At 41.5% G+C, this 121896-nt stretch overlaps 1 protein-coding gene across 1 annotated transcript; it reads left to right on the top strand.

The window, feature by feature from the left end:
• Window positions 1-364: 364 nt before the first annotated feature.
• PHC3 (polyhomeotic homolog 3) lies at window positions 365-84500 on the top strand. Its single transcript, XM_075861590.1, has 15 exons — window positions 365-405; window positions 2286-2425; window positions 14895-15053; window positions 19402-19476; window positions 22106-22264; window positions 37690-37791; window positions 38438-38678; window positions 42537-43405; window positions 45859-46015; window positions 55717-55961; window positions 62939-63098; window positions 71366-71480; window positions 78062-78209; window positions 78293-78506; window positions 80364-84500. Exons 2-15 carry the CDS (start codon window positions 2312-2314, stop codon window positions 80516-80518), a joined length of 2913 nt encoding a protein of 970 aa, XP_075717705.1. The 5' UTR covers window positions 365-405; window positions 2286-2311; the 3' UTR covers window positions 80519-84500.
• The last annotated feature ends 37396 nt before the right edge of the window (window positions 84501-121896 follow it).

Below are 121896 nucleotides of genomic sequence, written 5' to 3'. Positions count from 1 at the left end.
TTGCACAATATCACCTAAAATTGCACTTGCATAATATTGCATGTAACTTTACTAGAACCTCGTGGGATAAAAAGTTACAACTGATTTGCGATTATCACAAAAATCCCAGTGTTGATTTTTTTTAGGGTTACATAAAATCGCATGTACACAAGTCATCTCCTGCTCCACCATAGGAACACATTTTACACAACATTACACTGTTATAATCGCACACAATTTGATTATTTATTATTAGTCACCGAACAGTGAAATCCACTCCGCTAATACGAAGGATAATTTAGGCGGCAGCTCCAGCAGCGACATGTGTGGGGTTAAATGTCCTCACCAGCTGATAGTCACACGGCGGCACGACGCATGCGCAGCGACACCTAGTGACGGAGCTAGAAAATGGCGGAAACTCAGTGAGTAAGTGAGTGTGAGCGTCCAGTGGGGGGGTATGGAGATGCTGGTGGGCGGAGGACGTGGGAGCTAATAACCCGGGGGAAGTCATACACCACCGTATGGTGCTGGGAGGGGGTAGTGCAGTGTGATGAAGCAGGGACGCTACAGCGCTAGGAGGGGGAGGGTGCCAGCATGACCCTTAGTGGGGTGAAGGGCTGTCATTAGGACAGGTGATATAGGCGGCGCTGTGGGGGGCTGATGCATAGGAGGGATATGAGGGTTCAGTAATAAGTGATGTGATATCATCCGCCATATATTATTATTATTACAGGACGTGTCTGCACTATTCTCTGTTGTGGACAATGATGTTCCATGATAAGAGACCTGTACATAATGTTATTCTGCAGACGCCAATTATCAGTGCGGAGACTATAGATCTATTTTTTTATTTAAAGGCTATGGACACTTTTCTGAGCATTTTATTTTTTAATAAAATATTTTTTGTGTTTTTAACTAACTTTCCAAATCCCATTTACTAATGTTTTTTTTGTTATTTTTTCAGATACAGGTTTTATGTATCCTGTGTATATATATATATATAGTAGCTGTATCGTTCTCTCTCCTCCGATTCCATCAGTTCAGCTGGACTGACGACTCGCCTGAGAGAGAGTCCTGCGTGTCTGACGCACCGGGTCCAGCTAAAATTGAATTTTTAAATATTTGATACACTTTTTTTTTAAAACATTTTTTAATCCCCCCCCCCCTACGGGACTTGAACCTACGATAATTAGATTGCTTATGCCATAGACTGTAATATCACAATATTGCAGTCTATGACAATCCGTGCATTGCTATTGAGACCTTCCACAAGCAGAGCTCAATAGTAATATTCCTATAACAGTGCTGGGAGCGTTCACAAGGCTCCCGGCTGCTATAGGTACACACCGACACCTGCTAGGGAACCGGTGATCTTTTACAAAGGAGAAACCTATCGAATGCCGGCGATCACATCTGAGGGGTTAAATGCTTGCTATCAGAGATGTCTTTGATCGCAAGCATTTCTGCTGGGTCCCTGCTGTGTAACACAACAGACCTGGCGGCTATGCGCCCGCTCGGCTTCTGAGCGGGCGCCATTTTAAAAAAAAATACTTTTCCTGATGTAAATAGGCACTTCTTTTTTTCCCTATGGTCCTCTAAAAAGATAAGGCTACAGGTTACCCCTCTTATTTTATACATTACTCTAAAAAGGAGATCGGAACCACAGACAGGGGGCAGTACCACTCTACTTGTCATATGTAAATTTTTCTGACAATCGTATGATAGGCGGGCTGCGAATCTGTCAAGCTGCACATGACAAATCTCTAGGATTATAAGGCTATGGTCATAAGGCGTTATTTTGATAGTAAAAAACAAACCACAAATGCACAACAAAAAAAAATAGCTGCTGTTTTCCGATGAATACGTGTTTTAATGTGTATAAAGCTTTTTTTAGAGGAATTTTTCATGTGTGTTTTTTTTTTGTTTTTTTTTATGCCTCCCATTGAATCTAATGGAATACACGACTCGTTAAACACCAAGAATTTACGTTGGCTTTTTACCTGACACGTAATTTAATTACACAGGTGTAAAAAAAAAAAAAAGAAAAGCGTATTCCCATTAAAGTCATTGAGAATTTTAATCCAAGTGTTTTTTTGTGAGTATTTTGCCTCACAAAATACTAGAGCAATGCGATTGCTATTTCTAGCCTATTTTAGGAGGTCAATAGCGGCAATAGGTCATCTTTAATTTACCTGTTGGCACTGATTGAGACCATTATTACACATTGTCTGGGATGGGGCAGCATACCAACACTCAACTGTTTATTTCATGCAGAAACTTCAGTATTTTTTATTTTTTTCCCCAAGATAGAATCGAATATTAACCAGGAACCATGGAGAGTGAGCATACTGTAACCACAACGTCTCCATCTCCAACCACTACAACCACTTCTGCTTCCCATCCTCCCCCTATCTCTGTGTACAGTTCGGACCGCCATGCTGTGCAGGTATGTGTCATTTATCGGAAGGCTCTTTTGTCCTTGTGTTACGTTTACACACCAAAAATTTAATTTGTATCTCCATCTTGCCCAGAATGTGCTTCGCTTTGTAGTGTCTAGAGGTGAATGATCAAGAGGAAGTGTCTAGAGGTGAATGATCAAGTAGTCGGAGTGTTGTGACTTCTATTCCTGTAACCAAAATGTTACTTATTACCGAGCCAGTGCCAGGCAGCTTTTAGATGAGTGTTAGGCTATGTTCACACGGAGTATTTTGGGGGAGGAATATCTGCCTCAAAATTCAGTTTGGAACTTTGAGGCAGATATTCCTCTCCCTGCACGCCGATTTTCGCGGCAATTATCGCGCCGTTTTTCGCCCGCGGCCATTGAGCGCCGCGGGCATGAAACAGCGAGAAATACGCTTTCCCCTGCCTCCCATTAAAGTCAATGGGAGGTCAGAGGCGGAAGCGCCCGAAGATAGGGCATGTCGCTTCTTTTTCCCGCGAGGCAGTTTTACTGCTCGCGGGAAAAAGACGCCGACGCCTCCCATTGAAATCAATGGGAGGCGTTCTCGGGCCGTTTCTGCCGAGTTTTGCGACGCGGTTTCCACGTCAAAAAACTCGGCAAAATACCCCTTGTGAACATAGCCTAATACTGGCGCAAATCCTGCCCCAACCGTGGGTCTAATAACCTGAACGAACACCATCATAAAGATGGAATTTGCAACCACAACAGAGCAAAAATGTGCCAGTATTAGAATAAGTTCATAAATAGTGTAAATACTGCGGATTTTCCACAACGTATTACGCAAAAATGCGCTGCATAATACAGTACCAGCAAAGTGGATGAGATTTGAATAAATCTCCATAAGCTGCATAAATAAGCGCAAAAAAATGCTCCGAAATTGACTTGCGGTGGATCTTTTTTTTAATTTGCAGCATGCCAATTGTATTTGCGTAATTGCTGTTTTTTGTTTTTTTTTGTTGCAGATTTTCCCTATTGAATTCAATGGGGAGGTAAAACCCGGAACAAATAGCAAATTTAGTTTTTTTTTTGCGATGATTTAAAAAAAAATAAAAAAATCTTCTACTTACCCAGAATACACTGCGTAAAGGTAGACAGCATGTCTGCCCAGGCAGCCACTGGGAATTCCAGCAGAAAAACCACACCATATTGTAGTGCAGAAAAAATTAATAAATAAGACACCCATACTTAACCTCTGACGTCCTGCGGAACGGCCTCCTGGGATGACGTTTTATCCCATGTGACCGCTGCAGTGGTCACATGGGGTGAAACTTCATCCTAGGAGGACGAGAGAGAGTATTCTGCACCACAATTTGGTGTGGTTTTTCTGCTGGAATTCCCTGCGGCTGCCGGGACGGACATGCTGTGTACCTTTTATGCAGTGTATCAACCCAGTGTGAACATACCATATAAGGCCTCGTGCACACTTCCGACACGGTTTTCACGGCCGTTTTTGACGGATCCGTGTGTCTGTTTTGGTGGCCGTGTGCACTCCGTGTTTCCGTGCGCCGAGCATGGTACTGTCCAGGGTGCTGAAAGAGTTAATGGGCTGCACTGATCGGCGGTAACTCTATCAGCACCCTGGACAGTACCATGCTCGGCGCTCGTAAAATAAAATTTTAATGTAATAAAAAAAAAAACATTTCATACATACTTTCCTCCTGTCCGGCCTCCAGCGATGACGTTTCATCCATGTCGCCGCTGCAGCCAATCACAGGCTGTAGTGGCGGTCACGCACGTCAGGATGACGTCAGAAGGCCGGCCTCCAGGGATGACTCTTCATCCCACGTGACCACCTCTGCAGCCAATCACAGGCTGCAGCGGCCTCTGCAGCCAATCACAGGCTGCCGCGTCAGAAAGGAAGGCCGGACTGGAGGAAGAAGAGGGACTCGTCACCAAGACAACGACCGGGTACGTATGAACTGATTTTTATTTTATTTTTAATCAGCAGCCTCTTTTCTCTATCAGTGATTGATAGAGACCAGTGGCTGCCGATTAGTGTAATATTTCTGTTATGTTTTTCTGCTCCATAGCACACGGATGGCACACGGATGCCTTCCGTGTGCCTTCAATTTTTTTGACGGCCCCATTGACTTGCATGCGCCTCACGGTCACGGAATCCCGGACCAAAGTAGGACATGCTCTACTTTGGATCAGAAAGGAGCAACGGGACCGTCAAAAAAAAACTGATGTGTGCATGGCCCCATTGAAATTAATGGGTTCAGGGTGCTAGCCGTCAAAAAAAAAACGGCTAGCACCCTGAAGGGAAAAAACTGAAGTGGGCATGGGGCCTTAGTACTGTGAAACCCGCTTTGAAATATGAATGATGATGATGATTTTTAATGCACTACTCCTTTCAAGGAAACTCTCCTACTTGTTAGATGTTCTGTCTAGTTAAGACAACCTTTTCCATACGCCCTGAAACAGCATAGTAAGGCAATAGACGGAGACAAATGATTAGTACCCCCTCTATAAGGCTAGTCCCGTGACTTTTCATGGCAAGGATAGCATGTGTCACAATTCTTGGCGCCATTGCAACGGAGACCTTAACGGACCACAGTCCACAAGTCAATGCGGTCCACTGGGCGAAGTTTTGATCTTTGAAACGACGGCTCCGGCACAGTGTCGTGTCTCCATTATAATCAGAAGCCCTCACTCCGAAGCATTAGCCAGAGCAGAGATTATTTTATTCAGGCATGATGGGAGCAAATTTATTAAGAAATGCACGCCTCTAAATAAATTAGGCACATCTCTGGCGACCGTGGAGCTGGTATAGATTTGCACTATAATTTACGCCAGTTACCTAGTATAAATGATAGTAAACTTATTGGGTCACGGTGGCCCCCGCACCTCACACAAAGCCTCGCCCACTGAGTTTGATGCTATACTTATACACATTAAATTTTTGAATGATCTAGCATGCATGTTTATTTCAGTAGGTTGAGGGAGATAAATCTAACACACCCCATCCTTCTTTCCACCAAGGTAAACATAGTTGGAAAGTTCGGCTGACCCAAAACCTCTTTTATTCGGTCAATAACACCAAATATGGCAGGTTTGAAGAACCTTTATATAATATGTATGACAAGCTTTAACCCCTTAATGACCGGGCCAGAAAATGCCTTAATGACCAGCTAAATTTTTCAGTTTTTGCCCCTCTGCCTTTCAGCAGCCATAACTTTCTTTGATTTTTTTTTTCATTTACATGCAGGGGTGGGATTCAAATTTACCCTGTTTTGCGGACTAGGATATACACGGGGGGGTTCGCGGTGTTTTGCAGTGTATCGCGCCATGGAAAAATTGTTCGAAGAATAAAATCATACAATTACGATATTCCAAATTTGCCCTATATTAAAGTGGATTCTAAATAAGGAATTTCCCTTTCCAGAATGTTTGTGTGGATTTCCACAATATGTATAAAATTTACATAAGTGTACATACCTACCTGCCTACCCACCGATGGTCATTATATTACCCATTTCGTATAGACCTATATGCGCACATTCAACATCCTTAGCATGCTCAGCCCATTTAGTTAGACTGTGGACTGTGAGAAAGGTGGAGGACAGTGTGGCTTGCGCAGTAAGCAGTGACAACTCTCCCCGCTAATGCACAGATATGATGCCAGGGGCAAGCTGAGTACATATATACATCACCAGAACCAAGCTCCGTACATATATACAGCACCAGAACCAAGCTCCGTACGTATATACAGCACCAGAACCAAGCTCAGTAGGTATATACAGCACCAGAACAAAGCTCAGTAGGTATATACAGCACCAGAACAAAGCTCAGTACGTATATACAGAACCAAGCTCAGTACGTATATAAATCACCAGAACAAAGCTCATACATATATACAGCACCAGAACCAAGCTCCGTACGTATATACAGCACCAGAACAAAGCTCAGTATGTATATTCAGCACCAGAACAAAGCTCAGTATGTATATTCAGCACCAGAACAAAGCTCAGTAGGTATATACAGCACCAGAACAAAGCTCAGTACGTATATACAGAACCAAGCTCAGTACGTATATAAATCACCAGAACAAAGCTCATACATATATACAGCACCAGAACCAAGCTCAGTACGTATATACAGCACCAGAACAAAGCTCAGTACGTATATACAGCACCAGAACCAAGCTCAGTAGGTATATACAGCACCAGAACCAAGCTCAGTAGGTATATACAGCACCAGAACCAAGCTCAGTAGGTATATACAGCACCAGAACCAAGCTCAGTAGGTATATACAGCACCAGAACAAAGCTCAGTAGGTATATACAGCACCAGAACAAAGCTCAGTAGGTATATACAGCACCAGAACCAAGCTCAGTAGGTATATACAGCACCAAAACAAAGCTTAGTAGGTATATACAGCACCAGAACCGAGCTCGGTACGTGTATATACAGCACCAGAACCGAGCTCGGTACGTGTATATACAGCACGAGCACAAATGCAGCTCAGTACAGAGATCTGTAAATTCAGTTTAACCCCTCCCCTGCCGTATAAGTTTGTACGGCATAAAACTACAGCTCCCAGTATAGCCCGAACGATGGTAAGGCTATGCTAGGAGTTGTTGTTATTGTTTCACAAAAAAAAAACTATAGTACTGAGCAGTCACAGGGAGAATAAACGTTTACATTTAGTGACTCACCGGTGACTACTTCTCAGATTTGAATAGTTATTTTTTCTCTTTTCTTTGGTTCTCTATGATGACTTCGCCCGACCACGACTCATTTCTGCAGTTTGCCGCTCAATGTCTTCCGCTCCTCACTTTTCCAACATTTCCGGACCTATAACGAAGATAAAATTCTCATAGTGCCGCACTCTATGCTCCTGAATATAATAGTATCATACTATTATATTCGGGGGCACAGTGTGTCAAACACTGTAAAGCAATGCACCACACACAGTGCCCCTTGTAGATAGTGCTCCTCATAGAGCCCACTGTAGATAAGGGCCTTTTACATCTGCCGATATTCGGCCGCTGCAGCGAGCGCCGATCAACGATACATCATTGATCGGCGCTCGTTTGCTCCTGTCACACTGAGCTATGGATGGGGACGAGCAGACGTTACTCCGATCGCTCGTCCCCATACTTTATTATCATGTTGGCAGCGCGTCTCCCTGTTTTCACAGGAAGATGTGCTGCCGACAACGATATTTCACTTTTTTTTTTTAAAACCATACGACCTGCAGATGATTGAGCATTTGCTCGTTCATCTGCTGATCGCTGCCCTGTTTACACAAGTATCAGCAACGAGCGTTATATGAACGCTGGTCTGCACGATAGTTGCCCAGTGTAAAACCCCCTATAGTGGCTCTCATAGAGCCCCCTGTAGATTTAATATTAAACCTTTTTGTAATAGAATCCCACAGCTCTAGCATCTGAGAAACCACAGGGGAGAGGACTGGAGGTCGGTCTGAAGATTCCATCCATAATATGGTTTCCAATGGAATATGAGCCCATGCAACCATTTCTAATTGTGTCCATTGTGGGTGATAAGGTCGTACAAAAATATCAGTAAACTGAGCCAATCTAGCCACATGATAATAGTGTATAATATCAGGAACTCCCAACCCTCCTGCAAGTTTAGGAGTAAATAAAGTATGTTTTGGTAGTTTTATTTATTTTTAATAAAAATCAGTGCGTTATAGATCACATCTATGTTGTGAACTTAAATGTGATGGATAACGGGTGGATCCTGCGTGTCCGAGACACGTATGCTCTGTTCACACTGAGTTTTTCCGCTATAGGCACGTGAAAAACACGCTATGTACAACAGCAAATGAAACCAATGTACCACGTTGCAGCGCACTTGATTATGTCAATCATTTTAAGTCTACCAGAGCCACCTCTCTAGACATGATTTATTTTTCATCATTCACAACCTCTGTCTGGTGGTTGTGGTATGTTTTTTGTATATATCTTTTTGCTGGGTATCATATATATATATATATATATATATATATATATATATATATATATAATTATTTTTTTTCTTCATTTGTGCCTACCCATTGTTGTGCACAGTTTGACGTTTTTGCACATTTTTGCTGGACCAGCCTATCTAGGTACCACCTCTGTACCTGATTTCCACTATAAAGAATTGGCTAGGCCAATAATAGGGTATCTAGGGTACAGGTTGGAGTCGTCCCTTGAATAGGGGCGTTACTCTGATTAGGAAGGGTGACCTGATCGGGTATACCAGAGTCAGTTGTTTTTCTTGTTCTCTCAACTCAACAAACAAAAGAAATAACCCCTCTTCCTTATTTTTGCATCATTATTTGGAGGAATTATCATTTTCCCTTTTTTTTTTTTTGTTTTATCCCAATTTATTAATTAACTGGTTGCCGACACAGGACGAGAATGCTCGTCCTGAGCGGCGGGTACTTTTGCGCATTAGGACGAGCATTCTCGTCATGTGTGACAGCCGTCTGTGCGCGCAATCAAGAGTGGGGCAACGGCTGTAATACACAGCCACAGCCCCGCTCTGACAGCGGAGAGGAGAGAGACATTTTCGCTCTGCCATTAACCCTTTGAATGCCGCGATGAAAGCTGATTGCGGCGGTCAAGGAGGGGGGACTGCACTTTGATCGCGTCACAGAAAATAACTGACTCGATCAAAGCCCACAACTTGTATGGCCAGACAGCACAGGGTCCATTGAGGGACCCCAGGGCTGTCTGTACACATGCAGTTGTTAGGGCAGACCTCAGTATGCCCTAACAGGAAATATGTTCAATCAGTACACAGGCTAATGTACTAGCATATAGATATATGCCAGTACATTAGTTACAAAATCAAAATGATAAATCCCTTTATAGGATTAAAAAAAAAAGTTGAATGTAAAAAAAAATAATGATAAATCAATAGTAAAAAAAATACACAAACGCACATTTTTTAAAATATTTTTTTTTTTTTTTATAATAAACTTTTTTAAATAAGTCCCAAAACATAAAATAATATTGACATATTTGGTATCTCCATGACCGTAACAACCTGTATAACATTATTTACGATGATCGGTGTATGGTGTAAAAAAAAAAATATATATTTTTTTTTATGCATTTTCGCCAAAATAAAAATTAATAGAAATGAAACTATTATGTAGATACCATTTTTTGGTACAAATGCATTAAGTACAACTCGTCCCGCAAAAAACAGTCTCCTACAACTACGTCGTACTAAAAATTAGAGTTATGAGCGTCGGGATGCAAAGAGGGAAATATAAAAAAATTGTTCGGTCTTCAAGGCCAAAATTGGCCGTGTCCTTAAGGGGTTAAAGCTTTTGTTTTACTAAGCAAGTTTTTTTTGATCAGTAAATATTTTTTCTGTGATTTTCCTTTGCAACCATGTTGGTAACATTTCATTTGTGTCATTTATCATGATCACCACTAGGTGGTGATAGAAAATAATAAAAATCGAATCTACTGGTTTTTCTTTATAAAATTAAAAGCTTAACTGAACATAGTAGCCTTCTTTACGTCTATTATATATATTGGTAGCTGTGTCTCCAGAAAGTATATAAATGAAAAATGTAATTTAAAATATACAATACAAAATTATTCAAAGTGAAAAATGGACTAAGCCCAAAATTTACATGTTTGCGTTGGTCATCTTGTAAAATGACATATACAATTTGTATGTATTATTAAGGCAGGGTTCCCACTGGTCGAAATATGGTGCGTATAACATTTTTCATGTGGAATTTCCATTGTGGAAAGCAGCGGTAGAAAAAACAAAAGATATTCATACTTAACCCAGCCATTGTTATGGTAACGTGTTGTCGTGCAATCCGGCATCCCGGAATGACGCTGCAGCCCATGTGACCACTGCAGCAGTCACATGGGATGAAACTTCATCCCAGGAAGCCGGACTGGAGGAAGAAGCAGGGAGTTCTGGGTAAGTATAGTTTTTGTGACGGAATCGTTGCGATTCCGCCGCAAAAGTCGCAGCGCTTAGCTATTTGGTGCAGGTTTTGCATCCCTCGTTGAATTCAATGGCCTTAGGCCGAATTCAGACGACCATAGTATACGTCCGTGTGACGGCCATTAAAACAACGGGCGTCACACGGATGCATGTATTTCAATGGGACCGTTCGTACGGCTGTTTCAACGAACTGTGTGAAGGGTCCATTGAAAAATAGAACGTGTCCTATTCTTTTCCGTTTTCACAGATACCTTAAAAGACAAGTCTATGGGGATCTGTGGAAACGGGACCCTCACGGGGGCAACTCTGACGTGAAAAACGGCAGTTTTTTCACGTCCGAGTTTGCACTTTGTGTGAATCTGGCCTTAGTGAGACATCAAACAAGACACCAAAGCAAGCTGTTGATCCTTCCCTTTTCATTGAGAAAGTGATGAATTGTTTGCACCACTCAGATATTTACACAGCCCAGTTACTTGCAATATCAACTCGTGTGACCAGTTAGAGGTCAAATTTATAAGCTGAAGAAAATTTTCCTTTATAGTTAATTTAGATTTTTATCAAATTCATACTATGTTTTTCAAGGGATTGTTCAGTTTTAGCAAATTAATGTTACTTTTTCGTATAATTAAAAGCTATACAATTTTCGAATATAATATTAATTCCTCACGGTTTACAAGTTTCTGCTTGTTGTAATTCAGTAGGAACATTTCATTGTTTACTTCCAGTGAATAAAATTCTGTCCATGGTCATGTGATGGACACACAGGTGCACGGCTCGTTACAGTATGTGTATCAGAGCTGTGTCTTGCAATGGTCCCAGCAACTGTCCATCCGTGGAATACCCCTTTAAGGCTTCATGCCCACTTCAGCTTTTTCCTTCAGGGTGCTATACGTTTTTGTCACTGATAGCACCCTGAACCCATTCATTTCAATGGGCCCATGCACACTTCTGTTATTTTGACGGATCCGCTGTTCCGTTCCGTCAAAAGTAGAGCATGTCCTACTTTGGTTAGTGATTCCGTGACCATGGGGCCCATAGAAGTCAATGGGTCTGTCAAAAAAAAAACGGATGGCACACGGAAGGCTTCAGTGTGCCGTCCGTTTTTGATGGATCCGTTGCCCTAGCAACGGCAGGGCGTGCCAAATTTCACAGGCTGGGACATGTGACAAGTTGAAATAAAGTTCAATACCTTCCGTTTTCTTAACGGAAACACGGAAGCGCAACGTCCGTTTAAAACGGAAACACGGAATTGTTACTGCGTACACACGGATACCAAAACGGACACGGATCCGTCAAAAACGGCCGAGAAAACGGTGATGGAAGTGTGCATGAGGCCTAACTGTGGTTGAAGCATACTACAAGCTTTAAATACATTCTAGGTAATGTGTTTTCATGGTCAAGGTGAACAAACCATGAAAACTGTGATTCCTGCATGCGATATCTCAATGTATTTATCGCCTGTTATCTACATATTCCACAATGCTGTACAGATAAGTGGTTTTCTACAGAAGCAGTCCTAGAAATGTTTTCTAGAACTGCTTCTTCAATAAAAATTGTTGCAATACCCACATGCATTTGGTCTTTCTACATTTTTGCTCTGATAGTGGTGCAGTTTTGTACTGCAACATGTGAATGCAGCCTTAAAGGGGTATTCCCATCACAGATATTTGACATATCCTGTGGATATGCCATAATTGTCTGATAGATATGGGTCCCACCTCTAAGACCCACACATATGTAGAGGACAGGGGACCCCTGTTTTCCATAATGAGGTGGACCTCTGCTGCATTCACACAGAGAATAGAGTTGGCTGCACACATGTTAACCCTTTCCCATCGCTAATCTGTAGATTTATGTTGGGAAAGGGTATTTTAAGGTGGTGCCTGCTCAGAAGCAGAGCGGGCGCCATAGCTGGCAGGTCTTTAATGTGTTACGCAGCAGGAACCCAGCGGCAATGCTTGCGATCAGAAACCTTTCTGATAGCAAGTATTTAACCCCTCAGATGCCCTATTTACTTTGGGCCGGTCACCAGGCTCCCGCACGGTGAGATTGACGGAGCAAGTGTATTCCCATAGCAGCCGGGAGCCTTGTGAACGCTCCTAGCCCTGCTATAGGAAGATTGCTATTGAGACCTGTCTGTGGCAGGTCTCAATACAATGCCTATAGAATGCAATGCTGTGACATTGCAGTCTATGGCATAAGCGATCTAATGATCGTGGGTTCAAGCCCCCGAGGGGTCTAAATAAAAGTTACAAAAAAAATTATATATAAAAATTTTAATCACTCCCCTTTCCCTAGATCATAAATAAACATTAACACGTTAGGTATTCCCGTTTCCGACAATGCTCGAACTATAAAAATATTAAAACGTTTTTTCCAATATAAGTGGGGAAAAAGGTCAAAATGGCCGAATCGCAGTTTTTTTGCCGCTTCAACCCCCACAAAAAATGTAATAAAGTGATCGAAATGCCAGACATTCCCCCAAATGGTATTAATAGAGACGACATCTTTCCACGTACAAAAAGACGCCTTACACATGTTATGGGGTCGCAATATGGCGATGCAATATCAAGCTTTTAATTTTTTTTAAAGGTACTAAATCATAACAAAATCTATATAAATTTAGTATTCCACTGATCGTACTGACCCGCAGAATAAAGGGAATTGTGTAATTTCCACCGTACATTGAACACGGTAAGAAATAAAATGGCAGAACTGCTGTTTTTTCCAATTTCACCCCATTCTCAATTTTTTTCCCAGCTTCCCAGTAAATCGCACATAATATTAAATAGTCCCATTAGAAAGTACAATTTGTCCTGTAAAAGTTAAGCCCTCCTATGGCGGTCAATGAAAAAATAAGTTATTATGACTTTTTGAAGTCAGGGAGGAAAAAACAAAAGCATAAGGCCGGATTCACACGAGCGTGTGCGTTTTGCACGTGTAAAAGGTCCATAACAGCTCCGTGTGTCAGCAGCATATGATGCGTGGCTGCGTGATTTTCGCGCAGCCGCCATCATTATGACACTGTATGTTTGTAAACAGAAAAGCACGTGGTGCTTTTCTGTTTTCATTCATACTTTTTACTACTGTTGCGCGAATCACACGAAAGTGCTTCCGTGTGCTGCGCGTGATTTTCACGCACCCATTGACTTCAATGGGTGCGTGATGCGCGAACAACATACAAATATCGGACATGTTGTGAGTTTTATGTAGCAGACACACGCTGCGTGAAAATCACTGACAGTCTGCACGGCCCCATTGACTAACATAGGTCGGTGCGAGGCGCGTGAAAATAACGCCAGTTGCACAGACGTGTATCACGTTCATCTGAATAAGCCCTTAAACAAAACCATAAAAATGAAAATTAGTCTAGTCCTGAAAGGGTTAAGGGAACAATCGAGCACACTTGCAGTAAAGAAACATTTTGTCCTAAGTTGATCTTTACTATTTCTAAATCCATATTTATTTCTTGAATTGATCTGCTGTCTGCTGATTTTGCACTTGTCCGTAAGGCTTCGATCACATGTGCGTCAGGGCTACGTTCCGATGTTCCGTCTGAGCTTTCCGTCGGAACGAAGTCCTGACTGACACAAACTAAAACCAAAGGTTTCCATCACCATTGATTTCAATGGTGACGGATCCAGTTCCAATGGTTTCAGTTTGTCTCCGTTGTGCAAGGATTCTGTCGTTTTGAATACCGTACCCGACTTTGTGTCGGGGCTCCATTCCTACGGAACATCGGAACGTACGATGTGAACGTAGCCTAACGTGCTGTGTTTACTGACATGAAATGTTCCATAAATAAGCTGTGGCCTGAGGTTTACATAATAACTGCACCGATGTTACAACATGAACGTGTTTGATGTGCCCAAATCAACAGTGGTTTAGACACTGCATGACCGCACAGTTGCTATAGTTTTTCTATTGATTTTAATCTGTTGCAGTCAGGTTTATAGTAATGGGTCAAATATATATATGTGTATATATATATATATATATATATATATATATTTAATATTATCAGAGGTTAAGTCATGTTTGAACAGAGCGTTATTTTCTCATTTAAAAAGTGATTCTAAAGACTAAACATTAAATGTTAAAGCAAAATGTCTTCAATTATTTGTTATTTGTCTGCCACAGAACTGCAAAAGTGGAAACCGAGAAGTAACCGGTGATAATCTGGAAGATTCCTGATAGAAAAAATGTTTCTAATAACTAATTTGCTACTATTAAAATAAAATGTATATAGTCTGTGCAGTGAGAAGTTTAGAAGTGAAATGAATGGTCATCTAATTGTATTTTTAATTTTCACAGTTAAAAAAATAATTCTGTATGTATATCTCCTTTCTGTCTATGTGCTTCTATGTTTTTAAGTCTTGATTGTAATGGATGTCAGCGGTCCATAGCAACAAACCACAAGCTGATTTTTTTTATTTTTTTTTATAGTTAGTGAATGCTTACAGAATGATGGTTTGTATTAGTTTTCCCTTTTAATTGTATATTATTCATTCCCCTGAAGGTTATTCAACAGACACTAAATCGTCCTCCAAGCTCTGCAGCCCAATATCTTCAACAAATGTACGCAGCCCAGCAGCAACATCTAATGCTGCAGACCGCGGCATTGCAACAGCAGCATTTGAGCAGCGCTCCGCTTCAGAGTTTGGCTTCCGTTCCTCAGGTACTAGATGCCAGGAGGCATAACTTGAAGTTCCTGGGCTCATTGCAAAATCTGTAACCGGGCCCCTCAAGTTTACAATAAAATGATCTGATATTCTCTTATGTGGTTAAGAAACCACTGCAACCTCTGCACCTCATATGCTTGAAAATGTGTAGAATGATGTCACTGTATAGGAATAATGTTAGTGATGTTACGGAACCTGCATAATACATACAATGATATCTTACCACAGGTGTAATAAGCACCGCACGGTCATAGCCAGATCTAATAAATATAGTGATAACAAGTCGTATCCCTACACAGGGATTATAAACCCACTGACGTCCCAGCACACGTGTAACATCTAATAAATAATAATAGTCACAGTACAAATATAAACACAGTGAAGTCATAGGAAAGGGTTATTGCACATGGTGCGGTTATAGTACATTAAGCGTCAGTGTATAACAATACAGGGATAATGCACAAATATGTCACAAAATTGGACTAACAAACACGATGTCACAGTACATGTATAACAATCGGTTATTTCACACAGTGATATCACAGTATGGAAATCATGCACATAGTGTTGTCACAGAACGGGAATATTAAGCATTGGTGTAGAAAGTGAAGGCTGCAGACCACAGGGATGTCACAACACCGATAATAAATACAGCGTCATAATAAAAGTATAAGGCGCGCACAGTTCAGAGTACTGAGGCTATAAATCCTAGGGCCAAGTTTCACCCTGGTAGATGTACAACCAAACAAATGTATGCAAACATTAATCATCCAAATAATAATTCATGAACCTTTTTCATTTAGTTCTGTGCATTTAAAAAAAAAATAAAAAAAAAAAAAAGGATTAAAATGATCTGCTACTATTTTGCATGTGCCATTTGCAAATATGGCAACTTAATCTGTCAGCATATTGATTGCCACTTGTCAGTAGCTTCTTTGCAGCTGGCAACAAACTACTACTTTGTCCTACTGAGAAAGTTGCGATCTACTTTAAAGCTGACAACCACTATGGTGAACTATCTGTTTATGTTTGTAAAAATGTCAGCCGTAGCAAAATAGGGTCAAATAAATAAATAAGAGTATTTTCACCCAAATAGCAATATGGCCAGACTTCCTGCAGTCTTTGGGTTGGTTCACATCAGCGTTGGCTTTCCGTTCAGGGGTTCCGTCGGAGGTTTTCGTCGGGTGAACCCCTCAACGGAAACCTTAGCTTCTGTTTGCATCACCATTGATATCAATGGTGACGGAAACGTTGCTAATGGTTTCCGTTTGACACCATTCCGTCAGTTTTCCGTTTTTTTTAGACGGAATTAAAAGCGCAGTCGACTGCGCTATTGATTCTGTCGAAAAAAAAGCAGAAACCTGAAGGAATGGTGACAAACGGAAACCATTAGCAACGTTTCCGTCACCATTGATATCAATGGTGATGCAAACAGAAGCTAAGGTTTCCGTTGAGGGGTTCACCCGACGGAACCCCTGAACGGAAAGCCAACGCTGATGTGAACAGGCCCATTGTTTCAAATCTGAACACCATTAGACACCAGTGAAAAGGTGTACGTTTTATTTTCCAGCGTTTCGCTCATAGGATTTCCTATTACAGAACTGTATTTGGCGTATAAACGACCATGGAGGATGAAATATGGATCCGTATATAAGCCTTCATTGACTTGTATGTGCCAAATTCAACTCTGTAACTTGCCAGTAAAATAAACATAATTGCCTAACTTTGATTACTGATTTAATTTTGAATTAACCAATATGTGGGCAGTCTTCTACATATTAGATTTAAATTATATGTTCACACAATGGGGCAGATTTACTAATACGGTCTTCAATATACAGAACTAGACTAGTTGTGCCAAATTTATCAGAGTTGCTAAGGGCTTATTCAGACGAATGTGGGGAAACTGATATGAAAAACGCCTGATTTTAACATCCGTGTTGCCCCCGTGCGGGTCCTGTATTCACAGATCCCCATAGACTTGAGTCTATGGGGGGACCCGTGAAAACAGGACATTTTCTATTTTTCAATGGACCCTTCACACGGTCCGTTGACACAATAAGCGTGTGAACTGCCCCATTGAAAGACATGCGTCCGTGTGACAGCCGTTTTTTTCATGGCCGTCACACGGATGTATTCTACGTTCGTCTGAATAAGCCCTTATGCTGTAGGATAAATTTGGCTAATCTTTAGACACTTTTGTCTAACTTTATGCCACCTGTTGGTTGGCTTACTTTTGACCAGGGCTCGGCAACCCGTTTGCTGCTGACGGCTGCTGAGTAGATTGCAGGCAGAATTTCAGTCAGTACTGCAAAACAATGTTTATTTTGCACTACTAACTGAACACTGTCTGGGTTGCCATGTAGCTGTATGTGTCGATGACTCTACAGCAAAATATCTTGGATAAGGGAGCGCACTCCCTTGCTGTAGCGTCATTGAGCATCAGCCAGCTACATAGAACACTGCACCGCTGAAGGCGATGCAGAACGGGAGCTAGGTGAATCTTAATTTTAGGGCAACTATAGGGAGCACTATTATTTATAAGGGCACTCTGGGGGAGCTCTATAATTAATGGGGGCACACTGGGGGAGCATTATTACTATTGAGGATAGTATTATTAATGGGTGCACCATGGGGGATCATTATTACTATGAGGGTGCGCTAATACTATTGAAGGCACTATGAGGGACACTTTCACTATTAGAGGGGGCACTCTGGGCTAGCGTTATTACCGTTGGGGGCACTATTTTTAATGGGTGCCGTCTGGTCTAGCTTTATTACTATTGGGGGCCACTATTGGACTCTCAAGGGCTCATTATTACTGTAAGGGGCACTCTGGTGGGCACTTTTTCTAATGGCACTTTGAGCCAGAAATAATAATATTGGAGCACTATGGGTGGGCACTATTACTAATGAGGGCATTCTTCTTCCCACAGTTGTTTTTGGAAGCACTGCTTGAGCACTATTTCTGTCAAGGGCACTATATACTTGCAAAAATTATTTGGGGCACTTAGTGGGCATTATTATTATCAGGGGCACTATTTGCTGGCCACAATAACTTTTGAGAGCACTATGTGTGGCACTAATTACTGTAGGGGGCACTATCTGTGAAGTACTAGTATTATAAGGGGGACTATCTATATCGGTACAGATACTCCCAAGTTACAACAGTAGATCTCCACTTTGCTAAGGTTTCCTAGCCTGGCTTTAGACCAACTTTTTATGCCAATGTGACTCCTTTTAAGCCACGTCCCTTTCCGCTAGACAGTCCCCCTTGTCCTCTAAGCCACAATCGCATGTCGAACAAGACGCAGGAAGTGTCTGAAACCTCAAATGAATTTGTCGCACAGCAAGTGCGCAAGAATTCAGGCTAAATTTTTGCCAGAGTTCTGGCGCATTCTAGCTAGTAATTCTGCCCCATTGTATATTTGTTGCATAATTTGCACTGAAATGTTGCTACAATGTACAGTACAATGCAGGTGAACAATTTTTACAAACTGCTGCAGATTCACTGCAACGGTCACATGCTACATGCATGTAAACAATCACTGGCAGTGCCACCCGACCATTAGCGCTGGATCGCCAGGGTAAGGATAGGTGAGTACTACTTTTTTTGTTTGTGTAATTTGCAGCCAAAATTTTAGGAACCTGGGTTATCCCCTTTAACCCCTTTAGCAAACTTTTGATTTAATAACCTATTGCAGGCTTTGGGTGGAAATAATCTTTAAAGTGAGACTCTGGGCTAAACCTCAGCTCTATTACTCCACAGCTGAATCTTGTGCTAGCTAGAGCAATAGGTTATGGCCTAAAGCTAAATTTTTAGTTTACACCCGGAGTTAAACCTAAAAGTGAGTTTCTCACATTTTCGCGTCCCCAACCACTAACCCCGCTATATGGGGAAGAACGATAGTTTTCAAACATACCTATGTTGCCTAAGTCAGCTTATTGTGAACCATAAAAAATAGCTTTTATTCCTCTGAGCGCCGTATGCCAATGAGCAGAGCAGTGTCTTGCAGTCTAACCAGAAACCCCGTAGAATGCCGGACACTTCTAGGATTGCCGGACACAACTGTGCTCATTTGCTTACGCCGCCTAGAGGAATAAAATCCCTTTTTATGGTTTCCAATGAGCTGATTTTGGCAACATAGATAAGTTTAAAAAAAACTATCATTCTTCCCTACATAGCGATATTAGCGGTATGAGAGGCAAAAATGTGAAGACAGACCTCCTTTAAGATCTTGAAGATGTGTAGTATAATGTTAATGTCACATTATTTCAGGGCCACTTTGACTCGGTTTCATTAATTCTTCATCAGGAATGTTTACTTGTATTACTTGTCTCTAGGCAGGTGTGTCTGGCGACAGAAGGTCTGCTTCCCCTTGTGCCGGTGGCCAGCAGCCCACGGTTCCACAATCAACTGTAAGTTTTATTGTTCGCAGAGCTATTATTGTCAAATTAACCTTTATCGTTGTATGTTTTGCAACTTATTAATAAACGTTTTATCTTCCTATCATGAATAGGCTAGGATTGCATTCTGTTCATGACTTTAGTTGTAGGGAAATAGAATACTTGAATATTCTCCATGCAGTTGCTTTGGTTGTAGACTGGGGGGCGGCGGGGGATTAACTTTTTTTTACGCCTGTTTTCTAGCCCAACAAATTTACTATAGTTTATCACAGAAACTGGTGTAAATTAAAGCGCAAATCTACAGCACCACATCACTCGCATAGATTTGAGACTCTGATGCACGGATGAGTAGAAATGCTCCTAATTTAATAAGTGAAGTGTGCCTCTTAATACATTAGGCGCATCTTACTCCAGCGATCTGTATATTAAGATTGGCGTATGAATCTCTAGACCTAATAAATCTCCAACTTTGTGTTCACGAAAATAGAAGGATTCAGTTATTTTATGAACTTCTGCTAACTACAGATATAATCTAACATGGTTTTATGCAGAAATAAATGACAAAAATGTTCGAAAATATATGTATCTGCAAAGGAGCCGGAAGTGCGTCACAATTCATGTTCAAACACTAGGACATAAAATGGAATTCAGGAAGGATTTATTTAATTTTTTTTCACTGGTCGGGTGGTTGTGTGTTATGTAAACTCCTGTTTTTTTTACATTTTTAATATTTAATAAAAATTCTGCATTACAATAAATGTCATTCTTGTGCTCTTTAATTATAATCTGCACATAAAAGATCAGTGTGATAAAACCTGTATGAAAATAAAACAGCTGTTTTATACATGCAAGCATTTTAAGAAGGAAAGTTGACCGGTCAGCTTTCCTGATATGTCTGTTGATCATCTCTATTCCCCGTGAAATAGCAATGCTGGAGCAACTTTACTCAGAATTCTGCATTGTGCTATTTCACTGTTATTCTTCCTGGAAATGTTTATATAAATTGATAACTGAGCCATTCCGTTTATCAAAAGTATGTCCCTGCACAGACTGACACTCTGCACTTGTTGGACAGTGCCAGACTGACTGTGTAGGGATATTCCCATTTGACCAAGGGAATAGTAAGGGCCAGTTCACACAGTTTTTTGACACGGAAACCGTGTCGGAAAACCCGTCAAAAAACGGCCGAAAATGCCTCCCGGAAAAACCGTCTCGCGGGTAAAAGAAGCGACATGCCCTATCTTCGGGCGTTTACGTCTCTGACCTCCCATTGACATCAATGGGAGGCAGAGAAAGCGTATTTCGTTGCTTTTTTTGCCCGCGGCGCTCAATGGCCGTGGGCGAAAAACGCCACGAAAATCGGCGTGTAGGAAGAGCAAAATCTGCCTCAAAATTCCAAACTGAGTCACAAGAGTGGGGGTCTGTGAGATAGAGCGTGGGACAGAGAGACACACATCTTACCTGCAGTACAGCTGGTCTTCATGATGGCGCCTGCTCTCTCCCTGCAAACAGCTGATCTGCTGTGTGACTCTGACCTACGTCTGCGCAGGACAGAGCCAGAGAGCAGAATCAATGGAACGGCTCCCGTTCATTGTGCCCTATGCACTGTAGCTGCCGTATTCCATCTGTGTATGTGTCGTTAATCAACACATACAGAGATGAAAAACAAAATGGCAGCCCCCATAGTGAAGTAAAAGTTAGAAAAAAGTAAAACACAAACACACAAATAAATACAATTTATTTTAATAACATACTAAAAGCAATATTATATATAAAAAAAAAAAATTCCGCGACACCTGTCCTTTAATGGGGTTGTCCCATTAGCATAAGAACCAGATAGGCGACGATAATCTGTTCACTGGGGCACCACTACGGTGGCTGTTTACGTCAGTCCTATAGACATTAATTGTAGCGGCGGGTGCATGCTCGTGCGCCGCTCTATTCAGGTGCCCATCCACACTGCAGGGGAGGGTGCAGTGAGCAGGAATGGGGGTTCAGTATTCAAGGGGTTCGCTATCTATGAGGTCCCCAGTGGTCATACAATTGTCTGTGGATAGGTGGTGATTGTAGATTCTCGGAATACCCTTTTAAACTGTCAAACTCTTTCTATTGTAATCGTTTCAGTTAGCAAAATAAAAGTAAGTTGATTTCCACACATTCTGCCTTGGTAAATAATGACGTAAAAGTTGATTTTGCTTTGCTGCTGAAGTTTTTGTTTCATTAGCAGACATTTGACAAATAATATTTGGGCGGATTTACTATTCAAAATTGCGCCATATTTATGAACATTCACAACATGGGGCGTGCTTTTATCAAGAAAGAGGCAGGGTCAACTAGAAAGAAGGCGTGGCCTAGAACTTAACCCCCTCGCACCAAAAATCTTAGTGGTAAAAAATTTACGTAAACTAAGCCAACTAATATGTGGTGTAAGGAACAGAAAAGTGTCTGGCTTGTCTAGTTAGATGCACCAAATTTATCATATAGCATTAACCACTTTGATACATTTGGTGCATTTTCTGACTCTCGTCTAAGTTTACACTGTCTAAATCTTAGACCGTATTAGTAAATCTGCCAAATAGTCTTTTGTTCTGTTATTGTTGTTATTATAAGGTTACTTATTTATTATTTTTTTTCACTCCAGCTTAATCTCTCGACTTCACCTACTCCAACGCAAATTGTAAGTCGATCCCAAACATCCAGCACAACAAGCAGCAGTATTACACAGAAAACAATGTTACTTGGAAGTACTACTCCATCGCTGAGTGCAAGCCAGGCTCAGATGTATCTACGAGCCCAGATGGTGAGATGATCCCTTTTCGTCCAATTTTCATGTTCTTGTTTGTATCTTTGCTAGGTATCTTTTTTTAAACTCATTTTATTAAAGAATAGAGAGGACCTGCCATGTACCCCAAAAAGCTTAATCGCAACCATACTGGGATTCCTGCCTTCCCCAATTTCAGAGCTGTTTTTTTTTCTCTCTTTGCCTGCCTCCATTTCCCCGAAATCAGCACTGTTAGTTTTGGCCGACTATATGCTAATTCATTAATAAATTGACCACAGGATGGTCTCCACCACCCAGCATCAACTGGGCACGAACCTAAGCCACTCTGTTCAAAGTAATGAATGGAGCGGCACTGTGCATGCTCGGCCACTGGTCCATTCACATATGCTGGACCTCCACCGATCAGATATTTATCATAGGTGACAAATGTTGCTTATGGGAAAACTTCTTTAACCCCTTCAGGACCCAGCCTGTTTTGGCCTTGTGGACACAGACTGTTTTTTAAAATCTGACGTGTTACTTTATGTGGTAATAACTTGGGAATTCTTTTACCTATCCAAGTGATTTCTCGTGACATATTGAACTTTGTTAGTTAAACAATTTAGTTGATAAATTCAATATTTATTTGTGAAAAACAACAAAATTTTGAGAAGATTTGCATTTTTCTAAATTTAAATGTATCTGCTTGTAAAACACATAGTAATACCATACAAAATATTTACTTGTTAACATTTCCCATATGTCTACTTTTTGTTGGCATTTTTCGAACGTCCTTTTAATTTTTCTAGGACGTTACAAGGCATAGAACTTTAGCAGCAATTTCTCATATTTTCAAGAAAAATGTTAAAAGGTCATTTTTTTCAGGATTCAGTTCTGAAGTGGCTTTGAGGGCCTTATATATTAGAAAGTCACCATAAATCACCCCATTTTAAAAACTGCACCCCTGAACGTATTCAAAACCGCATTCAGAAAGTTTCTTAACCCTTTAGGTGTTTCACAGGAATTAAAGCAATGTAGAGGGGAAATTTACAAATGTTTTTTTTTTTTGCCAAAATTCATTTGTAATAAAAAAAAATTCTGTGAGGGTATGTTTACACGCGGTGACTAAAAACGTCTGAAAATACGGAGCTGTTTTCAGGCGAAAACAGCTCCTGATTTTCAGACATTTTTTTAACAACTCGCTTTTTTCGCGTTTTTTACGGCCTTTTTTGGAGCTGTTTTTCAATGGAGTCAATGAAAAATGCCTCCAAAAAACGTCCCACACTTCTTTTGATGAGCTGTCATTTTACCCACCGTATTTTGACAGCGACGCGTAAAATGAAGGCTCGTGGGAACAGAACATCGTACTGCCCATTGCAAGCAATGCGCAGATGTTTGTAGGCGTAATGGAGCCGTTTTTTTCAGGCATAATTCGAGGTGTAAAACGCCCGAATTACGCCTGAAAACACTGCGTGTGAACATACCCTAACACAGAAGGTTTTACCGAAGAATGCCACTCAATATTTATTGCCCAGATTCTGGGGCGAGATTACGTTATCGTGTCTGAAATCTGAGCAGGACCATGGGGTTTTATTAAATGACGTTGAGGCCGGATTCACACGACCGTGACTGGACTGTGAAAAATGGTCCGTGTGTCCGCCACATTTCCCAGCCCGATCACTGTACATGTGAACGGCACTCCTGGCTTCATAGACATTTAGGCTAGCCACACGACAGTAAAAAAAAAAAAAAAAAATGGGCATTAACACCTAGGCACGCCATGATGCGACTGTACGTCCTGGTGGCCAGTGTCTTAGCGCACCAGGACGTACAGTTACTGAGTGTTTCCTGGTGCACACTGTCGGTGACAGTATGCATCGGGAATCGGGAGGTCAGCTGACACTCCACTGCAGCCGATCAGCGGCTCACCGCCTCTGATTTTGGCAATTAAACCCTTAAATGTGGCGATCGATTGCAATCGCCGCATAAGTGATTCTATCACATCGGCAGACCCCACGCTGAAATCGCGAGGTTTGCCGATGGTTAGGATGGCAACCGGAGGCCAAACAATGGCCTCCATGTCTGACATGTACAGAAGCCTATCAGGACCAGCCTCCTGATAGGCTTCCTGTCAAAGTGACAGGAAGTGACTGTGTCCCTGTCGGGAGGTCAGCTGTCCCCGACAGCTGACACCCCATTTTTGCCGATCAGCGGCTCATCGCCGCTTATTTAGGCAATTAACCCCTTTAAATGCGGCTATCGATAAGTCTTATTATAGGAAGAAAATGAAAATGTAAAAAAAAAAAGTACACATATTTGGTATCACCGCGTTCATAACGACCCAAACTATAAAACTATAATGTTATTTTTCTTGCATGGTGAACACCGCAATTTTTTTTTACGGAAAACGATGCCAGAATCACTATTTTTGGTCACCACCCCTACCAAAATATAGAATATAAAGTGATCAAACAGTCACATGTACCCCAAATTAGTACCAATAAAAACTGCAACCTGTCCCGCAAAGAAGCCATTACACAGCTTTTTTGACTGAAAAATAAAAATGTTATGGCTCTCAGAATATGGTGACACAAAAAATTTATTATTTTATAAAAGTGATTTTATTGTGCAAACTCTGTAAAACATGAAAAAAACTATATACATATGGTATCGCTGTAATCGTACCAACCCGCAATATAAAGTAAAATATCATTTACAGCGAACGCCGTAAGAAATAAAGAATTTAAACCGCTAAAATCACTGTTTTTTGGTTACCAAAACTCTAAATAAAAAGTGATCAAAAAGTTGAATGTACCGGAAAATGGTACCAAGAAAACTTAGTTTGTCCCGCCAAAAATAAGCCCTCACACCGCTCAATGGACAAAAAAATAAAAACGTTATGGCTCTCAGAATGTGTTTTTCTATCAAATAGTTTTTTCTTTGTAAAAGTAGTAAAATATAAAAAAACCTATAGAAATTTGGTATCGCCATAATCGTATTGAGATGCAAAATAAAGTTAAAGGGAACCTGTCACCAGCATTTCACCTATTGAACTTTACTTATCCCTCACTGGCCGCTGCTATAAAAAGTTCATTTTCGTTATCCCCTCTCCTAAACTCCTCCTCTGACTGTAAATAACGGTCTGCAAACATTTCGCGCCTTTTATCGTAATAATCCGGTGTCCCTTTCTGCGCACACCCCAGAAGAGGACATCAATGCACAAGCGCAGGATTTTGTGTGCTGGGGGAAGGCGAGGAGCTGTCAATCAAAAGTAAGGAGGCCGGGGAAGCGCGGAAAGACTTGATCAATGAAGATATGACTCTTTTATGCTCATTAGCATATGATGTGGGAACACTAATAAAACTGAATACTAAAGCTATAGAGCCGACTAAGCAGACAATTATAGGTTATATAGAAATGATTTTTCACCCACTACCACCAGGTATTGCTGACTTAATAGGTGAAATGCTGGTGACAAGTTCCATTTAAGTTGTCTTTTTTACCTCACGGTGAAAGCGGTAAAAAGGAAACCCAAAAAACAATGGAGGAACCGCAGTTTTTTTTCCAGTTTCACCCCGCAAAGAATTTTATTTTCAGTTTCCCAGTACATTACATGGTGCTTTAAATGGTGTCAATAGAAACTACAACTCTTCCCGCAAAAAATAAGCCCTCACAAAATTATGGCTCTTGGAAGGCAGGGAGTGAAAAACAGAAATAAAAAAGAAAAAAAAGGATCAGTCCAGAAAGGGTTAATTAATTTCTAATTAAAAAACATTTATTACCACGTGTGGGGTATTGCCGGTCGCAGGCGAAACGCGCGTCGAGGCGTTCCTGTGCCAACTCTCCACGTCCCGTGCTGCCATCATGTCCACAGGTATATTCGTTTCCACACTATCTTTTTGGGCATATATCTGTTACTTTTGCCTGTTTCTGCGCCGTTGATCTGTAGCGGGCATTTGTTATGCACACTTTGCAACGGGCAGCATTTCTGTCATAGATATAGCCTCATATACTTATACTTTGTATACCTTATTGGCATTATACGATATTTGTGTGTATGGTATGTGCATTATTGGGACGTGTTTCAGAGTTTGGTTGTCTCTTGTTTACCTCATGGTATGTTGTCATCTGTACCTGACTGCTATTTCTGCTTATATATGATCCTTCACTTTTGCTGTATTTATTATTGTAATACCATGTATCGTTATGTAATAATAAAGATGTATATTTTTTTACTCTTCATGGTAGTTATCTTCATATTCTATTTGGATGTTATGTCCCTTGCGCTTTCGCGCTTTGTAGGTTGCTTCTGAGTCATATTGGGGATTCTCCTTTTCGCTTTACCCTGTTTTGAGGTTCTTTGTAGGTTCAATAGTTATTTTAGCTGCCAGAAACACATATCGGACAAATTTACGTGTGGGGGCCCGAACCTCCAGGATAGGACCACATAGCAGTGCCGTAAATTACATCATTCGGGGGGTTTGACTTGGATCACAGTGTTAATAAGCTGGTATACCTGGTTCCAAAAGGCGGCAACTACTGGACATTCCCATAGAATATGCATTAGCGTGCCCTCCGCACCACACTGCCTAAAGCAGTGCGAATCCACTAGTGACTAGTTTGTGTGGTATTACTATCTGTTTTACAAGCAGATCCATTTAAATTTAGAAAACTGCACGTTTTTGCAAGTTTTCTAAAAATGTTGATGTTTTTCACTAATAAATATTCAATTTATCGACCAAATTTTTTCGCTAACAAAGTATAATATGTCCAGAGAAAACAATCTCAGAATTGCTTGGATAGGTAAAAGCATTCTCAAGTTGTTACCACATATAGTAACGCAAGTCAGATTTAAAAAAAATCAGCTGTGCCACAAGGCCAAAACAGGCAGTGTCCTGAAGGGGTTAATAACTGATCAAATGTCCGTTTTTCATGTGCATTTTGCATCAGTGTCTCCAAATTTTGATCCATTTCCAGTCCGTCTGTCCGTTTTTCATGTCCGTTAAAAAAATAAAGATGTATTTCATTTGTCAGGATTTTCGTGTTAATTCCCTGAAAACAGCAGTGCCCATGTAGATAGTGCCACAATGTCCCTGTAGATAGTGCCAAAATGCCCCTAGTGACACAGTGCCCACATATAGTGACATAGTGCCACACTGCCCATATAGTCAGTGCCAAAATGCCCACTTTTAGTGACAGTACCACCCCCAATATAGTGCCAGAGTGCCCATGTAAATACTGCCACACACCCTTGCAGATAGCAACCCCACATGTAGGCTTCACTCCCACCCACCTTGTAGATAGCAACCCCACATGTAGGTCTCACCCCCACATCTTGTTTAGATAGCAACACCACACATGTAGGTCTCACCCCCACCCCCCTTGTGTATCGCAGTGCAACCCCCACTCCCTTGTAGATCACACCCCCCCTTTTTCCTTGTGGATATCGCCACTAGGAGCTTAATCTTCGGCCAAAGGTTGCCGACGCTTTGGCCGGGGATCCAGCTCCTAGTGGGAGCTACTGTGGTGCGATCTGCAAGGGAGGCTGGTGGTGCGATCTGCAAGGGAGGCTGGTGGTGCGATCTGCAAGGGAGGCTGGTGGTGCGATCTGCAAGGGAGGCTGGTGGTGCGATCTGCAAGGGGGGCTGGTGGTGCGATCTGCAAGGGGGGCTGGTGGTGCGATCTGCAAGGGGGGCTGGTGGTGCGATCTATAAGGGGGACTGTGGTGCGATCTGCAAGAGAGGTGTTATCTACACTGGGGGGGGGGGTTGCTTATCGCTATATACGAGGAGTCCCTGCTTCCCTGTGGAACTGCGTTTCCATACTGTATCATTTTGTTCAGTACAGAACAGCAGTTCCGTGGGGAAGCCGGGACAGAACGGGGTGGACCAGGAAGTGACGAGACGGCGGAGCTTCCTCCTGCGGCACGGCGCGACAGCGCCACTAAAGAATCAATTCAATGATTCTGTTACACAGAATCGTGAGTCCTTAAATGTCGAATTAATCAAATTAATTAGATTAATCGCCCAGCCCTATTCATCTGTAATAATACATTTCTTTCTTCAACACAGAAGGTTTTACCATAGAAATGTAACTCAATATTTATTGCCCAGATTCTGCAGTATTTAGAAATATCTCACATGTGGCCCTAGTGTGGTAATGGACTAACACAGGCCTCATAAGCAAAGGAGCACCGAGTGGATTTTGGGGCCTCCCTTTTTTTTTTTTTATATATGTTTTAGGCGCCATGTCAGGTTTGAAGAGGTCTTGTGGTGCCAAAACAGAACCCCCCCCTCCCAAAAGTGACCCCATTTTGGAATCTACACCCCCAAGGAATTAATCTAGGGGTATAGTTAGCATTTTGACCCCACAGGTTTTTTGCAGAATTTAGTTGAATTAGGCCATGAAAATGAGTATCAACGGTTTTTACACTAAAATGTTGACATTTTCAATTTCACAAGGGATAAAGGAGAAAAAGCACCCCAACATTTGTATATCATTTTCTCCTGAGTACGGCAATACCCCATATGTGGCCATAAATGTTTTTTTTGTTAGAAAATTAACTAACCATTTCAGGACTGATCCTTAGTTTGCTTTTTCAATTTTGTTTTTCACTCCCCACCTTCCAAGAACCATAATTATTATTTTTTTTTTTCATTAATAGAGTGGTGTGAGGGCTTATTTGTTGCGGGAGGAGCTATAGTTTCTATTAACACCATTTAACCCTTTCCCGACCATTGACGAAAATGAACGTCCTGGTCGGCTGCTAGATCGCGCATCATGACGTTCATTTTCGTCAGTATTTCAAACTGTCACTCTATGTAAACGCACGCAGAGTGACAAGCCCGCGCTGACAGCTGTCCTAGACAGCTGATGCATCAGTCTCGCCGGTCAGCGGACCATCGCCGCTGCTTTCCGCAATTAACCCCTTAAGTGCGGCGACGGATTGCCGTCGCCGCATTTAAGTGGTTTGAAGCACATCGGCAGCCCCCACGACGTGATTGTGGGAGCTGCAGATGCTTGTTGTTGCAATCGGAGGCTAGACAATAGCCTCCGGGTTGCCATGTACGGAAGCCTCGGAGGAACAGCCTCCGGCCGGTCCTCCTCGCCTTCCTGTCAGTGTGACAGTTATGTCACAATGACAGAGTACATTACACTACGTGTGTAGTGTAATGTACTCTAGCAGCGATCAAAGCTGCAAGTCTCGTAGTCCCCTAGTGGGCCAAGTAAAAATAAGTAATAAATGTTTTTAAAAAAAAAAAAGTGTAAAAATGAGTTATAAGTTCTATAAACACAAAATGTTGTCAGAATTCCTGGTTTTTGGTCACCCGGCTTGCAAAAAATTGAATAAAAGGTGATCAAAAAATCGCAAGTAACCTAAAATGGTACCAATGAAAACTACAGATTGTCCCGCAACAAATAAGTCCTCACACGGCTCCGGTACGGAAAAAATAAAAAAGTTCTGGCTTTCAGAATATGGCGATACAAAATGTGCAGAGTGTTCCAAAAGCGGATACGATCGGGTGCCATTTATCAGTGCGACACCGGCCACATATCTATGAAATATTATTTATTTACCCCATTATTGTACCCTCTTATTATGCCCTGATGTTCTCCGCACAGATTACATATGCCCCCACATTATAAACTGAAATACCAGCAAAACCCCAAACAAAACTATTACCAAGCAAAATCTGCGCTCCAAAAGCAAAATGGCGTTCCCTCCCTTCTGAGCCCTGCAGCGTGCCCAAACAGCAGTTTGCGCCCACATATATGGCATTACCATACCCGGCAGAACCCGCTTAACGTTTTGAGGTATTTGTCTTCTGTGGCACAAACTGGGCACAACATATTATGCACTAAAATGGCATATCAGTGGAAAATTGCAATTTTCGCTTTGAACCATCCGCTGTGCACTAACCCCTTTGCGCACTATGACTTAATTACCCGTCATGGTGCGGCGGTTGATGTATGGAGCCGATCACGTGCTGAGCCCGTTCCATATGCTGTGGGTGTCAACTGTCTATTACATCTGACACCCGGGACTAACGGACAGGTACAGCGATCGCTCTGTTACAGAAGCCTGTAAGAATAACAATATACTGCAATACATTAGTATTGCAGTGTATTGTTCCAGCGATCCATTGATCGCTGGATCAAGTCCCCTAAGGGGATTAATAAAATGTGTAGAAGAATTAAAGTTATTAGTAGTGAGAATTTTTTTTAAAGTAAAAAAAAAACCTTTTCCCATTTTTCTTCTAAAGTATTGTAAAAAAATGAACAAAATTGGTATCGCTACGTCCGTAAAAGTCCGAACTATTACAATATACCATTATTTAATTTGCACGGTGAACACCTTATTAAATAATTGAAACCGCCAAAATCGCTGTTTTTTTTTTATCACCTTAGCTCTAAAAAAAAAATGTAATACAACTTTTTAATCGCTTTTTATGTACCAAAAAATGGTACCAATAAAAACTACAGCTCCTCTCACAAGAAATAAGCCCTCACACCACTCTATTGATGGAAAAATAAAAAAGTTATGGCTCTTGGAAGGCGGGGAGTGAAAATCTAAAATAAAAAATGGATCAGTCCTGAAAGGGTTAATTCATTTCAAATGAAAAAACGTATAACCACATGTGGGCTATTTTCAGACTCGGGAGAAATTGCTTTATAAAAAATTGTTGTTTTTTTTCCTCCTTTATCCCTTGTGAAAATGAGAAAATTCAACATTTTAGTGGAAAAAAGTTTGATATTAATTTTCGTGCCCTAATTCTAATAAACTCTGCAAAAGATCTGTGGGGTCTAAATGCTCACTATACCCCTAGAAAAATTCCTTGAGGGTTTTTCCAAAATGGGGTCGCTTTTGGGGGGTTTCCACTGTTTTGGTCCCTCCAGTGCATTGCAAATGCGACATTGCACCGAAAACCATTCCAGCAAAATCCGAAATCCAACTGGCGCTCCTTCCCTTCTGAGCCCTGCTGTGGGTCCAAACAGCAGTTTATTACCACATATGGGGTATTGTCGTAATCGGGTAACATTGCTTCGTTATTCCTTGTAAATATTAAAGATTTTAATTTTTACTGACTAATTCCAATATATTTAGCGAAAAACCTGTGGTCAAAATGCTAACTATACCCCTAGATAAATTCCTTGAGAGGTGTAGTTTCCAAAATGTGGTTACTTTTGGGGTGTTTTCACTGTTTTAGTCCCTCTAGGGCGTTTGCAAATGCGACATTGCACCGAAAACCATTCCAGCAAAATCAGAAATCCAAAATCCAAATGGCGCTCCTTCCCTTCTGAGCCTTGCTGTGGGCCCAAACAGCAGTTTATTACCACATATGGGGTATTGTTGTAATCGGGAGACATTGCTTTACAAATGTTGGGGTGCATTTTCTTCGTTATTCCTTGTAAATATTAAAAATTTCTATGTTTCAGAAAAAAAGTAGATTTTAATTTTTACTGACTAATTCCAATATATTTAGTGAAAAACCTCTGTGATAAAAATGCTAACTATACCCCTAGATAAATACCTTAAGGGGTCTAGTTTTCTACATGGGGTCGTTTATGGGGAGTTTCTATCGTTCTGGCAGCTCAAAGCTTCTCCAAATGTACAGTGGGGCCTAAAACATTTTCAAGCAAAATATGAGTCCTAAAAGCCTCCGGGTGCTCCCTTCCTTTGGGGCCCTGCCGTGTGTCCATGCAACGCATTAGGGCCACAATATGAGTATTTTTGAAAACAGGAGAAACAGGGTGATAGATTTTGTGGTGTGTTTCTACATTTTCATGTTCGCTTTACAAAGAAATCGGTCTTCAAACTGATACTTTTATGGAAAAAGTTAATTTTTTTTTTTTTCACCTGCTATGTATTAAATTTAGCAAAAAACTGTGGGGTCAAAATACTTACTATACCCCTAGATAAATACCTTAAGGGGTCTAGTTTTCTAAATGCGGTCATTTGTTGGGGTTTCCATCATTCTGAGACCTATGAGCCTCTGAAAACCTGGCTTGGTGCAGGAAAACAAAACGTACTTACAAATTGAATAATAATTTTATAAATGTTTCAAAATTTTTGGAGAGCTATGGTGACCAAAACACAGTGATTTTGACGTTTTTAAATGCTTTATTTTTGTATGGTGTTCATTGTGCGCTGTAAATGCCCTTTTACTTTATTCTGCGGGTTGATACAATTATGGCGATACTATATGTATATATATATTATGTTTTGCAGCGGTTGCACAATAAAATCACTTTTTTATCAAATAATTATTTTTTGTGTCGCCATATTTTGAGAACCAGAATTTATTTTATTTTTTTCAGTCAAATCTGTTTAAGGGCTTGTTTTTTGCGGGACTGGTTGTAGTTTTTTTTTGGTACTATTGTGGGGTACACGCGACTTTTTGATCAATATTTATTCTATATTTTGGGAGTGGCGGTGACCCAAAATAACGATTCTGGTATTTGTTTTTTCTTTTTTTTTACGGTGTTCACCGTGCGGGAAAAATAACATTATAGTTTGGGATATTACGAACGCGGTGATACCAAATATGAGTACTTTTATATATATATATATATATATATATACTTTTTATTTTTTTTTCCCTATAATAGATTTATTATAGAAAAAAGGCGTTTTGTTTTTTTTGTTTTTTTTAAACTTCTAACTTTTATTTTTACAATTTTATAAAACATTTTTATGAGCTTATTTTTTCACCTGCAGCACTGATCACTGCACACTGCCTCTGCTGGCTTGCCTTCTTTTTATAGTACATCCTGGTGCCATCTCTTCCCCAGGTATGCAATGCACCCGGCCGTCCACATGATGTAAAGGACAGCGTGATTTATCATACCAGGCCATGTTCTATCACTACTCCATAGTACAGTTCTGATGCTTGCATGTAAGTTGTGGGCATTTTTGGTGCTGGACAGGGTTCAACATACTGTGTTATAGAGAAAAAGGGAAGATGCACGGCGCCACCATAGTGCAGATAAAAAGGATCACCGGATTAAAAAAAGGGGGGATGAGGTATATGTTCACCTTGACAGGTTGTGCTTGGTCAGGCACAACACTGATGCGTGCAGTGGTATTAAGATATAAGCTGCTGCCAAGGTCAGATCCGGGAGAATAGACAATGTTACCGCTAAGAAGTGGAGGAAAAAGACCAGAAAAATTTGACCTATAAACGGCGCTGCTATAATAAAATTGGAGAGCTCGATGAATGTAGATATAGTTTAATAAAACTATATCTACATTCATCGAGCTCTCCAATTTTATTATAGCAGCACCGTTTATAGGTCACATTTTTCTGGTCTTTTTCCTCAGGGTTCAGCATAGGCAGTCTGGTCTGTGGCTACGCAGTCCCAAATTCAGCAAGCTGTGATGCACTGTGTGTTTTGACACCTCATAGCTAGCATTAACTTTTCAAGCAATTTGTACCACAGTATCTCTTCTGTGGGATCGGACCAGGCGGGCTAGCCTTCACTCCCCACACACATTATTGATCCTTGCACGTCCATGACCCTGCTGCCTATACATCGGTTGTCCTTTGTTGGACCACTATCGGTTGGTAGTAACCACTGCATAAAATCACGCCAATATGGTTGATGTATGGCCTCGCAAAAAACTGTGGTCTTAACGGCAATATAGTGCAGCTATTTGCCACCCTATGTGGGCGTGGTTTGGCCATGTGCGGCTGTGCCGTGTGTTCTGGCAGTGTTTTTTTGTTTTTTTTTTAATTGAAGTGAAAAAAAATGTAAAAAAAATTCCTTAACTACAACTTTTTTATTTATTTTTTTGCGACACGCTCAAAAGGGGTGTAGGTTATCAGAAAATAGGCATGGTCTGATTAAAAAGGGGTATGGTGTATATATGACACTGTGCGGCAAAATTTTGTTACAAAAAATTGGCATAAGCGAAGCCGTCTAAAAAGTGGTATAAAGAAAATAAGTGTCTAGCAAGATGTGCCAAATTTTTCATACAGCATACACCACTTACACAAGTCAGTCAATGCGCCTAATTGATCAAAGTTTACACTGTGTAAAACTTAGGCCCCATGCACACAAACTTATTTTTGCGGCCGCAATTCATTTCAATGGGCCCATGAACACGACCGTGGTTTCCACGGTCCGTGCATTGCCCAGGAGCCTGGTCCGCAAAAAGAACAGACATGTCTTATTACAGTCGTGTTTTGCGGTCCAGGCTCATATAAATGAATGCACGTGGCCATGTAACGCCCCGCGATCTGCGGGCGGTTCGCGGGTGACACTCCGCAGCCATCCGAGCCCCAAATCACGGCCGTGCACACCACTACGGCCGTGTGTACCATGTGTACAGCCTACTTCACTGAGGTTTTTGTTTTTTGTTTTTTTTTGTCAGGTAGAAAAAATCTGCCTCACTTTCATTTTGGATTTTTGAGGCAGAATTTGAAATGCAAAACAAGTAGGAGATTCCAGCATTCACATGACTGACTGCTGTGGAATTTTAATGTTGGATTAATAAATGTCGTTTTACAAGCATAGATCGTGTGAATTTTAAGCTGGAATCTCTTATTAGTTTTGTATCTGAAGAATATGTTCTGCTCCAGACGACTATGCATGGATCACACGTCCTATTATTTTGGATTTACTTGGGTGACTTCCTTTTTACTACATTCTAAAAGGCACGCTTTTCTTTTTTTTTATAACATATTTTTTTGCTTGCTTTTTTCCCCCACTTTTTGAAAAATTATTTTATCTTTTTTTACTTATTTTATTTTGAAATTGTAAATACCACTCCAAACAAACAGCGTTATGACAACGCCCTTACAGCCCATTGAATTCAATGGGTAAAACCCGCAACGGAAAAGCAACAACAACGCAGCATAAACTGACATACTGCGGATTTAAAATCCACACCGCAGGTCAATTTATGAATGTTTTTGCTGCGTGTTTTTTTTATCCGCATCGTGGGCATGAGATTTTTTAAATCTCATTCACTTTGCTGCTACTGTGAATGCTGCGGAGTTCCCGCACAGAATTCCCTTGCGGAAATTCTGCAGCATTTATACTACATGGGAACCCGACCTTACTAAACTAATAACACACACGCGCACACACGTACTGTTCATGTCTGTTTTTGAGCAGATTGAGTAAACATCCACAATGCAGGGAGTATAAATAAGTGAACCCGTGAATAAGTGACCTGTAGTTCCCTCTTTAGCAGCAATCCCTTTCACCAAACATTTTCTGTAGCTGCAAATAAGATTTGCACAACATGGAGGAGGAATTTAGGACGATTCCTCCCTGCAGATGTGTTTCAGTTCATCAATATTCCTGGGAAGCTTTGTGTGCGCAGTCCTCTTCAGATTATGTCACAGCATCTCAATAGGGTTAAGCTCAGGACTCTGGCTCGGCCATTCCAAAACACAATTCTTCTTCTTTTTCAACCATTGTTTGGATGATTTGGATCATTGTCTTATCGCACAACATCTTATTAGTTTGAGGTAATGGACTGCTGTCCTTACATTCTCCTGTAAGATGTTTTCATACACCTTTTAAGATCTCTCAATGATCGTAAGGCATCTAGGTCCTGAAGCAGCAAAGCAAGTCAAAACCATGATGCCCCCTCCCCATGCTTCACAGTTGAGGTGTTGGTGTGCAGTGTACTTTTTCCTTCCAACATGGCATTGTGCATTTCCCAGAAGCATTGTGGAACATACAAGTGGTCTTGGGCAAACTTGAGACTGACCGCAAGTTTTTAGTTTTTTTTATACAGCAGCAGCTTCCTTTAGGGGGTCCTTCCATGAACACCATTATTGACCACACCGTGTGAACCCAGCCTGAAAGTCAGGGATGTCCAATCTCCTCTCCTTAATTAAAATACACCTTTTTCCAACTAGCACTTGAATAAGTCATTAAAGGCTCATTCAGACGAGCGTGTATTTTGGGGGCTTTTCACGCAACCGTTGTTTCAACAGCGTGTGAAGTGTCCGTGAAAAAATAGGACTGGTCCTATTTTTTTTGCGCTTTCACACATCCCTCCATAGACTCTAGTCTATTGAGGATGTGTGATAACGCGTCCCCCGCATGTGCACCTCGGGTGTGAGAATCTGCAGTTTTTCACGTCCGAGGTTGGCCACATTCGTGTGAATGTAGCCTTAGGCAGAGGTTCACTTACTTTTTCTCCCTGCACTGTGGATGTTTACTCAATGTGCTTAATAAAAGACATTAACAGTACAACCGTGTGTCATTAGTTTGGTTAAATTGTGTTTGCCTATAATTGTGACTTCTATAAGTCAAATCAGATATTAGTAACCGATGCAGAAATCCAGGTAATTCCAAAGGGTTCACTTACTTTTTTCTTTTAAATGTATTTGTGATTGCTATCTATGTATAAGTTGGGTATTATCCGTGATTCCAAAAAAAAAAAGTCAACCTCAAATTCTGGATGGGATCCATAATGCTTTGTGGCATGGATACGACATTGAAACCTCTTAAAGCTGGTGCTGGCCTGTTTCCTCATCTATGTGTAAGGGAAGTTAAAGGGTACCTCCAATGGTGCTGGCATTCTCGTGTACAGACAAAATTTTAAATAAATGTGATGGCGGTACAGGCAGCCTGGGCGGTATTATTGCTGAGTTAAATGTGTGAAACCCAAAGCCTTCCCTGCATAAGAGCGTTCCAGGATAGGCCTTGAGGGTTGCACGGTTGTATCTCCCCTTGTCAAATTTAAAGTTCTGGTGGGAGGTGAAAATGGCAACAACGTTGGAGGTACTCTATAAAAAGCAACCGCTCATGTTCGCTATCAAAAAGTGGAAATAATTTTATAATATCCCTTCACCTATTTAGGCCTTATTCACACGAACGTGTTATATGATTTTCACGCGCGTTGCACGGACCTATGTTAGTGAATGGGGCCGTTCAGACTGTCAGTGATTTTCACGCAGCGTATGTGCGCTGCGTAAAACTCATGACATGTCCTATACTTGCCCGTGTTTCGCGCAGCACGCACCCATTGAAGTCAATGGGTGCGTGCAAATCGCGCTCGGCACACGGAAGCACTTCCGGGCGCCGCGCATGATTCGTGCAACAGCAGTAAAAAGAATGAATGAAAACAGAAAAGCACCTTCTGTTTTTATGTTTGTAAACATAAAAACAGAGTGTCATAATGATGCCGGCTGCGTGAAAATCACAGATGCCACACTGAGCTTTTGCACGCGCAAAACGCAGCGGTTTTTGCGCACGCAAAACGGACACGTTCGTGTGAATAAGGCCTAAGTTTGGGTGTGGGTAGCATTTAATACGACTCTAAATTTGGTTTATGGAAGTAACATTTTTATAAGTACTAGTCACAGATCAATGTAAAGCTTGTTTTTTTTTGTTTTTTGTTTTTTTTAAATGTGAAATGTTTCAAAAATGAAAAACCTAATTGTGACATTGAATAACAATTGTTGACATTGCAGCATCTCTGTGTTGTCTGTAAACAGCTTATTTTTACACCTGCCGCCACTGTTGCAGCTGTGCAGTCTGACATCCCAATGATTTCGTCGTCTGCATCTTCAACCTCCAGTCAATCATCTGCTGCTCAGGTAAGCAAATGTGAGCTAAAGGCGTCCTTAAAAATAAATCACCTAAATGCTATCCATCTGGTGCTCCTGTCAGTGGGCACTCACCCATAATAGGTGTCTATGTAATACATGTACAGCTTGAGCCTGCCAGAACTCCCAGCTCTGGCTCATAGCGGCCCAGTAGGAAACTCTGCTCTGACGTCCATATGCCCTAATAGGGGCCGGGACCCCAACCAATCCTTAAAATGAAGTGTATTCCTGCACAGCAACTCTCCCAGCCAGCTACTATCATCATCATCATCTTGAATGGGGCACTGCTGCAGTTCCCTGCAGAACGGGTGGCCAGAAGCGCTGCTGTGCAGGAGAAAACTGGAGAGGTCTTGAAAGAGGTCAGAGGTGGGACCCCGAACAATCAGAATGTAATGACTTGGTGATTTGCAATATTATTAGAAGTTAAGAAATACCCCTTTAATTTAAAATGTGGGTAAAATGTCTATTGGAGTTGATGTTACTTGTTTGTATGAACTGTAAAAAATATTGTTGTTGGTATACCAGTATTGTTAAAAATAGTTATTTTTTATTTATTTTGTATTCATTTTATCATTTGCTTTTGAAGAATGATTTTCTGATGGGTATATTTTTATATTTAATATTTTTTTTAAATTAGGTTCAGAATTTAACAATGCGGAGCCCACCAATATTGGAAATATCATGCCCTCAAAACAGTCCCCCAAAGTTAAATAACCATGACCAGCACCTTGCTATGTGTCACAAGACAACCGTGACCAGTTCGAAAACCATACACACCGACTCTTATGAGTCAAGCCGTAAAGGAGAGAGTCCTGGATCAGAATCCCGCTGCACAGCCGTAACACGTACAGCAAGCTTACATCAGTTGCTTGCACCAGGCATGTATTCGTATTAAAAGAAAAAAATTTAGCTTTGTTTTATTTATTTATTTTCTTTTTTTTTTTTTTTTAATCCTGAATCCATTTCAAATCATTAGAGTGTAAGCCTTAGATCGTGGGTGTAGTGATGGTATAGACCCTTGTACTAGGTGTAGCCGGTCATTAAATAGGTTACAGAACCACATTAAATATGCACATCAATTACAATAAAAAAAGGTGAAAACCAGTAAAAGATATAGTTATTGTAATGACGGGGTAGGGAGACAGACAGATGAGCCCTAATCTACCCGCTCCTCAGTCCCTGCCTACTTGCACGGCCCGTCCTAGGCGACGGAGAACAACTGGGCGATGGTCCCTACGCTCAATAAGTGCACGACAGACCAACAGACAAGGGAACACAGAAGCGAAGGGAAATGGGGCAGTTGCCCACGGCAACACCGTGAGCAACAAGAGTAGTGAACGAGCCGAGTCAAACCAGGAGAGCACGAGGTACCAAACGCAAAGCAGGAGAGTAGTCCGTAAAGCCAGGGTCAATATGAAGCAGAGGATAATACTACAAGCAGGAGCAGCAGAGCTAGGAAACAGACAGAATCACAGGCAAAGGAGGAGCAGGAAATGAGGGTATAAATAGACAGAGGGCGGGAGCTAGCTCCGTCTGGCCAGGCTGTGATAGGTTCTCCCACTCCTCAGCCTCCCAGCCTGAGTGGTAGAAGATCGAGTCACTCTAACAGATCTAGGCACAGATGCAGGCTGATTACCCACGGGCGTCGACAAAGAAGCTGTGTCATGCAAATCCATTACAGTTATATTGATTATATTATACAAGTAAGTGGGCACTATAGGGGGAAGCAAAGACAGAGAGGAGAGAAAGTGAGATTAACCAGTCGTCAATGGGAACATGAATGAACAAAGAAAATAAAGATGAGCATAAAACACCACTGAGGGTTTCTAAAGTGGCACATTTTTGCTACGAGAGGGGAATCGGAACTGCACTTTAGCCCTAGTGGGCAGGGATGACACTATTACTCAGTAGTGGAAATACTGCAACAAGGAGAAGATAGTTCTGCAGTGATAATTTGACTTACAATAACATAAACATTTAGTCTCCGGTGGTAGGAAAGAAACAGTTTGTGCCTATGTATTGAGTCCTTTAGTACTGTAGCCAAAAGTTCTTTATGTTGACTTCTAAGTAGTCAGGCACTTCATAGCTTCAATGAATTGCAGTAACGCCGTACTTCTATTTGGGAGACTTCAGGATTGATTGCCAGATTTATTCAGAACTTATATTGCTTGTTTTTTTCACTTCTATGAATATCTACGTAGGGGCATCTGAGAGTCCTTCTTCAGATAAACATTTACATGACTGTCCTTGTAGAAAAGAATGCAGTACACTAACCGTAATAATACAGATGTAAATGCACCCTATCATCAGACAGTGATCTTTTTATGCTCCACAGCCTTTAATTGAACCACACCATTATCCCTAGAAGTTAGAGGGCTAATTACAGGTTTATTGTACTGCTTGGAGAAAAATCTGTCCTGGTCATGTGTTGTCCACACCGGATGAACAAATCCACTGCGGATTACGCCGCATGTGGTGTGTGACACATTCGTATCCCTCATGTGTGAACATATACTTACAGTTAGCAGTTAACGAGTTGAGCACCTGTGTGATTATCACATGACAAGGACAGATTTTAATCAATGGAATTAAACATATCTATAGAAAAACAGCAAGCAGAGATCTTAAACTGTGAGGAATTGATACAGAAAGTATATTAGATTATTGTTTAAAGGCTATTGACTCCTGCGCTCTGACATTTTTGTTCATTTGCTAACTGAATTAAAAATGAAGCGCCTTCTAAATCATCTGAAAAAATAATTCAAAATGTCCTACCAGTTGGCTGCTGTAGAGTCTGCAATTCCTGTAGAGTACTGGTCTACAAATTGTATCTTAAATCCGTTAGTCCACTGCCCCATGATGGCTGACCTCAACTTTCTCTCAGTGTAAGAGAAAGCAGCAGGGAAGAGAAGAAGTTTGTACGTGGAAGGTCAGCGTGTGGAAAGGGGGGGGGGGGGAAGCGTCTAGCTGATAAGCCTATGCGGTCTCTCCCCACCTCCCTCCATATCTACACTATAATACTGACAGCTTGTGTGATCTGCCCTCCCTCAACATTTCCTTTCCCCCCTCTCCACACTCTGACCTGCCATGTATAACCTCCTCCCCCTCCCTGCTGCGATCTCATCCACACGCTGCGTAAAAAATACGCCAAAAATCTGTTAATTTACCTGCAGAGTTTTTTTAAAAATCTGCAGCATGTCCCATTTATTACTCGAAATTTTCTGTTGCAGGTTTTCCCTAATTAATTCAATGGAGAGGTAAAACACGTAACAAATAGCAGATGTTGCGTTTTTGCAGTGGATGCTTCTCCATCCAGGCCGGCCTCCTGGGATGAGGTTTCATCCCATGTGACTGCTTCATCCAACCACATAGCTGCATCGGTCACTTGGGATGAAACGTCATCCCAGGAGGCAGAGCTGCAGGACATCAGGGGAACGTGTCGCCATGACTATGGGTAAGTATAGGGTGTTTTTTGTTTTGTTTTTTAACCTGCTGTTCTCCGCAGCGGACATATCCCCCCCCCCCCCCCCCCCCCCGGAAAAGCTGCACCACAAATTGATTACGGTCTTTAAAACAGAATTCCCTGTGGGATCCAGGGTGCAGATACGCTGTGTACTTTTACGCAGAGTATCTGCCCTGTGTGAACATACCCTAGCACTGAGAAAAGAGGGGTAGAGCAGATTACGTAATCCCTTCGAGAGCAGTGGACTAACTGATTTGAATTAGACCAGTTAGCTACAGGAGTTAAACAGACTCTACATCGGCCAATGGTAGGAAATTCTTTCTCAAAACTATTTTGAAAGTTGATTAATTTTGCATTTAGGAAGCATTTGTACAATTAAAGGTTATTGTCACCTATGCATTGAATTTTTTTTTAAAGTATTTATTACTTCTGGAAACCGGAATATCCCTTTAACATTGATTTTCATTAAACTGATAAGACAGAAGTCAGATAAAACAGATTTTTGTTTTGTGTGATGTAGTTTGAAGTCTTTAGCAGTTCACCTTGGTTACAAGTCAAGTGCTCTGTTTTTTTAAGCACATTTAATATAGTTCCTGAAAATCCCCTTAATGATTGATACTTTTAGGCCTAAGGCACTAGACCATGGTGATTTTGTGTTGCACAAAATCATGGATTCATTGTCTGTATTTGCGGTCCGTTCATTCTCAAAAAAACTTCCGTAGTGCATGTGTGTGTCACCAGTATTCACAGATCCATAAAAACAAAAAAGCAAGGCTGGAATCTCTCACCAGTAGGTCACATGATCTGCAAATACCGACAGGAAATTGACATGTCCTGAGTTCTTGCGGCCCGTGCACAGGTTTGTGAAGGTCCGGATCGTGTGCATGTAGCCATATAAATGGATTGGTCTGTGTGCTATGTGCAAAATTATGGATAGCACACAGACAAAAAACCACGGTTGTGTGCCTTAGGCCGATAATAGCTTTTTTTGTTGGATGGAAGCTTCATACTAAAATTCTTCTGACTTCAGTATCCAAAACCCAGAGAGAATATTTTCCCATCTCATTGATTTTATTTGATCTTACAGAGTTTTCAGTGGGATAAGTGTTGTCTGTCCTAAGAGATCCACTGGTTGTGAGAGGGACAGCTGCTATAAAACCACTTCCAGTGATGTTTTTCTTCTTATATTTCCAGTTGGAGGAAATGTAACATTGGACTATTGCTTATTCATTAACTTGCTTAGTGCACATTTTGATTTTTTTTTTTTTTACAGTATCCTATTCGTCAGTCCAGCCACATTCTTCGGCGAAGCACCAAACGATACAGCTCCACCCAGATCCGCCAAAACTGACCCATCATCAAATGATTTTACAACAGCAGCAGCAGATACAGCATCGGCATCAGATTCAAACCATTACCTTACATAACCCAGCTTTAGAGTCTCCATCTGTCCAACAATGTGTTCCAATTCAGAGCCCGGCATTCCTGTCACTTCCCTGCAGTACTCACTCACACCACAGTACGCCAGCCCCAAATCCTCCTCCTCCGTCCCCAACACTCTCACACTCTGCTCAGCAGTCTGTAGTAGTATCGCCTTCAGGAGTACAATCTCCATGTCAGTCTCCAACTATAATTATTCACCCACAAGCCCTACTTCATTCTCAGCCTCCTCTGCTTGTGCAGTCACCACTTCCATCCAGAGAAAATACACATCTGCAGAGCACATTGCATCCATCGCCACAGGTGGTTATTCCAACACACACATCTACAGTGACTCCAAGAAGCCATGCTGGACCATCACATCAACAGACAATAGCATCAACTGCACAGCAGTTCTTGTCCCCTATACACCCAGCCCATTCATCACTCCAGTCCTTGCCACCGCCAATAGTATCCTCCCCACATTTGCCTGCATCTCCACCTTCCCAGCTCCAGTCATTGCCTCTACAGTCCATGCAGACCATATCGGTACAGCCAGAAATCTTAACACCCGGCCAGGTACTGCTGCAGAATGCATTACTCACGGAGGAAGAACTTCCTGCTGCAGAAGCACTTGTTCAGCTGCCTTTCCAGACGCTTCCACCACCTCAAACAGTTGCAGTAAACCTGCACATACCACCAGCACAAGTGGAGTCACCAGTGGTAAGTTACCTACATGAAGCCTATATTTTGCCATACTTTGTAGAAAGCATAAGAAAAGCAACCATTCAAATTCATCTTATTGTCTAGATGGTACTCATAATGTGACACCTCTTAACCCTAAACGTGTGCAACATTTTCACATTCAGACTTACATTTGAATTTCCACCAAATATTCCCAGTAAATATAGGCACTTTTTGTTCCACAGTGCTTTGGTTGTCACACAGAAATAGATATAATCATTATGGTCAGCTCCCACTGGGGTTGTCACCCTGCTATCCTTGACCATGAATGGCAAGTCTGCCTAGCTATGCTGTTAATATCTAAATGAAGAAAAAGGAAAGAGGAGAACAATGGTGCTCCTCTAAGGTAATATTGTAAGGAACGGGGGGGACAGTGAGAGCAGAGAGGTGAGCTGGTACACTCAGCTAGCAGTGTTGTGCAAGGATAGGCACAACACTACTGCTTAGTGTGGAAACAAATGTTGCTGAAGATCGTTGTTGGTTTCGCCTGCCACCCGCTGCTATCCCACGGGAGAAAAATCTGTTCCCTGGGAGATCGAACACAGGATGTGGAGAAGAAAAGTTGCAGTATTCGGGACACAGCGCCTGACAGGTAAGTGTTCAAAACGGAGTATTTTTCAGCAGTAGATTTTATTGTAATAGATACAACGCGTTTCAGGACCGGACAGGTCCCTTCCTCAGGTTCATCATGAACCTGAGGAAGGGACCTGTCCGGTCCTGAAACGCGTAGTATCTATTACAATAAAATCTACTGAAAAATACTCCGTTTTGAACACTTACCTGTCAGGCGCCGTGTCCCGAATACTGCAACTTTTCTTCTCGACACCCTGTGTAGCTATGCTATTAAACACCTTTGCTTCAGTATCACTGCATAACTAGGCCATTCAAGAACCTGGAAAGGGTGACAGCCTCTCTTAGGCCGGGATCACACACTGTTTTGATGCAGTTTTTGTCTCCATTTATTTTTACCAAAACACAGGAGTGAACACAAAAGAAAGGATATGCATTAGTCTTTTCTTTATACATTTCCTTCCTGTTGGATTCACTTTTGGCTTTTATTTAAAAAAAAAAAAAAAAAAATACCCCAAAACTGCATCAAAACTGTGTGTGCGAGATCCTAGCCTCAGAGCATGAAATTGCTTCCATAACTTACAACCATACATCTACAGCAAAAAATGAAGCAACTTTGCAAATAGTCTTGACTAAAGATATCCTATAGTTTGTATCTACAACTCCAATGCAGAGCTATGTCTGGCCGTGGTTTCAGACCATAAACATATAGTCTATTCCTATAGTAATATTCCCATCTTTTCCCTTCTTGCAAATCCATCAAATGAATATCGACAAGAAGTAATGGACAGATGGAAGTGAATATGACTAGTTTTTTTAACCTGTCGCAATTTTTCCTATGAAAGGGAGTGGGTGAAAAATGTTTGAAAACACTCGAGAGGCATGTTGTAATAAATAAACAAACCAATAGGCATTTTTATGGGAACAGGAATTAATAAATACCCACGTGTAAACAGGGAACGTTTGGCTCCTGCTGTAAAATACCATTGTGGTAAAAAATGTCTGAACCACAGGGTATACTCAAGGTGCTAAAGTTATACTTGCCTTCAAATATTAGTAATATATAGTTTTTGAAGATTTTACTTCATCTCATACAAGAAAATTTTCAATTAAACACAATCTGAGATTTTACAGGAATATCATATTTTGTACTTTAATTCTCAGCTTCTATATCTCTAGACATATGAACAGCCATATAAGGCTTCGTTCACATCTGCGTCAGGGCTCCGTTCATGTGTTCCGTCTGAGCTTTCCGTCAGGGGAACCCATGAATGGAACCCTGACTGAAACAAACGGAAACCATCGGTTTCCGTTTGCATCACCATCGATTTCAATGGTGACGTATCCATTGCAAATTGTTTCCGTTTCTCCCCACTGTGTAAGGGTCCTGTCGTTTTGACGGAATGAATAGCGCAGTCGACTACGGTATTGATTACGTCAAAACGACGGGACCCTTGCACATCGGGGACAAACAAAAACCATTTGCACTGGATCCGTCACCATTGAAATCAATGGTGATGCCGTTGGTTTCAGTCAGGGTTCCGTTCATGGGTTCCCCTAACGGAAAGCTCCGACGGACCCATGAACAGACCCCTGATGCAGATGTGAACGAAGCCTAATCTGGCTTACGTTTTGCTTTTTTTACGGTTGACGTAATTGTAGAGTTCATTGAAAGCTCATTTATGCTTCAAACTGAAAGTTTTTAGTGTTTTTGTTGTTATTTCTATTGGAAATAATAAGAAAAAAAATTAAAGCAAATGTTTTGATTAGCTACATTGTTCCCAGGGTCAGAGAGCACGTGAAAATGATTTAAGCTATTAATGTTGACCCTGTAATTCTAGCCCCTGTGTTCTACTTTCTAGGTTTACCAAGTAGAACATTTTCCCCCCGAAGAGGTGCCAATGGAGCAACAAGAATGTGTACGTGTAATCACACAAACCCCCACACCTCCGACACTATCTCCCCCAGCATTTCCTGTAGGGAGTGGAGAGGAGCTTCCTGTAGCTCATATCATGCAAGGTAAAAATAACAATACATATTGCATTGTACTATTTGTGAGTTCTACACGGCGTCTGATACCAAATCTTTTCATTATGGGATCAGGATTGTTCCCTTTAGGGTATGTTCACACGATGAGAGGCATTTACGTGTGAAAAGACAGACTGTTAACAGCTGCCTCGTTTCACACGTAAATGCTCCTCCTCGTAATATACGAGGCATCTGAGACGCTCGTAAATCTTGAGCTGTGCTTCATTGAGTTCAATGAAGAACAGCTCAAATTACGTGGCAAAGAAGTGCCCTGCACTTCTTTGCCGAGGCAGTCCATTTACGCGTCGTCGTTTGACAGCTGTCAATTACAGGTCGTCTGCACAATACGTCGGCAAACCCATTCAAATGAATGGGCAGATGTTTGCCGACGTATTGTAGCCCTATTTTCAGGCGTAAAACGAGGCATAATACGCCTCGTTTACGCCTGAAAATAGGTCGTGTGAATCCAGCCTTAGTCCTCAGAATAGGTACATGCTATCTTGTAGGGCTGCTGGTACATTTTAAAGCTCTTTTGTAATAAAATTGAAAGCAAATCTGCTGGTTGCATTCAGAAAACTGAAACGATGCAATGTAAAAATAAATTAATTCTAGTTTCTTTTCTTCTATTAACAAATATGTATGTATCATTGCTGTAATTGTATTTCCTTTTATTTATATTTTATTTTAAAATAATAGTACATTAAATTAAAAAAAAAGACAAACCGAACAAGCAAATGTAAAGGGTGGATAAGGTTTAGTGAGAAATAATAGGCACAGATCTATCTAATAGAAATCATGGACAGGACGATGGCCAGGTAGGTCTACTATATGAGCTTCCATGTGACTATCCACGGTCACTCGAAGGGGGTTTCAGGGGAGAGACCAACATGTGTAGCCATGTCCTCTTGTCTAGGAGAACAGGTTGCTAAAACTTCTAGTTTGAGAAAAAACCCACTTTTAACAACTACGGTTGAATGGCTTTTAGGGATTGACTCCATACACTTTATGAAATCTGTTTCTGTAACCCATTCAACAGCAGTTGGGGGGGGGGGGTAGCAGCCAATGTAGGGTAGATAAGGGGTAGAAGGCATATACATCTGTGAAGTAAAAGAAAGCCTTTGAGGAACAGAATAAAATTACATCGGCCTGCTTCATGCACACAATTATTCAGACAATTTAAACGTTATCAATTACGTTTCTAAAATGCGTTATTAAAATGTAACATGCGTTTTTTTAAGGCGTTTATGGTGGCGTTTTTTGGCGTTTTCATTTGGTGTCATCTTGTAGATGCTTTTTTTCTGCCATTTTTTAAGTCCTATAGAGAAACCTATGGAAAACACCATGCTCAGAGCATGGTTCTTTGGTAAAAAAAACACCACTGACCACAAAATTGGCTCAAAAACACCACAAACCAAAACGCAGTTGTATGTAGTGCATTTTATATTTCACTATAGACTTTAATGTAACATCTGGCTGCACTAAATAAAAAAGCCACGAAAAACGCAGTAAAAGTGTGTGTTCGTGTGTTCGTTCAGCCCTAAAGAGGTTATGGAGCAACACCTGATTTATTAATGAAATGTTCCACTCTGTGACTCAGAAGTTCCTGCCATGGGTAAAGCCTGGTCTGCAGAGATTAGGATCTTCAGAATATATCTGCAAAGTGAAAAGTGTTAGTCACTTTGCTGCAGCTGTGCACAAGCGCAATGAAGCAAGTGGCCAAAACCCTAGCAGATTGATTTAACTCTTTCAGGACCAAGCTCATTTTGGCCTTTAGGACCAGCCCCATTTTATCAAATCTGACATGTCATTTTATGTGGTAATAACTCTGGAATGCTTTTGCCTATCCAAGTGATTCTGAGATTGTTTTCTCGTGACATATTGTACTTTATGGTAGTGGAAAAATGTGGTCAATAAATTCATTGCTTATTTGTGAAAAACACCAAAATGTAAAGAAAATTTGCAAAAATTATGATTTTTCTAATTTGAAATGTATCTGCTTGTAAAACAGATAGTAATACCACACAAAATAGTTACTATTTCACATATTCCATATGTCTACTTTATATTTGCATTGGTTTTTTAACATTATTTTATGTTTCTAGGACGTTACAAGGCTTAGAACTTTACCAGCAATTTCTCACATTTTCAATAACATTTCAAAAGGCTATTTTTTAAGGACCAGTTCAGTTCTGAAGTGGCTTTGAGTGCCTTATGTACTAGATAGACCCCATAAATCACCCCATATTAAAAACTGCACCCCTCAAAGTATTCAAAACAGCATTCAGTACGTTTCTTAACTCTTTAGGCGTTTCACAGGAATTAAAGCAAAGTAGATGGGAAATTTACAAATTTGTTATTTTTTTTTCCTGAAATTCATTTGTAATACATTTTTTCTGTACCACAGAAGGTTTTACCAGAGAAATGCAACTCCATATTTATTGCCCAGATTCTGCAGTTTTTAGAAATATCCCACATGTGGCTCTAGTGTGGTAATGGACTGAAACACCGGCCTCAGACGCAAAGGAGCACCTAGTGGATTTTGCTGCCTCCTTTTTTTAGAATATATTTTAGGCACCATGTCAGGTTTGAAGAGGTCTTGTGGAGCCAAAACAGTGGAAATCCCCCAAAAGAGACACAGTTTTGGAAACTACACACCTCAAGGAATTTATCTAGGTGTATAGTTAGCATCTTGACCCCACAGGTCTTTTGCTATATTTATTGGAGTTTGTCCGTGAAAGTGATAATCTTCTGTTTTTCTGAAAAAAGATAATTTTTTTTTGCAAAGAATAAAGAATACAAAGCACCCCAAAACTTGTAAAGCTACTTCTCCCGATTACAGCAATATCCCATATGTGGTACTAAACTGCTGTTTGGACCCACAGCAGACCTCAGAAGGGAAGGAGCGCCATTTGGATTTTGGAGCGCAGATTTTGCTGGAATAGTTTTCAGTGCCATGTCGCGTTTGCAACACCCTGGAGGGACCAAAACAGTGGAAACCCCCAAAAATGAACCCATTTTGGAGACTACACCCCTCAAGGAATTTTTCTTGGGGTACTGTTAGCATTTTGACCCCACAGATTTTTTGCTGAATTTAGTGGAATTAGACCGTGAAAAAACATAGAAATGTTTATGTTTTACAATGAATAAAGGAGAAAAAGCACCCCAAAATTTGTAAAGTAATTTGTCCTGATTACAGCAATACGCCATATGTGGTAATAAACTGCTGTTTGGACCCACAGCAGGACTCAGAAGGGAAGGAACAATATTTGGCTTTTGGAGCTCAAATTTAGCTGGAATGGTTTTTGGGTGTCATGTTGCATTTGAAAAGCCCCTGAGGTACCAAAACAGTGGAAACACCCCAAAACTGACCCCATTTGGGAAACTACCCCCTTAAGGAATCTATCTAGGGGTATAGTGAGCATTTAGACCCCACAGGTCTTTTGCAGAATTTATTAGAATTAGGCCGTGAAAATGAATATCAAAATTTTTTCCACAAAGGATAAAGGAGGAAAAAGCACCCCTCTTAGGACTGATCCGTTTTTTGCTTTTACATTTTAGTTTTTCCCTCCCCATTTTCCAAGAGCCGTAATTTTCTTTTATTTTTCCATCAGTAGAGTGGTGTGAGGGCTTATTTTTTGCGGGAGGAGTTGTAGTTTCTAGTGACCCCATTTAAAGAACCATTTAATGTACTGGGAAACGGAAAATAAAATTATTTGCAGGCTGAAATTGGAAAAAGCTGAGATTCCTCCATTGTTTTTTGGGTTTAGTTTTTACTGATTTCACCGTGCGGTAAAAACAACCACTTAAATTTGTTCTGAGACTTAATACGATTGCGATGATACCAAATTTATACTGTTTTGTTTTCTTTTTTGTTTTTTTTATATTTTACTACTTTTACAAAGTAAAAACTGTTTGTTAAAAAAACAAAACATTTTGTTTCACCAGATTCCGGGAGGCATCAGTTTTTTTATTTTTTGTTCGATTTGAGCGGTGTGAGGGCTTATTTTTGGCGGGATGAGCTGTAGTTTTTATTGGTACCATTTTTACTTACAACTTTTTGATCACTTTTTATGATTTTTTTAAAAAGCTAAGGTGACCAAAAAACAGCGATTTTGGCGTTTTAAATTCTTTATTTTTTACGGCGTTTCCGGTGCGAGTTAAATAATGGTATATTGTAATCGTTTGGACTTTTACGGTTGCAGCGATACCAATTTTTTTTCCTTTTTTTTCTTTCATATATTACTTTAGAGGAAACATGGGAAAGGGGGATTTTTTGGACTTTGAATATATGATATATTTTTTTCACTAATAATAACTTTTTTAACTTTTTTTTTTTTTACACATTTTATTAATCTTCCTAGGTGACTGGAATGAGCGATCATTAGATCGCTGGTACAATACACTGCAATACTAATGTATTGCAGTATAATGCCATTCTTACAGGCTCATGTAACAGCGCGATCGCTGTTCCTGTCCGTTAGTCCCGGATGTCAGCTGTAATACACAGCTGACACCTGCAGAATATGGAGTCGGCGTAGAGCATGAGCCCGCTCCATATATAACCCCCCGCAGGAAGTCGTGGTGCAGGAAGACGTTAAAGAGGCTCTGTCACCAGATTTTGCAACCCCTATCACCTATTGCAGCAGATCGGCGCTGCAATGGAGATAAGAGTAACGTTTTTTGTTTTTTTTAAAACGAGCATTTTTGGCCAAGTTATGACCATTTTTATATTTATGTAAATTAGGCTTTCTAAAGTACAACTGGGCGTGTTTAAAGTTAAAGTACAACTGGGCGTGTATTGTGTATGTACATCTGGGCGTTTTTACTTCTTTTACTAGCTGGGCATTGTGAATAGAAGTATCATCCACTTCTCTTCACTACGCCCACCTTCTGGCAGTGCAGACACAGCGTGTTCTTGAGAGATCACGCTGTGACGTCACTCACTTCCTGCCCCAGGTCCTGCATCGTGTCGGACGAGCGAGGACACATCGGCACCAGAGGCTACAGTTGATTCTGCAGCAGCATCAGCGTTTGCAGGTAAGTAGCTACATCGACTTACCTGCAAACGCCGATGCTGCTGCAGAATCAACTGTAGCCTCTGGTGCCGATGTGTCCTCGCTCGTCCGACACGATGCAGGACCTGGGGCAGGAAGTGAGGGACGTCACAGCGTGATCTCTCGAGAACACGCTGTGTGTCTGTGCACTGCCAGAAGCTGGGCGTTGTGATGAGAAGTGGATGATACTTCTCCATTGAGATGTTCTCTAATTCTAACCTTAAGGGAGCGATTAGTGCACCCAACATAAGATAAGTTACAAAGAGTACAATTTATTTGGTAAACTACATGCCGTGTGTTGCAATTGATGAATTGTTTAATTTTATGTATAGATCCATCAATGGCTGAGATAACTTCTTTAATTTGGTGTGCATAATTGCAACACATACATATATTTGCTCCACAAGGATAAAAATCCTTTGACGACCAGTGGCGGATCATCATTAGGGCGGTTGGGCGGCCGCCCGCAGCCCAAGGCTCCCAGGGTGCCCATGGCCCGAACCCCCTCATGCCCGGTGGCGTCGCTAGCACCGGAGGGAGTCCCGGTGCCAGGACCGCACCTGTCATGAAGCAGAGGTGAGCTTCTGTCCTACTTAGCAGCCGTGGTCTGTGCTGAAACGCCCCCTCCAGCCCCCCTTCCCTGCTCTACACATCTCTCCTCCTGCTGCTAGCAGTCGGGACATGGGGGAGGGGAGACTGTCTGCGGACTCTGTGTCGGGCAGTGAGCAGGAGAAACGCTGTGTGAAGACTCCCACCACATCAACCTGCTGAACGCCCTTCACAAATATCCTACATAAAAGGTAAGTGCATGTGTGTTTACAATGTGTACTTTATATGTGTATAATGTGCATACTCATGTGTGTCTGTGATGTGTACATGTGTGTGTGTGTGTGTGTGTGTGTGTGTGTGTATATATATATATTGTGTTCTTGGTCCGGGCCGGCCTCCTGGGATGACGTTTCACCCCATGTGACCGCTGCAGCAGTCATATGGGATAAAATGTCATCCCAGGGCTGCACTGTAGCGACGCTGTGTAGCACTATACATAAGGGGGGAGCGCTGTGTGGCACTATATATAAGGGGGAGTGCTGTGTGGCGCGATCTATAGGAGGCTGTGTGATGCTATCTATAGGGGGCTGTGTGATGCTCTCTACAGGGTGTGTGTGTGTGGCGCTCTATGCAGGGGGTTGTGTGTGTGGCGCTGTCTACAGGGGGCACTGTGTATGTGGTGCTTTACTTTACAGTGTGTGACACAATTATATTCAGGGACGCAGTGCATGGTGATATTATATTTAAGGGCTGCAGAAATGGGTCATGGCCAGGAGAAGTCGTTATGAGCTCTGGACCGGGTGGAGAAGAAAAGACGAAAAAAAACTACTAGCATTTGAGACGTCGTCACCTGTGAGTCACGAGATTTGTAGAGAATCTGTCCCCTCTCCTGACATGTTTATTATAGAAAATCCTTGTATTCCACATAACATCTTTGTGCAGTCCAGGACTGATAGAAAAATTGGTGTTACCATTCCCCTTGTCAGGAAGATGTGTCCCTACACAGTGTGATACTGTCAGTATGTAGGGACACAGCCCTATGAAAGGGGAATCGTAACACCCATTTGTTAATGCTTGTTAATGCTTGTGCAAAATGCTAGTGTTAGCAATAGTTACGGCGCAGCATTGTGGCGGTGGAGAAGGGGGGCCCAAGTTTGGGTAACAGCCCAGGGCGCATGGTCTTCTTAATCCGCCACTGCTGACGACAGCCACAAATTATGTTTGGATGAAAACTGCGTTAAACTAGGTGAAAGCATAGAACCCAAAATAGGTGCTCTCCGAGAGGAAAATTTACTACTTGGCTCTAATATCTGGCGTAAGCCCTAATCTTGAAAGAGGACTGGTAAATATTTGGACACTATAGATCGTATCGTATGGTATTCTTTACTGTACGATGTAACAAACGCAAGAGATGAATTTTTGTTATTTTTATGTGTATACTTTCTTTGTAGTAAATCACAACGTTTTCTGTCCTCACCCAAATTAATAGCCCTATCCAGAGTCCATTGAGGATAACCTCTGTTTTTTTAAACGATTAAAAATTTTATTTGTTTCTTCCTTATACACCTGTTCAGATGAGTAGTTTAGTTTAGCTTGTAAAATTTCTCCAACCGGAACACCCTTGATGGTGTACTCCAGGTGGCAGGACATGCCATGCAAAATTGCATTACCAGTAGTAGGCTTGCAATAGGTGCCAGTCTGAACAGTCTCTAGGCTGGTAATACCACTTAGAGTGAGATCCAGGAACGTAATTTTTTTGACAATCATAAGTATAGGTGAATGTCAAACCAAATGGATTATTATTTATGTAGTTGAGGAAGTCTGGTATGGCCTGTTTTTTTTAATATAATAGCAACCATGAAACATGAAATAGTTGGAAGAGAGAAGATACTCTATTGCCATAATAACATTTTTGAGATCTAGAAACTATTTAGAATATCTATCTAAATGGTATAGAACTGCCTTTAAAGCTAATTGATGAGTGATGCATGTATACAATGCTTCAATGTCACAAGTTATCCATACAAAATTATCCTGCCATTTGATACTTTCTACAGACGATAGCCCATGTTTTGTATCCTGGAGAAACCCATAGCGACGTGTAACCAAAGGTTGCAGTAATGTATCTACCCACATGCTAAGTTTCTCATTCAAGGAACCAATACCTGCCACAATAGGTCTCATAGGGGGTGGGAAGCGATCCTTATGGATTTTAGGCAAAGAGTGAAAAATAGGAATAACCGGTTTCTCAACAAAAATATAATCACATTCCTTCTGATCCATGGCTCCCAAATTTAGAGCCTCTTGTAAAAAAAAAATGTACGGGCGTTCAGAAAAAATCTCAGTTGGATTAATGCTTAATCTGTCATATGTGCTATCATCCGATAATAATTCCTCATTTAATTTAATATAGAGTGCAGTGTCCAGGACCACAACCGCCCCTCCCTTATCAGCTTTTCTAATAGTTATATCACTATTGTTCCTCAAGGAAAAAATAGCTTTGTGTTCCCTCTCGGATAAGTTATCAATAGATGTAATATCTACCATGGTGTGTAATTCAACTAAATCTCTTTGAACTAATTCCTGAAACATATCCAAAACGGGAGGTTTGAGATGAATGGGATAAAAAGAGGGATTGTGGACAGAAAAATTAGTGGCTCTGGACAAAGCTTCACATTCAGGCAAAGCCGACTCCTCCTGTAAATCCTGCAAAACATTAGTGCCTATATGATCTAAAAATGGCATATCATTAGTACTAGGCAGCTCGTGGATCATATGTGTGTAATCCTTGGAATCGTCCATATAATCAATACATGAATCATGATCCAAAAAATGTCTCTTGACAGTAAGCAGCCTAATAAAACGATTAACGTCCACGATGGTATTGTATAGATTGAAGTGATTATTTGTAGCAAACTAAAGTCCTTTGGACAAAATAGATATTTCGTCCATATTCAAATTTTGAGAAGACAAGTTGATGACATTTGTTATTTGTTCAACGCTCCCGTGCGATTTCTCTGCGGATATCTTCCTTCGATGCTTTCTCCCCGCCCTACGTATTAGTTTTTTTATTTTTGTCCTTTCTTTGACGTATTGTAATAAGAGGGGGGTTTCTGTAAATTCATGGACATGGAGGAATCATCAGATTGACATTCAGCACTTTGTTTCCATGGAACTGAAATTAACAGACTTTCTCATATAATCCATTGGTTGCGATTGTCTGCATATTTGCTTTTTGAGGATAGATTTAGGGGTGTATTTTCCAGTTCGTTGCTACAAACTTTCCCTGCGATCAAGTGATTGGGACCTGAACCAATTAGGTCCCGATCATGCCTCCGGGACCAGAGGCAGGGGTTAACAGCGCAATCCGGGTGTCAGCGCTACTCTGAGACACCCGGATCGCACTTTTAACACCCACCATGAATTCACGTTGGCACAGCACAGAGCCCAGCAAGTGCCGACGTGAATTTACTGTGGGCGGTCAGGAAGTGGTTAAGAGATATATTTATTTTGCCTATAGGCCAAGTAAAGTCCAGCGTTTTGCATCTCTAGCTCATAGCTTTAGCAGCAGTTCCTAAGAACCAGAGAGGAACACTTAATACTATGTGACTGTACTATTACATGACCTGTTTAAAAAAACAAAATGTACTCGCGCAAAGTTAGACAATTGGCAAATTAAACGGTACATGCATAGTTTCAGCTGACGACAGCCATAAGATGCCACATCCCCATTTTGGCAGACATTAATTGTGTCATTGCCCCGAAATGATTAAAATCAATTATTCTGGTTGTCTTAAATGTAATGTGTATGGCCAGATTTATCCTCTTTGTAAGTGGATATCTGGGATGACAGGCAGCCCAAAATGAAATTATCCTAACGTAAAATATGCTGCTGTCACTTTGATACTAAACCAGTGGGAACTTGGATTTGTCAGACTGTGTGGAAAATAAGACTGGTGCCAGATTAAAGGAATTTTGCTACTTATGCACAGTACCCTATTTTAAGACAGATGTGTATGATATAGAAAAAAAAATACAGATAAATGTCTTCATTTGGTTATAATCTTATTCTGCTTTTTTACATTATAGGTCTCCCGTCGGCGGTGTCTTCAGTTAGTGCCTCAGTTATTAGGTCCCCATCCGACAATTCATATGCCTCCATACCAGCGCCACCACTGCTTCTACCGGCTGCTACTACAAGAAGCAATGGTACACAGAAGCCGAACAGCATTCCCGGTCTGGATAACAAGCTTCCTCAAGCCATAGTGAAACCACAGATTCTGACCCATGTCATTGAGGGATTTGTCATTCAGGAAGGCCTACAACCATTTCCTGTAAGTATTGGCACATATTCACAATTGCCACTTTTGTCATAAGATTAAAATGAAGTTACTTTGTATTATAAACCCTATTTCCATTGCGCACCATTTCCCAGTTATCTGAATTCCGCCAGCAGTGTAAATATTGGATGTTTCCATTCTGGTTGCTGTGACCGTGTCTGTATCCACCTATATTGTAGCACATAGACTTCCTGAAGATACATATATAAATTTATATATTTATTATGTGTGTGTGTATAGCAGAAATAAAGTATACACGTTAATTCTCACATAAAAAACAGTCGCTAGACATCCCAGATAGAAATAATGTATTTCATACACCTTTAATACTACAGTTATATACAAGAAATATAGTAGTATTATTTAGCACAAATCCAGATAAAAATATTGTAGTTCATACTCCCCTAACAATGAAATCATGTGATCCTAATAATACACTGATATAGTAAGAAGACTTAACACTCATATATAAAAATAGAGATAAAACTTGTGATACCAATGTAATATTACCCTCTATAAATCCCTTGTAAGACCACATCTCGAATATGGGATTCACTGTGCAGGGACATCGAATCAGACCAGCGCGTGTGGAAGAAGTTCCCGGCTGTATCGAGCAGACTGAGTCGGAACCCATTGGAGCCATTACAAAGAAGATCTGCAGATCGGTGAGAAGCACATTTATCTAACACATGAGGTTGCAAGTTATATTTATAAATGAATCATAAGATATTCTGCAGTATTTTTTCAAAGGACATATATTGCTTTTTTAGGGATGTTTGCATGTATTGCTAGGGATATATGAATTGTATTGCCTGATTAATAGACGGTCTGATTAATTTTAGTGGGATATGTAGATAACCAATAACTATATTGGTTGAAAAAAGGCACGGGTCCATCAATTAAACCTTTTTCGATTAATTATACTATTTTATCCTATTATCATACTGAATTTATCATTCGTTGCTAGATTGATCATAACCCTCAGTGCCATTTGTTATTCAATTAACATCTAGTTCTTTTTTTGATTGCCGTCATTGTATCTGCCATTATTACGTCTCGGGGTAGGGTATTCCATAATTTGACTACTCACCTCTTTCCTATATTGATGTCTGAATTGCCTGCCCTCCAGACGTAATGAATGTCCCCTGGTCCTTTGTAAAGTCCTTGGAAGGAATAAATTATTTGCTAGTTCATTGTATTGACCACACATATACGTGTTAATAAGAATCCCCTCTAAGGCGTCTTATTTACCAACTTGAACAAGTCATATTTTTATAACCTCTCCTTAAAAGTGAGACCTTCCAGTCTATTTGATAATCTAGTCACCCGCCTTTGAACCCCCTCCAGCTCTCCTATTACTTTTAACAATGTGGAGCCCAAAACGAAATCCGATATTGAAGATGTGGTCTTAGAAGGAATTTATATAGGGGCAATATTACATTGGGTTCACGGGTTTTTATCTCTTTTTATACATGGGTGTTACTTTTTACTATTAGGGGAGCATGAATTGCATCTTGGGGACTAAAATATTTTTAGGGTTTCAAAAAGAATTTTATTGTTTTGATAACAAGTAATGCCCCCACACAGAAGGCAATATTCCAAGTTTGCATAAAAGGAAAATAAGAAAAGATATACAAAGCAAAACAAAAGAAAATATATTAAGTTAAAACGGGGAGAAAAGAAACTGTATACAATAGAAACAGTCACATGGTCATAAATGTGAGTCCACAAGTAGTGTAAGAGTATGACAAACTACATAAATAATAAAAGGGTACAACCCTAAGTGTGGCTATACAGTAAAATAAAGTGAGAGGATAAAAAGCATAAGGAAATGTTTATAAAACTCTAACATGTCCCTCAAAAAGACCGATAATACGATAGATGAGAAGAGTGGGAGGAGAGTATCCAAGGTTGCCACACCCCATCATAGTGTTCCATCCTATCCGTACGGACAGCTTCAATCTTTTCGTATGTAGCTATTTTGTCCACTCTAGTCTTAACCTCGGAAATGGAAAGGTTAGCTGTCTTCCATTTAGAAGCAATATGGATACTGAAAGCCAATAGTATATATTAGGCTAGTTTAAAGGGGGCATATCTTAAACCGATGGGTTTGTCTACCAATAAACAAACTGAGGGTATTTTATGAAAAGTATGGCCCAATACATCAGAGATGAGTCGACATGGAATCCCAACTGACAATGGGACAACTCCACCACGTATGGTACGTGGAACCCACAGTGTTCCAGTTCCTAAAGCAGAATGGAGAGGTCGCTGGGTAGGTTCTATGATAAATCTTCATAGACGTCTCTGACAAGTTAGCTGGCCAACTTCCTTTATGTAAAAATTCACAACCGTGTCTCCATTTTTCTAGAGAGCGTTGGCATCTCCCTCCCATTTCAACATGTAAGGCAATTTTTGCCCCTCTGGTGGAGCATTTAACAAAGAGTATACGTAAGAAACAAGGCCTACTCGTTCCATAGAGTATAAAACATAGCGTTCCAAAACAGAACACGAAATTGATGTTACATCTCCTATCATAGAACGCCAAAATGAAAGGATCTGAGCTAATCGAAACTCTTCGCTCAAAGGTGATTTAAATCGTTCTTTAAATTGGATAGAGGAAATTCGCTTACTATCAAATAAAAAGTTTGCCAGTTTAGTAAGTTTGTGGGAACCCCACCAAAAAAACGGTGCAATTTGGAGTCCTGGAGGGAATGTTTAATAAAGGTCGGTAAAGAGAAATCCCCCATGTGCTTATGAAGGAATATGATGGATGCCCGAATCCTGGGTTGTTTACCCACCCAAACAAAGCGTGATATGTCTTGTTGTAGTTGTTGAAGTACAGACATTGGAAGAGGAATGGGTAAGGTTCTAAACAAATAGAGTAAACGTGGCAATATTACCATCTTGACAGAGTGCATCCTTCCAAACCAGGATAGCAGATAAGAGTCCCAGGTTCGCAGATCTAGTTGAATGGAACGAAGTAGGGCTGGGAAGTTGGCTGTATATAAATACTCTAATCGAGGTGTTAAAGCTACCCCAAGATAATTTAAGCGCTTGGAGCAGGTTTGAAAACTAAAATTAAATTCTATCAGTTTTATCATATGGGGTGGTGTGTTACAGAACAGAACTTCCGATTTGGACATATTCACTCGTAATCCTGAAGCCAGAGAAAAGGCATATATATGTTGAGAAGGTTGGGGAGGGATGTCAGGGGTTTAGTGAGAGTCCGTGATAAATCTTCCGCTAACAAATTAGCTTTGTATTCTGAAGAGCCAACATGGACTCTTGATACGTTGGGGTTATTTCTAATTAAATGTGCTAGCGGTTCCATGGCTAGTGCAAAGAGAGCAGGGGAGAGGGGGCAACCCTGTTGGGTAGCGCGGTGTATTTGTATTGGGGAAGAAGAGGTAGCGGGTAACGTAAGATAGGCTAATGGAGAAGTATAGAGGGTTTGTGTGGCTGCAAAATAGGGACCTTGTATACCTACCTGACGTAAAACTGCAAAGAGATAATCCAAAGACAGTGTGAAATGCTTTTGCTATAGCTAAAGCTAGGAGAGTACAAGGTATAGAATCACCCTGAACCCGGGCTATAATATTGATAAGTTTACGAATATTATCCGGAGCCTCCCTATGAGGAATAAAGCCCACTTGATCAGTATGTATTAATGCAGGTAAAAAAATAATTCAGATGGCGAGCTAGAATAAAGGTAAAAATTTTAGCATCGAGAAAGGGTTTCTATTTGGCTTTGGGATTACCGCAATCATACCATCCAGAAATTTGGGAGAGTGGTTTTTCCTTGCATGTGGTCGTTACATAAACTTTGAATATGAGGCAACAAGTAAGAGGCAAAGTTTTTATAGTAGGCCGCAGAGATGCCAGCTTTCCCCAACTTGAGTTGTTTAATTGTCAAATCTATCTCCTCATCCGTAATAACTGCATTAAGGCTAGAGACTCTTCAGACGTTAAGGTCGGTAACTGTACCTGTGACAAGAGATTGGCAATGGTAGTCTCCGTAACACAAAAGGGTTTAGAATGCAATTTTCTGAATGTTTCATAAATGAGGTTAGGGTTGGACATAGTTTGCCCCTCTTTAGTCTGAATTTTGAACACTTGATTTATACGTTGTATATCCCTTAGTTTGTTCGCTAAAAGTTTATCGGGTTTATTATCCTATTTTTAATACTTAGCTTGAGTCCAACGCAAGGCCCTCTCAGTAGTATGTTAGAGTATTGCATCTAACTGAGTCTTCGCTTCTAACAAGGCTTTATACAAATATAAGGACAGTCTGCGTTGGTGTGCAAGAGATAATCTAGTTAATCGGTCTTCTAGTTTGGACTGTGCCAGTTCCCTCTTCCTCTGAGGCCGGATTCACACGAGCATGTGTGTTTTGCGCGTGCAAAAAACGCGGCGTTTTGTGTGCGCAAAAGGTACTTAACAGCTCCGTGTGTCAGCCCCGTATGATGCGTGGCTGTGTGATTGTCGCTTAGCCGCCATCATTATGACACTCCGTTTGGATGTTTGTAAACAGAAAAGCACGTAGTGCTATTCTGTTTTCATTCATAGTTTGACAGCTGTTGCGCGAATCGCGCTCGTCCCACGGAAGTGCTTCCGTGTGGTGCGCGTGATTATCACGCACCCATTGACTTCAATGGGTGTGTGATGCGCGAAATACGGCCAAAGAACGGACATGTCGTGACTTTTTCGCAGCGGACTCACGCTGCGTAAAAAATCACGCAATTGTCTGCACTGCCCCATAGACTAATATAGGTCCGTGCGACGCGCGTGAAAATCACACGCGTTGCACGGACATATATCCCGTTCGTCTGAATAAGCCCTTAGAAGCTACTTCAATAAGTCAACCCCTAATAAAAGCCTTATGAGTCAACCATAGCCAATCGAAAGTCGAATCAGAGGTACTGTTCTCTTCAAAATATTTTGGGTATATGTGACTTTTTGATCACTTTTTTTAATAACATTTTTTGGAGATCTCAGGTGACAAAAATATATATATATATATATATATATATATATAATATTATTTTTTTTACGCCATTCACCGAGCAGGTTAAGCAACACTATATTGTGATAGTTCGGACTCTTACGGACGCGGAGATACCAGTTATGTTAACATTTGTATTTTTTTAACATTGATTTAGGTACAAAATGGGAAAGCCCCTATCAGCCTTCTATATAACCCCTATCTTCCCTATAGAGACCATTTAGGACATGCACTGTCTGCTTGCCGTGGCACGCGGGCATTCAGGATCAAGTAAATGGTAAGGACGTTGAGGACACCATAGAGCATTACGATGCCCAATATATAATACATGAGCTCGGATTGTGCGGTCCCAGCTCTGGAATTAGTGGGGACACGCACAGGCGCACTAACAGTGACTAGCTCAACTGTGCGCATTGGATGCGCGTGCGCAAAATAGAAAGCTGCCCCAGAAACGAGACGTCATCAGTGACATGTCGTATACACTCTGAGGTCTCTCTGCTCGGAGACCATGTGATGCATATACGGCACGTCAGTGGAGGAGTCTCAAAAAGTGACGTCGGAGGTCGTGTGATGAGCAGGCAGCACGGAGAAAAGCTGCATAATTGAAATAAGTATTTGAAGATATTAAAAAGTTGTGTAATCTAGAAAGAAAAATGTAGTAATAAAAATTTAATAAAAATTATATCTTGGAAAAACTCTTTAAAGGGGTTCTCCGGGACTTTTATATTGTTGGCCTATCCTTAGGACTCCCGGCACCTCACCAATCAGCTGCCTGAAGGGGCCACACAGACACCGCACTTTATTCTTCCGTAGCAGCTGTGCATCGAATTGCAGTCCCAGGCACAGCCGCTTTGGAACTGTACAGCGTTAAGCCTGGAAAACTATGAAGTCGCCACGGTCTTTTCAGACAGCTGATCGGTGTGGGTGCCAGGAGTCTGACTCTAACCTATTATTTATGACCTATCCTAAAGATAGGCCTCCAATATAGAACCCCTTTAAAGATAAAATTATTTTTCACTACAGTTTTTGTAATTCTGAGTATTTCATTAAATTTAAACATACATAATTCGTGACGGTGAGGAATATGGACTGTTTAAGGCTACGTACTCACGTTGCGTATTCTGCTGCGGAAAATATGCACCAAAACCGCAGCAATAGGCAGGAAATTCTCAGGTAAAAACGTTACCTAATGGGGTTTTATGTTTTGCTGTATTTCTCGGCACGTTTTCATGCTGCGGGTTTTGGTGCGATTTTTCCTCTGCACTAGGCAGATAGAATTCGCAAGCGGAAACGACAATGAAATGACATGCTGCGGATTCTAAAAAATGTACCGCAGGTCAATTTTTGCCTCGAAAAATACTGCAGCATTTACATTAGATTTCCTGGAATCTCATTGACTGTGCTGGTATTGTATTATGCTGCAGATTTGCCGCACGCAAATCTTTGCGGCCAAACTGCACGTAATACGCATTGTGTTCATTGAGCCTTGGTATGTGTGTGTGTACTGTGTGTGTACTGTGTGTGTACTGTGTGTGTGTGTGTGTGTGTGTGTGTGTGTGTGTGTGTGCCCGTGTACCCTTCAGTATGTTTCTGTGTCTGTGTGCGTACTCTTCAGTATGATTCTGTGTGTGTGTGTGTGTGTGTGTGTACTCTTCAGTATGTTTCTGTGTGTGTGTGTGTGTGTGTGTGTGTGTGTGTATACACTCTTCAGTGTGTGTGTGTGTGTGTGTGTGTGTGTGTGTGTGTGTGTGTGTGTGTGTCACATGGATGTCATTCTGATATAACTATACCTAGATGTAAAATGTGCAGGAGAAATAATGATCTTCATTTACAAATGGGAACAGTTGTAGTAAGACAGGGACTTGGCTTCAAATAACAAATTTCTCTAGTGCATGTTGATTTGACATCACTTTATATTCAGTTCCTGGAATTGTGCTGTATAACTGCACACCATTTTGTTCTTTAGGTTAGTCGATCTTCCCTAATGGTAGATGAAACTGCAAAAGGCCATCTGCTACTTGATGAACAGTTTATGAATCTTACTGACATGGAGTCCGACATTCAGAGTACGGCCAAGCTTCCGGACAACTCTACTGACACAGATGTAGATGATCTAACAGCTGAGGGTCAGTTATTGTTTTTTCCTCTTCTTTTTTTTTTTTTTTTCTTTAATTCATTGTCCTTATGTGCTTTCCGTCTAATGGTGCAAACAGGGATTTACTTGATTCCAACTTCATCCTTTATAGAAGAAATATACACAATCCTCTTTACCCAGGATCTCTTAGTAGAATGGAGAATGGTTTTCGGTTTGTACTCATACTTCCTTAGAATTCCATCAGTATAACTGTTTCTCTTTTGGGAAAAAAAACAAGCAGGAAAAAAACATTTTTTTTATTTTTAACATAGGTGTGTTTTTTATTCGCCCCACTTAAAAATGTAATTTTTATTTAAATGTATTATTCGAATATGAAGATAAGATTACTATTCTGGATAATAAACTTACTGTAAGACGTTTTCTTATTACTAATGGCCACAGATTATCAGTTAACTGTACATTTGCTGTCAATAAACGCAAGTAAACTTATGTAGAGTTGGTGAATATTCTTCACAGACTGTCGCATCACTTTTTACATAATCAGTGGAGATAGTCGCTTTTAATATATTTGCCGTAAAGTAAAAACAGGGAACTTACCTTGAAGTTTTTCCCAAGCTGCCTGCTGTTTCGGTGTGATGGATTTCTTAGCACTCTTATGTTTTCATTACGTTATATATGCATCTCTATCTTGTATTACCATTTCCTAGATGTGTTTCTTAAAGTGAATAATCAGCTACTGTCTTTAGTTATGGCACGCTGAATTTTCCCAAAATTGATTTTACCTCAAAGCTGTGATTCCAGAAATCGCCATGATTTCCTTTTCTATACTGAAGTTTAATCCTGTGCGTACTAACCAGCAACGGGAGTATTTCCTGTGCAGACCACCAAAAGGTGCATGAAATTGGTGCTTGGAAGCAATGTCCTGGCACAGGATTAAGCATTGGCCTAGAAGTGGTCAGTGGGGGTTCTCCTAAACAGTGGCTCGAAGGTAAGTGGACTTTTATCTAAGAAAACTTTAGTCTGAAGTTTAGCCATGAGAAATTTGATGTGTATTCACAGCTACGTATGCAAAGAACTGTACAAACATCCCATAGTTTCTATGTATTCAATTAGTCTACTTGATGTTGTAGATCTTTTTCTTTCAAGTGAAGTGTAATAATTTGGGGCAGTGTTGTTTCTTCATTTTATGAGATATTCTCCCTAATCCCAGTCTTAATGGTGTACCCCCAAACAGAAGTCTCAAAATCAAGGCCCAGGAAAAAGCGCTTCTACCATGAAGATCTTACAGTGGAATTTAGCAGGTGAGGTGCAGGCAGGTAATACTGTGGTGCTAGCTCACAGGTGGTTCCAGCAGGACCCCTGTTTATTGCCAGGAAAGCAGGACATCATCTTGAATGTCTATTATTTTAGAGATGAATAAATAGCATTCAGATTACATTGATCTAATGGTAAGTATTTTCCTCTAGCATATTTTTAAGTATAAAGTTATTATTGCAATTCATTTTTAAGAGCAGAAATATGCAGCAGTGAGTTCAGTGTCAACTGTTAATAAGCTGAACGCCTAAAAATGAAGTATTGAACTATAACATACAGTTGGCACTGTTTAATGTATGGATCCCTGTTATTAAGGGGAGAAAGGAAAGGTAAATATAAAGGAGAAGGAGAAGGAGATACATGCTAGCATGTACGGCGCGTTACCATTGAGACCAGTACATTTTCTGCAGTGGTCTCGTGAATGAGCAGGATGTCATCGCTGCTGGAAAGTAAACAAAGACCGGCGAGGACCACCGGCACTGGACCTGCAGGGGATTGAACAGTTGAGTTTATCATTCTATAACATATTCTGCAATCCGATTAATTTCTTAAAAGTCTCAGACAACCCTTTTTAAGAAAAATTGCAATGTGTAAATGGGCCTCCATTCTTGGAGTCAAGCTGTTTGTTTAGTTCCTGTTCTTCTGATGTACACACCTTTTTTAGCTGAATATTTTTTTACCTTCTTGGTGGGCTCTAATCTTTAATGAAAAATATTATTGGAGGGTAAAATGTAAAACTTTTAAGGTCATCTCTAGCATCTGGTGGGAGAACTTGCCAGAACTTGCCACTGCTGTTCAAACTACCCCCTCCATGAGTGGAAACGAGCAGGCAGGCGAGAAGCTGAAAAGCAATGACAGGTTGACCGGTTTGGCTCCTTTTCAGTTCTGGTCGCTGCCGCACTGATCAGGAAGGTAAGTATATGCAGGAGTCTGATTATTTTATTCTATTTTCTGGTGTGGGTTTTGATTAATTTAGGTGGTCTGGTCTGGGGTCTGATTAATGTAGGCAGGGCTTGATCGGACATTAAAAGCAATATATAGTACCAGTAATCTAACAATCACATGTTCAAGTCCCCTAATGGGACTAAAATAAGATTTATAAATGAGTTTAAAGTTTTTACTAATATAAAAAAATAAATATACAAATTTAAAAATATGTATTTTTCCATTTTTTTCCCCCTAAAGTAATGTAAAAAATGTTTTTCTCTGCGTCCGTAAGAGTCAGAACTATTATAATATATAACATTTATTTAACTGGCAGGCGGAATGCCATAAAAAATAAAAAAGCCAGAATTGCTGTTCATTTTACCTCCCAAAATAAAGAAAATCAAAAGTCGCAATCATCCCAAAATGGTACCAGTGAAAACTGCAGCTTGGCACGCAAAAAACAAGCCTTTACACAGCTCCGTCGACTGAAAAATAAAAATAGTTTTAGGGCTCTCAGACTATAGCGTCACAGAACAAATCCCAACTCCGCCTGACGGTGCACCCCCTCTCGATTCGGATTGGGGGCAGACTTCTGTATTTTAAAGACGTCTGGTTCTCCCAAATTTCAGACGCCTGGGTTTAGGAAGTTGTATCCTCTGGATACAAAATCGAATTTACCAGTCTTCCTATAGAGCATTTTTTCCAGTCCGCTGTTCCTCTGTGTCTCTCCAGAGCGGGCGCTTTTTTTCGAGCAATCGATTATCTGCTCCTTCAAAGAATCCTCATTAAGGTGCCCTCAACCCAAAGATATCAGGAGTTCTACTCCAACATTTTTGTGGTACCAAAAAAGATGGCTCAGTTCGACCCATTCTAGACATCAAGCGTCTCAATGAGCACGTCAAGGCCTGCCATTTCTGCATGGAATACCTCCGATTAGTCATCACTTCCATGGAACGAGGGGAGCTTTACAGTAACCGTTTGGCTCTTCTGTTCAGTCTGGCTACAGCCCCGAGAGTTTTCACAAAAATCCTATCTGTGGTGATGGCGCTCCCTCGGACCAGGGGTTGTCAGTCACCCTTTACCTGGATGACATTTTGATCAAGTCTCACACCAGGAAAGACAATGTGACTGCGCTCCAGATCACCTTGTGCCGGTTCGGGTGGATTGTCAATCACTCCAAATCTTGCCTGTTCCCCTTCCAGCAGATTGCATTACCACAATCGCCCTCTTCAGCAGGTGATTCTCTCCCAGTGGAATCGTTCTCCAGGCTCCTTGGATCATTGAATCCTCCTTCCTCTGTCCTTCAGTTGAATTGGCAGATCCTTTCTATGTATGCCAGTGTGGCGAAACCGGATCAGTGGGGGTCGGTTTACGCCAAGAGAATGTGGGCGATAGATTCAGGCGACACAGATTAACAGGGGACAAGCCACAGAGGCGCGTTTATTAACAGGGACAGACACACACAGAACCAATGCATTGCTGCTTCTCCCTTCTGGGCTGGATGTGACAGGCTACCTCACTATGGGGTCTCTCCACTGTACCTTTCATCCTTTGGGGTGTCTCCAGATCCTCCTTAGTTAGATGGGACTCTAGCACTTGTCCTCTATTACTGTCCCTAGGTCAGGTACCATCTCTGAGGTAGACAGCCCCTGCCTGCAGCTCACACTGCTATCTCATCCTCTCCTGGGCAGCAACTAAACTGAGAACTCATCCACCACCACTATATCCCTCACTCACCCCTCCCTCAGGAAACAGACCCCCTCCTTTTTCTTATTTACATTACACATGTTCCCGCTCTCAGCCTGTGACTCATTCTCCTTCAGTGTAAGATTAACCCTAGAGGGGGAGGACATTGAAGCAGCACTGAATACAATACAATACAAATCAACTGGTTATCAAACATAACGTAATGCAGTTTGAAGGGACATATCCCCATCTAGCACCGGGTGCCATCTAAGCTATGGCACCCGGATGGCGGGAGTGCGACGGTCTGCGGCAGGCTTAACCTGTATTTGGGTACAATGCCTGTAATCGTCACCCGTTCCGCCACAGCCAGTCTCAAGGGGTGGGAGGAACATTTCAAAATCTCACAGTTCATGGGCTGCGGTCCCCACAGGAATCCTTTCTTCCCATCAACCTGCTGGAGTTGAGGACCATCTTTCTATGCCTTCTGCATTGGATATCGCTTGTGTCCAGTTTTCCGATGCAAGTCCAAATGAACAATGTTATGGCCTTGGCTTATCTCATTCACCAAGGCGGGACTCAAAGCAATGCAGTGACGGCTTAGGCTGTTTAGATCCGCACCTGGGCAGAACGTCACGTTCTCACTCAATCGGCAGTACACATTTCAAGGGTCAACAACTGGGTCGCGGAATCCCTAAGTCGCGAACGGGTGGATCCTGGGGAGTAGTCCCTCCACCAGGAGGCCTGCGCCCTGATTTGCCCCAGATGGGGTAGAACGGATGAGGACCTGATGTCATCCATGTCAATTGCAAGGTCCTCTACTTCATCTCCCGAGCAAGGGATCCAGACGCCTATGCCGTGGACGCTCTTGTGGCTCCGTGGTTCTGCTTCAGGCTCTTCTACGTGTTTTCCCCCTCTGCCTAGGCTTCTCTGACGGCTGCAGGCCGAAGGGATTCCTACTATCCTGGTAGCACCAGATTGGCCGTGTCGATGTTGGTACGCAGACATGGTGTCCCTGCTGGCCGATAGCCCTTGCCTCTCTATCCTGAGCTCCTCTCTCAGGGATCTCTCTTCCACCAGAAATTAAGGCCGCTATGTTTAACAGCGTGGCAGATGAGGCCGCCATTCTGAGGTCTCACGGTTTGTCGGAGAGGGTTATTTTCACCATGCTCAAGGCTCGGAAGCCTTCTTCAGTCCACAGTAATCATTGTACCTGCAGGACCTACTTTCGTTGGTGTAAGGATCACAATCTTTCTCTTGCCATTTTTTCTCTTCAGAGTGCTTTCCCTTCAGGGTGGCCTGGATCAGGGTTTGGCCCTTAGCTTCCTTAAGGGACAGTTGTTGGCACTTTCTATCTTAAGTCAAGTTGGCCTCCAAGTTGGACGTCAAGATCTTTCTACAGGGGTTTGCTCACGCAGTTTCCCCTTATCATCCTCCGATTCCTTCATGGGATCTCAACTTGGTTTTGAAGGTACTGCAATATGCTCCATTTGAACCTCTGTGAGAGGTCTACCATCACTTCCTCTCATGGAACTATGTTTTCCTGGTAGCCGTGACTTCCATTTGGAGGGTCTCTGATCTAGTGGCTTTGTCATGCCGTTCTCTATTCCTGATTATTCATCAGTATAAGGCGGTGATTTGTACGGTGTCCTCTTTTTTTACTTTTTTTATTTGTGTAAGCTAACCTCGGCCTTTCACCATTCTGCCGTCCTTTTGTCCATCTCCCAACCTGGATGTTATCAGTGCATTGCGGATTTACTATTCTGTATCTGCTTCCTCCTGGATGTTGAATTCCTTGTTTATCCTCCCGGAGGGTCCCAGGAATGGGTTGGCTGATTCTGAGGCCACTATGACTCGATGTTTTTTTGTTTTTTTACGGGCTATTCACGAGGCTTACCGGGTTCGGGGTAGGGCACCCCCTTTCGGATCAGGGCCAATTCTACTAGAGGGGCTGGAGCTTCCTGGGCTGTGTGCAATAAATCTTTTACTCTTCAGGTGTTCAATGTGGCTACATGGTCTTCCTTTCAGACTTTGGTCAAGGTCTATCAGGTGCAAATCTTTGCTTCTGCAGATGTTTCCCTTGGACGCAAGGTCTTGCAGGCATCTGTGGAATAAGTGAACATGTCCTTTCTTCTTTTCCCCCACCTGGGGACTGCTTTAGGACGTCCCACGGTCTGTGTCCCCTAATGTAACGAATGAGGAAATACGATAGTACTTACTGTAAAAGCCTTTACTCGTCCAGTTCATTAACGGAAACGGCTCTTGCCCATTTGTTTGTTTAAAGGGGTTGTCCGAGATAAAATGGCTGTGTTAATGCTTGTAATTTATTAATGTAAATACATTTGTAATATTCTTACATTTTCCAAAGTGGCCCCATTTCCAGATCCTGCCGTGGGGTACTTGATGGGTGACGTCACTCTCTGGCCGATATGTTGATCTTCAGTTCTTTTCTGGGTATACGACACGTCACCTGTGACGTGCCATGTATGGGCTGTTCGGCTGTACAGCCCGTAACGCTCATGCGCGGTCCCTGCTGTTCTCGCGGTCCCTGCTGTTCTGGAGCTAACAGCAGGGACTGCGCATGCGTGTTATGGGCGGTACAGCAGAACAGCCCATACTAGTGATGTGGCGTATACCCGGAAAAGAATTGAAGATCAACACAGCGGCCAAAGAGTGACGTCACCTGTCATGAATCCCACGGCAGGATCTGGAAACGGGGCCACTTTGGAAAATGTAAGTATATTACAAATGTATTTACATTAATAAATTACAAGCATTAACACACACTAATTTTATCTCGGACAACCCTTTTAATGTTTTTTCATGGTTATCATTTGGTGGGTTTTTTGTCTTTCCTTTACTTACCTTTTTTATGCCTCTCCTTCTGCTTACGAACAGACTGTATTAGATCAGTGTCCGTAGGTGGGGTATATCCTTTAGTAGGAGCCACAATTTTAAATTCATAGTGTCAAGCCTCGTAGTGGCCACACCATATACCCACGGTCTGTGACCCCCAATGAGTTGGACAAGAAAAGGATTTTACAATCCAGATTTAAACCAATTTGTTTTCATTTTGTAAAATTAGAGAAACATAAAATTATATAAATTTAGTTTTCGTGTTGACCTGCAGAATAAACTTTAACATGTAATTTTTTTTACCGCAGGGGGAGTGCTGTAAAAACAAAACACAAAAAGCAATGGAGGAATTCCGTTTATTTTTTTTTCCATTCCACTCCACAAATTTTTTTTAAAGTTTTTTTGTTTTGTACATTATATGGTACATTAAATTGTTCTCTTAAAAACGACGACTTGTCCTGCAACAAAAAAAATTATGGTGCTTGGAAGGCGTGGAGGAAAAAAATGAAAAAACGAAAAGTGGTTGCAACGTTAAGGGGTCTATTCTGGGGTCTGATTAAGTTATTTTAGGTGGTCTGGTGTATGGCATGATTTATTTAAGGGGCCTTGTTTGGAGTCTGAATTAATTTAGGGGTATGGTTTGAGTTGTTGTTACATAGTTAGTACTGTTGAAAAAAAGACACATGTCCAAGTGTTTTTTTGTTTTTTTTCTCTCTTCTCTTGGGGCTTATTAGTTTATGGTGTTTGGTCACTGGTCTAAATTTAGGGGGTCTGATTTAATTTAGAGATCTGGACTGAGGTCTAAATTAATTTAGGGGGCCTGGGATCTGAATTAATTTAAGGGTTTTTGTCTGGAGTCGAAATAGTTTAGGGGGTGTGGTTTGAGGTCTGATTTGATTAATTTAGGCGGCTAGAGTGATTAATTTAGGGGGTTTTAATAAACGTAGGATGTCCGATTAACTTGGGGGTCTGGTTTGGGGTCAGAATAAATGGAAGGGTCTGGTTTGTTGTCTGAATTAATTCGGAGGTCTGGTGTCTGGGGGAAAAAAAAAGAAGGTCTGGTCTAAGGTCTGATTAATTTACGGGCTCTAATTTAACTTAAGGGTCTGGTCTGTGGTCTGAATTTGTGTTGCTATAGAGGGTGGGGATGGGCTATGTAAGTGGGGGGGCGCTGTTTGGTGGTATTTTTTGGTATAAGGGTCTTTGTATAGTAGTAGCCTACATCTGTTCCTGACAAAGAGCAAGTGTATCGTTGTCACTAACTGTGTGATAAGTTATTTTTGTGTTGCAAATTTTTATATTCCTGTGTTAACAGTGTGGCTTGAATAATTAAAAAATAATTCTGAAAAAATTTCATTCGGTGTGCGTCTTTCACATGTGAATACAGCCTTACTTGATGTTAGGGAAAGGGGTTGGGGGGAAGGCTTCTTTTATGTTTACCCTGTAAGCAACATTTCCTAGAAACTGCCCTGTCAACATTGTTTTTGTTTTTTGTGTTTTTTTGTTTTTTTCTAGCAGAAGGTGTCGAAGAGCTGGAATGTGAAATCTTGGAGTGTGAGTTTTGTGGGAAGACAGGATATCCAAACAGGTTTTTGAGATCAAAAAGATTTTGTTCTCAGTCATGTGCAAAAAGGTAATGTGAATTGTTTTGTATGTTGTTGTAGTTTGTTGTGGTCATCGAAGACTTCATTGAATTCAGAAAAGTATTGAAATTTTAGATTTCCAATAATTTTTTAAACTGCCAGGATCGGAGTTATTCCCGATCCCCGCAGTTGCGACAGGAGCCAAACTGTTTATGTTCTTTTATATAGTAGGGTGAATGCAGACTTAATCCTCAAGTTTTTCTTCAGCTGACAAAGAAATGGGGTCTTCCAATTCTGGACTTGTTTGCAATAAAGAAATGCTGCCAAGTTCCAAATTTTTACTCCCTGAGCTTCTCTGAGTAGCCCTTGTATGACCATGCTTATTTTCAGATCTAGCCAGAGGGCCTCATTTATGCCTTCCCCTATTTTTTCGCTCATTCCAAAGACTTTGACAAAGATCCTGGAAGAGGGGCGAGGGTAATCTTCATTTCCCCTCACTGGCCAAGAAGATCCTGGTTCCCTCTGCTTCTCAATCTGTCAGCAGAGAATCATTGAACTGTACCTCTCTTGCTGGACCTTCTATTCAAGGTCCCATTTGCCATCCAGGGGTCTATCCCCTACAGCTAACAGCCTGAATACTGAACAGTCTATCCTAAGGGAATGGATATTTCTGAGGTGGTTATATCTACTCTCTGACAAAGCAGCAAACCGGTGACCTCTAAGATGTATCCATAGAATACCTTCCTATCTTTTGCCAAGGATAGATGGAATCTGTAAGGGCAGCCTAACAACTCCTTGATCCTAGACTTCTTGCTAGTGGGTCTAGACAACGGTTTGAAAAGTAGCACCTTTAAAGTCCCAGATTGATGCACTTAGTGCTTTTTTTAACTTAAGGGTGTCACTATCCCTGGGTATGTGGACCCACTAGGCCACACAGCCATAGCGGAGTAGCAGCTGGCCAAACAACAGTCCTAGTACAAGGGTACCTTTGATAGTCCAGACAGTAGCGGAGGCTAGGCACAAATGAACTTGCAGGCAGATGACACCAGACGTGGTGTATAACAACAGGCGTGACAGGTGGCACAACACAACTCCAACACTCTAAGGCACAGGAACAAATATAGCACAGGATACAGGTAGCAGGACACGGGAACAATAGGAACTGGATAGCACTATGGGACCATTTGCTAAGACTAACATGGGTAAACACAACAACGCTCAGGCAATGAGTGAAAGGGCAGAGCCCTTTTTATAGTCCAGGGTGATCATGGGCTAATTACAGATTTAAGGCCGGGCGCGAGCACCCTACGGGAACCAGCACAGTGATATGGAAGTGAGTGCCGGCGTTTCTCAGGAAGGAGATGCCACTCAGCACTCACTTGTCCATGGCCGCGGCCGTCGAGGGGTAAGTTAGAACGACGGTCCGCGGCTGTGTACGTTACAAAGGGTATGTTCACACAGCTTATTTTGGAGCGTAAAAGCCTTGTATTACGCTCCAGAATACACTTGAATAAGCCTACAGACCGTTTCCCATTGGTTTCAATGAGAAATACTGTGCTGTTATGCTGAATTAACGCCTCATAAAAAAAGTGGCATGTCACTTCTTGAGGCGTTTTTGGAGCTGAGTTTACATTGACACTAACATCTTCGTAATTTTCAACCACTTCTTTTTGTATGTGTGAACATACCCTAAAGCTTGCTGATAATTCACTGCTCAAACGTTTTCTTAACACTTTCCCGACATTTGTCGTAAGTATATGTCATGGAAAGCCAGTGCTTCCCGCAAAATGTCGTATACTTAGGACAAATGCATGGCACCGGCTCAGAAGCGGAGTCGGTGCCATCATCCCCGGATGTCAGCTGTATCTTACAGCTGACATACTGCTGTAACGGTGGGGACCGAAGTTAGCTTCGATCCCCGCCATTAACCCCTTAAATGCAGCCATCAAAAGTGATCGCTGCATTTAAGATGTCATCGACACCCCAGCAATTAAATCGCCGGGGTGTCGGTGACTGCAATGGCAACCGGAGGCCTAATACTGGCCTCCCGGTGTGCCTAGCACCGAAAACTTTCAGCCCCCGCCCGGATCGCTGCATCTTTGTGGTTGTTAGCAGATCGGCAGCTGTGCCCTGCAATCGCACGACTGCCGACTGCTATTATGGCAACCAGAAACCTAACAATAGGCTCCTGTCTGCCATTACGGAAGCTGATTATGCCCCGCCCAGAGACAAAGCTTAATCTGCTTGATGTCAGTGAATGAAAGATTTTTTTTCTAATACATTGCACTACCTATGTAGTGCAATGTATTAGATCTGTCAGACAGTTGGACCTTCAAGATCCCTAGTGGGACTAAAGAAAAGTGTAAAACAAAGTGAAAAAAAAAAAAGTTGTAAAAAATATAATAAAAGTTTCACGTAATAAAATAAAACACAATTGCCCTTTTTCCCTTATCAAGTCCTTTATTATTGAAAAAAATAAATAAACCATACATATTTGGTATCGCCGCTGCCGTAACGGCCTAAACTATAAAAATATTATGTTATTTATTCCACGCGGTGAAAGGAGTAAAAAAAAAAAAACGTAACAAACAATGTTTTTTGGTCACTTTGCCCTACAAAAATTGAAATAAAAAGTGGTCAAAAAGTTGCATGCATCCAAAAATGGTACCTGTAACAACAATAGCTCGTCTCGCAAAAGCAAGCCCCCATACAGCTCCATCGACGAAAAAATTTAAAAGTTATGGTTCTCACAACATGGCGACAGAAAAAAGACATTATTTTTACAAAAGTAATTTTATTGGGCAAAAAGTTTGAAAACATAAAAAAGTGCTATGAATTAGGTATCGCCGGAATCGGACTGTCCTGCAAAAGGGGGATAAGTAAAGACACCGTTTATCAGTGCGACACCGGCCTGGGAAGAAATGATTCTTCACAGCGTAATACATATCTATGGATTATTTTATTGTTTACCCCATTATTATACCACCTGACTATGCCCTTGATATACTCTGCCCAGCTCACCTATGCCCCACATTATAAACTGAAATACCAGTAATACTCAAACAAAACTATTACCAAGCAAAATCTACGCTTCAAAAGCCAAATGGCGCTCCCACCCATCTGAGCCCTACAGTGTGTCCAAACAGCATATATGGCACCACCATAACCGGTAGAACCCTTTTAACAATTTTTTGGGGTGTCTCTCTCCAGTGGCATAAGCTGGGCACGACATATTTGCCACTGCATTGGCATATCTGGGGAAAAATTGTAATTTTTACTTTGCACCATCCGCAGCGCATTCATTTATGGAAAAGACCTGTGGGGTGAAAATGCTCACTACACCCCTTAATAAATGCCTTGAGGGGTGTAGTTTCTAAAATGGGGTCACTTCTCAGGGGTTTCTTTTATTCACATCAGAGCCCTGCAGTTATGAACCAATACTTTATATAGCGCCAAATTAGGCCTCAATGTCACATGGTATTCTCTCACTCCTGAGCCCTGTCAAATATCCAGGCAAAAGATTAGTGCCCCATGTAGAGTGATTCTAAAACTGGGAAACACAGCATAATAATTAGAGAGCTGTCTTGTTATGGTGGCACAAGCTGGTCACCACATATTGGCAGATCTATGGAAAAAATCCCATTTTCACTCTGCAACATCGGGTGCGCACTAATTTCTGCAAAACACCTGCGGGGTTAACATGCTCACTACACCCCTAGGTGAATACCTTCAGGGGGTGTAGTTTCCAAAATGAGGTCACTTCTGGGGGGTTTCCACTGTTTTGGTCCCACAGGGGTTTTTGGAAATGCGACATAGCAACCAGAAATCAATCCAGCAAAATCTGCAATCCAAAACCAAATGGCGCTCCTTCCCTTCTGAGCCCTGCCGTGTGCCCAAAAATTTGTTTATGACCACATATGGGGTATTGCCGTACACGGGAGAAATTGCTTTACAAATGTTGGGGTTCTTATTCGCCTTTATTTTTTGAGAAAATGAAAAATTGTGCACTAAAGTTACGTCTTATTGTAAAAAAAAATTTAATTTATTTTCACTGCCCAATTCAAATAAAATCTATGAAACAACTGTGGGGTCAAAATGCTCAAGGGGTGTAGTATCCCAAATGGAGTCCCTTTTGGGTAGTTTCCACTGTACTGGTACCTTAGGGGCTTTGCAAAAGCGACATGGTGTCAAGAAACCAATCCAGCAGAATCTGTGCTCCAAAAGCCAAATGGTGCTCCATCTCTTCTGAACCTTGCCGTGTGGCCAAACAGGAGTTTATGACCACATATGGGGTATTTCCGTACTCTGGAGAAGTTTCTTTACAAATGTTGGGGTTCTTTTTTTCCTTTATTTGTTGAGAAAATGAAAAATTTTAAGCTAAAGCTATGTTTTATTGAAGAAAAAGGATTGTTTTCATTTCCACTGCCCAATTCTAGTAAATTCTATGAAACACCTGTGGGGTCAAAATGCTTTATACACCGCTAGATGAATTCCTGAAGGGGTGTAGTTTCCTAAATGGAGTCACTTTTTGGGCGTTTCCACTGTTTTGGTCCCTCAGTGGCTTTGCAAATGAGACATGGCCTCCGCAAACCACTCCTGCTAAATTTGAGCTCCAAAAGCCAAATGGTGCTCTTTCCCTTCTAAGCCCTGCCGTGTGTCTAAACAGCCGTTTATGACCACATATGGGGTAATGTTTTACTTGTGAGAAATTGCTTTACAAATGTTGCGGCGCTTTTTCTCCTTTAGTCCTTGTGTAAATGAGAAAAAAATTCCTAAATCTACATTTTCTTTGAAAGAATGTAGATTTCCGTTTTCACGGCCTACTTCCAATAATTTCTGCAATAAATCTGTAGGGTCAAAATGCTCACTATACCCCTAGATAATTTTAGATAATTTCCTTAAGGGGTGTTGTTTCCCAAATGGGGTCACTTTTGGGGGATTTCCACTATTTTGGCACCGCAAGAGCTCTTCAAACAATCCCCCCTCCTTTATCCTGGCTAGTGCCAGGAGAAAGGAGGGGGTTGAATATTCAAACCTCCTACACTGTGTGCCGCCATTTTTTGAGCGAATGCACAGTGTAGGAGGATTAGATACAGTGGTAATCACACAGTATAACACGAACATACACACACATCACATACACAAACATAACTTACCTGCTCCTGCCGCCGTCACTGTCCCTGCCGCTCTCGCCACTCCTAGTCCTTGCTTCTGAACATATGGACGGAAGCCGCGACCGGAAGTAGTCATCTTGCTGTCCGGCCGCGGCTTCCGGTCCACATGAAAATGGCGCCAGATGTCGCTCTGCCGAAGACCTTCCTTTTGGACTGTGTGGAAGCGGCGCATGCGCCGCTCCCACACAGACGGCGTACACTATAGTGAATGGAACGGCTTCCGATAAAAAAAAATGGCAGCCCCCATAGAGAAGTAAAAGAAAGAAATAAAGTAAAACACAAATAAATAACATTTATTTTAATAACATACTAAAAGCAATAACATATAACATTTTTTTTTTTTTCCGTGACACCTTCCCTTTAAAAAAATAACTTATTATTGGCTGTGACCATGGAATGGACAGTGGGCGAGGTTCGATCTTTTTCCTGCAAACCTTAGTGTTTTAGAATATTGGATTATTCTCAGGCATCATCCATGTTTCCTTCATAAAGTTGTCAAGTTCCACTTACAGCAGGAAATGTGCCTTCATTCCTTCCTCCTGTGCCAATCCATCATCAGAGAAAGAATGGGGTGTCCACATGTTGGATGTTTGCAGATGTGAACTGAGCAAGCAAAATAACCATTGGTCGTTGGATTAAGCTCACCGTTTTATCTTGCTACCTATCTTATGACAAGTCTCCTCCTAAGGGTCTAAAGGCCCACTCCACCAGGTTCATTGCTACTTTCTGGGCTCATGGGGGGTTTGTTTCTATTGAGCAGATACGTGTGCCGCTACGTGGGCAAATCTATTGACCTTCAAATATTACCAGTTGGATGTTGTGTAAAACCAGGATTTATTCTTTGTTCATAAAGTCTTATCTGTGTCAGTCCCTTCCTAATTTTCTCTGATATTCCTCCTATCAGTGCCGTGGTGGATGTCTTAGGAAAAGATGATAATTACGCTCACCTGTAATTTGATTTTCCCTTCACCTCAACAGATTTTCCCACCCACTTTTTTGCCTGTCTATTATGCATTGAACAGCTTTGATTACTCATCTGTTGATGTCCAGGTTTACTAACTGGAGCTGGTAAAAAGGAGGGGTCTTTTATTTTGAGCTCCCATGTTATTGTCGGTCCCTAGGGAGGCGGGGGGATCCTCCTATCAGTGCCAGTGTGGAGATTAATGGAAAATCAAATTACCGGTGAATGTAATTATCTATTTCACTACCTGAAAAGCATGGAGATTAATTTAAGAAAACTAGTCCATAGGTCAAAGCATTTGCAGGTTAATTTTGGCAAACTTTGGGCAACACCACTGTCTTATTATTGTTCTAGGATTTACTGTTGGATTCCATAGTATTTTATTGACAGTTTTCATTCTAATCAGAGGAAAGGAACGATTTTTTTATTGTTCTTGGATTAGTTGTGTTTTTCATGATTTATTTGTCAAATGACTTAACAAAACAAATTATTTAAGGTATAACATAAGTGGTACAAAGCGACTTGGGCTTTACAAGGCTGAAAAAGGCAACAGATGGAGTAGAAAGTCTGAAGGAAATCCAGGGCGACGTGGGAGGCGTCCATACAGCATTGGAGGGTCAGTGCGAGACCACTACTTAAGACAGGTTTGTGTAATAAACTTTATGTTTATTAATGTTGACTCCTCACATGATCTATTTGATCTCGATGTCCTGTATGTTTCTTGCAGCTCCCCACTTCATATTCATGTTCTGAAGCGTTAGAGGATCCCATCCCAGTGCCTATGACCACTCGCCTGCGGCGGCAGAGTGAGAGAGAGCAGGAATTGCGTCGTCTTCAGTTAAGGAAAGCATCCTCGCCACCTGAGTCCCCACCCGACACACAGACCGAGCCATCCCTATGGACTGTGGAAGATGTGTGGGCATTCATACATTCTTTACCAGGTATTTGTGAGGAAAATGTTTTTTTTCTTCAGTTCCACACAGGATAACCAGTAAGGTTATGGGGTGATAGGATGAAAGGAACCAGAGACCTCTGCTAAAGCATTACCTTTTTTAAAAATAAAAAAAAATATTGAAGATTTGTATAACATCTTCCATTAGAAATCCTTAAAACAATAAATTTTAGACGTTATTTAAGGTGTGAGCGGAGTCAATCAATTCATTCCTTTACATCCACTGCTAGCCTTAAAAATGCCTACCCTGAGAATTCAAGACCATTGAGCGATTTTCCTGCAAGTCTGGATTAATTTTTAATGTTGTACTAACAATACTTTAAAAAAAAACAAAAAAACACAACAGGCTTGCATTAATTGTTGTTGTATCACAAAAGGCATCCACTTTCATGCTAAATGTCTTTTATTATGTACTGAAAACTAAAGCAATGCAGTATTTTTTGAGGTTTTGTTGAAAAGCTCATGATTTGCTGTCCCCACTGGAAGAAGCTTTGGATGAACGCACGTTTCCCCAGCAGATAAAGTATTAGTAGTATTACATAATACTTCAAATGAATAAGGCCCCATGCACACGACAGTATTTTCATCTATCCCAAAATACTGTCAGTATAAATATGGATCAGTAGGCATCTGTATTTCATCAGTATATACGGAAGGGTGACAGTAAATAGGGTACGTATTGCATCCGTATGCCATCCGTATATACGGATCCTTTCAAATAGAGGGAGATTGCAAATGATGTCATCAACATTTTGCCTAGCAATGCTTCAGTAAATACAGACGGTATACGGATGCACATCAGTAGCCGTCCGTATTTACGGAAGCTCCCATAGACTTCTATGGGAGAGTCCTTGCCGTAATTAGGCCCCATGCACACGACCGTGCCCGCAATCACGGCCCGCGATTGCGGGCACGACCGACTGCCACCTGCATTTTCGGGCCGTGCTCCCATACAAAGTATGGGAGCACGGGCTGCAAAATGCAAAAGAACGGACATATTCCATAATTTTCGGAACATTTCTACGGCACGGACACCCGCCCGTAGCGCCCGTAGCGCGTTCAATGAAAGTGAATGGGTCCATTTTTGCGGTCCGCAAAAACCTGAGGTTTTTTATGGTCGTGTGCATGGGGCCTTACTGACAAGAATAGGTCCTGTTCTATGATTTTTTTTTTTAGCACGGACACCCATCAGTAAAAATACTGAAAGGTGTCCGTGGCCAATAGAAATGAATGGGTCCGTAATTACGGTCAGTATTTACTGTCAGTAATTACTGATGAAAAATACTGTCGTGTGCATGGTGCCTAACCTATCTTGTAATACATGGTTGTGCCAAGTCTGCCTTGAGATGGAACAGCTCTGTGTATTGGCTCTCTACCGTGACTATATAAACAGTGACTGTAAAGGTAGTATTACATGGCCCGACGTAGGCCGTGTAAACTAGAGCCGAACTAGCGCCGATCAACGAGACAGCTCATTGATCGGCGTTAGTTTGCTCCTTCCACAAGGAGCTAGTATGATGACGAGCGCTCATTGCTACGATCGCTCGACCCCATACAGTTCTATCGTGTCGGCAGCACATCTCCCTTTTTACACAGGGAGATGTGTTGCCGACAACTATAGAAGTTTATGCAGGTGAAATGATGCGCTCAGCCGATGAAGGCTGACTACACAGGGCAATTATCGGGAACGAGCCATTTGAAAGGGCCTTAAGGGCCATTAATTCAGATCATTAGGGAATTCTTAATGTCCCCAAGCTAAAGCTTCACTGTAAATGTGCTTCTTGTCTGTCCGTTTACTGTTTGACTTATTAGAACCCATATCTTACCACTTCTTATATTTGTCCAGGATGCCATGAGATTGCTGATGAATTCAGAACACAGGAAATTGATGGACAGGCTCTCCTTTTACTAAAGGAAGATCATCTGATGAGTACCATGAATATAAAGTTAGGACCAGCCCTTAAGATCTGTGCTCGTATTAACTCGCTAAAGGAAACATAGTACACGGCACAGTGGCATTGACTATCTGTACAGTGAAAAAATAAGTCTTTGCAAGTAGACAGCCAACATATTGGATAGTTTTGTAAAAAAAATCTTTCCTTGGTGTAAGCCTGGTATGTAACTGGTCAGTCAGCGGAGATTTTCCAAGCTTATCAACATGATGGTTACATAGAAAACACGCAATACAGCTGAGAGCAGAAAACACCACAGCTGGGCCTTTTTCTTTTTGCAGGTTTGTCCCCTACATTATCACTGTCTATATTTCATTTTTTTTTTATAACCTGGAACAAGTTAGGTAAATTGGATTCTGTAAAGGAAGCTGCAGCAACCTTCACCAGTATTATAAACCATTCTCTACATACACAAGCTATCAGTTAATGTTTTCTACAGCTTGTATTTTTCTATCTTACTAGAAGTGAATCAAGTATTGCATAAACAGATTGCCAGTGTTCTTTATAATGTAAAACCTATGTAATATGAATGCTCAGAGTGTGTGGTTTACTAACCAGAATTACTACCCCAAGTGTATTATATATTATACAAAATATGTCCGAGCTCTCCAGTGTGTGGAGGTGAATTTGTGGTGTTATGCGAACATCACAAGAATGAATGACCCCCCCCCCCCCCCAATATATAGAAAGTAGCAGGTCTGATGGATCCAGTTTCAGCTATTCATAGTGCTCTGACACAATTAGTTTGCCAATATGGCAAATGCCTTTTCTTACAGTATGAAAAAATAACAATTTTGAGTATTTTGAATATATGCAATGGAGGTTATTTACACACAAACATTTCAGCTGTAAATGTCAAACTTTAAATGTAATTTATTACTATGTGTTAACATAGACTTATAACAAAATGAATAGTGTTGTATCTGTCATCTGATGTGTCACAAAGACACAGAATTGCTGGATTAAGTTCACAGTCGGGTCAAGAAGTATTTTCATAATTTCACCTCTGTACGCCACCACAATGGATTTGAAACAAAGCAATGAGGATATGATTGAAGTGTAGACTTTTTGTTTTAATTCAAGGTATTTACCAAAAATATTGAATTTTTTACATGGTCCCTACAATTTCACAGGCTCAAAAGCTAACATAAAAATAATCCTTATGTTTATAATTCATACTTGGAAGCAAATCCTTTGCAGTCAATGTCTGCCTGAAGTCTGGAACCCATGGACATCACCAAATACTGAGTTTCCTCCCTTGAGATGTTTTTCCAGGCGTTTGCTGCAGCTGTCTTCAGTTCAGCATGCTCAATCTGGTTGAGGTCAAGTGACTGACTTGGCCATTGAAGAATATTCAATTTCTTTGCCTTTAAGGGAACCTGTCGTTTTCCTCATCACATGCATGTAGTTTTAAATACCCTCAATCATTCTGTATTAAAGTAGTGTTCCCAGAATCGATAATTATCAGCTATTCTGTGGATAAGTGATAATTGTCTGATCGCTGGGAGCCCCATAGATCGTGAAAACAGGTGTCCCGAACCCCCATTCCTTCTCACTGCCCAAACACAGTGAGGTGCAGTTTGAAAAGATTGGCTGTCAAGCATGCGTGCTGCAACTCCATTCAGAGTCCATGGGACTGACAGACAATATGTGGGAGGAATCCTCCAGCTCACCTTATGGCAGGTTTTCACAGCGCCCTGCGCCTGGATCGCCGTGATAGCACAAGGTGTTGGAGACAGGAAAAAAGACAGAAGCAGATGATCCAGCGCAGTAAAGTTAAAATAGAACTTTGTTCCACTTTTATTTCGATTCCTTAAAAGAGGATAGTTCCCAGATGCAAGGGTAAACACATTGGTTTAATGCCTACGCATTTCAGACGTATACAACGTCCTTCCTCATGGCTTGTTTGCCCTTCTGCATGGGACTGACGGAAACAGCCGAGTACAGCGCTGAGTGGCGCAAAGCTGAGTGACATTGAGTGGAGGGGTGGGTACATTCTTGACCGCCACTTCATTAAAGCTCCAGACTGCGGGGGTGCATGTAGAATTTGACTGAATCTGAGCAGAAAGTCTCACTCTATACAATTCAGATTTCATCCCGATACTTCTATTCGCAGTCGCATCATCAATAAACACTAGTGACCCAGTTCCATTGGCAGACATAACCCTGCCTCCACCATGTTTGATAGATGTGCTATGTTTCGGATTATGTGTCTTTCCTTTTCTTCTCCATGCTGTTCTCTTACCATTATTCTACATGTTTCTCTTGGTTTCATCTCTCCAAAGAATCTTGTTCCTGAACTAAATGGCTTTTCTAGATGTTTTCTAGCTAAATCCAATCTGCACTTTCTGTTTTTGAGTGTTACCAGTGGTTTGCCTGTTCAGATAAACCCTCTGTATTTACATTCATGAAGACATCTCTTGATTGTAGACTTTGACAATGATACGTCTACCTCCTTGAGAGAGTGTGTGACTTGGCTAGATGTTGTGAAGAGGTTTTCTTTACCAAGGTAAGAATTCTGCGATCATACATTTTAGTTGACTTTCATGGTCTTCCAGGCCTTTTGGTGTTACTGATCTCGAAATTGTTAAATATCACGTAGTTTGTCTGAAATTCTTGTTGATTTACAATAGGAAGATACTAATACAAAAAATTAATAGTTTTTTTTTTTTTTTAAATTTCCCTGAATATTGTAGTAAAAGATTTAGGAAATATAGAGTAATTTGCAATTTAGAGAAGACAGATAAATAGTCTTACGTATGCAGCTGTCATTCTCGGTCTCTTCCAGAAGTCATGTTTTAGGTACATGACCCTTTCCCCAGGTCTCTGTAGGACAGTCAGTCAACATCGTTGTGTCTTGGGCCTCCTTCCCAAGACTGCCATATATACCCAAAATATAGGCGTGTCTTAAACTTTTATGTGAGTTTTGTGTCTACATATATGGAAGTTTACAGATGGTCATATTCATGCACTTTAACTCCTTAGTGTACTCAAATAGCTATATTTTCAGTTTTCTCAACTTTCAATGTCAGCATATCAATTGTGAATATCAGCAAAGTGTATCGTTGGCTATTGAATTGTAACACATCATATTTAGCATTTCCCCCTCTTGATTGTGAGATACATCAGTTGGAACCTTTAAAATATACAGATTTATCATCAGACAATAGTAAAAAAACAGTTGTCATTGGGTCTTCATCCTTCTTTATAAATGTTATTTGATGTCCATTGATTAAAGTAAATGTCCATATATAAATTGCAGTAGATTTAAGATGTTAATGTTCTGGTAAACTGTGATTGGATTCACACAAAAACAAATATTTTTAACTAAACCTAATTAAAATGATGAAGGCATCTACTACTCTTCATCGTCTGTTTCTATTGTAGAATTGAATCAGATTTGTACTTTTTCAAACCTTTCCACATAAACATAGTCTTTAGATTGTTGAATTGATACTTCTGTGCTTGACTTGTTCACAATAAAATAACTTTTTGGAAGCCTGTCAACATAAACTGTAACTTTATCAGCATTAATTTCAAGGAAATCAACAGTTTAAAGACGAAGTCCTTAAAAAGAAAGTCCATATGTTGAAGACATTGATAGTCCAGTCCATATATTATAAACATATCACTTTGTATTGTCTGACATGCAGTAATACACATTCTTCACTTTGCAAAGGCTGTGCATCATGTTGATTGATTAGGCTGTGCATCTTTTCAAATGTTTCCATAATCAATTTTTTTTCAGTTTGAAATCATAGTCCATGTATTAAAGGGGTTGTCCACTTTTTTATTTTTTCTATTGTTTAGGGAATAGGAAATCATACAGATGTCTAATATACAGTACATATATTTTAAATTCTGCTCACATGCATTTATTATATCAGTTCAGTTGCCTCTGTCCAAAAAGAAAAACGAAAAAACGTATAGCCCACAGATTAGGCCATAGTAATGCACCCATAGGATAACAATGGACTAAAGATGTCAGTCATGTGACCCCTGGCATTCAGGTAACACTGTCCAGGTGAATAGTAGGTTATTGAGGAGCAGAAGTTATAAAGTATTTCTATGTACAGCAACATTTCATCATGTCTGTGTAGATGTCGCTCTTATATTTTTCCCCCTGTCTGTTTGTTTGTGTGTGTGTTTGTGTTTTATTTAACTTTATTAACAAGATAACATCTCATAGAGACAGGCATTTTATAAATCATCTAGACAAACAAATCCATCACTGTATATGTATTTACTATCATTATTCCACCATTAGTCCTATTAACTTAGCCCATGGATGTGTCCTCTATGTTGCCTCAACATATTGTATGTGTGTCTGTCACATGACTGACGCCATGTTTAGTCATATTCAGTTAGCGCGTGGATATATTACAAAAGATTAATCTGTGGGCTATACTATTCTACCGTGACAGGGGCCTCATGTACAATAAGAACGGGGCCGGCTTTAGGTTGGATGTACTCTCTATTGCTGCCCTCCACAAATAAAAAGTAACCACATATATAGACACGCACATACTGGAACATATATACTGTACATACATAGAAACAAATTTAGACCTACAGGAAAATATATATTTACACACAAGGTGTAAAGACATTGACAAGGTTAGAAATAATGATTTTTATTTCAAATAATAATTTTCTCCTTCAAACTTTGCTTTCGTCAAAGAATGCTCCATTTGCAGCAATTCCAGCATTGCAGACCTTTGGCATTCTAGCTGTTAATTTGCTGAGGTAATCGGGAGAAATTTCACCCCATGCTTCCAGAAGCCCCTCCCACAAGTTGGATTGGCTTGATGGGCACTTCTTGCGTACCATACGTTCAAGCTGCTCCCACAACAGCTCTATGGGGTTGAGATCTGGTGACTACGCTGGCCACTCCATTACAGATAGAATACCAGCTGCCTGCTTCTTCCCTAAATAGTTCTTGCATAATTTGGAGGTGTACTTTGGGTCATTGTCCTGTTGTAGGATGAAATTGGCTCCAATCAAGCGCTGTCCACAGGGTATGGCATGGCGTTGCAAAATGGAGTGATAGCCTTCCTTATTCAAAATCCCTTTTACCTTGTACAAATCTCCCACTTTACCAGCACCAAAGCAACCCCAGACCATCACATTACCTCCACCATGCTTGACAGATGGTGTCAGGCACTCTTCCAGCATCTTTTCAGTTGCTCTGCGTCTCACAAATGTTCTTCTGTGTGATCCAAACACCTCAAACTTCGATTCGTCTGTCCATAACACTTTTTTCCAATCTTCCTCTGTCCAATGTCTGTGTGCTTTTGCCCATATTAATCTTTTCCTTTTATTAGCCAGTCTCAGATATGGCTTTTTCTTTGCTACTCTGCCCTGAAGGCCAGCATCCCGGAGTCGCCTCTTCACTGTAGACGTTGACACTGGCGTTTTGCGGGTACTATTTAATGAAGCTTTAATGTTTGCCAGTTGAGGACCTGTGAGGCGTCTATTTCTCAAACTAGAGACTCTAATGTACTTGTCTTGTTGCTCAATGAGCTACAATTGTTAATGTGCTAAATGACTATTCTAGTTGCAAACGTCTGGTTTTTAATGCAATATCTACATAGGTGTATAGAGGCCCATTTCTATCAACCATCACTCCAGTGTTCTAATGGTACATTATGTTTGCTAACTGTGTTAGAAGGCTAATGCATGATTAGAAAACACTTGAAAACCCTTGTGCAATTATGTTGGCACCGCTGTAAACAGTTTTGCTGTTTAGAGGAGCTATCAAACTGACCTTCCTTTGAGCTAGTTGAGAATCTGGAGCATTACATTTGTGGTTCGATTAAACTCTCAAAATGGCTAGAAAAAGAGAGCTTTCATGTGAAACTCGACAGTCTATTCTTGTTCTTAGAAATGAAGGCTATTCCATGCGAGAAATTGCCAAGAAACTGAAGATTTCCTACAACGGTGTGTACTACTCCTTTCAGAGGACAGCACACACAGGCACTAACCAGAGTAGAAAGAGAAGTGGGAGGCCCCGCTGCACAACGGAGCAACAAGACAAGTACATTAGAGTCTCTAGTTTGAGAAATAGACGCCTCACAGGTCCTCAACTGGCAGCTTCATTAAATAGTACCTGCAAAATGCCAGTGTCAATGTCTACAGTGAAGAGGCGACTCCAGGATGCTGGCCTTCAGGGCAGAGTGGCAAAGAAAAAGCCATATCTGAGACTGGCTAATAAAAGGAAAAGATTAATATGGGCAAAAGCATACAGACATTGGACAGAGGAAGATTGGAAAAAAGTTTTATGGACAGACGAATCGAAGTTTGAGGTGTTTGGATCACATAGAAGAACATTTGTGAGATGCAGAACAACTGAAAAGATGCTGGAAGAGTGCCTGACGCCATCTGTCAAGCATGGTGGAGGTAATGTGATGGTCTGGGGTTGCTTTGGTGCTGGTAAAGTGGGAGATTTGTACAAGGTAAAAGGGATTTTGAATAAGGAAGGCTATCACTCCATTTTGCAACGCCATGCCATACCCTGTGGACAGTGCTTGATTGGAGCCACTTTCATCCTACAACAGGACAATGACCCAAAGCACACCTCCAAATTATGCAAGAACTATTTAGGGAAGAAGCAGGCAGCTGGTATTCTATCTGTAATGGAGTGGCCAGCGCAGTCACCAGATCTCAACCACATAGAGCTGTTGTGGGAGCAGCTTGACCGTATGGTACGCAAGAAGTGCCCATCAAGCCAATCCAACTTGTGGGAGGGGCTTCTGGAAGCATGGGTTGAAATTTCTCCCGATTACCTCAGCAAATTAACAGCTAGAATGCCAAAAGTCTGCATTGCTGTAATTGCTGCAAATGGAGCATTCTTTGACGAAAGCAAAGTTTGAAGGAGAAAATTATTATTTGAAATAAAAATCATTCTTTCTAACCTTGTCAATGTCTTGACTATATTTTATAGTCATTTTGCAACTCATTTGATAAATATAAGTGTGAGTTTTCATGGAAAACACAAAATTGTCTGGGTGACCCCAAACTTTTGAACGGTAGTGTGTGTGTGTGTGTGTGTGTGTGTGTATATATATATATATATATATATATATATATATATATATATATACATATATACACAAACGAGCCACATACAGTGCATTTGGAAAGTCTTCAGACCCTTTTTTCACATTTTGTTATGTTGAGGCCTTGTGCTAAAAAATAAATCATAATTCAAATTTTTCGCCATAATTCTGCACTCCATACCCCATAATGACAAAGTGAAAACAGAATTGTAGAAACGATTAATAATTTATTAAAAACGAAAAACTCAAATTTTGCATGAACATAAGTGTTCAGACCCTTTGTTATGACACTTGAAATTTAGCTCTGGGGGCCTTTCTCTAGATCGTCTTTGAAATGTTTCTACACCTTGATTGGAGTCCACCTGTGGTAAATTCATTTGATTTGGAAAGACACAACCCTTGCATATATAAGGTCTCACAGGTGACAATGCATATCAGAGCAAAAACCAGGAGAAGGATAAAAAAAATTCTGCTGCACTGAAAGTTTCCAAATGCACAGCGGCCTCCATAGTTCTTAAATGGAAGAAGTTTGGAACAACCAGGACTCTTCCTAGAGCTGGCCGCCCCACCTAACTAAGTAATCGGGGGAGAAGGCCGCCCCACCTCACTCTGGCTGAGCGCCAAAGATCCTGTGTGCAGATAGGAGAAACTTCCAGAAGGTGAACCATCACTGCAACACTACCAATCTGTGCTTTGGGGCAGAGAGGATCTGCAGAGAAGGCTTGCAGAAAATCCCCAAATCCAGGAGTGCAAACCTTGTGGCATCATACCCAAGAAGACTGGAGATTGTTGTCGCTGCCATAGTTGCTTCAATCAAGTACTGAGCAAAAGGTCTGAATACTTGTCAATACAATGTTTTTGTTTTTCCTTTTTCAATAAATTAGCAAAGATTACTAGCATTCCGTTTTACTTTGTCATTATGGGTATTGAGGGTAGAATGATGGGGAAAAACGTTATTATTTTAGCACAAGGCCTCAACATAACAAAATGTGAAAAACTTGAAAGGGTCTGAAGACTTTCCGAATGCACGGTATATGTTCCAGTGTGTGTGTGTGTGTGTGTATATATATATATATATATATATATATATATATATAGACATACAGGCACAAAATTAATATAAACATTATATATATACACCAAAGACAAAGAACAAGTAACAGCACCAGGACTTCAGCGTAAGGGAGATGTTGGTTTATTCACCACCAGGTGGAAGAGTGAGCAACGTTTCGGTTCACACCTGAACCTTTCTCAAGCTTGAGAAAGGTTCAGGTGTGAACCGAAACGTTGCTTACTCTTCCACCTGGTGGTGAATAAACCAACATCTCCCTTACGCTGAAGTCCTGGTGCTGTTACTTGTTCTCTGTCTTTGGTATTCTAATCTAAGGAGTTGATTCGTCGTCCTACTGGTAACGTGCACATGGCCTGATGTTCAGTCTGCATTGAGTGCTGTGTTTTCCTCTACTATATATATATATATATATATATATATATATATATATATATACATACACACGCAGTACAGATAATGTAGTAGATATTACCTGCAGTCCCATGTAACACCCCAAATAACATGCAGCGATATTTCTCAGATTAAAGATAGTGTAGTAGTGTTACTTGCAGTCCTATGTAACCACCGATATCACACTCTGATAACTATACACACACACTGGAACTTATACACTCCGAGACATATGTACACACACACAGAGATATAGACACACCTAGGCACTTATTATCTCTCCTTGCTGCACAGGCTAACCGGTTTCTTGCAGCGTGTGTGTGTGTGTTCGAACAGGTAGCACACCCTTGAAGAGGCTCTGTCACCAGTTTATAACTTCCCTTGCTTCTACCTAATCTAATAGGCACTTTGATGCTGGTAACTACTGTTTTTTTTTTTTTTTTTAAAGTTCAATTACAAAATTATGATCGTTTTTAGATTTATTCTACTTTTCCATTAATGACCAACTGGGCGTTTTTGTTTTACCATGTGGGCGTTGTATAGAAAAGTGTATGACTGACCAATCTTCGTCATACACTTCTCTTCAGTCCAGCCCAGCTTCATTCACATACCCAGAGTGATCTCAGCTAGAATCGCAAGATCGCGCTGTGAAGTCACTTACTCCCACAGGTCTTTCATCGGAGCGACGGACCAGACATTGCCTCCAGCTGTGCCAGGACGATTATCCTCCTCAACAGCAGCTGTGGTCCTGCTGCTGAGGATAATCATCCTGGCACGGCTGGAGCCGATGTCTGGTCCGTCTAATGTCGCTCCGGTGAAGGACCCTGCGGGAGTAAGTGACTTCACAGCGTGATTTCGCAATTCTAGCGGAGATCACGCTGGGCTGGACTAGCCCAGTTGGTCATTAACCCCTTCCCGCTCCTTGACGTACTATTACGTCATGGCAGCTGTATCGTTCGCGCTCCATGACGTAATAGTACGTCACAGGAGTAACGGCCGTTTCGGCCGTCCTCCCGACACATACAGGAGCTGTGACGCTGCTGTCTTGTTCAGCAGCTGTCACAGCTCCTACAGCGGGGACCGATCGCTGTGTCCCCGCCGATTAACCCCTTAAAAGCCGCGTTCTATAGAGATCGCGGCTTTTTAGGGGTTAAGCTGCCATCGCCGGCCTGCTACGCGATAGCGGCCGGCGATGGTGACTATGGCAACCGGACCCCAAACAATGGCGTCCGGCTATGCCATAGACGGAAGCCTAGTGGGTCCTGACTAAGTCAGGACCCACTATGCTTGCTGTCAGTGAGTAGCTGACAGTTCTAATACACTGCACTACGCATGTAGTGCAGTGTATTAGAATTGCGATCAGGGCCTCCTGCCCTCAAGTCCCCTAGTGGGACAAAGTACTAAAGTAAAAAAAAAGTTAAAAAAAGATGTGTAAAAATAAGAAAATAAAAGATTTAAAAGTAAGAAAAGTAAAAATCCCCCCTTTTCCCTTATCAGTCCTTTATTATTAATAAAAATATATAAACAAACAAATAAACTATACATAATTGGTATCGCCGCGTCCGTAACGGCCTGAACTACAAAACTGTTTCGTTATTTATCCCGCAAGATGAACGCCGTAAAATAAAATAATAATAAACCGTACCACAATCACAATTCTTTGGTCACTTCACCTCCCAAAAAATGGAATAAAAAGAGATCAAAAAGTCGCATGTACCTAAAAATGGTGCTGATCGAAACTACAGTTCGTTACGCAAAAAATAAGTCCTCGCACGGCTTTATTGTTTGAAAAATAAAAACGTTCTGGCTCTTAGAATAAGGTAACACAAAAAGTGAATGATTTTTTACAAAACGGATTTTATTGTGCAAACGCCATAAGACATAAAAAAAAACTATAAACATCTGGTATCGCCGTAATCGTATCGCCCCGCAGAATAAAGTGAATATTTTATTTATAGCGCACGGTGAACGCTGTAAAAAAAAATAATAAAAAAACAATAGTAGAATTGCTGTTTATTAGTCACCGCGCCACCTAAAAATAGAATAAAAACTGATCAAAAAGCCGCATGCACCCCAAGAAAACTACAATGGATTTCTCAAGGGGTCTAGTTTCCAAATTGGGGTCACTTTTGGGGGGTTCCCAATGTTTTGGCACCACAAGACCTCTTCAAACCGGACATGGTGCCTAATAAAAAAGAGGCCTCAAAATCCACTAGGTGCTCCTTTGCTTCGGAGGCCGGTGCTTCAGTCCGTTACCGCACTAGGGCCACATGTGGGATATTTCTCAAAACTGCAGAATCTGGGCAATACGTATTAATTTGCGTTTCGCTGATAAATCCTTTTGTGTTATAAAAAAAATGGTATAAAGAGGATTTTCTGACAAAAAAAAAATGTAAATTTCACCTCTACTTTGCTCTAAATTTTTGTGATACACCTAAAGGGTTCATAAACTTTCTAAATGCTGTTGTGAATACTTTGAGGGGTCTAGTTTCTAAAATGGGGTGTTTGATAGGGGTTTCTAATATATGGGCCCCTCAAAGCAACTTCAGAACTGAACTGGAACCTAAAAAAATAAATAAATGAGGCAATACTTCGCTTCTTACATTATACTGATAATGAGCCGTGCCCACCCCGAGATGACCCCAGTTTTGACCGTTTGTATAAACGGAGACCCCTATTAGACCGTTTCAGTGCCCGGTTTTCCCAAGCATACACCCCGAGAAGTGTATTTCTATTGATGAGTCACTGGTACATTTTAAAGGGAGGGTTCAATTCCGCGAGTACCTGCCGGGTAAGAGGGCAAGGTATGGCGTGAAGATGTATAAGCTGCGAGAGTGCATCCGGGTATACCTACAGGTTTAGGATATATGAAGGAAAGGCCACCCCCAAACCAGACTGCATCCTGGACTACAATAGGTACATGGGAGGGATGGACTTGTAAGATCAAGCCCTGAAGCCCTACAGCGCCATGCGGTGTGGTATAAGAAGCTGGCCGTGCACATCATACAGATGGCTTTGTACAATGCGTACGTGCTACGTCGATGTGCAGGCCAGACGGGAACTTTCCTGGAATTTAGGTGATTATCAAGAACCTAATCTTTAGGGACCAAGAAGGGGGGGCACCCAGTACTTCTGGAAGTGGGGCCACACGCATCGTACCAGGGCGGCAACACTTTCCAGGGGAAGTTCCCCAAACTGGCAAGAAGGGAAAAAGTCAAAAGAGGTGCAAAGTCTGCTATAAGAGGGCGATAAGGGATTACACAATATATCAATGTGACACGTGTCCCGAATAACCAGAGCTCTGTATGAAAGAGTGTTTTAAAATTTATCATACATCCCTTGGTTTATAATTTACCCCAGTTTTACTTACCCTGATGCCCTCCGCACAGCTTATCCCCCCTCGTCTTTCCCCTCTGAGCCCTGCTGTGTGCCCAGGCAGCTGATAACAGCCACATGTCGGGTATTGCCATACCCGGGAGAACCCACATTACAGTTTATGGGGTGTAGGTCTCCAGTCAAAATGCTCACTACACCTCTAGATGAATGCCTTAAGGGTGTAGTTTTTAAAACGGGGTCACTTCTTGCGGGTTTCAACTGTACTGGTACCTCAGGTGCTTCTGCATACATGACTTCACACTAGAAAATCCCCAGTAGGCCAAATGGTGGTCCTTTCCTTCTGAGCCATCCCATGGACCCAAACGGCAGTTTATCACAACAAATGGGGTACTGCCGCACTCAGAACAAATTGCGCAACAGAATGGGGTATTTTGTTTCTTGTGAAAATAAGAATTTTTGAGCTAAAATGACATATTATTGGAAAAAATATATATTTATTTAATTCCCAGCCCAATTCAAATAAGTTCTGTGAAGAAACTATGGGGTCTAAATGGTCACATTACCCATAAATGAATTCCTTGAGGGGTGTAGTTTCCAAAATGGGGTCATTTGTGATTGGTTTCTATTGCTTTGATAGCTCTGGGGCTCTGCAAATGCGACATGGCAGCCGAAAACCAATCCAGCAAAATCTGGACTCCAACAAACATATAGCGCTCCTTTCCTTCTGAGCCCTCCCATGGGCCCAAACGGCAGTTTATCACCACAAATGGGGTATTGCCACACTAAGGACAAATTGGGCAACCAAATGGGGTATTTTGTTCCCTGTGAAAATAAGAAATTTTGATCACAAATGACATTTTATAGGGAAAAATGAAATTTTTTTCATTTCACAGCCCAATTCAAATTCGTGCTGTGAAAAAACTGTGCGGTCAAAATGGTAACAACAACCATAAATGAATTCCTTGAGGGGTGTAGTTTCCAAAATGGGGTCACTATTGGGGGATTCCTACTGTTTTGGCACCTCAACACCTCTTCAAACCCAGCATGCTGCCTAAAATATATTCTAATAAAAAAGAGGACTCAAAATGCACTAGGTGCTTCTTTGCTTCTGGGGCTTGTGTTTTAGTCCGCGAGCGCAGTAGGGCCACATGTGGGACATTTCTAAAAACTGCAGAATCTGGACAATACATATTTAGTAGTGTTTCTCTGGTAAAACCTTCCGTGTTACAGAAAAAAAAATGAATAAATTGAAGTTCCGCAAGAAAAATTAAATTTACAAAGTTCACCTCCACTTTGCTTTAATTCCTGTGAAATGCCTGAAGGGTTAAAAAACTTTCTAAATGCTGTTTTGAATACTTTGAGGGGTCTAGTTTTTAAAATGGGGTGTTTTATCAGGGTTTCTAATACATAGGCCCCTCAAAGCCACTTCAGAACTGAAGAGGTACCTTAAAAAAAAGGCATTTGACATTTTCTTAAAAATATGATAAATTGCTGTTTATGTTCTAAGCCTTGTAACGTCCAAGAAAAATAAAAGAATCTTCAAAAAACGATGCCAATCTAAAGTAGACATATGGGAAATGTGAACTAGTGACTATTGTGGGTGGTATAACCGTCTGTTTTACAAGCAGATGCATTTAAATTCTGAAAAATGCAATTTTTTCAAAATTTTCTCTAAATTTTGCAATTTTTCACCAATAAACACTGAATATATCGACCAAATTTTACCACGAACATGAAGCCCAATGTGTCACGAGAAAACAATCTCAGAATCGCTTGGGTAGGTTTAAGCATTCCCACGTTATTACCACATAAAGTGAAATATGTCAGATTTGAAAAATGGGCTCTGAGCCTTAAGGCCAAAACTAGGCTGCGTCCTTAAGGGGTTAAGAGAAAATTAGCATAAATCTAAAAATTATCTTCATCTTGTAAATAATAAAAGTGTTTTTTTTAAAAACGAAACCGTAGCTATGAGCATCAAAGCGCCTATTAGATTAGGTAGGTGATAGGGAAGTTATAAACTGGTGACAGATCCGGCCCTGTATAAGAAATGTATGTTAGCAGAATATCTAATACATGTATATTCGAATACTGTATGATTTCCTATTCTACAAATAAGTAGAATAAATAAAAACTCTTCCTTTTAATTATGTTGATAATAAATCAAAGTCCATATATTAAATAGTTATCACTTCTGAGCTTCCTGTCATCCATTTCAGTAATTCCTCTGCTCTTCTTGAGCACTTTAGCTTGTCACTCTGGAACAGCTGTGATGTCTCTGGGAAAGCATTGGAAAGGTTAACTTTGACCCTAATTCTTGCTTGGATGCTCAACGCACATAGCACCCTGATACACCAGTCAATCAATCACCCTTTTGCGAAACTTTTATTGGAGTGGCATATGAACGTTTCCAATAATGGTAGTCAGTGGTGAAAATCAAATGTAATGATCACAGTCCTTTGAAACAGAACCGGTACAGAGCTTTGCTACCATCAAGCTGTTTAGTTGGGTCTTTTGTATTTCTTCTTTCATTGTCTCTAATAAAATGTTTATCACATCTCTTCCATAGTGCGGGGCTTTGCCTGTATTGCAGTCTTCCCTAACTTTTTAACAAAATATTGGTGATTATTTCTAACTTCTAGTAGTCACCGGGTAGTCCCAGTGTACCATAATATTGATTATCACATATAAATATAATATTATGATAACTGAAGTATGACTTAATTTTAAATATGCATATTTAACCTTTGAATTATCTTTAAAAACAATCTATTGACATAAATCCCAGTGTGTTTAGACCTAATATATGTAGATATTTTCACCATTATTAATAAACCATAATATGACACAATATTTCATTCAATGAATATGTTGAAATAGTTCGACCAAAAGTTTTAAATTAAACCTAAATCATTTTTAATAAAGCAATATTTATTTATCAACATTACTTTATTAAACTTCATTGTGTCCCCACTTTAAATATCAAAGACCTTTATTCATGTATGTAAAAGATGCTTCTAGAAGTAACCCCAATGTAAGATGTGTTTTTAGTATTATTTACTTCTTATATTGAATCTAATCTAATTTCATGACCACTAAAGCAATGTTGTATGTTCTGTCTTTTATTACCATTGTTTTTGAGTTTATATGTACACAAAGATTTGAACATGGGTGCAAAACAGGAACAGTAGCTCACGGATATCAGGAACATCCTAACGTGCACTGGATAAATATATTTAAAAAAAAGACTGCTACACAGGAGGGCCAGGTGAATTGAAGAAGCATTATATAGAAAGAAACCGAGAGAGAGGAAGGAGGAGGGGGGGGGGGAGAGAGTACTCAATCGGGCAGGGCTCTAGGCACCCGCTAGTCAAAGGGGGGGGGTAGTCAAAATGTCTAACCGGGCTGTTGAGTATGTGAGATCATGACCCCACACACTGAAATGTATCTTGTCCATCTAAAAGAAAATACCAGGAAAGACGCCTCTTAACTTCTGAAAAAAGGAAGGTAATACTCTTCAAACTGTGGGCAACAGTTTGCTTAACCGCCAGAAAAAGAAAGGAAATTAAAAATTTGGGATAACGTTGGAATGCCTATTAAGGTGGGCTTCCGTTGTGTCTTTGATGTTGTGTCCTGTCAAACAATATATCCGATTATAGCTCCTAATCCATAACCGTTTGACCCGTGGACATGTCCAACAAATAAGAAGCATATGGTGGATCAGACCCTGAAACAGTTGGGCGAGTAACCTTGAACTGCACGGGCAATCCGAGCAGGTGTAAGATCAAACCTAGTTAAAACCTTGAGGTTGATTCCTACCATAATGGAAATTTGGGACCACTCGGCATCAGTAAAGGTGGACCCTAAGTTTGATTCTCATTTATTGACTCAGAATAGGCGGGAGCAAAAAGGGTTATGAATCAAGTTGGTGTAAAGCTCCGCGATGAGGCTCGGAGAGTGAGATGATGATATACATCTCCTCTGTTAAAACTGAGTTTTAAAGGAAAATATTCTATATACTTTATTTTTTAACATAAAAATTTTTTATTAACACTTTTTTACTGTACTGTGGGCTGCCATGTTTTATTTCATCTGTGTATGTGTCTCTTCACGACACATACACAGATGAAATATAGCAGCTACAGGCCATAGGACATACGAACGGCTCCCGTTCATATAACTTGTGCTTCTGCCGTCTAGCTCTGTACTGTGCATGCTCTGTACTGTGCATGTTTGTAGGAAGTAAGCCGGCGCCATTTTGGTGAAGACTGGCTTCACTGCAGGTCAGGTGTGTGCGCATGCGGGGGGGGGGGGGGGATTTGTGTGTGTGTGTGTGGAGGCGGTTTGTGTGTGGCACGGTTGCATGTTTGGGGGGTTTGTGTGTGTGGGGGGGCGCTCGACGGAGCAGCGGTGCTCGCCGCTGTTCCTTCAAAACAGCTGATTGGCGTTTTCTTGCTCCTACTGTGAATCGCCCTCTAGCTGTGGTTCACAGTATTACAGCCTTCTCCTATTCACTTGAATAGGAGAAGCATTCATAGTAGGAGCAAGGAGCAGCTGTGCTCGCCGCTGATACTTCAAAACAGCTGATTGGCGGCATTGAAGGATCAGCGGCGCATTAGCGGGAGATGGCTGTAATACTGTGAACCGCCACTATAGGGCGATTTACAGTATGAGCAAGGAATGAAAGTGCAGCGGAGTATAAGCGCAGCTGGTCCTTCAAAACAGCTGACTGGCGGCTTTGAAGGATTAGCGGCGCTCATATGCCGCTGCTCCGACATACCTTGCTCCTACTGTGACCCTCCGTCTAACTAAATGGCAATTCACAGTAGGAGCAAGGAATGAAGAAGCAGCGGGATATTACTAACTTTTAATTTTTTTTGTTTTGCAAGTTCCACTGGACCGTTTGGACTACGTCGTAGATTCCTTGGACTACTTCGATCTACTTTTTTTTTTTTTTCTAAATGGTGAAAGAGGGTTGTGTGGGGGAGTTTTTATTTCAATAAAAACTTATTTTCTTATGTCTGTGTTTTTTAATACTTTATTAGCGCCTTAGTAAAAGCAGTTGTCTGTTTGACGACATCCATTACTAAGACTGGGCTTAGTGTTAGCCAGTAAAAAAGACTATCACTAACCCCCACATTATTATCCCGCTACCCACCACCACCAGGGGTATCGGGAAGAGCCGGGTACGATCCAGTACCCGACCATTTGTAGCGACGGCCAAACACTAGGGCGGCCGCAGGCTGGCATTAGGCTGGGACGGGCCTAAAACAGTGGCCCTTCCCACCCTGGTAATGCTAGACTGCGGCTGTTTTATTGTATCTGGCTAGTTCTGAAAATGGTGACCTCACGTCCATTTAAAAATAAATGAATAAATAATTGACAAACAATTATTTTCATAACCAGCCAGATACAATAAAGCAGCCTAGCATTACCACGGTTGGAAGTGTCACTGTTTTTGGCCCTTCCCAGCCTAATAATACCAGCCTGCGGCCGTCCCAGTGGCCGACCATCACTACCGATGGTCGTGTACTGGATCGTACCCGGCTCTTCCCGATACCCCTGGTGGTGGTGGTGGTGGTGTTGGTGGGTACCGGGGTAATGGGGGTTAGTGCTAGCCTTTTTACTGGCTAACACTAAGCTATGCCTTAATAATGGATGCTGTCAATCAGACAACTGCCATTACTAAGGTGGTAGTAAAGTCTTAAACAATAGAGATATAACTCCCTGTTCACATAGAGCTTGCTGGCGCTGATTTTGATGCGGAATCAGCGCTATAAAACCCTTGAAATCTCCCAGCATTGATTTCAATTGGGGGCAGAGGCGTTCTTTTCCTGGGTGGCTTTTGACCGCTTGCGGGGAAAAAATTAAGCAGCGTTTCCTTTCTTGCGGCTTCCGCCCTCACCTCACTATTGAAATTTTTTCAGAGCAATTTTTCGTGGTGTTTTTGCCCCATGGTTGTCGCGTTCGCTTCAATGGCCGTGGGCATAAACTGACGTGAAAACAGCGGAAAAAAATTTCAGGCAATTGGCTTCAAAATTCCTAAAGGAATTCTAAGGCATGTTTTTTTTTCTGCCTGCAAAAAACTGTGAACGGGGCCTAAGGGTGTATTCACGGAGTGCGTTTTTGTCAGAATTTGTTTGATGCGGTTTTTCGGTTGGGTGGAAAAACGTGGTAAAACCACGCTGTGTGAATACACCCTAGGAAAATATTTTTTTATTCAAATAAAAACTCCCTCACACAACCCTCATTAACCATTTTGATTAATTTAAAAAAAAAATGTAGATCATCGAAGTAGTCCAGCGTATTTACAACGTAGTCCAAACAGTCGAGCAGAAACTGCAAAACAAAAAAATTAAGTTAGTAATATAAAAAATAAAAATCTTCTCACCACCAGCGACTTCTGTCTTCTCCCTGCACCGCGATATAAACTACAGGCCAATAAAAAATAATTCCCTTAGGGCATGTTCACACGTCGCCAAAAGAAAACAGACGTGTCAAATAAACTAGCATTTCTTGTGAAGCGCACCTTTTAAAATACAGGTGTTTTTTTACATGTTTTTCACGTGTTTTGATGCATTTTGTGTGTGGTTTTTGCACGTAATTAGGACTCCCATTGACTGTGGGAATATTTGGCACATTTTATGTGCCAAAGAATTGACCTGACTCTTATTTTTTTTTCACGTGTTTTTGTTTAAACGCTTGCGTATAAAAAGCTTGTATGTACTAACGGCTCGCTTTCTCATTGATGTAAGTGGGAAGCTTAATCAAGTGTTCATTGACGAGATTTTCATGGGGGATTAGTATTACTCCCATTAATTATGTGAACATTTGGTGCGCTTTAAGTGCCAAACAATTGGCCAGACGCGGCTTTTCTTCTGCAACGCATTTTTTTAAAAAAACGTTCGAGTGAAAAATTTAGTTGTATGTACTAATGGCGTGCTTTCCTATTGATGTAAATGGGAAGCTTAATCAAGCGTTTGGCGTGTAAAATGCGCCAAAAGCTATGTCAAATACACGCCGTGTGAACCTGTCAACTGAAAAGTCATTCAGCGCAGGGTTTTCCCTCTTGACTTTCATCATTCTTAGCCTTTTGGTGTGTCTTAGAGCTCTGCCAGCTGCCATTGTAAAATCACTCCCAAAATGGGAGCTGGACAATGCTTAGCAATTTGAAGACACCATTTCCTGGCTTGTCGCCAAAAATAGGGAGGGGGTGAGTCTCCCTCCCACATTTACAGCAGCTGTAAGTCAGGCTGCTTTGCCTGATTCACCTTGCTGTAATTCTGGGAAGTGCTCCCTCTGGTGGCCAACATAGGAAAACATGTCAAATTATAATCACATTTTAAATGTAATTTAAATGTAATCACATTTTAAATACCTCCCACTTGTGGAAGAAAAAAACAAAATACAGCAAAACCATCTAAAAAATATGCTGTTTATACTAAAACCAAGCAGAAGTTGCTTACTAAAAAAAATGTTTTAATTGGTGCCACATTCCATTTAAGCTAGAAATATCTGAAAACTTCAGATCGAGTTAGATTGTAACGTTTCTGCAATACAGGCATTGTCACTAAGTGGGTTGTCAGTAAGAACCTAGTGGCAAAAAAGGAGAGCTAAAACCAGCCAAGTACTGAACTCTCCGTCCCACACACTGAGAGAGTGGCGAATAATAGGGTTATTAATATGTTGTCTCTGGGGGAGTGCAGTCCAGAGAAGGTTGTCAAGTTTCAGAGGCTAACAGTCTGGTTGTTTCTGGAAGCCCCAGAGTGAGAAATTTGAAGAGGCATGGTACAGGGCTAACCAGGAAGATGCTTGATGATAATTGGTCCAATGTGGTTTCCCAAGCTCTTTTATAGACCTAAAAAAGTGGCCTTATTTACTCTGGTGATTGAGCCCTGCCATAGAAATCAAGTTGCCAAACGCTGAATTGTTTGCAAATAGTACGAAGGGACTGTAACTGGTACCCTGAACAAATACAACAATGTAAGTGGCAGGGTCACGTTAAGGGTGTGGATCCTTCCCAGCCATGAGATATTTCCCCCAGTTCTCCAGTAGCCGTTTGAGGTTCATAAGAAGTGGGAGGCATCATTAACTTAATAAAGAGATACATAAAAAGAGGTAAATTTGACTCCTAAATAATCCAGATAGGCTGGTGACCAGGTGAAAGAGAGAAAGGGGATTGGGGAAGGTTAAATGATCCGGGGGATAAAGATATATTAAGCGCTTGTGACTCTGATTGGTCGACCACCAATCCTGAGATCGATCCAAAGGTAGAGTGCGTATGCAAGGGTTTGGTAAGGAGATAGTAGGGGAGGTTAGGGAATGGAGGATGACATCCGCAAAGAGGCAAAACTTATTACACACACAAGCTACCCCTATCCCGCTAACGTTAGGGTTGGGGCGGATAGAAATAGCCATAGGTTCCAAAGCTAAAAAAAATAAATAAGGGGGACAGCCTTGCTAGGTACATTGTTGGATCAGGAGTGAGAGGAAAGAGAACCAGCGTAGCCAAGGAAAGTTGAGGGAGAGTGGTACAGTGTCCGAAACCAACTCAGAAATTTAGACTAAGAGATAGGCTCACACCTACATATTTGGTGGTCGTGCCGGATCATTTATATTTTCTGGTTAAAAGTTTGTGATCTTATTAGCGATACGATATTGAAGCTTTTCCTTAAATTCTCAGCTGCTTTGCTCCTAGTAGATAGGACCCTCAGGTCTAAATAACCAGCAACACATGCTTTCCAAGTTCATTGGCAGTCAGGGTTCAAATAGCTTCAAGCTGGATATCCCAATGTTTGTCTTTCAATTTAGTTAAGAAGAGAGTTACTAAAATGCTGGTATGCAAATAACAAAAATTCTGAACTCACAGTATGGAACAATTCCTGATAACTTGCCAAACCTGGAAAGATCAGAGCAACTCCACAAACTTACAACATTTGGCTCGCTAATGAGAGGCCTCTCTCTTGTTTATGTATTCTATTACTCTTTGCTTTTCAGATAATCTAAAGTGTAAATGTCCCTGTTTGCTCACCCATCTGACGGTTTTATCTAATGTACTGGTCCTCCCTGGGGATGTTTTGTTTGACCATTGCAGACCTACGGCGTTGGGTTTCTTTGCAGCAAATTGTGCTACTTCTCATATGATAAAAATTAAATTAAGATCTTTTAAAACTATAAAATGTAGGACCAAAAGAAGGTATCAAAGGCTTTTCTAATCTCCAACAAAAGGAACATAGCTTCAATACAGTGAGTTTTGCACTGATGGAGCAGTTGGGCTGTGTCCGAGGCTTGTCTTGAGGCAATAAAACTAACTTGGTTCCTTCCCACCAGGACCCCCGAAACCTTGAAACAAACAGGAGTGACCAGTATTTTGGCTAGTAGTTCAACGTCTATATTGATAAGAGAGAATGGCCCAATTAAAAGAGTCTTTATCAGTTTAGGGATCATAAAGATGGAAGCAAGCGAAGAGGATGTATGCAAGCGGGTGATATCCACCAATTTACTTAGGACTCTGTGAAACTGTCTGGTCAAGGCCATTTACTAGTTTTAAGTTGTTTAATGGCAAAGGTCACTTGTCCCTGTGTGACATCTGCTATAAGGAAGACTGTGTTAAATGAAAACGTAACAGAGGAGAGGAAGGAAGAAATAGGCATAGGATGTGGCGGGTAGGTTCAGAATATACAGTGCAATGTGTTGGTGGAACTCTTCCACAACACGTTGAAGGTTAGGTGTTATTGTTCCCTGTCCTGTACAGAGTTTAATTGGTTGATGACCGGTAAGATGGACACCTGGCTAGTTGTGACCGTGGCCTTTATTTAAGTGTGTAATAACGGTTTTGTGACTAACAAATTCTCTACTCTGCTAATTCCGATAAACGTCTACTTGATTTTCTTGCACAGGTCAGATCGGCATCCGCTTGTCTGGATGGGGTTTGTTTCAAGTTCTCCAGGCGAAAAACTTCTTACTCAAGATCTCACTGTCTGCACATCCATTCTTTCTTTTTCCCAAAAAGCCTCTTGTATGCAGAGACTTCTAAGGACCAACTTATGCACTTCCCATAGGAGGTTTGCACTGGAGTCTGAAGGGCTATTATGTTGGAAATACTCTTTGAGATGAGCATTAGGTAAATGAAGCACTTCAGGATGTGAGAGAGTCATTGAGGCACCAGTTCATGTTGGTAGTCTTCAGCATTTGCGCCAAACAAATAAGTGATACAGGACTGTGTGACTACCAGGGTACAGATAGAATAGAAGCTGAGGTCACGTTGGATAGAAAGGTGGGTTAGGCTATGATGTGGTCGATACGGGTATAAAGTTGATAGGGTTCTGATTAATGGGTAAAATCTTTCCTCTAGGGGTATTTGCAAGGGAACACAGCTCCTGATTTTCAGACGTTTTTTTTAGCAAGTCGTGTTTTTCGCAGTTTTTTTTACGGCTGTTTTTCTATAGAGTCCATGAAAAACGTCTCAAGAAGTGACATGCACTTCTTTTTCAGGTGTTTAACCCCTTCCCGCACCTTGACATAACTGCATGTCGAGGTGTGCAGTAACTTCGTGCACCTCGACGTGCTGTTACGTCAGTGCTTTGACAGTTAACCGTCGCGCAGCGCTACACCGCAGCAGCGGTTAACTGTGCAGGGTGTCTGCCCTGCATTCCCCCTTGCCGATCAGCGGCCCATCGCCACTGATTTCGGCAGTTAACCCCTTAAATGCGGCATTCCATTGCGATCGCCACATTTAAGGTGTTTAGCGCAGATCGGCAGCCCCCACGTGACATCACTGGGGCTGGCGATGGTACACATGGCGACCAGACGCCAGACAATGGCTTCCGGGCTGCCGTGTACAGAAGCCTACGAGGACCAGCCGGAGGCTGGTCGTCATAGGCTTTCTGTCAGAGTGACTGTCACAATGACAGTTGGAATGCATTACACTACGTAGGTAGTGTAATGTATTTCAGCAGCGATCAGAGCTGCAAGTCTAAATGTCCCCTAGTGGGACAAGTAAAGAAAAGTAAATAAAAAGAATAATTATTTTTTTTTAAAGTGTAAAAATAAAAGAACTGCTTTTTTTTCCTATAATAAGTCTTTTATTATAGGAAAAAAATGAACACGTAAAAAGAAATTACACATATTTGGTATCACCGCGTTCGTAACGACCCCAACTATAAAACTATATAATTTTTCCCACAAGATGAACACCGCAAATAAAAAAAACTAAAAACAATGCTAGAATCACTATTTTTTGGTCACCACCCCTCCCAAAATATACAATAAAAAGTGATCAAAAAGTCGCATGTACGCCAGAATAGTACCAATACAAACTACAATCCGTCCTGCAAAAAACAAGCCTGAAGGCCCCATGCACACGAACGTAAAAACGTCCATAATTACGCCACGTTTTTACGTGCCCATGGACTTCTATTGGCCACGGGTACCTCCCTGTATGCTTACGGGAAGGTGCCCGTGCCGTTGAAAAATATAGAACATGTCCTATTTCAGGCCGTAATTACGGCACGGGCAGGCCCATAGAAGTCTATGGGGCTCCCGTAATTACGGGTGACAACGTGTGTGCACCCGTAATTACGGGAGCGTTGCTAGGCGACGTCAGTAAATAGTCACTGTCCAAGGTGCTGAACGAGTTAAACGATCGGCAGTAACTCTTTCAGCACCCTGGACAAAAACTAACGATCACAATATAGATAAAGCTGTAAAAAAAAAAAGACGTTCATACTTACCCAGAACTCCCTGCTTCTGCCTCCAGTCCGGCCTCTTGGGATGACGTTTCAGCCCATGTGACCGCTGCAGCCAATCACAGGCTGCAGCGGTCTCATGGACTGCCGCGTCATCCAGGGAGGTCGGGATGGATGTCGAAAGAGGGACGCGTCACCAAGACAACGGCCGGGTAAGTATGAATTTCTTTTACTTTTTCTGCGGAAAGGGCTGCCCCTTCTCTCTATCCTGCACTGATAGAGAGAAGGGCTGCCGATGACTGCAGTGTAATTTTGCAGCGAAAACGTGCCCGTAAATACGGGTGGAATACAGGTGACACCGGACCCGTATTTACGGGCACGGGTCTGTAAATACTGGTGCAATACGTGTGACCAAGGACCCGTATTTACGCCAGTATTTACGGGAGGGAAAAAATACGTTCGTGTGCATGAGGCCTTACACAGCTTTTTTGACTGAAAAATAAAAAAGTTATGGCTCTCAGAATATGTGGACACAAAAAATTATTTTATAAAGAAGTTATTTTATTGCGCGAACACTGCAAAATGTAAAAAAAATCTATATACATATAGTATCGCCATAATCGTATCGATCCGCAGAATAAAATATAATGGTCATTTATAGCCCAGGGTGATTGCTGTAAAGAATAAATAAAAAACATTGTCAGAATTGATGGTTTTTGGTCACCTTGCGTGCCAAAAAGTTGAATAAAAAGTGATCAAAAAAATCGCATGTACCCCAAAATGGTACCAATGAAAACTACAGATTGTCCCGCAACAAATATGCCCTCACACGGCTCCGGTGGTGAAAAAAGTTCCGGCTCCCAGAATATGGCGATGCAAAATGTGCAGTGTTCCAAAAGCGGGCGCCATTTATAAGTGCGACACTGGCCACATATCTGCGGATTATTATTTATTTACCCCATTATTCTACCCTCTTATTATGCCCCTGATGTACTCTGCCCAGCCTTCATATGTCCCCACATTATAAACTAAAATACCAGCAAAACGCCAGAGCTACTACCAAGCAAAATCTGCGCTCCCTAAAGCCAAATGCTGCTCCCTCCCTTCTGAGTCCTACAGCGTGCCCAAACAGCAGTTTACGTCCACCGATATGGCATCGCCATACCTGGGAGAACCCGGTTAATATTTTATGAGGTATTTGTGGCACAAACTGGGCACAACATATAGTGCACTAAAATGGCACATCAGTGGAAATTTTTTATATTTACTCTGCACCATCCGCTGCGCATTAACCCCTTCGTGCACCACGACTTAATAGCATGTCGTGGTGTGGGGGTTATATATGGAGCGTCTCACGCGCTGAGGCCGCGCCATACGCTGCGGGTGTCAGCTGTGTATTACAGCTGACACCCGGGACTAACGGACAGAAACAGCGATCGCGCTGTTACAGGAGCCTGTAAAAATCGCAATATACTGCAATACATTAGTATTGCAGTGTATTCGACCAGTGATCTAATGATTGCTGGTTCAAGTTCCCTAGGGGGACTAATAATAACTATTTACTTTTGTTTTTACACATTTTATTAGTGGAAAAAAATGAAATAAATATTTAAAGTCCAAAAAGAAACCTTTCACATGTTTTCTCTAAAGTAATGTAAGAAAATACACAAAATTGGTATCGCTGCGTCCGTAAAGGTCCAAACTATTACAATATACCATTATTTAACTTGCACAGTGAACGCCGTGAAAAATAAATAATTTTAAACGGCAAAATCGCTGTTTTTTGGTCACCTTGGCTCTACCAAAAAAAGTTAAAAAAAGTGCTCAAAAAATTGTATGTACCAATAAAAACTACAGCTCGTCAAGCAAAAAATAAGCCCTCACACCACTCTATTGATGGAAAAATAAAAAAGTTATGGCTCTCAGAAAGCAGGGAGGAAAAATGAAAAAGAAAAAGCAAAACATGGATCAGTTTCTAATGAAAAAACATTTATGACCACATGTGGGGTATAGCCGTACTCGGGAGAAATTGCTTTACAAATGTTAGGGTGCTTTTTCCTCCTTCATCCTTTGTGAAATTGAAAAAATTCAACATTTTAGTGGAAATAATGTTGATATTAATTTTCACGGCCTAATCCTAATAAATTCTGCAAAAGACGTGTGGGGCCTAAATGCTCACTATACCTCTAGATAGATTCCTAAAGTGGTGTAGTTTCCCAAATGGGGTTACTTTTCGGGGGCTTCCACTGTTTCGGTCTCTCAGGGGCTTTGAAAATTCGACATGACACCCAAAAACTATTCCAGCTAAATTTGAGCTCCAAAAGCCAAATAGCGCTCCTTCCCTTCTAAGCCCCGGTGTGGGTCCAAACAGCACTTTTTATTACCACATATGGCGTATTTACGTAATCGGGAGAAATTGTTTGACACATTTTGGGGTGCTTTTTCTCCTTTATTCCTTGTAAAAATTAAAAATGTCTACGTTTTTTACAGAAAAAAAAGTAGATTTTTACCTTTTACAGACTAAATCCAATGAATTCAGCAAAACAACTGTGGGGTCAAAATGCTAACTTTACTCCTAGAAAAATTCCTTGAGGGGTGTAGTTTCCAAAATGGGGTCACGTTTGGGGGGTTTCCACTGTTTTCATCCCTCCAGTGCATTGCGACACGGCACTGAAAACTATTCCAGCAAAATCAGAAATCCAAAATCCAAATGGTACTCCTTCTCTTCTGAGCCCTGCTGTGGGTCCAAACAGCAGTTTATTACCACATATGGGGTATTGCTATAATCGAAAGAAATTGCTTTATATATGTTGGGGTGTTTTTTCTACTTTATTCCTTGTAAAAATTTACAATTTCTACGTTTTTTCACAAAAAAGAAGATTTTCCTCTTCGCATACTAATGCAAATAAATTTAGCAGAAAGACTGAGGGTTCAAAATTATAACTATACCCCTATATAAATTCCTTGAGGGGTGTAGTTTCCAAAATGGGGTTACTTTTGGGGGGTCTTTACTGTTTTGGTACCACAAGACCGATTCAAACCTGACATGGTGCCTAAAATATATTCTAAAAAAAAGGAGGCCCCAAAATCCACTAGGTACTTCCTTTGCTTCTGAGGCCGGTGTTTCAGTCCATTAGCACACTAGAGCCACATGTGGCATATTTCTAAAAACTACAGAATCTGGGCAATAAATATTGAGTTGCGTTTCTCGGGTAAAACCTTCTGTGGTACAGAAAAAAAATATTACAAATGAATTTTGGCGAAAAAAGAATGAATTTTGTAAATTTCACCTCTACTTTGCGTTAATTCCTCTGAAATGCCTCAAGGGTTAAAATACTTTCTGAATGTTGTTTTGAATACTTTGAGTGGTTTATTTTTCAAAATGGGGTGATTTATGGGGACTTTCTAATCTATAAGGCCCCCAAAGCATTTTCAGAACTGTACTGGTCCCTGAAAAAATAGGCTTTTGAAATTTTCTTGAAAATATGAGAAATTGCTGCTAAAGTTCTAAGCCTTGTAACGTCCTAGAAAATAAAAGAATGTTAAAAAAAAACGATGCAAACATAAAGTAGACATATGGGAAATATAAACTAGTAAGTATTTTGTGTGGTATTGCTATCTGTTTTACAAGTAGATACATTTAAATTTAGAAAAATGCTAATTTTTGCACATTTTCTCCAAATCTTGGTGTTTTTTACAAATAAATATTGAATTTATCGACCAATTTTTTTCACTAACATAAAGTACAATATGTCACGAGAAAACAATCTCAGAATCACTTGGATAGGTAAAGGCATTCCAGAGTTATTACCACATAAAGTGACACATGTCCTTATTTTTGCAAGAAAAGCACAGTTTTTTTCAATGAAGATAACATTAAATTAATCAGAAATACACTCTATACATTGTTAATGTGCTAAATGACTATTCTAGCTGCAAACGTCTGGTTTTTAATGCAATATCTACATAGGTGTATAGAGGCCCATTTCCAGCAACAATCACTCCAGTGTTCTAATGGTACATTGTGTTTGCTAACTGTGTTAGAAGGCTAATGGATGATTAGAAAACACTTGAAAACCCTTGTGCAATTACGTTAGCAATGCTGTAAACAGTTTTGCTGTTTAGAGGAGCTATAAAACTGACCTTCCTTTGAGCTAGTTGAGAATCTGGAGCATTACATTTGTGGGTTCGATTAAACTCTCAAAATGGCTATAAAAAGAGAGCTTTCATGTGAAACTCGACAGCCTATTCTTGTTCTTAGAAATGAAGGCTATTCCATGCGAGAAATTGCCAAGAAACTGAAGATTTCCTACAACGGAGTGTACTACTCCCTTCAGAGGACAGCACAAACAGGCTCTAACCAGAGTAGAAAGAGAAGTGGGAGGCCCCGCTGCACAACTGAGCAACAAGACAAGTACATTAGAGTCTCTAGTTTTAGAAATAGACGCCTCACAGGTCCTCAACTGGCAGCTTCATTAAATAGTACCCGCAAAACGCCAGTGTCAACGTCTACAGTGAAGAGGCGACTCCGGGATGCTGGCCTTCAGGGCAGAGTGGCAAAGAAAAAGCCATATCTGAGACTGACTAATAAAAGGAAAACATTAATATGGGCAAAAGCACACAGACATTGGACAGAGGAAGATTGGAAAAAAGTGTTATGGACAAACGAATCGAAGTTTGAGGTGTTTGGATCACACAGAAGAACATTTGTGAGACGCAGAACAACTGAAAAGATGCTGGAAGAGTGCCTGACGCCATCTGTCAAGCATGGTGGAGGTAATGTGATGTTCTAGGGTTGCTTTGGTGCTGGTAAAGTGGGAGATTTGTACAAGGTAAAAGGGATTTTGAATAAGGAAGGCTATCACTCCATTTTGCAACGCCATGCCATATCCTGTGGACAGCGCTTGATTGGAGCCACTTTCATCCTACAACAGGACAATGACCCAAAGCACACCTCCAAATTATGCAAGAACTATTTAGGGAAGAAGCAGGCAGCTGGTATTCTATCTGTAATGGAGTGGCCAGCGCAGTCACCAGATCTCAACCCGATAGAGCTGCTGTGGGAGCAGCTTGACCGTATGGTACGCAAGAAGTGCCCATCAAGCCTATCCAACTTGTGGGAGCGGCTTCTGGAAGCATGGGGTGAAATTTCTCCTGATTACCTCAGCAAATTAACAGCTAGAATGCCAAAGGTCTGCAATGCTGTAATTGCTGCAAATGGAGCATTCTTTGACGAAAGCATAGTTTGAAGGAGAAAATTATTATTTTAAATAAAAATCATTATTTCTAACCTTGTCAATGTCTTGACTATATTTTCTAGTCATTTTGCAACTCATTTGATAAATATAAGTGTGAGTTTTCATGGAAAACACAAAATTGTCTGGGTGACCCCAAACTTTTGAACGGTAGTGTATATTCCCTGATATGCTTGTATGTGTATGCATATGTAAATGTGTATACCATCGTTAAAAAGAAAGGAGATTGTTATAAGTCATAAAAAGTGCGCGCACCGTAACAATATATTTGTTATTTCCTTATGCCCAATTTATTTATTTAGTATTTGTCAATATTCTATAAAACATTTAACACAAATTCAAAAACTTTGAAATGTGTAACTTTGTCAAAAGTCCCAGTTTACAGTGGTCACCTGACTTACGATTGCCTCAACTTGCGATGGATTCAACATATGATGGTCTCTAAGGGGTGATCGTAAGTTGAATGCGGCCTCAGGTTACGATGCCTCAGCGTTGGTAAGCGGCAGCAGGCAGGCAAGGAAGTGGTGTTACGATTGGGCAGCTGCGCAAGCAATTGGCTGGAACATCCAGCCATTCAGCTTCTGACTTTTACAGTACAGTATAGGCAGGATAAGCGCTGATTGGATGTTAGCTTTTAGCCAATCAACGCTTGCAGGTGTGGTTTCTTATAGTTAATCAGCCTCAGGGGTGGATTAAGGGTACCATGGGCCCCGGGCACTTTTTCAAGTCTGCCCCCCCCCCCCCAACTCCGAAGACAGAACTTTGAGGACGCTGTACCGTATATATTTTCAGATTTCTGTTTAGGCAGCCACAGATCTGCCTCGGTTTTTAATTAGCTGTAAAAGCAGAATGAGCCATACAGAAAAAAGAAAGCAGAATACTTTGAGCCACTAAAGTGGTCAGGAGCTGAGATTCCTCCATGTTTTTTTGGGGTTTAGTTTTTACTGTATATATTTACCTTCTCTTAAGGTAAAAGTAGATTTAACATATACTTTTATCTTAAGAGAAGGTAAATATATACAGACCCAGAATCAAGCTCAGTACAAATATACAGACCCAGAACCAAGCTTAGTACAAATATACAGACCCAGAACAAAGCTCAGTTCATATATACAGCCCCAGTACCAAGCTCAGTACATATATACAACACCAGAACCAAGCTCAGTACATATATACAGCCCCAGAACCAAGCTCAGTACATATATACAGCACTAGAACCACGCTCAGTACATATATACAGCACTAGAACCGAGCTCAGTACATATATACAGCACCAGAACCGAGCTCAGTACATATATACAGCACCAGAACAAAGCTCGGTACATAAATACATCCCCAGAACCAAGCTCAGTGCATATATACAACGCCAGAACCAAGCTCAGTACATATATATAGCTCCAGAACCAAGCTCAGTATGTATATACAGCACCAGAACCAAGATCAGTACATATATACAGCCCCAGTTCCAAGCTCAGTACATATATACAGCCCCAGAACCAAGCTCAGTACATATATACAGCCCCAGAACCAAGCTCAGTACATATATACATCCCCAGAACCAAGCTCAGTACATATATACAGCCCCAGAACCAAGCTCAGTACATATATACAACCCCAGAACCATCTCAGCACATATATACAGCCCCAGAACCAAGCTCAGTACATATATACAGCACTAGAACCGAGCCCAGTACATAAATACAGCACCTGAACCAAGCTTGGTACATAAATACATCCCCAGAACCAAGCTCAGTACATATATATAACTCCCGAACAAAGCTCAGTATGTATACACAGCACCAGAACCAAGCTCAGTACATATATACATCCCCAGAACCAAGCTCAGTACATATACATAACTCCAGAACCAAGCCCAGTGTATGTGTGTGTGTGTATATATATATATATATATATATATATATATAAACACACACACACGCACACCAGAACCAAGCTCAGTACATTTATACATCACCAGAACAAATACAGTTCAGTACAAAGATAATTTGCAAATTCAGTTTAACCCCTGCTGTATAAATTTGTACTAAATAAAACGACAGCTCCCAGTATAGCCTGAACAATGGTTAGGATATGCTGGGAGTTGCTGTTTAATGAAAAGGAATGCTACCATCTGTCATCTCGCTACAGTACTGATCAGTCACAGGGAGAATAAACATTTACATTGAGTGACTCACAGGTGACGTCTCAGATTATTTTTCGTTCTTTTTCTCTTTTCTTCTCCATCCGGTCCAGACCTATATGATGACTTCTCTCGGGAATGGCCCATTTCTGCAGTTCACAGCTTAGATGTCTTCGGCTACTCACTTTTCCAACATTTCCGCACCTGTAAATGAAGATAAAATTCTCATGATGCCACACTATATGCCCCTAAATATAATAGTATCATACAATGAATATAATAGTACTATACACTGTACTCCTGAATATAATAGTACCATACACTGCGCCCCTGATTATAATAGTACTATACACTGCGCCCCTGAATATAATAGTACTATACACTGCACCCCTGAATATAATAGTACCATACACTGCACCCCTGAATATAATAGTACTATACACTGTGCTGAATATAATAGCACCATACACTGTGCTCCTGAATATTTATATATATATATATATATATATATATATATATATATATATATATATATGTGTGTGTGTGTATATGAGACAGCATATCTATAGCACTACGACCCTATGAACGATGGATAGGATTAGATACAGTGGCTCAGCAGACAGTATCACACATGATAGGATTAGATATAGGGACCAGCTCTCTGACATTGCGGTTCCAGTGCTGGACCCAGGAAAGGTAATTATAAGAATTGTTTTGCTTTTTTATGTGTTACTAATTATTTTTGTGTGCTTGTGTTATTTTACAGGTTCGGTTGTTGGACTACGTTGGATTCGAGGACTACTTCAATTACAGCGTTTTTTTTTTTATTCTCAATAAAATGGTTAATGAGGGTTGTGTGTGTTTTTTTATTTCAATAAAATATTTTTTCTATGTCCTTGTATTTTTTTAAACTTTATTATTACCACCTTAGTAATAGCTGCTGGCTGATTGACAACATCCATAACTAAGGTGGGGCTTAATGTTAGCAGGTGCAGAGGCTAACACTAACCCCCATTATTACCCCGGTACCCACCGCCACCAGCGGTACTGGGAAGAGCCTGGGGTACGAACCAGTACCCGATCATCTGTAGCGATGGTTGGGTACCGGGGAGGCTGCAGGCTGGTATTATAAGGCTTGGGAAGGCCAAAAACAGTGGCCCTCCCCACCCTGGTATTGCTAGGCTGCTGCTGTTGTATCTGGCTGGTTAAAAAAAATGACGTGGGGTCCCCCCCATTTTTCATAACCAGCCAAATATAATAAAGCAGTAGCAGGTTAGCATTATCAGGGGCGAAGGGCCACTGTTTTTGGCCTTTCCCAGCCTAATAACACCAGCCTGCGGCCACCCCATTACCCGGCTATCACTACGGTGGATCGTACCCGGCTCTTCCCAGCACCCCTGGTGGCGGGTACTGGGGTAATAATGGGGGTTAGGGTTAGCCTCTACACCGGCTAACGCTAAGCCCCGCCTTAGTAATAGATGCTGTCAATTAGCCGGCGGCCATTACTAAGGCGGTAATAATAAAGTTTAAAAAAAAAAAAACACATAAAATATTTTTTCTATCTAATTAAACCGCCCCCCCCACAACCCTCATTAACCATTTTATTGATAATAAAAAAAGCCGCCATCGAAATAGTCCTCGAATCCGATGTAGTCCAACGACCGAACCTGTAAGAAAACAAACACAAAAAATACTATTAGTAACAGATGTGGTAGGCTTAGATACAGGGCCCATGTGTGATACGGTCTGTCAAGGTAGGCTTAGATACAGGGTCCAGCAGACAGTAATCTTATACAGTATTACAAGATTACGGTCTGCTGGAGCCTTGTATCCTTGCCTACCATGTGGTAGGCTTATATACAGGGCCCATTAGACAGGATCACACATGGGCCATGTATCTAAGCCTACCATGTGCTTATGTAAGATGCTTAGATACAGTGCCCCAGCAGACTGTAATCTTATGCAGTATAAGATTACTATCTGCTGGAGCCTTGTATCTAAGCTTACCATGTGATTGGCTTAGATACAGGGCCCAGCAGACAGCATCACACAATCTGTGATCCTGTCTCATGGGCCTTCTAAGCCTGCCACATCGTAGGCTTAAAGGGGTTGTCCAGTCCCTAAACATTGATGGCCTATCCTCAGGATAGGCCATCAATAGCTAATGGGTCAGGGTCCGACTCCCGGGACCCCGCCAATCAGCTGTTTTGAAGGGGCCGCAACGCTCGTACGACAGCTGCTTCCCCTTCATTTCCCTCACTTGGTCACACTGTGAATCCCGGACACGGATTCACAATGTGAGCAAGTGACCAGAATGAAGGGGAAGCAGCTGTGGCCTCTTCAAAACAGCTGATTGGCAGGAGTCCCGAGAGTTGGACCCCAACAATCAGCTTCAGCAGACCAGGATATTAATCTTACCCTCCTCTTCAGCCGCAGCGGATGTCCTGACTCTATTCAGGATCAGAATGCTGTGTGCGGCGCATAGCGTTGTGACGTCATGCGCTGCGCACAGCGCTGTGACGTCAGGACCTCCGCTGCGCTCCAGAAGCAGGAAGGTACGTACTGTAGTCACTATAGTAACGGGGGTCCGCGGCCCCAGTTACTAGAGTAACTTTTTATTGATGTAGTGCGGCCCCTTGCTTCGGGGCCAGGTTGGAATTGTGACCGCTGCGACCCCTATAGCTACGCCACTGGTTGGGTGAGAGGTCCCGCTTCACTCCGGTTCTCAGAACCAGCTATCATTTTAACAGCCGGTATGGGAGAACCGGGGCGAACTGGGTCCCCCTCCAGCCTCGGGCCCCGGGCACTTGCCCAGATTGCCATTATTATAATCCGCCCCTGATTAGCATCACTACTGTACTTCACTTGTGAATGCTGAAGGGCTGAGTACAGTCGTGTTTAGATAAAGTAGTACAGTGCACAAATTACATACTGAACATCACAGTAGCGGCAACGAGTGTGATTTAAAGACCTGCAGCATCAAACTACAGTACTGTACAGGACCAACCAGGAATACTATAGCACTGTGCTGTAGTGAGTGGAAAAGGGTGAGAGTCCCAGCCTACACACACAAACAATACAGTGCCAGTAGCCTCTCCAAATAAACCCTTACATCAAGGGCGCAACTAGGAAAGACGGCCCCATAGCAAACTTTTGTCTGACTGCCCCCCACCTCCCCTCCCCTAGCTGCCATACGCAGCCGCCATTATAGATAGTACCCCTGTGTAGATAGTATGCAGCCCGTCCTGTAGATTGTGCCATACAGCCCCCCTGTAGACCGTGCTATACAGCCATCCCTGTAGACAGTCACACCTAGATTGTGCCATACAGCCCCCCTGTAAATATCGCCATAAAGCCCCCTGTATCTAGCGCCATACAGCTCCCCCTGTATAGTGTCACACAGCCCCCCTCCGTTGTATATGGTGCCACACAGCCTCCAATTAATAGATAGTGCCACACAACACACTGTAGATTGCGCCACACAGATCCCTGTTGATAGCGCCACACACAGACGCCTGTAGATTGTGCCACACAGCCCTCCCCCTTGTAGATAGTGCTACACAGCCCCCCTAGTAGATAGTGCTACACAGCCCCCCTAGTAGATAGTGCTACACAGCCCCCTAGTAGACAGTGCTACACAGCCCCCCTAGTAGATAGTGCCATACAGCCCCCACTAGTAGATAGTGCCACAGAGCCCCCCTCGTATTTAGTGTCACACAGCTCCCCCCTTGTATATAGTGCCACACAGCCCCCTTTTGTATAGTGGCACACAGCCACCCCTCCCTTGTATATAGTGGCACACAGCTCTCCCCTTGTATATAGTGCCACACAGCCCTCCCCTTGTGTATAGTGCCACACAGCCCCCCTCCTATATAGTGCCACATTGCCCCCTTGTATAAAGTGCCGCATGGCCCCCTCCCTTATATATAGTGCCACACAGCATCTCTCCCTTTTATATAGTGCCACAAAAGTGCCCCCCCTTGTATATAGTGCCACACAGTGCCCCTCCTTTGTATATAGTGCTACACAGCAATCCCCCCTGTATATTGCCACACAGCCCCCCAAAAAAATAAATATATATTGTACTTACCTTGCCTGTTCCCACGGCAGATGGAGTGCTGCACAGCCTCCAGGAGGGAAGCTTGGACATGCCAGCGGGATGCAGTGACGTCATCACGACGGCCTGTGCAGGGAGTCTTCCTAGCACCTTATAGGCTGCAGGCCTAACGTGGCCTGCAGCCTATAGTATTCATTTGTATCTATGTCCTGAGGACGCAAGTACAAATGATTGTGGCTGTTGCTAGCACCGGGCATGAGGGGCCCCCGTGTCGGCGGGCGGCACGGGCCCCCTCATGCCGTGGGCCCCGTAGCAGCCTGTACAGAGGTAGTTACGCCACTGCCTTACAGTACAACTACTGTATCTTCTTCACTTTCCTCCACCCAAAACTCCTGTTTAATGCACATAAGCAGACCATGAGAGAATCCTACGCTCATAAACTGATGGAATGTCACTAGGATATATGCCATCACTTTATGATCATTGGTGGAGGTCCGTCTTCTGTTTTTCCCTGCACAGCGGCATTTCTGACCACTCTTATAAACCCCATTCACCTCGCTGTGCAGATAAAGACTGTCAAAATTGGTGGTGTTCCCAGAGGTCAGACTGTACTGTACACCCAAACACCTTTCCCTTACACCTCTCTCTCTCTCTCCGCACGTAATGTATGCATTTAGTAGAGCGAAAGTACTATGCACACCAAAAAGGGAAATTATTTTCCAAATAATTGATTTATAGCCAGTGACAGTGCTACGTTTCGGTCAATACCGTGACCATCCTCAGGTACTGTAGAATTTACAACCTAAAAACGAACCATAAAGGGACATAGCCCTAAGAGCGATAGTATACTTAAATAATATACAAGAATGCAAAAAAATATACTTTATTAAATATAATTGACAATAACATATGATGAAAAGAGAATGGGGTACGTCATATACAGAAATACAAACAAAAGGGTCAGATGGAGTGAACCATGACAACAGAGTCAGTCATCCAAGAATTTGACCAGACCACGCTCCAATAGTGCATATAGTAGAATTATACACCTATGAATATAGGTAGTGAAGTCCACATATGATATAGTGCTACCAGCTAATACTAGCGATGTACAGAAGTAGACAAAGGGAACTACCCATGCCCACTATAGCCTGCAGAATAAGTAGTTATACATAGGAAGATGAAGTGTCCAAAAGACTAAAATAGTAATTAATAGCCAAATTGTAGACTAAAAAAACGACTAGGACACAATAAAACGACCATGTAAACAGCTAGCACATACCCTGGGACATGATGCAGAGCGCAGAAGGTCAAGGAAGATGAGTGGCTGAGTGAATGCCTCGACGCGCGTTTCGCCCTGTGACCAGCTACTATCGCTCTTAGGGCTATGTCCCTTTATGGTTCGTTTTTAGGTTGTCTATCTGCAATAAGGGACCCCAATATATGCCATCTTTTTGGTGTGAGGTTTTTTTTAGGTTGACTGTAGAATTTACAAGCATATATATATATATATATATATATATATATATACTAGAACAGGGGTCTCAAACTCGGCCAGGTAAGTGGGCCGCATATAGAAAAAATGGGAAGTTGACGGGCCGCATTACTTTCAAATTTGATACAATACAAAATTATTGTTAATCAATTAGTTATTTGAACTACTATAACACTATATTACTAGAATAATAATACTACATTACTAGAATAATAGCGCTAGGTTTAAAATTTGAGATATTTCTCAACGTGCTTATTTCAACAATCCAGCTTTACAGTTTAAGTGTCGCTAAATGCAGTCCGGCGGCTCAGTTAGCACACATGTCAAGATTGGGCAGCCCCTTTTTAGATAGTGCCGCAGTGCCCTCTGTGGATGCTGCCGCAGTGCCCTCTGTGGATGCTGCCGCAGTGCCCTCTGTGGATAATGCAACACACTCCTAGATAAGGCCACAGTGCCCTCTGTAGATAAGGCCACAGTGCCCTCTGTAGATAAGGCCACAGTGCCCTCTGTAGATAAGGCCACAGTGCCCGCTGTAGATAAGGCCACAGTGCCCTCTGTAGATAAGGCCACAGTGCCCTCTGTAGATAATGCAACACACCCCTAGATAATGCCAGTGTCCTCTTCAGATACTGTCACACACCCACTTGTAGATAATGCCCCAGTGCCCTCTGTAGAGGCTGCCCCAGTGCCCTCTGTAGAGGCTGCCCCAGTGCCCTCTGTAGATAAGGCCACAGTGCCCTCTGTAGATAAGGCCACAGTGCCCTCTGTAGAGGCTGCCACAGTGTCCTCTGTAGATAAGGCCACAGTGCCCTCTGTAGATAAGGCCACAGTGCCCTCTGTAGATAAGGCCACAGTGCCCTCTGTAGAGGCTGCCACAGTGCCCTCTGTAGAGGCTGCCACAGTGTCCTCTGTAGATAAGGCCACAGTGCCCTCTGTAGATAATGCAACACACCCCTAGATAATGCCAGTGTCCTCTTCAGATACTGTCACACACCCACTTGTAGATAACGCCACAGTGCCCTCTGTAGAGGCTGCCACAGTGCCCTCTGTAGAGGCTGCCACAGTGCCCTCCGTAGAGGCTGCCACAGTGCCCTCTGTAGAGGCTGCCAAAGTGCCCTCTGTAGAGGCTGCCAAAGTGCCCTCTGTAGAGGCTGCCCCAGTGCCCTCTGTAGAGGCTTCCCCAGTGTCCTCTGTAGATAAGGCCACAGTGCCCTCTGTAGATAATGCAACACACCCCTAGATAATGCCAGTGTCCTCTTCAGATACTGTCACACACCCACTTGTAGATAACGCCACAGTGCCCTCTGTAGAGGCTGCCACAGTGCCCTCTGTAGAGGCTGCCACAGTGCCCTCTGTAGAGGCTGCCACAGTGCCCTCTGTAGAGGCTGCCAAAGTGCCCTCTGTAGAGGCTGCCAAAGTGCCCTCTGTAGAGGCTGCCCCAGTGCCCTCTGTAGAGGCTTCCCCAGTGCCCTCTGTAGAGGCTGCCCCAGTGATGTCAGGGGCTTGCCCAGAGCTGGAGTCCCAGGCAGAGCGCTAGTAGGCTCTTCCTGGGACTCCAGCTGTGCTCCTGACATCACTGGGACTCCTGCTCTGGGGAAGCCCCTGACATCATTGTCGATGTATGGACAGCGATGTCAGAGGCTTCCCCAGAGTCCCGGAGCAGAGCCGATAATAGCGCTCTGCCCGGGACTCCGCTCTGGGCAAGACCCTGACACACTGTCCATATATGGGCAGCGATGTCAGGGAATTCCACAGAGTCCCGGAGCAGAGCCGACACCAGCGCTCTGCTCGGGACTCCGGCTCTGGGGAAGCCCCAGACATCGCTGTTCATATGTGGACAGCGATGTCAGGGAATTTCAGAGTCTCGGAGCAGAGCCGATACTAGCGGCTCTGTGTCCCGCGGGCCGCAGATGACAGCCCCAGGGGCCGCATGCTTGAGACCCCTGTACTAGAAGATAAGTTATTTCGAAATTAAAGCGCTACGGCTAAGTATGTACAAGTCACGATGCATGAGTGTTGATCAGATCTATCATTACTATAGAAGAGCTGATGATGTGGTAATTTAATTACAATGTATTACAGAAAGCTGCTAATTTCATACTCCTTATTGAGTCCCTTGTGATACAGTGTTTATAGGGTGTAGATCCAATATGACTTTCTTCCTTTTAACTTAAGTATTCTATTTCCCCCTCCTCTAGGGATGGGTGTGTTCTCCAGTACCTGAAAATGTAATTGTGATATGTTGTGTTTCTGTCCAATGAAGTGGGCAGGAATGGGAAGGAGTGTATTGCCACATCGTATGGTGGACTTGTGTTGTTTAATGCGATCACGTATACGTTGTGTTGTTTCTCCTACATAGGCTAGGCCACAGGGACATCTGATGATGTGTACCACGTAATTGCTGTTGCATGTAAAGTAATCGTTAATTTGGATTCCGCGTCCTGTGTGTGTGTGGTAGATCTTGTTTCCTTTAATTACATTAGGGCATTGCATGCATGACCAGTATGGGAAAGTTCCCTTTTTAGGGGTCCTGAGAAATTGTTGTCTTGAGACTATTTTGCTAGAGCCTATATCAGCGCTTACTAATTTGTCCCTTAAGTTCTGGGGTTTCTTGACACAAGGTAAAAAAGGGGATTTAAATTCTTCAATGGAGGGATAAGCTTCTTGGAGGAGAGACCAGTGCTTTAGAATAATGTGATGTATTTTGTATGAGCAGGGATGGTACGTGTGGACAAATGGGATGCATTTGGTTATAGTGTTTGTTATTCTGCGTCTGTTTGAGATTTCGGCCTGTTGTATCACTTTTTCCGGTTAGCCCCTATTTCTGAACTTATCAGCAATTTCCTCTGTTCTTGTTTGTCTGTTGCTAATGTTATCCACTATTCTGGCGACCCTATCGAATTGCAGCGAAAAGGGTGGCAGCTCGAGAAAAGCAATAGGCTATTTCTGTCTGTCTCTTTTACGAAGAGATCCGTACTCAAGGTACCTTCCTCATTTTGGATGACCATGGTGTCGAGAAAGTTGTGTCTCATTGTCTTTCAGAGTAAATTGTAACTCTGACCATACTGAGTTAATATAGAGGAAAAATTCTTGTAGGGTCTCCAGCATGCCATTCCATAGACAAAAAATGTCATCTATATAGCGTCTCCAGATGAGTGCATGGTTTTTGTTAAAGTTATTCGTGTATATGTAATGTTCCTCGTCGTATAGCAGTTAGCGTAAGGGGGTGCCACGTTGGAGCCCATCGCTGTGCCCTGTTTTTGAATGAAGTATGTGTCTTCAAATAGGGAAAAATTCTCGCTAAGGACAATATTCAAAAGATTGATGCTTAAAGGGAAGGTGTCATGAATTTTTTTTATCATATTGCTTTTAATATAATATTTTCAAAAAATTTATTTTATTGTGTTCTCATGTTTTACTTTTTAATGTTTTCTGACTTTTACTTCAATATGGGGGATGCCATTTTTTTTCATCTCTGTATGTGTCGATTAACGACACAAACAAAGATGGAATACGGCACATACAACCCCATAGAGAATGCGAATGGGAGCCGTTCCATTCTCAGTTGCGTGCGCCGTCAGTGTGGGAACGGCGCATGCTCCGCTACCACACAGACCAAAATGAAGCTCGTTCGTAGAGCGAAATCCGGCGCCATTTTCATGTGGACTGGAAACTGCTGCCGGACAGTAAGATGACGACTTCTGGCCGCGGCTTCCAGCCATATGTTCAACGAAGCGAAGGAGCAAGGAAGAGGAGCGTAGACCAGCGGAGGCAGGAGCAGGTAATTTATGTTCGTGTGTATTATGTTCATGTGATACTGTCTGCTGAGCCCTGTATGTAATCCTCCTAGCACTGTGCAGTCGCTCAGAAAATGGTGGCACACAGTGTAGGAGGTTTGAAGATATTCAAACCCTTCCTTCTCCTGGCACTAGCCAGAAGAAGGGAGGAGGAATTGTGTGAGGACACTAGAGGAGAGTGTGTCCACCCCAAATTTGCAGCATACATCAATGAGGTTGCTTTACCACAGTGACCATGCTGCAATTTTGGGAACTGCTCCCTCTAGTGGCCAGCACATGGAAAGTAGAATCTAATTTATAATATTTCCGGACTTGTGAAAAAAATTAAAAAAATTAAAACAATGTATAATCACTTAAATACTAATTGTTTAACGAAAAAAAAAAATATAATAATTTCTAGCAACACATTCCCTTTAATTCAATGATTGAGGTGTTTTTCAAATTTTTGCTCATGATTTAGTATACTGCTTGAATGCCCTTCTCGTGTTTGATAGAGGTATATAGGCTACAGACGTCCCATGGGACCAAAATAGTCCCTAGAGGTAAGGTATGTATGTTGAGGAAGGAGTTAGTGTCATGCAAGAAGGATGTAGTTTCCTTGATTAAGGGTGTCAGTAATTTTTCCAAAAATATGGACAATGGAGATAATATTGAATAGGTTGATGCGACTATTGGACGCCCTGGGGGTTTGTCTAATCTTTTGTGAATTTTGGGGAGAATGTAGAAGACCGGTGTAATAGGGTGTAAGTTGGTGAGATAGGTGACTGTGTCCTGGTCTATCTCATTAAGTTGTAGATATTTATTGAGAGTGGTTCCTATCCTATGTGCGATTCGATTTGTGGGGTCATGGTCGATGCGTGTGTATACAGCATCGTCCTGTAATTGCCTCTGAATTTCATCAATGTAGTCACTTTTATCCATGATGACCAGAGCTCCCCCCTTATCAGCCGGTATGATGACCAGTTCTTTATCCTCAATCAATGAGGTAAGAGCTTGTCTGTCATGGTTGTCCAGATTAGACTGTCTTTTGTAATAACCCAGATTGAAGTCATGATTAAATGTGTCAATATCCTGTTGGATAAATCGAATGAAAGTCTCCAGGGGTGGAGAGTTCTAGGGGGGGACTGACTCTTATTCCACAAC

The sequence above is a fragment of the Rhinoderma darwinii genome, chromosome 4 (genome assembly GCF_050947455.1).
Source record: "Rhinoderma darwinii isolate aRhiDar2 chromosome 4, aRhiDar2.hap1, whole genome shotgun sequence".
NCBI classification, from domain to species: Eukaryota; Metazoa; Chordata; class Amphibia; order Anura; family Rhinodermatidae; genus Rhinoderma; species Rhinoderma darwinii.
Note: the sequence above shows the minus strand (reverse complement) of the source record. Positions and strands in the feature narration are given on the sequence as shown.

What these genes read in the sequence shown, in the direction of transcription:
- PHC3 (XM_075861590.1), top strand. Translation starts at nt 2,312, where the DNA reads ATGGAGAGTGAGCATACTGTAACCACAACGTCTCCATCTCCAACCACT. An exon ending in AGATGATCTAACAGCTGAGG is followed by an intron (nt 63,099 to 71,365) that starts GTCAGTTATTGT and finishes TTTTTCTAGCAG; the next exon opens with AAGGTGTCGAAGAGCTGGAA. An exon ending in TCTCAGTCATGTGCAAAAAG is followed by an intron (nt 71,481 to 78,061) that starts GTAATGTGAATT and finishes AAATTATTTAAG; the next exon opens with GTATAACATAAGTGGTACAA.